The sequence below is a fragment of the Triticum aestivum genome, chromosome 4D (genome assembly GCF_018294505.1).
Source record: "Triticum aestivum cultivar Chinese Spring chromosome 4D, IWGSC CS RefSeq v2.1, whole genome shotgun sequence".
Lineage (NCBI taxonomy): Eukaryota > Viridiplantae > Streptophyta > Magnoliopsida > Poales > Poaceae > Triticum > Triticum aestivum.
In genome coordinates, this window is record NC_057805.1 from 329,898,864 (window position 1) to 330,043,042 (window position 144,179).

Here is a 144,179-nt window from a genome sequence, read left to right on the forward strand (position 1 = left end):
TTTTGATCTGAATTTTTTACACAAGATGGATATACAAATTGCCTAGATTGTCCTAATTTTTCAGAATTTTTGGAGTTACAGAAGTATGGAAAGTTTCCAGATTACTAAGACTGTTCTGTTTCAAACAAATTCTGTTTTCTATGTGTTGTTTGCTTATTTTGATGAATCTATGAGTCGTATCGGAGGGTATGAACCATGGAGAAGTTGGAATACAGTAGATATAACACCAATATGAATTTAGAATGAGTTCACAACAGTACCTAGGTGGTGATTTATTTTCTTATACTAACACAGCTCATAAGATTATTTGTTGAGTTTTTGATGTAGGGTAGAACCCTAGAGGCCGATCTTTCACGTTTGGAGCGGGTCCCTCCGAGGAACACGAAGAACACGAGGAAACACGAGAGAACACTCAACCAACAAGAAAAAAGTCACGCATGCGCTAGATCATCGAGGCACAAGGTAATACAAGATCCAAATCCAACAAGGGACGATACATAGGGTAACCGGTTCTTCTCCGTGAGGAGGTCTTGAAGATGGTCTTCTCTGGAAGGAGGTCTTGAATCCAAGTGGATCTTCTCCGAAGAGGTGTAGGTCCCTCACGAAGGAGTAGATCCAGATGGATGAGCGAGGCTCTGTCTCACAAATGAGCTAAATCAACGCTAACCCTAGCTAGGAGGTGGGAGAAGTCTATTTATAGTCTAAGGGGATGAGAGGGTAAGTGGCTTGACCCAACACTCGGGCGGACGCACAGGCGTCGGACGTCCGACGGTCACCGGTCGTCCGAAGGCTCACGAGGGTTCGGATGTCCGGTGCCGGTTGGGCGTCCGATGTTTTGGTTCTGGACAGCAATTGTCAGTCGTCCGGTCGGGGTCGATCGTCCGGTCGTCCGGTCGTCCGGAAGTCTCCGTTCTTCCATTGTTTTGGCTTGGGAGTGGTTGTGCCGGTCGTCTGGAGAGGCTCGATCGTCCGGGCGCTGGGAGGTGTCGGACGTCCGGTCGGCGTCGGTCGTCCGGCCGCTGTAGTGTGCGAAGGCTGGGACTTGGCTGGTCGTTTGGAGCTTCCATGCGTCGGTCATCCGGTCGGCATCGGTCGTCCGAAGCCTGGGAGTTTCGAGCGGGCCTTCTTCTTTCCATTGAACTTGGTGTCCTCGCCGTCTTGTCTAATGGGCGTAGTTGATCCGAGACTCTCCTCCAAACACCTGATCACACATAGAGTCTCCGCATGAGGTAGTAGCCATGTCTCATAAGTAGGGAGCGGGAGTTCGGGGAGGAGCGAGTTCACCTTATCTTCGATAGCCTTTGCTCGAGCTCTTGTCATAGGTCCAAGTGGTGTCGTGGGAGGTGTAGACACGTCCATGGGGATGATCATGGGATGCTCCGCATCATTTCCCCTCCCTTGGGAAAGATCCGACCTCGGATCGAAATCCTCATCACCATGGTACGGGGAGAGATCTTTGATGTTGAAGATGTCACTCATGGAGTATTTGTCTCGTGGGAGGTCAATCTTGTAAGCGTTGTTGTTGTAGCGTGCTAGCACCTTGAATGGTCCATCGGCTCGAGGTAGAAGTTTGGACTTGTGTTCGTTGGGGAAGCGGTCCTTGCAAAGGTGTAGCCACACGAGATCTCCAATGTTGAATATCATGGGTTGCTTGTGGACGTTGAGCTTGGTCGCGAGTCATTGTACTTGGCGCTCGATGGTGTGCCTTGTATCTTCATGCATCTTCTTGAGGTAGCTTGCTCGTGCACTCGCGTCCATGTTGGTGCGCTCTTGTAGTGGAAGGGGTAGAATGTCCAATGGGGACAACGGGTTGAAGCCGTAGATGACCTCGAAGGGGGACTTGCCGGTAGTCGAATGTCTTGCGCGGTTGTAGGCGTACTCGGCGATGGGTAGGCACTCCTCCCACTCCTTGATGTTCCTCTTGATCAACACGCGAAGTAGAGTGGAGAGTGTACGGTTCGTCACCTCTGTTTGGCCGTCGGTTTGAGGATGGTATGCTGAAGAGAACAAGAGCTTGATGACAAGCTTGGCACATAGCGTCTTCCAAAACTAACTCAAGAACTTGACGTCACGGTCCGAGACGATTGTCTTTGGTACTCCATGGAGTCGCAAGATTTCCCTACAAAAAAGATTTGCAATATGTGAAGCATCGTCTATCTTGTTGCATGGAATGAAATGTGCCATTTTAGAAAATCGGTCCACAACAACAAACACGGAATCCTTTCCATTTTGAGTTCGAGGCAAACCAAGTACAAAATCCATTCTAATGTCTTCCCAAGGTTGATAAGGAATAGGAAGAGGCATGTAAAGACCATGGGATTGAACTTTTGACTTAGCTTTGCGACATGTAGAGCATAGGTTGGTGAAGCGTGAGACATTGCGGAACATCTTGGGCCAAAAGTAATTCTTGGAGAGCATGGCGAATGTCTTGTCACGTCCAAAGTGTCCCATGAGTCCGCCTCCATGAGCCTCTTGTAAAAGGAGCAAACAAAGAGAAGACTCGGGAATGCAAAGTTTGTTAGCCCTCATAAGATAATCATCCTTGAGGTAATATCGTTCCCAAGAAGTATGCGTCAAACACTTAGCATAAGGAGTAGCAAAGGAAGGATCATTCGCATATAAGTCTTTTATGTGCTCAAAGCCAACAACATTCAACTCAAGTTTAGTGAAAAGCGTGCATATGCGGGAAAGGGCATCTGCCACTACATTTTCCTTACCCTTGATGTACTTGATGACATAAGGAAAAGACTATAGATTCACTCCAGTTGGCATGACGCTTGTTCAACTTAGTTTGACCTTTTAAGTACTTAAGCGTTTCATGATCGGTATGTATGACAAACTCATGAGGTCTAAGATAATGTTCCCAAACATGTAGCACACGTACTAGAGCATACAATTCTTTGTCATAGATGGGATAGTTAAGTTGAGCACCGGAGAGTTTTTCACTAAAATATGCAATGGCTCATTTTTCTTGCATCAAAACTCCGCCAATTCTGGTACCACTTGCATCGCAATGAACCTCAAAAGTTTTGTCAAAGTTGGGTAATGCAAGAATCAGAGCATGAGCAAGCAAAGATTTGAGCTCATCAAAAGCGGTAGATTGCAAAGGTCCCCAAAAAAAGGAGCATTTTTCTTACTCAAGGCATGCAAAGGTGCGGCGATGGTGCTAAAGTCTTTCACAAAGCGACGATAGAAACCCGCAAGGCCAAGAAAGCTATGCACTTGTTGAAAATTGGTGGGTTGGGGCCAAGTTTTAATTGCTTCAATTTTAGATTCATCAACATGGACACCCTTGGAAGAAACAACGAAACCCAAGAAAACAAGCTTGTCAACACCAAACGTGCACTTTTTCATGTTGGCATAAAAACGTTCCTTGCGAAGAGTTTGCAAAATAGCCCTAACATGCTTTAGATGCTCTTTCATGGATTTGCTAAAAACAAGAATGTCATCAAAGTAAACCACAACAAACACTCCTATGTAAGGACGAAGTACAAAATGCATAAGACGCATGAAAGTACCGGGAGCTTCCAATAAACCCATAGGCATAACCAACCACTCGTACAAACCAAATTTTGTTTTGAAAGCGGTTTTCCATTCATCACCTTCTTTTATCCGGATTTGATAATAGCCACTTTTAAGATAAATTTTTGAGAAAATGGTGGCGCCACTAAATTCATCAAGCATACCATCTAGGCGAGGAATGGGATGCCTATAACGAACGGTGATAGCATTGATGGGTCTACAATCCGAGCACATGAGAAAACTACCATCTTGCTTGGGCACAAGTATAACCGGAACTGCACAAGGGCTTAAGCTTTCACGTACATGTCCTTTGTCGATGAGTTGTTGTACTTGCCGTTGGATCTCCTTAGTTTCTTCGGGGTTGATGTGGTATGGAGCTTTTTTAGGTAGAGGTGCTCCGGGGATGAGGTCGATTTGGTGCTCAATGCCTCGTAGTGGAGGTAGACCCGGAGGTAGCTCATCGGGGAAAACATCTTGGAATTCCTGCAAAAGAGAAGACAACACTAAAGGTAGATCGTGAGAGGTGTTAGTTTTTGGTGCCTCGTCCTTGCACACAAGGACAAAGTGCAAAACACTCGATGGGTTCTCACACACTTCTCTCATCTCACTTTGGTGGCAAATAGGATGAAGTTTTTCTTGTCGCTCATCATGGAGGCACTCGGTTTTGGCTTGTGGCTCTCACTCTCTTTTGGGTGGATCACTTTCTCACTCTTTTATCCATGATGGGTGGCTTGCTTATCGTCGATCACTTAACTAGGAGACATAGGTCGTAGCACATATTCCTTCCCTTTCATCTTGAAGCTATAGTGATTGGTATGCCCGTTGTGGATGACGCCGCGGTCAAATTGCCATGGTCGACCAAGAAGGAGGTGGCAAACGGACATCGGGACGACATCACACTCCAAAGTGTCTTCATATGCTCCAATTTTGAAGGAAACCTTGACCGTATGCTCAACTTTTATAGTGCCGGAATCGCTTAGCCATTGGACTTTGTAGGGGTGCGGGTGCTTCATCTTGACCAATTGGAGCTTGGAGCATAGTTCTTCACTTGCCAAGTTGTGACAACTACCTCCATCGATGATGACCTTGACGGACCTTCCATTGATGCCGGCCTTTGTGTGGAAGTTGTGGCATCTTTGGTCTTCGTCTTGTTGATGTTGAAGAGTCAAGACCTTGGAGACAATGAGAGCGGGGCTCGAATCCTCATCACAAAAGACTTGATCATCTTCATTATCGTTCACGCGCCGGTGCATGGCCACTTGCTCAAGGGCTTCCATTTCCGCTTCACTCATGGAGTCATAGGTTTTGTCGTCGTTGAGGATCATGGTGCGCTTGTTTGTACATTGGAAGGACTTGTGGCCTCGGCCACCGCAAGTGAAACAGTTGAAGGAGCTTGTCTTGACGGTCTCATCGGTTGGAGTAGATGATGAAGCGCGCGGCTTGAAGTTGCTTGTAGTAGGAGGAGGACGACTTGAGGTGGTCGAAGTTTTCTTGTAACTTGACTTGTCGTCGTTGCTTGTAGATGGCTTGGTTGATGTAGAAGTTGTTGGAGTCATTGAAACTTGGTTGTTGGAGAAGCCGTAGGTCTTGGATGAGTACTTGGCGTACTTGAAGTCATCTTGCACTTGATGTTCCGCTTTGGTAGCTTGATGCACGAGCTCAATGAGGTTGGAGTAGGGTTGGAAGTTGGCAATCTTCTTGATGGGATGATTGAGGCCATTCAAGAAACGTGCCATAGTTTGCTCATCATCTCCCGTGACATTGGCTCGTATCATGGCTATCTCCATTTCCTTGTAGTATTCTTCAACACTCTTTGTTCCTTGCTTGAGTAGTTGGAGCTTCTTGAAGAGATCGCGGTTGTAGTAGATGGGCACTGTCGGTGTCAAAACCGGCGGATCTCGGGTAGGGGGTCCCGAACTGTGCGTCTAAGGCTAATGGTAACAGGAGGCGGGAGACACAATGTTTACCCAGGTTCGGGCCCTCTCTATGGAGGAAATACCCTACTTACTGCTTGATTGATCTTGATGAATATGAGTATTACAAGAGTTGATCTACCACGAGATCGTAATGGCTAAACCCTAGAAGTCTAGCTTATGAGGGTATGATTGTTGTGCCTAAACCCTAGAAGTCTAAACCCTCCGGTTTATATAGACACCGGGGGGGGGGGAGGCTAGGGTTGTACAAAGTCGGTTACAGAGAAAGGAATCTACATATCCGAATCGCCAAGCTTGCCTTCCATGCCAAGGAGAGTCCCATCCAGACACGGGACAAAGTCTTCTATCTTGTATCTTCATAGTCCAACAGTCCGGCCATAGTATATAGTCCGGCTGTCCGAGGATCCCTTAATCCAGGACTCCCTCCGTAGCCCCTGAACCAGGCTTCAATGACGATGAGTCTGGCGCGTAGATTGTCTTCGGCATTGCAAGGCGGGTTCCTCCTCCGAATATTCCAACATATCCTTCTGAACATAGAAAACGTGTCCGGCTCTGCAAAAGAAGTACCACACACAACCATAGAGAGTATAATATTTCACGAGTCCAATCCCCTGACAACTTTTTGTAGTGTGACATCACGCCACTGCCCGGTCATTATTCGAACCGTTTTTAGCCCGCCGCTCCGTATTTCGAGGTGCGGTTTCATTGGCACGTCTTGTCAAAGCAGAGATCGTGTCCCCTTATCACGGGATTCTCATCAATGCAGGCATGGGTAACCCAACCTTGCCATCTGCACGACGCTTGGGGAATAGGTGGATTTTAAGGCAAACAGGGAGGCACATGACTTTTATTGCCTTTATAAAGGGATAAGGATTCATCCTTGTTCACCCACGCCTTCTCCTTCCTCTGCCCATCCATTCTCAAGCTCCAGCGCCCAAGCTCTCGCCTTCTCCACTCAAAAAAGTACTCCAATCATGTCCGGATCCGGAGTTGGAGACAAGTGGATGGCCTCCTCCGTCCAGAAGAAGGACATCAAGGAGATCCGGGAGGCTGGGTACCTGGCCAAGGACATCGCCCATCGACTTCCAGCCAAGGGACAAATCGTCCCCACCCCGGAGCCCCAGGAGAGGGTGGTGTTCCTCACACATTTTGTCCGCGGGCTGGGATTCCCCCTCCACCCGTTCGTCCGCGGATTGATGTTTTACTACGGGTTGGACTTCCATGATTTGGCCCCCAACTCTATCCTCAACATCTCGGCATTTATTGTCGTGTGCGAGGCCTTCCTCTGCATCCCACCTCACTTCGACCTATGGCTGAAGACCTTCAATGTGAAGCCAAAGGTGGTGAGCGGACAACAAGCAGAGTGCGGAGGCGCCATGGTGGGCAAGATGCCCAATGTCACCTGGCCCGAAGGCTCATTTGTAGAGACTGTGAAGGGGTGGCAATCGGGGTGGTTTTACATCACCGAGCCACGCGACACCAACTGGGCGGCGGCCCCCGAATTCCGATCTGGAGTCCCGATGCGGCTCACCTCCTGGCAAGAGAAGGGCCTCGCCTGGGGTTCTTCGGACGAGCTGACTGGGCTCCAGACGTGTGTCCAGAACATGATAAGCAAGAGAATCAAGCTTGTCAACATAGTCCAAGTTATGCTCGTCTGCCGGATCCTTCCGTGCCAACGTCGGACTTGCTATTTGTGGGAGTTCGACCCGGCCAAGCACCAGACGCTGCTAGAGCTCTTCGGCACGATGCACGAAGATATCTGGAAAGTGCTCTTCAAGGCCAGCGAGACACCACCGCCCACGACCAAGGATCGTGGGCTTAGAATAAAATGCCAGGCTAATTTGGTAAGTTCTTTCATGTTTTCAAGGTATACCCTTTACTGGCATATTTTGAGGAAGGAATCTAAGCCTTCCTATCAATTTTTTCAGGCCTGGATAGAGATAGCGGGGCGGATTAACTGTCCGGCTCCGCTACCTGAAGACCAAGAAACCCCACTTCTGACGAAGATGATTTTTCCGGCGCCTTCTGAGGTGCCGGAGAAGAAGGCCAAGAAGACGACCAAGGGGACCAGAGATGGTCTCCGTCGCAAGGGCGCTTCGGACGAAATGTCCGAAGACGTTGAGGATCACTCCTCTATCGTCGGAGACGACGAGGAGGAGGAAGAAGAAGAGGAAATCTATTCCCCCCTGTTGGGGGAAGAAAGAAGAGGACGACCCCCACACACGGGGAGGCCGAGGCGTCCAAGAAGGGAAAAACTTCCCTTCCGGACAACTCCGCGGCAGCCACCAACAACAGCGGGGAGTGGGAGCCCAGGGTTAAGCCCCTGGCCAAATCGCAAGTATCCGGACACGTTCATGTATCCGGTCTTTTTATTTTATTGTTTTTAATGTGCTGGATCGTGCACTTGCAGTCCGGCTCAGTCCAACGTCGATCTGTCCTCCTCTTCGGAGGGATTGCTGGACCCGTTGGCAATGAACAACGAGTCCCTTCCGACGGCCTCCTCCCCCAAGGCCGCGGACAACACCGAGGTGTTGTCTCGAAGGATTCCAGGCCAGGGGGAGGCCTCCCGGTGGCGCCGGAGAGTAAAACCCTGGCTGCCGAACACATGGGGGGACAGACCCCTGTGGACACCGACGATGGGGGCCGTATCCAATTCGGCCCCCAACCGAATATAGCTCCGGAGACCTAAGTGGCTCCGGATTCACACAGGCCACCTCTTTCGAATGAGGGGGGCGATCCAACTCCACCGGTGACCTCTACCATCTAGAGGCACCGGATAGATTACTGGAAGCGTTGCAAGGCGCTTCCATTGTGGAAGAACACCGTACTCTTATGAGTACGGTGATTGAGAAGGTCCAGTTCGCCAAAAGTAGACTGACCGAAGCCTGCACTAGCCTTCTAATAGGCTTTGAGGTAAGCAACGTAATTGTAAAAGAATGTCACAGTATAGATAGTAGCCCCTGATGCTTTGTTCCGTGTTCGGAAAGAAAAGCCGAACAGAGGATCAAAATAATTTTCGCAGGAGTCTAACATAATATGTCTATGTGAACAAGCAGGCATTGCTGCTTGCTGCTGCCACTCATACTGCGGAGGTCTCCGGACTGAAGCAGAACCTGGGGCGGGCCGAGGAAGAGCTCGGCCTTGTGAAGAAGCAGCTGGAGGACAACCAAGGTACGCAGTAACCTGCACGTATATTGATGAAGGATGAATGGTTCGTGCTGACTAAAGTGTCATGAACTTTATTAGGGGCCACGACCGAAGTGGAGGCCCTCAAGAAGGCGTTGGCCGGGACCGAGGACAAAGCGGCCAAGGAACGCGCCGCGCGCGAGAAGCAGGAGGCCCGGGTCAGCGAGGTCCAGCAAGAGCTCCAGGACGCCGTCAAGAAGTACGAGTCCTTGGAGCGCGGTTCTAAGACTCAAGAGTCCGAACTTGCCAAGGCCCGCCAGAGCGCACAAGATGCCCGAGCCAAAGCCCAGAGCGCCCTCCAGGAAATCCAGGCGGCCAAGAAAATCACGGCGGGTAAGGCTTTTATAATGCAGAGCGAATATGTGAAGGAAAGGTTCCTCTTACTTACCCGGATTCGGAGTTCTCCAGGGGCGTTTGCAGATCTGCCGCGCAGCATATCGGACGCTGCAGAATTCTATCAAGCCGAAGAAGGGAGCTGTACAGAGAAGCTGTTCTGGTCTCAATACCTTGGACCAGAACATCCAGTGCCCTTTAGCGACCAACTGAAATAGCTGGTCGAGCTGCATAAGGCGGCCGAACTAGCCATGAAGGACTTAATAATTCGGCTATGGCCTGCCGAGCCCATGCCCAGCAGCTACTTCGGACTCGTGAAGCGGCTTGTTAGTGCCTGCCCTCGGCTTGAAGCCATAAAGCGGTCGGTTTGCATTGAAGGTGCACGAATGGCCTTTGCCCGCGCCAAGATGCACTGGGCGAAGATGGATGCCACAAAGATGATGACCGAGGGGCCGCCTGAGGGCAAGGAGCATGACCCGAACTATATTTTGATAGTGTCCTGGAGGGATCCCGCCTTGTGGCGGAGCAATGTGCCAAGGATGTCATATTCCCATGAAAACATTCATGTTATCCGGTCCTGTAATATGAAACAAGATCGTTATGTAATATAATGCTTGTTTATTTAAAATTTTACCTCCTGTGTGGCTGTTTATGAAATCTGAGAGTTGGCCAGTCGTCGGCTTCTGCCCCCACGTAGATAGTACGGGGGTGTTCGGGATAAATCTAAACACTCTTTACTCCAAATTTTGGTCCTTAAAGGAGGTGTTTAGCGCAACAAACAAGGCAATCAGACTATACGGCTTTATCACCCTCACTTAGCCATAGGAGTTTGCCAACGAAAATTTTGGCGCAGCCCCTGGTATCGGAAGGTCGAACTTGGGGCGCTATACACGCCTAATTGGACAAAAACCGGTTCCTCGCATAAAGCGGATAAAATCTCTAAGGATTTGAAACCTCTCAAACAACTGCCATCTCTCGCCGCATCATGACAATCAGTTTTCGGCTTTCTCTACTGAGGTGCTCGTCCGGAAGAACCGGTACACAATCGCAGTAGTTCTCCCTTTACTACCCTAGCGGATATAGCGGAACGTAAGGTAGCAAGCACAGGAGCTGGGCAACCCAACTATTGACCAAAGACATGATTCGGAGCCGATGCATATAATGTTATAAGTTCGGGGTGCCGAACTGTACTGTAAAAGTGTTCGAACTTTATTGCCGTATTGCGCGGCATGATGAAGCCCCTGGAGAAGTAATGCGTACCAGAGTGTACGGCCGCAATTGATAAAAATATATGAAGAAAAGGAAAAAAAGTCAAGTAATAAGCTGATGCTTCAAATAATGAGCCGCAAATTATTTTCCATTGTAATTTGATTAATACGTCAAGGTGTACTTGTACAAGTAATGCGATAAGCAAATAAGGCTATTTGACATGCCATTACCAAGGGCGAGCTGCGTGGGGGTATTCAAAACAGGTATAACGATCGTTAGCAGAGACCACCTGGGGGTTCCCTTGTATGTCAAAGTTCCTTGCCTGCTTGGTGTATCCGTCCCGTGATGGGTCCGATGATCAGGTTATCAGAAAAGCCTCGAGAAGAGAAAAACCTAAAAAGAAAAAGGTGAAGGTATGTGGATCCAGGGGCGATTGAGCCTCATTATGGACCACGGTCTAGCTGTGCCTCCGTCCATGCCCATGGTATTTTGAGTGCATAGTTATGTACGCGCGGCACAAATGTCACCGCTTTATTGGGACTAGGACGGAGGCCGAATTGCTAGTCAAGCTCTGGATGAGCTGGACAGTCCTGCTGCAGAGTAGTTCGGACTCGCTTGACGGTGTCCGGAGGCTTTATTGCCGAATTGAGGTTCTGCCTAAAAAGGCTACTCTGTACTTCTGTTGCACGGGCCGTGGTGTGCTCCTCAGTACGGAGGGAGCGTTCTGTATTCCAGTTGACTGTTATGACACCGCGTGGTCCAGGCATCTTGAGCTTGAGGTAGGCGTAGTGCGGCACCGCATTGAATCGAGCGAATGCGGTTCGTCCGAGCAGTGCATGATAGCCACTGTGGAACGGGACAATATCGAAGATTAACTCTTCGCTTTTGAAATTATCCGGGGATCCGAAGACCACTTCTAGTGTGATTGAGCCTGTACAGCAGGCCTCTACACCTTGTATGACACCTTTAAAGGTGGTTTTTGTGGGCTTGATCCTTGAGGGATCGATACCCATTTTGCACACTGTATCCTGGTAGAGCAGGTTCAGGCTGCTGCCACTATCCATGAGGACTCGCGTAAGGTGGAATCCATCAATAATTGGGTCAAGGACCAGTGCGGCTGAATCGCCATGACGGATACTGGTCAGATGGTCCCTGCGATCGAAGGTGATCGGATAGGAGGACCATGGGTTGAACTTTGGGGCGACTGGCTCCATCGCGTAGATGTCCCTGAGTGCACGCTTGCGCTCCTTCTTGGGGATATGGGTGGCGTATATCATGTTCACCGTTTTGATTTGGGGGGGGGGGGGATTTCTTCTGTCCCCCTGTGTTCGGTGGTCGGGATTCCTCGTCATCATCATCGCTTTGCGACCCTTTCTCCTTGTTCTCGGCATTTAACTTGCCGGCCTGTTTCAAGACCCAACATTCCCTGTTGGTATGATTAGCTGGTTTATCAGGAGTGCCATGGATTTGGCATGGTCGATCTAGTATGCGGTCCAGACTGGACAGGCCCGGATTATTTCTTCTGTATGGCTTCTTCCGCTGACCGGACTTGGAGCCACTGAATCCGGCGTTGACCGCCGTGTCTTCGGTGTTGTCACCATTTTTTCGACGCTTATGTCTGTTGCGTCGGGGCTTGCCGCTGCTGTTTCTAGCTTCAGAAGTGCCAGATTCGCTTGTACTGTTGTTGCTACGGGCTAGCTAGCTATCTTCGCCCGCACAGAAGCGGGTCATGAGTGCCGTAAGGGCTGACATGGACTTCGGTTTTTCGTGGCCGAGGTGTCTGGCCAGCCATTCGTCACGGATGCTATGCTTAAAGGCCGCTAGGGCTTCGGCGTCCGGACAGTCGATGATCTAGTTCTTTTTAGTTAGGAACCGAGTCCAGAATTTCCTGGCTGACTCTCCGGGCTGTTGCATTATGTGACTTAGGTCATCGGCATCCGGAGGTCGGACATATGTGCCTTGGAAGTTGTTGAGGAAGGCGTCCTCCAATTCCTCCCAGCTGCCAATGGAGTTTTCGGGTAAACTGTTCAACCAGTATCTAGCTGGTCCCTTGAGTTTGAGCGGGAGGTATTTGATGGCATGAAGATCGTCACCGTGGGCCATATGAATGTGGAGAAGAAAGTGCTCAATCCACACCGCGGGGTCTGTTGTGCCATCATATGATTCAATGTTTATGGGTTTAAACCCTTCTGGGAAATCGTGTCCCATTACTTCGTCAGTGAAGCAAGGGGATGTGCGGCGCCTCTATATCGGGCCAAGTCGTGACGTAGCTCGGATGGAGTTCGTCTGCCGTTTTCGGCCGGACGTGGTTATGTTTGTCACGTTCAACCGGATGGCCATTGTCGTGCATTGGGGCACGCCCCCGTGATCCATAGATCGATCTTGTCTGACCTGCTCTGTTTTCCAAGTCGTGCCGCAGGTCATGTGTATATCCCCGAGCTGTTGTATTTCTGTTTGTTCGGCAAGGTAGTGCGGGCTGGTGTTCGGCCTGAGGTGCCGCTTTGTCCCGGCCACGTGGTGGTTGGTCAGCCGCATTGTACCTTGGTAGGACGGGCTCCAGCGCCTCGTCATCGAACTATGGTAATAGTTTGCGCTTCGGGTAGCTTTTGGTTGGGCGCTCGAGGTCATATTCCTCGGCTGCCAGGACATCAGTCCATCTTTCATTGAGCAGATCTTGATCAGCTTGAAGCTGCTGCTTCTTTTTTAGGCTTCTTGAAGTGGCAATTAGCTGACGCTTAAATCGTTCCTGTTCGGCGGGCTCCTTAGGCACGATGAAATCTTTGTCGCCGAGGCTCACCTCGTCTTCAAAGAGCAGAAGGTAATTACTATCCTCCGAATCTTCATTCATGGCCTGTTCGCCAGGGCTGACTCGCCCATCCTCCCGTTCCTCCTGTTCGGAGGTTGGTTCAACGGGGTCTTCATTGTTTTCGGCACCGTCCGGAGTGTTGTCCTCTTCTGTGACGGTATTGCTGTTTTTACTACTGTGTGGCTTAGAGCGGCACCGCTGACGTCGGCGCTTCGGCTGTATCTCAGGAGGTTTATCCTCAATTGGATTTTCATTGTCGCCATTGGTTTCTTTGGGTGTATCCACCATGTATATGTCGTACGAGGAGGTGGCTGTCCAACGCCCTGTAGGCAGTGGTTCTTGCTCCTCTCCGGCATCGTCATCCATACCGTCGATGTCTTTGGACTCGTAATCAAGCATGTCGGTTAAGTCATCGACAGTGGCTACAAAGTGGGTGGTGGGTGGGAAATGAAGTTCTTCGGTGTGCGCTTCCCATTCGAACCGGACATAGTTCGGCCGAGAATCCCCTGATAAGGAGAGGGACTTCAATGAGTTTAACACATCGCCAAAAGGTGAGTGCTGAAAGATGTCCGCGGAGCTGGACTCCAAGACCGGCGTCCTATCAGGTTCGACGGACGCGGATGCACGCGGTCTGGAACCCACGGCCAGAGACGAGTCCGAGGTTCCGGTAACACAAGCCCAGCTTGATGTTAGGTCTGTGTGCGGCTCAAGGGCTGCTGAGTCTGCGGCCTCCGTGGCGGGGCTAAGCTTCCCGTCTTCGGACGACGCAGTTCGCTCCGGCTCTAGGGCCAAGGCAGTCACATGCGCTATCTCCTGTGCGTGGCCAGATGACAGATCTAGGTCATGTTCATCGTGGTGGCCGGGGACAGCCGGTCATGGGCTCGAATCCGTCGAAGATCAAGTCTCCGCGGATATTGGCCACAAAATTCAGGCTTCCAAATCTGACCTGATGGCCAGGGGCGTAGCTATCGATCTGCTCTAGATGTCCAAGCAGTTGGCCCGCAGTGTGAAGCCACTGAATACAAAGATCTGTCCGGGGAGGAAGATCTCCCCCCGGACTGCGTTGTTGTAGATGATCTCCTTCTGATGACGATGCAGCGGAACTCTCAATGAAAGCACCAATATCGGTGTCAAAACCGGCGGATCTCGGGTATGGGGTCCTGAACTGTGCGTCTAAGGCTAATGGTAACAGGAGGCGGGGGACACAATGTTTACCCAGGTTCGGACCCTCTCTATGAAGGTAATACCCTACTTCCTGCTTGATTGATCTTGATGAATATGAGTATTACAAGAGTTGATCTACCACGAGATCGTAATGGCTAAACTCTAGAAGTCTAGCCTATGAGGGTATGATTGTTGTGGCTAAACCCTAGAAGTCTAAACCCTCCAGTTTATATAGACACCTGGGGGGGCTAGGGTTGTACAAAGTCGGTTACAGAGAAAGGAATCTACATATCTGAATCGCCAAGCTTGAATATTAGAGTCTTGCTGGATCCATTAACACAAACAAGTGCAAGCGTTGGTCAAGTGAGTCCTTCTACAAAACAAATTACCCAAATCTTACAGAAATAGCATTCCCCTACCCTGTGTTAAGCATATAGCTAGCGTTTCTGGTGAACTTCACTTCACACCTAAAAAATCCCGATTGGTTACAAACATACATATACAGTCGAAATATAGTTGTGTTGAGTTAGGTTGAAGAATTTTTACCAAGGGGGTACTTATGTATGGCGGAACGGGCCAATCTGGTCTTTCATAATAAAGAGATAGACGGAACTGGTATGAAACGACTTATTAGCAGATTAATAGATGACTCCATATTCAATTTTTCTGCCTACACTTCGCTCAAATGATAAGGGTGTTCCTCTTGCATGTATTCTCATACAATATAATATATATATATTTTTTAATAAAAATCGCTAAAAATAAGGAGAAGAATAGCTAGGATTTCCAGACGAAGATGCCATTCGTTTGATGAGAAATAAAAAGGAATATCGAGAATTCGCGTGGCTGAAGCTGAAGCAGCTACTTTCGAAGTAACAGAAAGAAAAGCAACGACTGGAGTGGGGGAGTCAGAGTTCAAAAGAGGATTCCTCGCTTCTTTCTCTCATGCAAAACCGTGCATGAGACTTTCATCTCGCACGGCTCCTAAGTGATAAAAGAAATAAGAACTCGTCTTCTCTCTTTTTTGATTACCTTCCTCCCGTATGTATAAGATCGAATCCATTCTTTTTCGAAATAGGAGAATAGTAGCCTGACAAACAGTCGGTTCAGTCCGATTCAGGTGCCATCTGACCAACTGCCCATCCTACCTCCTCTACCTTTTTGACAGCCCATATTTTTGTCTCAGTAGAGTCTTTCAGTGGCATGTTTCAGTCCTCTGCCCCATTACTTAGAAAAAGTGAGCCACCGGTTCAGGTACAAATAATATTAAGAATAGACTAAGTAAAAAGTAAAAGGAAATGGAAAATGTGTGATATGCCGTGAATAGTTCCGTGGAAGAAAGTCTAATTTTCTTATGTATAGAACTTTTCTTTCATGAAAGGTATGATCTAGAGTGTGATTCTGATCCCGTGATTGGGTGCTTGGCGTAGAATGAGTGGAGCATACTAGGAATGCCGAATGCTCGCTCAGTGAGGGAGCTCTGTTGGAGAAGAGTGGGACTAGAAAGAGGGTACCAAAAAGTTCTTTGTTAGTAAGGAATCAAATGCTGGAGAATTCATTTCTAATAGATACTCGAATGAAAAAATTCGATACCATAGTCCCCGCTACTCTCCTCATAGGATACTTATCAAAAGCTCAATTTTGTACTGGCCATTGGTAGCAAATGGTTATCCATTAAGCGGAGGAAATAGTAATAAAAAGAAAAAGGCTTATGCTCCTTTATCTTAAAAGAATGGACTAACAGGGTCAGCTACTTAGCCAACTTTCATAATGGACGTCTTCCACAAATGAATTTCCATATAGGAATTATATAATGTGCCTGCAGATATTGATTGAAAGCTTGTTTCAATTGAACGCAGCAGAATACGAGAAGGATTTCTTTTCTTAAAGGGTGTATACATTAGAGTGTACGTGCTTGGTAGGCATGAAATCACTGACAAAGATTTGCCTAGCTCCGATGAGCTTCCGGAAAAAGTAGCCTACTTGACAGAAAGGGAGGGCACTCTCGGCGCAGAGGTAGGCACTCTCGTCTTTCAACCCCACCGTCACTTTGAATTTAGTGGGGCCCTGTTTACTTACAGCCTCTACGAGTTGCAAGTGAATGGGGCCGGTGCGCCAAAGGCTTTCTCATTCGGAAAAAAACAATTTCAAGTATATTTCCCTTCTCCATTCTCTGCTCGGATGATTGCCGCTTGTGTGAATTTCATTGCTGTGGGGCGGGGAAAGCTACAGGCCCAAAACCTTCGACCCTTCTTTCTATATGGGGGTGCCCGGGGCACCTCATCTTGTCATTTTGTTGCTCATTCCCCTTAGGCCGAAGTGTTTGGCCTTTACTTCGGTGAAAGAAATCATTTTATCCACTCATAGTGGCCAAATTGGCGTATTACCAAACCACGCCCCCATTAACACAGCAGTAGATATGGGTCCTTTGAGAATACTCCTCCTCAACGACCAATGGTTAACAACGGTTCTGTGGAGCGGTTTTGCGAGAATAGTTAATAATGAGATCATCATTTTAGGAAATGATGCGGAACTGGGTAGTGATATTGGCTGAATTAATTAATGAAACTAATAGGAAGGATTGGGATGATGAACTGGAACAATTCTTTCTTTCGCTGACTGACCAAGGTAATTAATTCCTTCCATTGGCCAGGCGGGTAAGCAAGGAGACGACGTTCTCATTAAAAAAATGAAATATGCCATGCCGAATTCAAAAACAACTCCTTAAACTCCGTCGTTTACCAACATCCTCTTGGTCTACGGTCTAATGAGGCTACTATGAAATATTTACTCATGGGTGGGGCAAGCTCTTCTATTCTGGTTCATGGTTTCTCTTGGCTATATGGTTCATCTGGGGGGAGATCGAGCTTCAAGAAATTGTGAACGGTCTTATCAATACACAAATGTATAACTCCCCAGGAATTTCAATTGCGCTTATATCCATCACTGTAGGACTTGGGTTTAAGCTTTCCCCAGCCCCTTTTCATCAATGGACTCCTGACGTCTACGAAGGAGTGTGGTTCGTTCGACAAATTCCTACCTCTATATCTATCTCTGAGGTGTTTGGGTTTTGCAAAACTCCATAGACATGCAGAAGAGAAATGCTATCCCACGGGACGAAGTCTTGTATCTTGTATCTTCATAGTCCAACAGTCCGGCCATAGTATATAGTCCGGCTGTCCGAGGACCCCTTAATCCAAGACTCCCTCAGGCACAAAACGTGCTCGCATGACATCTTTCATTTGAGCCCAAGTGGTGATTGGTGGTTCACCTCTTGCTTCACTATGCTCAAGGACTTGTTCCCACCATATGAGCACATAATCTTGGAACTCAAGTGATGCCATAGTGATCTTCTTCTCTTCCTCATAGTTGTGCAAACGAAAGATTTTGTCGACCTTCAATGCCCATGATAGGTACTCTTCGGGATCATTGCTTCCATTGAACTTGGGCATGGCGAACTTTAGCTTGACATAGCATTGCTCTTCATTGTGTTGTGGTCGAGGGTGATGATGACGCCCTTGACATTGAGGATAATCAACCTCATGTTGCTCTTGGCGTGGAGGATGTCCATAGTCATCTTGCTCTTGTTGAACTTGAGGTTGTGGAGGAGCTTGTCGAGCTTGTGGAGGAACTTGAGGAACTTGATGTTGCACTCTTGGTTGGTAGTTCCGCTCTTGGATTTCTTCTCGAAGTGCTTCCTCTTGATTGCACCTATCGCGATTGCGTTTGGCAATGGCTCGACTTGATTCTTGAAGGGCACGTTGCGCCTCAAGAGCTTGTGCTTCATGTTGTTGTTGTTGAAGACGTTGAGCCTCGGCGTCTTGTTCATCTTGATGTTGACGCGCTCGCTCTTCCTCTTGGTGACGTTGACGTTGTCGTTCTTGAGCTTGTGCAAAAGGATCTTGGTGTTGACGATGTCGATGTGCTTGCTCGTAGACTTGCTCTTGTGGATGATTGCCGTGTAGAGGATTGCGAGATGCTTGACGGTCTTGATGCGCGGCTCGTCGAAGAGTGTTCGATGTCGGTGTACATGAGCCGGAGAAGGTGTCGTCGGAGTGTCGACTTGAGCGGGCTCTGTCTTGAGTATGAAGAAGTAGAAGGAGGGCGGTTCACCAACAAGGCACGGATCTCGTCCATTCTTGCATCGTTCTCTTGCTTGTGAGCGTCGAGCTTGTTGTCAAAGTAGTCTCTTATACGTTGCTCGGAGAGTCGCAAGTCGGTGGCGAGATTGTCGATGCGGTCGGTCATTGCTTGTTTCTCTTGATGCAATGCTCGTTGTGCACCAAAGAGGTGGCTCTTCGTGACGAATGATGACATGTCGTTGTCTTGCTCGATGAAGAGTGGGTTGGTTGAAGAACTTGGCCTATCCATCATTCCAAACAAAATGTGAGAGGGAGAAAGAGAAGAACGTATACCAAATGTACCTTGATGGATGTTGAAGATGGATCAAGATCACTCAAATGCGGACAAGGAAATAGCACAATTGGTACCAATTCTTGTCGGTTCTCACACCTACACAAGTAAAAGCTTATGGTGGAGCTTGGTTAGGATGGTGGCACAAAATTTGATGCAATTGTAAGTGAGGTTCAATAATGTTGGAAAAGATTCACAAATTTGCAAATGCAACAAGTATACCAAGCAAGTAGTGGTACACGGAAACACACACGCAAATAGATAAGTGGTATTGTGCAAACCAAAAATGAGCCAAAATGTGGAGTCCGCGAAAATGCTCTTGTTGCACAATACTAGAGAGACGCTAGCACGATTGCACAATAGGCGGATACGTAACTTGTGCACAACCTACTAGGCAAAAATGCAACGACATCTAACCCAAGTATGCTATATGTATGGTGTTCCGATGGTATGATCCAAGATGATCGGATATGACAATCTTAATGTAGTATGATGCTATGGTTCTTGCTTATAAGCGCTTTCTTATCTTTTCCTCTTTGCTTAAAAGCTTGTTTGGCACTTTCACTTTTGAGCTCTTTTCTCATGCAAAACTTCACGAACCAAGATAGCAATTGTGTATGCGATGACAACTTTGTGACACAAAAGATGAGACCAAGATATGCACCACTATGATATGGTATGTATGCTATGATTTATGACCACCAATGTGCACAAGTCACGTTGCCGGAAATACTCAATGGCTCGTCTCGATGGGTAAGCAACGCAAAAGTAAGGCTAGGTGGTTATCAATGAAATGGCATGGGATGACAAAGATGTCGTCGAGGTTACCGTCCTTAGCGATGATGAGTCCTTGGCGAATATGAGCGGTGGTGATGTTGATGTCAAACCGTACCTAGATAGCCGAAACACAAAAGGACACGGGAACCACAACTCAAATTCTCAAAGACCAAATTGTGTCAAAACTTGTCGAAGTGCGAGACGGGTAAGCGATGGTGGTTGCGGAAGGCGGTGGTGGTATGCAAGTGCGTATGCAGAAAGTGGCGATGGAACGGGGGAAAACCCAACTGAGAATATGCAGTTTCGTCAGGAATAGTCGGACGACCGATGGTGGTCGGACATCCGGAAGTCGTCGGACGTCTGGAGTCGGTCGGACGTCCGGTGCCTGGGCGATTTCGGGCACGGGATGAACAACTCGTTTTCGTGGTGGAGGATGGTGGAGAGGTCAAATTCGAGCGATTTTGTGGATGGAAAAGGGTGGGGAGGGTGGGGAAAGCTAGATCCACATGTGGCAAATCAAATCCATGGATCAAATCCAACAAAACTTCATCACACCAACAAATCACAAAAAAGATTGGGGCTATTTTTGGTGGCAATTTTCGGATTTAGGACGAAATCAACAAAATCATCCAAAAACGTGATCAACGTGGCTCTGATACCAAGATGATGTAGGGTAGACCCTAGAGGCCGATCTTTCACGTTTGGAGCGGGTCCCTATGAGGAACACAAGGAAACACAAGAGAACAGTCAACCAACAAGAACAAAGTCACACATGCGCTAGATCATCGAGGCACAAGGTAATACAAGATCCAAATCCAACAAGGGACGATACATAGGGTAACCGGTTCTTCTCCGTGAGGAGGTCTTCAAGATGGTCTTCTCCGGAAAGAGGTCTTGAATCCAAGTGGATCTTCTCCGAAGAGGTGTCGGTCCCTCACGAAGGAGTAGATCCGGATGGATGAGCGAGGCTCTATCTCACAAATGAGCTAAATCAACGCTAACCCTATCTAGGAGGTGGGAGAAGTCTATTTATAGTCTAAGGGGACGAAAGGGTAAGTAGCTTGACCCAACACTCGGGCGGACGCATAGGCGTCGGACGTCCGACGGTCACCGGTCGTCCGAAGGCTCACGAGGGTTCGGACGTCCGGTGCCGGTCGGGCGTCCGATGTTTTGGTTCTGGACAGCAATTGTCGGTCGTTCGGTCAGGGTCAGTCGTCCGGTCGTCCGGAAGTATCCGTTCTTCCGCTGTTTTGGCTCGGGAGTGGTTGTGCCGGTCGTCCGGAGAGGCTCGGTCGTCCGGGCGCTGGGAGGTGTCGGACGTCCGGTCGGCGTCGGTCGTCCGGCCGCTGTAGCGTGCGAAGGCTAGGACTTGGCTGGTCGTTTGGAGCTTCCAAGCGCCGGTCGGCGTCGGTCTTCCGAAGCCTGGGAGTTTCGAGCAGGCCTTCTTCTTGTCCGTTGAACTTGGTGTCCTCATCGTATTGTCCAATGGGCGTAGCTGATCCGAGACTCTCCTCCAAACACCGGATCACACATAGAGTCTCCACATGGGGTAGTAGCCATGTCTCATAAGTAGGGAGTGGGATTTCGGAGAGGAGCGAGTTCACCTTATCTTCTATAGCCTTTGCTCGAGCTCTTGTCATAGGTCCAAGTGGTGTCGTGGGAGATGTAGACACGTCCATGGCGATGATCATGGGATGCTCCGCATCAGTTTGTGTTGTGAAGTTTTCAAGTTTTGGGTAAAGTTTCAATGGGCTACAGAATAAGGTGTGGCAAGAGCCTAAGCTTGGGGATTCCCAAGGCACCCCAAGGTAATATTCAAGGACAACCAAGAGCCTAAGCTTGGGGATGCCCCGGATGGCATCCCCTCTTTCGTCTTCGTTCATCGGTAACTTTACTTGGAGCTATATTTTTATTCACCACATGATATGTGTTTTGCTTGGAGCGTAATTTTATTTTGTTTATATTTTCTTGATGTTATTCAGAGACATGTTTTATATATTTTAGTTCAATAAAAAGTCAAGTATAGCCTTTACCATGCTTATTTTACAAGTCTATACGTTGCTGTTACGAAAACAAAAAGTTTGCTGTTATGTTTTGAATATTGGTGAATGGTAAGAACATTATAAAGTCTTGAAATTTTTACACGATGAGTAACAACAAATTTTCTACAGTGTGGTAATTTTTCAGAAATTTTGAAATTAGGGAAGTATGATTCCTCTTGCATGCTTTACAGACTGTCCTGTTTAGACAGATTGTTGTTATGTTTGCATTGTTTGCATATGTTTGCTTGTTTAATGATTCTATTTGAGGATGTGAGTGTTAAATATGCAGATGCATTTAGTAGGCAATATCAAATAATAATTTTAGTGATTTGCTACATTAGATAATGATAAGCTTATTGCGTTGATTTACACTAACTTAGCTCACGAGTTCTTGTTGAGTTTTGTGTGGATGAAGTTTTTAAGATTTAGGGAAACCGTGATATAAAAGGAATTAAGGAGACACAAAATCTCAAGCTTGGGGATGCCCAAGGCATCCCTAATTAATATTTCAAGAAGTCTCAAGCATCTAAGCTTGGGGATGCCCCGGTTGGCATCCCACCTTTCTTCTTCAACAACTATCAGCCAGTTTTGGTTGAGCCTAAGTTTTTGCTTCTTCACATGATATGTGCTATCTTTGCAATGTCATTTTATTTTGTTTTTCTTGCTATTTGAATAATATACCAATATCTGAAATTTTTAATTGTTAGAGAGTCTTCACATAGTTGCACAATTATTCGACTACTCATTGATCTTCACTTGTATCTTTTGGAGTAGTTTGTCATTTTCTCTAGTGCTTCACTTATTTCTTTTTAGAGCACGTCAGTGGTTTTATTTTGAAGAAATTGATGAAATCTCATGCTTCACTTATATTATTTTGAGAGTCTTTAGAATAGCATGGTAATTTTCTTTGGTTATGAATTTAGTCCTAATATGATAGGCATCCAAGAGGGATATAATAAAAACTTTCATATAAAGTGCATTGAATACTATGAGAAGTTTGATTCCTTATGATTATTTTGAGATATCAAGATGATGATATTAGAGTCATACTAGTGGAGTAATTGTGAATTTGAGAAATACTTGTGTTGAGGTTTGTGATTCCCGTAGCATGCACGTATGGTGAACCGTTATGTAACGAAGTTGGAGCATGAGATATTTTTTGATTGTCTTCCTTATGAGTGGTGGCCGGGGACGAGTGCTGGTCTTTTCCTACCAATCTACCCCCCTAGGAGCATGCGCGTAGTACTTTGTTTTGAAGACTAATAGATTTTTGCAGTAAGTATGTGAGTTCTTTATGACTAATGTTGAGTCCATGGATTGTACGCACTCTCACCCTTCCACCATTGCTAGCCTCTCTAGTGCTGTGCAACCTTCGCCGGTACCTTACACCCACCATATAACTTCCTCAAAACAACCACCATACCTACCTATTATGGCATTTCCATAGCCATTCCGAGATATATTGCCATGCAACTTTCCACCGTTCTGTTTATTATAAAACGCTTCATCATTGTCATATTACTTTGCATGATCATGTAGTTGACATAGTATTTGTGGCAAAGCCACCATTCATAATTTTGTCATACATGTCACTCTTGAGTCATTGCACATCCCGGTACACCACCGGAGGCATTCACATAGAGTCATATTTTGTTCCAAGTATCAAGTTGTAATTCTTGAGTTGTAAGTAAATAAAAGTGTGACGATCTTCATTATTAGAGCATTGTCCCAGTGAGGAAAGGATGATGGAGACTATGATTCCCCCACAAGTCAGGATGGGACTCTGGACGAAAAATAAAAAATAAATAAAAAAGAGGCCAAAAAAAGAGAGCCAAAAAACAACAAAATGAGAGAAAAAGAGAGAAGGGGCTATGATACTATCCTTTTACCACACTTGTGCTTCAAAGTAGCACCATGATGTTCATGATAGAGAGTCTCCTATGATATCACTTTCATATACTAGTGGGAATTTTTCATTATATAACTTGGCTTGTATATTCCAACGATGGGCTTCCTCAAATGCCCTAGGTCTTCATGAGCAAGCAAGTTGGATTCATACCCACTTAGTTTCTTTTTGAGCTTTCATAAACTTATAGCTCTAGTGCATCCATTGCATGGCAATCCCTACTCACTCACATTGATATCTATTGATGGGCATCTCCATAGCCCGTTGATACGCCTAGTTGATGTGAGACTATCTCCTTGTTTTTGTCTTCTCCACAACCACCATATTCTATCCCACCCATAGTGCTATGTCCATGGCTCACTCTCATGTATCGTGTGAAAGTTGAAAAGGTTTAAGAACATCAAAAGTATGAAATAATTGCTTGGCTTGTCATCGGGGTTGTGCATGATTTGAATATCTTGTGTGATGAAGATGGAGCATAGCCAGACTATATGATTTTGTAGGGATAAGGTTTCTTTGGCCATGTTATTTTGAGAAGACATAATTGCCACAATAGAGAAGATTATATTGATAAATATGTTAAGTAGCATTCTACATCAAAAATTCTGTTTTTATCATTTACCTACTCGAGGACGAGCAGGAATTAAGCTTGGAGATGCTTGATACGTCTCCAACGTATCTATAATTTTTGATTGTTCCATGCTATTATATTATCCATCTTGGATGTTTTATATGCATTTAGATGCTATTTTATATGATTTTTGGGACTAACCTATTAACCAAGAGCCCAGTGCCAGTTTCTGTTTTTTCCTTGTTTTTTGAGTTTTATAGAAAAGGAATATCAAACGGAGTCCAGTTGACCTGAATATTTACGGAGATTATGACCGGTAGAAGCCCACTCAATTCCATTTTTTTAGTTTTCTTTTATAGACTAAACTAGTGATAAAACAAGAAACAAAAAAGATTCGATTGCAAGATCTAAAGATATACCTTCAAGCACTAACCTCCCCGGCAACGGCGCCAGAAAAGAGCTTGATGTCTACTACGCAACCTTCTTCTTGTAGACGTTGTTGGGACTCCAAGTGCAGAGGTTTGTAGGACAATAACAAATTTCCCTCAAGTGGATGACCTAAGGTTTATCAATCCGTGGGAGGCGTAGGATGAAGATGGTCTCTCTCAAACAACCCTGCAACCAAATTACAAAGAGTCTCTTGTGTCCCCAACACACCCAATACAATGGTAAATTGTATAGGTGCACTAGTTCGGCGAAGAGATGGTGATACAAGTGCAATATGGATGGTAGATATAGGTTTTTGTAATCTGAAAATATAAAAACAGCAAGGTAACTAATGATAAAAGTGAGCGTAAACGGTATTGCAATGCTAGGAAACAAGGCCTAAGGTTCATACTTTCACTAGTGCAAGTTCTCTCAACAATAATAACATAACTAGATCATATAACTATCCCTCAACATGCAACAAAGAGTCACTCCAAAGTCACTAATAGCGGAGAACAAACGAAGAGATTATTGTAGGGTACGAAACCACCTCAAAGTTATCCTTTCTGATCGATCTATTCAAGAGTTCGTAGTAAAATAACACGAAGCTATTCTTTCCGTTCAATCTATCATAGAGTTCGTACTAGAATAACACCTTAAGACACAAATCAACCAAAACCCTAATGTCACCTAGATACTCCAATGTCACCTCAAGTATCCGTGGGCATGGTTATACGATACGCATCACATAATCTCAGATTCATCTATTCAACCAACACAAAGTACTTCAAAGAGTGCCCCAAAGTTTCTACCGGAGAGTCAAGACGAAAACATGTGTCAACCCCTATGCATAAGTTCACAAGGTGAACCCGCAAGTTGATCACCAAAACAAACATCAAGTAGATCACGTGAATATCGCATTGTCACCACAGATAAGCACATGCAAGACATACATAAAGTGTTCTCAAATCCTTAAAGACTCAATCCGATAAGATAACTTCAAAGGGAAAACTCAATCCATTACAAGAGAGTAGAGGGGGAGAAACATCATAAGATCCAACTATAATAGCAAAGCTCGCGATACATCAAGATCGTGCCATATCAAGAACACGAGAGAGAGATCAAACACATAGCTACTGGTACATACCCTCAGCCCCGAGGGTGAACTACTCCCTCCTCGTCATGGAGAACGCCGGGATGATGAAGATGGCCACCGGTGAGGGATCCCCCCTCTGACAGGGTACCGGAACAGGGTCCCGATTGGTTTTTGGTGGCTACAGAGGCTTGCGGCGGCGGAACTCCCGTTCTATTGTGCTCCCCGATGTTTTTAGGGTATATGGACATATATAGGCGAAATAAGTCGGTCAGGGGAGCCACGAGGGGCCCACAAGGGTGGGGGCCGCGCCCAGGGGGGTAGGGCGCGCCTCCCAGCCTCGTGGCCACCTCGAAGCTTCCCTAACTTCAACTCCAAGTCTCCTGGATTGCTTCCGTTCCAAAAATAACTCCCCCGAAGGTTTCATTTCGTTTGGACTCCGTTTGATATTCCTTTTCTTCGAAACACTGAAATAGGCAAGAAAACAACAATTTGGGCTGGGCCTCCCGTTAATAGGTTAGTCCCAAAAATAATATAAAAGTGTATAATAAACCCCATAAACATCCAAAATAGATAATATAATAGCATGAATGCTTCATAAATTATAGATACGTTGGAGACGTATCAGCATCCCCAAGCTTAATTCCTGCTCGTCCTCGAGTAGGTAAATGATAAAAGAAATAATTTATGAAGTGTGAATGCTAGCAGGTGCATAAGTCTGATCAATGATAATTTCAATCACCTTTTCTAGCATCATTATATGTCATAACATCAGCTCATCTCATAAAACTTCTCACGATCAAGTAACAAGCTATTCACATGTTAAAGCATAGACCATAAACTTTCTTGAAAACTAGCAAACTATGTTCTCAGTCATCAAACAATTGCAATTCATCTTATTTTCAGGAAGGGTCTATGTAAGAGCTTTGATTTAGCAAATCCCACATACTCAACTATCATATAGTCTTCCATGATTGCTACCACTCAAAGCATATTTTTAGAACAAATAGCATCCATCGAACACAGAGAAAGATAGGGGCTTAATGTTTCGCCTCCCAACTTACTTATCATATAGATAATTGTCAACAATAATAATTCATGATCAAATATATTTGAATGGCCATATATGCTTAGATCTTTCCGCATCACATGATGCTTGCCAACTAAAGAGTAGGTTGGAATGAGAAGGAATACTACTGAATCTTGCATAAAAGTAAAAGATAGGCCCTTCGCAGAGGGAAGCAGGGATTTGCAGAGGTGCCAGAGCTCGAAGCTTTTAAACAGAGATGAACATAATTTTGAGAGGTATGCTTTCATTGTCAACATAACAACCAAGAGTTCCCAATATCTTCCATGCTACACACATTATAGGCGGTTCCCAAACAGAATGGTAAAGTTTATACTCCCCCACCACCAACAATCATCTATCCATGGCTTGCCCGAAACAACGGGTGCCTCCAACTAACATCAATCCTGGGGGAGTTTTGTTCGCAATTATTTTGATTTGATTTTGATCTTTTGATCATGGACTGGGCATCCCAGTTACCAGCCATTTTTCTCGTGAATGATGAGCAGAGTCCACTCATCGTGAGAATAAACCACCTAGCATGGAAGATACTGATACGTCTCCATCGTATCTACTTTTCCAAACACTTTTGCCCTTGTTTTGGACTCTAATTTGCATGATTTGAATGGAAACTAACCCGGACTGACGCTGTTTTCAGCAGAACTGACATGGTGTTATTTTTGTGCAGAAACAAATCCACGGAGATTACTTTTGGAAAATATAAAAAATACTGGCAAAAGAATTAAGGCCAGGGGGCCCACACCCTGTCCACGAGGGTGGGGGGCGCGCCCCCTCCCCCTAGGCACGCCCCCTGCCTTGTGGGCCCCCTGGATGTCCACCGACCTCAACTCCAACTCCATATATTCCCTTTCGCGGAGAAAAAAATTAGAGACAAGTTTCATCGCGTTTTACGATACAGAGCCGCCGCCAAGCCCTAATCTCTCTCGGGAGGGCAGATCTAGAGTCCGTTCGGGGCTCCGGAGAGGGGGATTCATCGCCGTCGTCATCATCAACCGTCCTCCATCACCAATTTCATGATGCTCACCGCCGTGCGTGAGTAATTCCATCATAGGCTTGCTGGACGGTGATGGGTTGGATGAGATTTACCATGTAATCAAGTTAGTTTTGTTAGGGTTTGATCCCTAGTATCCACTATGTTCTGAGATTGATGTTGCTATGACTTTGCTATGCTTAATGCTTGTCACTAAGGCTCGAGTGCCATGATTTCAGATCTGAACCTATTATGTTTTCATGAATATATGTGAGTTCTTGATCCTATCTTGCAAGTCTATAGTCACCTATTATGTGTTATGATCCGACAACCCCGAAGTGACAATAATCGGGATACTTCTCGGTGATGACCGTAGTTTGAGGAGTTCATGTATTCACTATGTGTTAATGCTTTGGTCCTGTACTCTATTAAAAGGAGGCCTTAATATCCCTTAGTTTCCATTAGGACCCCACTGCCACGGGAGGGTAGGACAAAAGATGTCATGCAAGTTCTTTTCCATAAGCACATATGACTATATTCGGAATACATGCCTACATTACATTGATGAATTGGAGCTAGTTCTGTGTCACCCTATGTTATAACTATTACATGAGGAATCGCATCCGACATAATTATCCATCACTGATCCAATGCCTACGAGCTTTTCACATACTGTGGTTTGCTTATTTACTTTACTATTGCTACTGTTACAATCACTACAAAACTGCTATTGTTACTTTTATCACTGTTACCATTACTATCATACTACTTTGCTACAGATACTAAGTTATCCAGGTGTGGTTGAATTGGCAACTCAACTGGTAATACTTGAGAATATTCTTTGGCTCCCCTTGTGTTCGAATCAATAAATTTGGGTTGAATACTCTACCCTCAAAAATTGTTGCGATCCCCTATACTTGTGGGTTATCAAGACTATTTTCTGGCGCCGTTGCCGGGGAGCATAGCTCTATTCTTTGAGTCACTTGGGATTTATATCTGCTGATCACTATGAAGAACTTGAAAGACGAAAGAACTAAGATTTTTCCCTCAACTACGAGGGGAGGTAAGGAACTGCCATCTAGCTCTGCACTAGATTCTCCTTCTGTTTTGAGTAAGCTTGCGACACCTAAACCTGCTACTGCCATGAATCCTGATATGTCGCATGTTAGTGATGATGCCACTTCTACTATGCATGATACTTACGATGAAACTACTTCTATGCTTGATACTACTTTGCCATTAGGTGAATTTCTAGATGAACAACTTGCTAGGGTTAGAGAGAATGAAATTATTGAAGATACTGATGATGAAGGTTCTCCCCCTAAATATGAATTGCCTGTTGTTCCTAAGGGTTATGTTATGGATGAAGAAGCTGCTAGAGCTATTCTTGCTTGCAATGATAGATCTGATCTTAAGAAGTTATTAGCTAAATGGAAGCAGTAATCTCTGAATGCTAGAATGAAATATGACCTTGCTTTTGCTACTTCACCTATCTTTGTTACTGATAAGGATTATGAATTCTCTGTCGATCCTGAGGTAATTACTTTGGTTGAATCTGATCCTTTTTATGGCTATGAATCTGAAACTGTTGTGGCACATCTTACTAAGTTAAATGATATAGCCACCCTGTTCACTAATGATGAGAAATCCCGCTATTACTATATCCTTAAGATATTTCCATTCTCATTAAAGGGTGATGCTAAAACTTGGTTTAATTCTCTTGATCCTGGTTGTGTGCGTAGTCCCCAGGATATGATTTATTACTTCTCTGCTAAATATTTCCCCGCTCATAAGAAACAAGCTGCCTTGAGGGAAATATATAATTTTGTGCAAATTGAAGAAGAGAGTCTCCCACAAGCTTGGGGGAGGCTTCTCCGATTACTTACTGCTTTGCCTGATCATCCTCTTAAGAAAAATGAAATACTTGATATCTTTTATAATGGACTAACTGATGCTTCCGAGGATCACTTGGATAGTTTTGCTGGTTGTGTTTTCAGGGAAAGAACAGTCGACCAAGCTGAATTGCTATTGAACAATATGTTGACTAGTGAAAATAATTGGACTCTTCCTGAGCCAATTCTTGAGCCAATTGAGCCAACTCCTGAGCCTATTCCTAAACCTACTCCGAAGAAGAGAGGTGTTCTATTTCTCAGTCCTGAAGATATGCAAGAGGCAAAGAAATCAATGAAAGAGAAAGGTATTAAAGCTGAAGATGTTAAGATTTTACCGCCTATTGAAGAAATACATGGTCTTAATATACCTCCTGTCGAAGAAACACATGGTCTTGATAACCCGACACAGGTAGTAAAGGTAAATTATCTCTATAGATATGATAAAGTTGAAATCCCGTCTACTAAGTTTGCTAGCCAATGTTTAGATGAATTTGATGACTTTATGGCTAGACAAGAAAATTTCAATGCTTATGTTGGTAGAGAATTAAAGAGTAATGCTTACATGATTGGATGCTTGAGCGATTATATGGCTAGAGTTAAAGGTGAACTTAAACTCATTAGTAAATATGCTTCTGTGGTTACCTCTCAAGCAGAACAAGTACTTAAAGCTCAAAGTGATTTGCTCGATGAATTAAATAATAACCATGATTTTGCTGTTAGAGTGGCTACTAGAACTGGTAAAATGACTCAGGAACCTTTGTATCCTGAAGGCCACCCTAAGAGAATCGAGCAGGATTCTCAGAGAAATAATGTAGATGCACCTAGTCCTTCTAAAAAGAAGAAAAAGAAAAACAATAGGACTTTGCATGCTTCTAGTGAACCTGTTGTAGACACACCTGAGAATCCCAATGATATTACTATGTCTGATGCTGAAACGCAATCAGGTGATGAACATGAACCTAGTGATAATGTTAATGATAATGTTCATGTCGATGCTCAACCTAGCAATAATAATGATGTAGAGATTGAACCTGCTGTTGATCTTGATAACCCACAATCAAAGAATCAACGTTATGATAAGAGAGACTTTGTTGCTAGGAAGCATGGTAAAGAAAGAGAACCATGGGTTCAGAAACCCATGCCTTTTCCTCCTAAGACATCCAAGAAAAAGGATGATGAGGATTTTGAGCGCTTTGCTGAAATGATTAGACCTATCTTCTTACGTATGCGCTTAACTGATATGCTTAAAGTAAACCCTTATGCTAAATACATGAAGGATATTATTACAAATAAAAGAAAGATACTGGAAGCTGAAATTTCCACCATGCTTGCTAATTATACTTTTAATGGTGGAATACCTAAGAAACTTGGAGATCCAGCAGTACCAACTATACCATGCTCCATTAAAAGAAACTTTGTTAAAACTGCTTTATGTGATCTTGGAGCCGGTGTTAGTGTTATGCCTCTCTCTTTATATCGTAGACTTGAATTGAATAAGTTGACACCTACTGAAATATCTTTGCAAATGGCTGATAAATCAACTGCTATACCTGTCGGTATTTGTGAGGATGTGCCTGTTGTGGTTGCAAATGTCACTATTTTAACGGACTTTGTTATTCTTGATATTCCCGAGGACGATAGTATGTCGATTATCCTTGGTAGACCCTTTTTGAATACTGCAGGGGCTGTTATTGATTGCAACAAAGGCAATGTCACTTTTCATGTTAATGATAATGAGCATACGATACACTTTCCAAGGAATCAACCTCAAGTTCATAGCATCAATTCTATTGGAAAAATTCCAACTATCATTATTGGAGGTTTTGAATTTCCAATTCCTACTGTCAAGAAGAAATATGATATTCTTATTATTGGGGATGTTCATATCCCCGTTGAGGTAACCTAGTGTTATTCGAAATTTCTCCGGTTCCATGTTATTCGGAATGAGTTTGTTAACAAGACTTGATCAACCTTGTTAGTGGATTCTTTTTGATGATCATGAGATGGATGAAACTAGAAGGCACAACCTTCTGTACCCTCTTTTTACTTTCTGTTATTCAGAATAAATAAAGCAAAAATAGTATTTTCTGTCTGTTTTCTGATTTATCCTTGCAATAAAAAAATATCCCGAAAATAAAAGTTCTCCAAATGCCTTGCAATTTTAGTATGATTTTTTTGGAATATTTGAGGATTTTAGGCACTAAGAACATAGCAGGGGGGCAAGCACCTGGCCACGAGGGCCAGGGCACGCCCACCCTTACTGTGCACGCCCCCTGCCTCGTGGGCCCATGGTGCCCCCCTCCACTTATTCCTGCACCCACACACTTCATCTTCTTCCCCAAAAAAATCCCCATCCAGCTGAAGCACGAGTTCTAGCTCATTTTGCTGCGATTTTCGATCTCCTTGCTCAAAGCTCCATTCACAAAACTGCTTTGGGAGATTGTTCTTTGGTATGTGACTCCTCTAATGGTCCAATTAGTTTTTGTTCTAGTGCTTTATTCATTGCAAATTTTTGCTGCCCAGGTGACCCTGTTCTTGAACTTGCATGTCAAATTTACGAGGTCCCAAGTAATACTAATGCATGATATAGGCTCTAGGCACTTGTGGGTGTAGTTGCTATCAATCTTGTTTAGTTTGCTTCACTTTTATTTTGAGTTACCAAAAATTTCAGAAATTTTCAGAAAATGATGAAGAGATTTTTGAGGGGGTCTTCTAGCCAAAGCTCCAAGGATAAACAAGCTAAGGAGAAAGAAAAGGCCAAGTATAATCTTCCTCGCGTAGCGGAAGTAAGGCCGTGTGAGTGGCCTTGTGATAATTTCTTGAGAGCAGCCGAGATTTACGAAGACTTTTATTCTTTGGCTGATACTGCGGGCCTCACCGACTTCCTCCACGACCTGATCGAACAGTATCTCTTACTCACCAATACTTTCATGCAAAACTTTTACTATCATCCTAAGAATTCACCTCCTTCAGTATATTTTCACTTATATGATGAGGCTAAGGAAATGTCATTACGCAATTTTTGCGCGGTTTGTAGAATACCCTTCGAGGGCAGCTTAGATGAACCACATCTTAAAGATGTGGATGGTTTTGTTGATACTATTACTGTAGGGGAATCGAGGAAGGTTTCCGATGCAAGAATAACTAGCATACATTCTCCTGTTTTACGCTACTTTGCCATATTTGCTAGTCGATGCTTAATTGGTCGCGGAAACTGTGGAAACCTCAGTGTTCCTGATATTATTATTCTGTTCCATGCCTTATTTTGTGATAACTCTTTTAGTATGGGTGCTGTTATTGCTAAACGATTAAGTCTAAACCGTACAAAGGGCCCCATCTTTGGAGGTATCTATGCTGCACGCCTTGCTAGACATTTTGAGATACCTATTAGGTATTATGAGAAAGAGGAGACACTGCTGCCCCTACCTTTTTAGATTACAGGAGCATGGTAGCGCATGAATTTATTGTTGACAATGATGATAAGATGCTTCTGTAGAACTTGAGATTTAATAAGAAACACAATGAGATTATTACCCTGCCTGCACCTTCTTTGTTTGATTTAACTGCAGGCCATTACCTCGTCTTGCCGTCGGCCGTGTACGCGCACTGAGGCCAGACATCAGCTCCACAGCCTGAACCGGAACCACCACTGGACCCTTATCGTCCATCCTGTTATCAGTGGGATCCAGAGGAGATCGCCAGCCAGTGGTACCCAGATGACACTCCTCAGTACACCGGGGAGAGTAGCCGCGGTCCTTGGCCGTAGACCAACTTAGGCCAAAAGCCTAAGCTTGGGGGAGTACGTATTTCTCACTGACATTACATTCATGTTCACACACTCATTCTAGTTGTCGGTGCTCATACTTTTTCATTGTACTATCCATGCTAGTTTAATTTATTTTTCTAGCTTTCTTCTTGTGTGTTCGATAAACCTTAAGAAAAACCAAAAAAAATAGTTAGTTTAATTTCCATGCTTGTAGTAGTAATTAAAACAAAACCCAAAAAGATTTCTCGTTCTTCTTTTGCTTGTTGGGAGCTTTCCCATGTAAATAGTTGTATTTTCTTTTCTTTCCTTTGGGGGTCGAGAGGAGAAGACCATAATGAAAAATGTTTAGTGGATCTCATATGCATGATTGTTGATTTAATTTAGAGCCCATATTACCTTGTCTTCTCCCTTGAATTGAATGCTTGCAGATTCCAGCTTAGTTCAATGCACGTGCACTATTATTATTATACACACCGTTCGGTCGTGCAAGTGAAAGGCAATAATGACGATATATGATGGACTGGCTGAGATGAGAGAAGCTCGTATGAACTCGATCTCTCTTGTTTTTGTAAATATGATGAGTTCATCGTTCCTGATTCAGCCTATTATGAATAAACATGTTTGCAATGACAATTAGAGATTATAGTTGCTTATGCCATGCTTAATTAGCTAGGAGCTTATAATGGTTTACCTTGCATGCCAACATGCTATTAAAATGGTTGTGATGTGTTATGATAGGGTGGTATCCTCCTTTGAATGATTCGAGTGACTTGACTTCGCACATGTTCACGCATGTAGTTGAAACAAATCAACATAGCCTTCATGATATTTATGTTCATGGTGGATTATATCCTACTCATGCTTGCACTCAGTGTTGATTAATTTTAATGCATGTTCATGACAGTTGTCGCTCTCTTAGTTGGTCGCTTCCCAGTCTTTTGCTAGCCTTCACCTGTACTAAGCGGGAATACTACTTGTGCATCCAAACTCCATAAACCCCAAAGTTATTCCATATGAGTCCACCATACCTTCCTATATGCGGTATTTACCTGCCGTTCCAAGTAAATTTGTATGTGCCAAACTCCAAACCTTCAAATGAAATTCCGTTTTGTATGCTCGAGCAGCTAATGTATCTACTAGGGCTGTCTGTATCTTCCATGCTAGGTGGGTTATTCTCAAGAGGAGTGGACTCCGCTCCTCATTCACGAGAAAATGGCTGGTAACCGGGATGCCCAGTCCCATGATCAAAAAGATCAAAGCAAATCAAAATAATTAAACAAAACTCCCCCAGGGCTGAATACTCTACCCTCAAAAACTGTTGCGATCCCCTATACTTGTGGGTTACCAGATACTGACAACCCCTAGTCGCTACATGAGCCATTCGGGCATACAAAACAGATTATTATTTGAAGGTTTAGAGTTTGGCACATGCAAATTTACTTGGAACGGCAGGTAAATACCGCATATAGGTAGGTATGGTGGACACTCATGGAAGAAACTTGGTTCAAGGAATTTGGATGCACAAGCAGTATTCCCGCTTAGTACAGATATTTTGGCTAGCAAAGGATTCTAAATAGCAAGCACCACATGTTGGAGGATCTATAACAATATAACTTCTATACAGATATACCCAAGCATAACTCATTATGTTGTCTTCCTTGTCCAGTTTCAACTAATTTGCTCAGGTTTGAAAATAATTAATGGGGCTCACAATCATAGAAGATGTCTAAGATAGTATTTTTATATGTGAAATCTCTCTTCCTTCAATATTCTTTCATGAATTGTTCAAGGGACCAATACAATGTTTACTAACCTTCAATAAATTGACCACCTCTACTTCTTAGATGTGAAGTCACTACTCCCCATGGGATAAGCATATGAAACATATATAATTTCAGATTTATGATATTCAAATCATTCAACCATTTACTCATAGGATATAAGTGAAGCACACGAGTAAATGACAAACTACTCCAAAAAGATATAAGTGAAGATCAATGAGTAGTTAAATAATTATGTAGCTATGTGAAGACTCTCTAATATTTAAGAATTTCAGATCTTGGTATTTTATTCAAACAGCAAGCAAAACAAAATAAAACAAAATGACGCTCCACGCAAAACAAATATCATGTGGTGAATAAAAATGTAGCTCCAAGTAAAGTTACCGATGAACGAAGACGAAAGAGGGGATGCCATCCAGGGCATCCCCAAGCTTAGGCTCTTGGTTGTGCTTGAATATTACCTTGGGGTGCCTTGGGCATCCCCAAGCTTAGGCTCTTTCCACTCCTTATTCCATAGTCCATCGAATATTTACCCGAAACTTGAAAACATCACAACACAAAACTCAACAGAAAACTCGTAAGCTCCGTTAGTATAAGAAAATAAATCACCACTTAGGTACTGTTATGAACTCATTCTAAATTCATATTGGTGTAATATCTACTGTATTCCAACTTCTCTATGGTTCATACCCTCTGATACCACTCATAGATTCATCAAAATAAGCAAACAACACATAGAAAATAGAATCTGTCAAAAACAGAACAGTCTGTAGTAATCTATATCATTCGAATACTTCTGGAACTCCAACAATCCTACCAAATTAGGAAAACCTGAGAAATTTGTGTAGAAATCCAAAGCAAAAAGAATCAGATGAAAATCACGTTTCTATGAATTATCAAAACTAATTTACTGGGTGCAAAAGTTTCTGATTTTCAGCAGGATCAACACAACTATCACCGTAAGCTATCCTAAAGGTCTTACTTGGCACTTTATTGAAACAAAAGCTATAAAACATGATTACTACAGTAGCATAATCACGTGGACACACAAAAACAGTAAAGGTAAATATTGGGTTGTCTCCCAACAAGCGCTTTTCTTTAATGCCTTTCTAGCTAGGCATGATGATGACAATGATGGTCGTATAAAAGATAAGAATGGAAACATAAAGAGAGCATCATGAAGCATATTACTAACACATTTAAGTCTAACTCACTTCCTATGCATAGGGATTTTGTGAGCATACAACTTATGGGAACAATAATCAACTAGCATAGGAAGGCAAAACAAGCATAACTTCAAAATTTCAACACATAGACAGGAAACTTGATATTATTGCAATATGTAGAAGCATATGATCCTCTCTCATAATAATTTTCAGTAGCATCATGAATGAATTCAACCATATAACCAGCACCTAAAGCATTATTTTCATGATCTACTTGCATAGAAATTTTACTACTCTCCACATAAGCAAATTTATTCTCATCAATAGTAATGGGAGCAAACTTAACAAAATAACTATCATGTGAAGCATAATCCAATTGAAAATTAAAATCATGATGACAAGTTTCATGGTTATCTTTATTCTTTAGAGCATACGTGTCATCACAGTAATCATCATAGATAGGAGGCATGCTTTCATCATAATAAATTTGCACATCAAAACTTGGGGGGCAAAAAATACCATCTTCATCAAACATAGCATCCCCAAGCTTGTGGCTTTGCATATCATTAGAATCATGGATATTCAAGGAATTCATACTAGCAACATTGCAATCATGCTCATCATACAAAGATCTAGTACCAAACATTTTAATGCATTCTTATTCTAGCAATTGAGCACAATTTTCCTTTACATCATTCTCTAGAAAGATATTAAAAAGATGAAGCATATGAGGCACCCTCAATTCCATTTTTTTAGTTTTCTTTTATAGACTAAACTAGTGATAAAACAAGAAACAAAAAGATTCGATTGCAAGATCTAAATATATACCTTCAAGCACTAACCTCCCTGGCAACGGCGCCAGAAAAGAGCTTGATGTCTACTACGCAACCTTCTTCTTGTAGACGTTGTTGGGCCTCCAAGTGCAGAGGTTTGTAGGACAGTAGCAAATTTCCCTCAAGTGGATGACCTAAGGTTTATCAATCCGTGGGAGGCGTAGGATGAAGATGGTATCTCTCAAACAACCCTGCAACCAAATAACAAAGAGTCTCTTGTGTCCCCAACACACCCAATACAATGGTAAATTGTATAGGTGCACTAGTTTGGCGAAGAGATGGTGATACAAGTGCAATATGGATGGTAGATATAGGTTTTTGTAATCTGAAAATATAAAAACAGCAAGGTAACTAATGATAAAAGTGAGCGTAAACGGTATTGCAATGCTAGGAAACAAGGCCTAAGGTTCATACATTCACTAGTGCAAGGTCTCTCAACAATAGTAACATAACTAGATCATATAACTATCCCTCAACATGCAACAAAGAGTCACTCCAAAGTCACTAATAGCGGAGAACAAACGAAGAGATTATTGTAGGGTACGAAACCACCTCAAAGTTATCCTTTCTGATCGATATATTCAAGAGTTCGTAGTAAAATAACATGAAGCTATTCTTTCCATTCAATCTATCATAGAGTTCGTACTAGAATAACACCTTAAGACACAAATCAACCAAAACCCTAATGTCACCTAGATACTCCAATGTCACCTCGAGTATCCGTGGGCATGGTTATACGATATGCATCACACAATTTCAGATTCATCTATTCAACCAACACAAAGTACTTCAAAGAGTGCCCCAAAGTTTCTACCGGAGAGTTAAGACGAAAACATGTGCCAACCCCTATGCATAAGTTTTTTTTGACACCTAACCCCTATGCATAAGTTCACAAGGTGAACAGATACGTCTCCGTCATATCTACTTTTCCAAACACTTTTGCCCTTGTTTTGGACTCTAACTTGCATAATTTGAATGGAACTAACCCGGACTGACGCTGTTTTCAGCAGAACTGCCATGGTGTTATTTTTGTGCAGAAATAAAAGTTCTCGGAATGACCTGAAAATCCACGGAGCAACTTTTCAGAATTAATAAAAAATACTGGCGAAATAAATAGCGTCAGGGGGCCCACACCCTATTCATGAGGGTGGGGGTCGCACCCCCTCCCCCTGGGCGCGCCCCCTGCCTCGTGGGCCCCCTGAACGTCCACCGACCTCAACTCCAACTCGATATATTTGCTTTCACGGAGAAAAAAATCAGAGAGAAAGTTTCATCACGTTTTACGATACGGAGCCTCCGCCAAGCCCTAATCTCTCTCAGGAGGGCTGATCTGGAGTCCGTTCGGGGCTCCGGAGAGGGGGATTCATCGCCGTCGTCATCATCAACCATCCTCCATCACCAATTTCATGATGCTCACCGCCGTGCGTGAGTAATTCCATCGTAGGCTTGCTGTACGGTGATGGGTTGGGTGAGATTTACCATGTAATCAAGTTGGTTTTGTTAGGGTTTGATCCCTAGTATCCACTATGTTCTGAGATTGATGTTGCTATGACTTTGCTATGCTTAATGCTTGTCACTAGGGCCCGAGTGCCATGATTTCAGATGTGAACCTATTATGTTTTCATGAATATATGTGAGTTCTTGATCCTATCTTGCAAGTCTATAGTCACCTATTATGTGTTATGATCCGACAACCCCGAAGTGACAATAATCGGGATACTTCTCAGTGATGACCGTAGTTTGAGGATTTAATGTATTCACTATGTGTTAATGCTTTGGTCCGGTACTCTATTAAAAGGAGGCCTTAATATCCCTTAGTTTCCATTAGGACCCCGCTGCCACTGGAGGGTAGGACAAAAGATTTCATGCAAGTTCTTTTCAATAAGCACGTATGACTATATTCGGAATACATGCCTACATTACATTGATGAACTGGAGCTAGTCTGTGTCACCCTATGTTATAACTATTACATGAGGAATCGCATCCGACATAATTATCCATCACTGATCCAATGCCTACGAGCTTTTCACATATTGTGCTTTGCTTATTTCCTTTACCGTTGCTACTGTTACAACTACTACAAAACTGCTATCGTTACTTTTGCTACTGTTACCGTTACTATCATACTACTTTGCTGCAGATACTAAGTTATCCAGGTGTGGTTGAATTGACAACCCAACTGCTAATACTTGAGAATATTCTTTGGCTCCCCTTGTGTCGAATCAATAAATTTGGGTTGAATACTCTACCCTCGAAAACTATTGCGATCCCCTATACTTGTGGGTTATCATGAACCCGCAAGTTGATCACCAAAACATACATCAAGTAGATCACGTGAATATCCCATTGTCACCACAGATAAGCACATGCAAGACATACATAAAGTGTTCTCAAATCCTTAAAGACTCAATCCGATAAGATAACTTCAAAGGGAAAACTCAATCCATTACAAGAGAATAGAGGGGGAGAAACATCATAAGATCCAACTATAATAGCAAAGCTCGCGATACATCAAGATCGTGCCATATCAAGAACACGAGAGAGAGAGAGAGATCAAACACATAGCTACTGGTACATACCCTCAGCCCCGAGGGTGAACTACTCCCTCGTCGTCATGGAGAGCGTCGGGGTGATGAAGATGGCCACCGGTGAGGGATCCCCCCTCCGGCAGGGTGCCAGAACAGGGTCCTGATTGGTTTTTGGTGGCTACAGAGGCTTGCGGCAGCGGAACTCCCGATCTATTGTGCTCCCCGATGTTTTTAGGGTATATGGACATATATAGGCGAAAGAAGTCGGTCAAGGGAGCCATGAGGGGCCCACGAGGGTGGGGGGCGCGCTTCCCTGCCTCGTGGCCACCTCGAAGCTTCCCTGACTTCAACTCCAAGTCTACTGGATTGCTTCCGTTCCAAAAATAACTCTCCCGAAGGACTCCGTTTGATATTCCTTTTCTTCGAAACACTGAAATAGGCAAGAAAACAAAATTTTGGGCTGGGCCTCCGATTAATAGGTTAGTCCCAAAAATAATATAAAAGTGTATAATAAAGACCATAAACATCCAAAAAAGATAATATAATAGCATGAATGCTTAATAAATTATAGATACGTTGGAGACGTATCAGCATCTCCAAGCTTAATTCCTGCTCGTCCTCGAGTAGCTAAATGATAAAAGAAATAATTTATGAAGTGTGAATGCTAGTAGGTGCATAAGTTTGATCAATGATAATTTCAATCACCTTTTCTAGCATCATTATATGTCATAACAGCAGCTCATCTCATAAAACTTCTCACGATCAAGTAACAAGCTATTCACATGTTAAAGCATAGACCATAAACTTTCTTGGAAACTAGCAAACTATGTTCTCAGTCATCAAACAATTGCAATTCATCTTATTTTCAGGAAGGGTCTATGTAAGAGCTTTGATTTAGCAAATCCCACATACTCAACTATCATATAGTCTTCCATGATTGCTACCACTCAAAGCATATTTTTAGAACAAATAACATCCATCGAACACAGAGAAAGATAGGGGCTTAATGTTTCGCCTCCCAAGTTACTTATAAAATAGATAATTGTCAACAATAATAATTCATGATCAAATATATTTGAATGGCCATATATGCTTAGATCTTTCCCCATCACATGACGCTTGCCAACTAAAGAGTAGGTTGGAATGAGAAGGAATACTACTGACTCTTGCATAAAAGTAAAAGATAGGCCCTTCGCAGAGGGAATCAGGGATTTGCAGAGGCGCCAAAGCTCGAAGCTTTTAAACAGAGATGAAAATAATTTTGAGAGGTATGCTTTCATTGTCAACATAACAACCAAGAGTTCCCAATATCTTCCATGCTACACACATTATAGGCGGTTCCCAAACAGAATGGTAAAGTTTATACTCCCCCACCACCAACAATCATCTATCCATGGCTTGCCCGAAACAACGGGTGCCTCCAACTAACATCAATCCTGGGGGAGTTTTGTTTGCAATTATTTTGATTTAATTTTGATCTTTTGATCATGGGACTGGGCATCCCAGTTACCAGCCATTTTTCTCGTGAATGATGAGCGGAGTCCACTCATCGTGAGAATAACCCACCTAGCATGGAAGATACTGACAGCCCCTAGTCGCTACATGAGCGATTCAGGCATACAAAACAAATTATTATTTGAAGGTTTAGAGTTTGGCACATGCAAATTTACTTGGAACGGCAGGTAAATACCGCATATAGGTAGGTATGGTGGACACTCATGGAAGAAACTTGGTTCAAGGAATTTGGATGCACAAGCAGTATTCCCACTTAGTACATATATTTTGTCTAGCAAAGGATTCTAAATAGCAAGCACCACATGTTGGAGGATCTATAACAATATAACTTCTATACAAATATACCCAAGCATAACTCATTATGTTGTCTTCCTTGTCCAATTTCAACTAGTTTGCTCAGGTTTGAAAATAATTAATGGGGCTCACAATCATAGAAGATGTCTAAGATAGTATTTTTATATGTGAAATCTCTCTTCCTTCAATATTCTTTCATGAATTGTTCAAGTGACCAATACAATGTTTACTAACCTTCAATAAATTGACCACCTCTACTTCTTAGATGTGAAGTCACTACTCCCCATGGGATAAGCATATGAAACATATATAATTTCAGATTTATGATATTCAAATCATTCAACCATTTACTCATAGGATATAAGTGAAGCACACGAGTAAATGACAAACTACTCCAAAAAGATATAAGTGAAGATCAATGAGTAGTTAAATAATTATGTAGCTATGTGAAGACTCTCTAATATTTAAGAATTTCAGATCTTGGTATTTTATTCAAACAGCAAGCAAAACAAAATAAAACAAAATCTCGCTCCAAGCAAAACACATATCATGTGGTGAATAAAAATGTAGCTCCAACTAAAGTTACCGATGAACAAAGACGAAAGAGGGGATGCCATCCAGGGCATCCCCAAGCTTAGGCTCTTGGTTGTCCTTGAATATTACCTTGGAGTGCCTTGGGCATCCCCAAGCTTAGGCTCTTTCCACTCCTTATTCCATAGTCCATCGAATCTTTACCCAAAACTTGAAAACTTCACAACACAAAACTCAACAGAAAACTCGTAAGCTCCGTTAGTATAAGAAAATAAATCACCACTTAGGTACTGTTATGAACTCATTCTAAATTCATATTGGTGTAATATCTATTGTATTCCAACTTCTCTATGGTTCATACCCTCCGATACTACTCATAGATTCATCAAAATAAGCAAACAACACATAGAAAACAGAATCCGTCAAAAACAGAACAGTCTGTAGTAATCTGTATCATTCGAATACTTCTGTAACTCCAACAATCCTACCAAATTAGGAAAACCTGAGCAATTTGTGTACCAATCGAGAGCAAAAAGAATCAGATCAAAAGAACATTTCTGTGAATTATCAAAACTAGTTGGATCTTATGATGTTTCTCCCCCTCTACCTTCTTGTAATGGATTGAGTTTCCCCTTTGAAGTTATCTTATCGGATTGAGTCTTTTAGGATTTGAGAACACTTGGTGTATGTCTTGCATGGGATACCCATTGTGACAATGGGGTATTCTATTGATTCACTTGATGTATGTTTTGGTGATCAACTTGCGGGTTCCATGACCTTGGGAATCTATGCATAGGGGGTGGCACACGTTTCCTTCTTGACTCTCCGGTAGAAACTTTGGGGCACTCTATGGAGTTCTTTGTATTGGTTTGAATAGATGAATCTGAGATTGTGTGATGCATATCGTATAATCAAACCCGCGGATACTTGAGGTGATATTGGAGTATCTAGGTGACATTAGGGTTTGGTTGATTTGTGTCTTAAGGTGTTATTTTACTACGAACTCTAGGGCTATTTGTGACACTTATAGGAATAGCCCAATGGATTGATCGGAAAGAATAACTTTGAGGTGGTTTCGCACCCTACAATAATCTCTTTGTTTGTTCTCTGCTATTAGTGACTTTGGAGTGACTCTTTGTTGCACGTTGAGGGATTGTTATATGATCTAATTATGTTATCATTGGTGAGAGAACTTGCACTAGTGAAAGTATGAACCCTAGGCCTTGTTTCCAAGCATTGCAATACCATTTTTGCTCACTTTTACTACTTGTTACCTTGCTGTTTTTATAATTTCAGATTACAAAAACCTATATCTACTATCCAAATTACGCTTGTATCACCATCTCTTCGCCGAAATAGTGCACCTATACAATTTACCATTGTATTGGGTGTGTTGGGGACACAAGAGACTCTTTGTTATTTGGTTGCAGGGTTGCTTGAGAGAGACCATCTTCATCCTACACCTCCCACGGATTGATAAACCTTAGGTCCTCCACTTGAGGGAAATTTGCTACTGTCCTACAAAAATCTACGCTTGGAGGCCCAACACGAGTCTACAAGAAGAAGGTTGCATAGTAGACATCAATATTCATATTGCTTACCACCAATGTCTTATTTTGATTCGGCGGTATTGTTGGATGAAGCGGCCCGGACCAACCTTACATGACCACATTCATGAGACCGGTTCCACCGACAGACATGGAACTAGTTTTGCATAAAGGTGGCTGGCGGGTGTCTGTTTCTCCTACTTTAGTTGAATCGAATTTGACTACGGCCAGTCCTTGTTGAAGGTTAGAACAGCAAACTTGATAAATCACCGTTGTGGTTTTTGTGCCGTAGGTAAGAACGGTTCTTGCTAGATGCCCATAGCAGCCACGTAAAAACTTGCAACAACAAAGTAGAGGACGTCTAACTTGTTTTTGCAGGGCATGTTGTGATGTGATATGGTCAAGACATGATGTGATATACGTTATTGCATGAGATGATCATGTTTTGTAAAAGTTATCGGCAATCGGCAGGAGCCTTATGGTTGTCTCCTTACTGTATGAAATGCATACGCCATGTAATTGCTTTACTTTATCACTATGTGGTAGACATAGTTGTAGAAGCAATAGTTGGTGAGACGACCACGACGCAACGATGGAGATCAAGGTGTCGAGCCGGTGACGATGGAGATCATGACGATGCTTTGGAGATGGAGATCAAAAGCACACGATGATGATGGCCATATCATGTCACATATTTTGATTGCATGTGATTTTTATCTTTATGCATCTTATTTTGCTTAGTACGACGATAGCATTATAAGATGATCCCTTAACTAAAATTTCAAGGTATAAGTGTTCTCCTTGAGTATGCACTGTTGCGACAGTTCTTCGTGCTGAGACACCATGTGATGATCGGGTGTGATAGGCTCTACGTTCACATACAACGGGTGCAAGACAGTTTTGCACATGCGGAATACTCGGGTTAAACTTGACGAGCCTAGCATATATAGACATGGCCTCGGAACACTTGAGACCGAAAGGTCGAACGTGAATCATATAGTAGATATGATCAACATAGATATGTTCACCATTGATGACTACTCCATCTCACGTAATCATCGGACATGGTTTAATTGATTTGGATCACGTATCATTTAGATGACTTGAGGGATGTCTATCTAAGTGGGATTTCTTAAGTAATTTGATTAATTGAACTTTAATTTATCATGAACTTAGTCCTGATAATATTTGCAAATTATGTTGTAGATCAATAGCTCGCGTTGTAGCTCCCCTATGTTTTTGATATGTTCCTAGAGAAAACTAAGTTGAAATATGATATTAGCAATGATGCAGACTGGGTCCGTGATCTGAGGATTATCCTCATTGCTGCACAGAAGAATTATGTCCTTGATGCCCTGCTAGGTGACAGACCTATTGCAGGAGTAGATGCAGACGTTATGAATGTTTGGCAAGCTCGATATGATGACTACTTGATAGTTTAGTGCACCATGCTTTAGGGCTTAGAACCGGTACTTCATAAACTGTTTTGAACGCAACGGATCATATGAGATGTTCCAAGAGCTGAAATTGGTAATTTAGACTCATGCTCGTGTCTCTGACAAGTACTTTGCCTACAAGATGGAGGAGAACAACTCAGCCAGTGAGCATATGCTCAGAATGTCCGGGTAGTAAAAGCGCTTGAATCAAGTGGGAGTTAATCTTCCAGATAAGATAGTGATTGACAGAGTTCTCTAGTCACCATCACCAAGCTAATAGAACTTCGTGATAAACTATAATATGCAAGGGATGACGAAAACGATTCCCAAGCTCTTCGCGATTATGAAATCAGCGAAGGTAGAAATCAAGAAAGAACATCAAATGTTGATGGTTAACAAGACCACTAGTTTCAAGAAAAAGGGAAAAAGGGAAAGCATAGGAACTTCAATAAAAATGGAAAATAAGTTGCAACTCCCATGAAGAAACCCAAAGCTAGACCTAAGCCTGAAACTGAGTGCTTCTACTGCAAAGGATATGGTCACTGGAAGCGGAACTACCCCAAATACTTGGCGGATAAGAAGGATGGCAAAGTGAACAAAGGTATATTTGATATACATGTTATTGATGTGTACTTTACTAGTGTTCATAGTAGCCCCTGGGTATTTGATATCGGTTCAGTTGCTAAGATTAGTAACTCAAAAGAGGAATTGCAAAATGAACAGAGACTAGTTAAGGGCGAGGTGACGATGTGTGTTGGAAGTAATTCCAAGGTTGATAAGATCACCATCGCACACTCCCTCTACCTTCGGGACTAGTGTTATTTGGTGTTTGCGTTGAGCATGAATATGATTGGATCATGTTCACTACGATACGGTTATTCATTTAAGACAGAGAATAATTGTTGTTCTATTTACATGAATAAAACCTTCTATGGTCATACACCCAATGTAAATGGTTTATTGAATCTCGATCGTAGTGATACACATATTCATAATATTGATACCAAAAGATGCAAAGTTGATAATGATAGTGCAACATACTTGTAGCACTGCCGTTTAGGTCATATTGGTGTAAAGCGCATGAATAAACTCCATGCAAGATGGACTTTTGAAATCACTTGATTACAAATCATTTGATACTTGAAAACCATGCCTCATGGGCAAGATGACTAAAACTCCGTTCTCCAAAACAATTGAGCGAGCTAATGACTTATTGGAAATAATACATACTATTGTATGCGGTCCGATGAGTGTTGAAGCACGCGGCAGGTATCGTCATTTTCTGACCTTCACAGATGATTTGAGTAGATATGGGTATATCTACTTAATGAAACACAAGTCTGAAACATTTGAAAAGTTCAAAGAATTTTAGAGTGAAGTGGAGAATCATCGTAACAAGAATATAAAGTTTCTACGATCTGATCATGGAGGCGAATATTTGAGTTACGAGTTTGGCCTTCATTTAAAACAATGTGGAATTGTTTCACAACTCACGCCACCTGGAACACCACAGCGTAATGGTGTGTCCGAACGTCGTAACCACACTTTACTAGATACAGTGCGTTATATGATGTCTCTTACCGATTTACCACAATCGTTTTGGGGTTATGCATTAGAGACAACCACATTCACGTTAAATAGGGCACCATCTAAATCCGTTGAGACGACACCGCATGAACTATGGTTTGGCAAGAAACCTAAGCTATCGTTTCTTAAAATTTGGGGTTGCGACACTTATGTCAAAAGGCTTCAGCCTGATAAGCTCGAACCCAAATCGGAGAAGTGCGTCTACATAGGATACCCTAAGGAAACAATTGGGTACACCTTCCATCCTAGATCCAAAGGCAAGATCTTTGTTGCTGAGAATGGGTCCTTTCTAGAGAAGGAGTTTCTCTCGAAAGAAGTGTGTGGGAGGAAAGTAGAACTTGATGAGGTAAATGTACCTTCTCTCGAATTGGAAAGTAGTACATCAGAGAAAACTGTTCCCATGATGCCTACACCAACTAGAGAGGAAGCTAATGATGATGATCATGAAACTTCAGATCAAGTTACTACTGAATTTCGTAGGTTGACCAGAGCACAATCTGCACCAGAGTGGTACGGTAATCCTGTCCTGGAAGTCATGTTACTAGACCAAGGCGAACCTACGAACTATGAAGAAGCTATGATGAGCCCAGATTCCGTCAGATGGCTTGAGGCCATGAAACCCGAGATAGGATCCATGTATGAGAACAAAGTGTGGACTTTGGTGGATTTGCCCGATGATCGGCGAGCCATAGAGAATAAATGGATCTTTAAGAAGAAGACTGACGCTGATGGTAATGTTACTGTCTATAAAGCTCGACTTGTCGCAAAAGGTTTTCGACAAGTTCAAGGAGTTGACTATGATGAGACTTTCTCACCCATAGCGATGCTTAAGTCTGTCCGAATCATGTTAGAAATTTCCGCATTTTATGTTTATGTAATCTGGCAAATGGATGTCAAAACTGCATTCCTTAAATGGATATCTCTAAGAAGAGTTGTATATGACGCAACCAGAAGGTTTTGTCGATCCTAAAGGTGCTAAAAAGGTGTGCAAGCTCCATCGGTCCATCTATGGACCGGTGCAAGCATCTCGGAGTTGGAATATATGCTTTGATGAGGTGATCAAAGCATATGGTTTTATACAGACTTAAAGTGAAGCCTGTATTTACAAGAAAGTGAGTGGGAGCTCTGTAGCATTTCTGATATTATATGTGGATGACATATTGTTGACTGGAAATGATATAGAATTTCTGGATAGCATAAAAGGATACTTGAATAAGAATTTTTCAATGAAAGATCTCGGTAAAGCTGCTTACATATTGGGCATCAAGATCTATAGAGATAGATCAAGACGCTTGATAAGATTTTCAATGAGTACATACCTTGACAAGATTTTGAAGGAGTTCAAAATGGATTAGTCAAAGAAGGAGTTCTTGCATGTATTGTAAGGTGTAAAGTTGAGTAAAGACTCAAAACCCGACTAGGACAGAAGATAAAGAGAGAATGAAAGTCATTCCCTATGCCTCAGCAGTAGGTTCTACAAAGTATGCCATGTTGTGTACCTTGCCATGAGTTTGGCAAGGAAGTACAATAGTGATCCAGGAGTAGATCACTGGACAGCGTTCAAAATTATCCTTAGTTACCTGAAAGAGGACTAAGGAAATGTTTCTCGGTTATGGCGGTGATAAAGAGTTCGTCGTAAAGAGTTGCGTTGATGCAAGCATTGACACTGATCTAGATGACTCTAAGTCTCAATCTAGATACATATTGAACATGGGAGTAGTTAGCTAGAGTAGCTCCATGTAGAGCATTGTAGACATAGAAATTTGCAAAATACATACGGATCTGAATGTGGCAGACCCGTTCACTAAACTTCTCTCACAAGCAAAACATGATCACACCTTAGTACTCTTTGGTTGTTAATCACATCACGATGTGAACTAGATTATTGACTCTAGTAAACCCTTTGGGTGTTGGTCACATGGCGATGTGAACTATGGGTGTTAATCACATGACGATGTGAACTATTGGTGTTAAATCACATAGCGATGTGAACTAGATTATTGACTCTAGTGCAAGTGGGAGACTGAAGGAAATATGCCCTAGAGGCAATAATAAAGTTGTTATTTATATTTCCTTATTTCATGATAAATGTTTACTATTCATGCTAGAATTGTATTAACCAGAAACGTGATACATGTGTGGATACATAGATAAAACACCGTGTCCCTAGTAAGCCTCTACTAGACTAGCTCGTTAATAAAGATGGTTAAGTTTCCTAACCATAGACATGTGTTGTCATTTGATGAATGGGATCACATCATTAGGAGAATGATGTGATGGACAAGACCCATCCGTTAGCTTAGCATTATGATCGTTCAGTTTTATTGCTATTGCTTTCTTCATGTCAAATACATATTCCTTCGACTATGAGATTATGCAACTCCCGGATACCGGAGGAATGCCTTGTGTGCTATCAAACATCACAACGTAACTAGGTGATTATAAAGATTCTCTATAGGTATCTCCGAAGGTGTTTGTTGGGTTGGCATAGATCGAGATTAGGATTTGTCACTCCGAGTATCGGAGAGGTATCTCAGGGCCCTCTCGGTAATACACATCATAAGAAGCCTTGCAAGCAAAGTGACTAATGAGTTAGTTGCAGGATGATGTATAACGGAACGAGTAAAGAGACTTGCCGGACGAGATTGAACTAGGTATGAAGATACCGATGATCGAATCTCGGGCAAATAACATACCAATGACAAAGGGAATACCGCATGTTGTCATAACGGTTCAACCGATAAAGATCTTTGTAGAATATGTGAGAGCCAATATGAGCATCTAGGTTCCTCTATTGTTTATTGACCGGAGAGGTGTCTCGGTTATGTGTATATAGTTCTCGAACCCGTAGGCTCCGCACGCTTAACGTTCAATGACGATATTGTATTATATGAGTTATGTGATTTGGTGACCGAATGTTGTTTGGAGTACCGGATGAGATCACAGACATGACGAGGAGTCTTGAAATGGTCGAGAGGTAAAGATCGATATATAGGACGATGGTATTCGGACACCGGAAGTGTTCCGAAGGGTACCGGGTACTTATCGAGTCACATGAAAGGAGTTTCGGGCACCCCCGGCAAAGATATGGGCCTTATGGGCCAAGAGAGGGAACACACCAGCCCACAAGGGGCTGGTGCGCCCCTATATAGGCCAGCCCTATGAGGAGGTGATGGAAAGAGGGGAGGGCAAGGAAAGTGTGGAGTAGGACCCCCCTTCCTTCCCTCTCCCCCTCTTTCCTCCCCCTTGTTTATACAAGGTAAGGGGGCGCCACTTGGGAAACCCCAATTAGGATTTAGATCCTACTTGGGGCGCCCCTTGGGTGCCTCTCCTCCCTTCCCACCTATATATAGGTGGGGAGGGGGGCGCCTAGAACACACAACATCAATTGTTAGCCATGTGCGGCGCCCCCTCCAGAGTTTACACCCCCGGTCATATTCTCGCGGTGCTTAGGCGCACCCATGCGCGGATCACTTCACCATCACCGTCACCACGCCATCATGCTGAGGAACTCATCTACTACCTCGATACCTTGCTGGATCAAGAGGACGAGGGACGTCATCTAGCTGAACGTGTGCAGAACTCGGAGGTGCCGTACGTTCGGTACTTGATCGGTCAGAGCTAGAAGAAGTTCGACTACATCAACCACGTTGTCAAACGCTTCCGCTTTCGGTCCACGAGGGTACATAGACACACTCTCCCCCTCTCGTTGCTATGCATCTCCTAGATAGATCTTGCGTGAGCGTAGGATTTTTTTGAAATTGCATGCTACGTTCCACAACAATAAGTACTGTTGCTAACCCATTCATATTTTATTATTGCATTATATCTACTGTATTCCAACTTTTCTATGGCAAAAACTCTTCAAAGAAAACCATAGAATCATCAAAACAAGCACACAACATAAAGAAAACAGATTCTTTCAAAAATAGAATAGTCTGTAGTAATCAGGGAACTTCGTATACTTCTGTAACTCAAAAAATTCTGAAAAATTAGGACCACGTGGGCATTTTTTATATTAATCTTCTGCAAAAAAATCAACTCAAAATCACTCTTCTGTTAAAAATGGGAATTATTTTCTTGAGCGAAAAAGTTTTTGTTTTTCAGCAAGATCAAATCAACTCTCACCCAAATCATCCCAAAGGCTTTGCTTGGAACAAACACTAATTTAAACAACAAAAACGCATATAATCATAGGCATAATTGTTAATTTATTGGAAACAACAAGAAAACCAAAAAGCAAAAAGATACAAGTTGGGTTGCCTCCCAACGAGCGCTATCGTTTTACGCCCCTAGCTAGGCATAATGCGAAGGATCTAAGTTTTGTCATCTTTAGGTCTAGATCCATATGATTCCCTCATGATTGATTCATATGGTGGCCTAATTCTTGTTCTAGGGAAGTGCTCCATACCCTTCCTTAGTGGAAATTGAAATTTAATATTGCCTTCTTTCATATCAATCACGAGACCAATAGTACGTGAAAACGGTCTACCAAGTATAATTGGACAAGACGGATTGCAATCAATATCAAGAACAATAAAATCTATGGGAACATAATTCCTATTTGCAAGAATAAGAACATCATTAATTCTTCCCATAGGTTTTTTGATAGTAGAATCCGCCAAGTGCAAATTTAAAGAGCATTCTTCAATATCGGTAAGACTAAGCACATCACATAAAGATTTCGAAATTGTAGAAACACTAGCACCCAAGTCACATAAAGCAAAACACTCATAACTTTTAATCTTGACTTTGATGGTAGGTTCCCATTCATCATGTAATTTTCTAGGAATTGAAACTTCTAATCCAACTTTTCTTCAAAAGCTTTCATCATAGCATCAACAATATGTTTAGTAAAAGCTTTATTTTGTTCATAAGCATGGGGTGAATTTATCATGGATTGCAACAAAGAAATACAATCAACCAAAGAGCAACTTTCATAATTAAAGTCTTTGTAATCCGGAAGAGTGGGCACATCACTAGTTAAAGTTTTGACCTCTTCAAACCCAGTTTTATCAATTTTCTCAACAAGATTTTCACCCTCCGAATTATCGAGACGCCTTCTAGCTAAAGTTGACTCTTCTTTAGTACCTTTTTCATCAATTTTAATTTTACTAAACAAAGAATCAATAGAAGAGACACCAATCATTTTAAGATCTTCATCACTTTTATGAAAGCAATCACTAGAAAATGCTTTTTCTAAAAATTCTCTTCTAGCTCTAAGCAAAGCGGTTCTTTTATTACTTTCATCCATAGAAACATAAAGATCCTTAATTGATTCTTCAACCTTAGGATTTTTTGTTTCATCTTGAGAGTTTCTACATCATGAGAAATTCTATCAATACTTCTAGACATATCATCAACTTTATTCAGCTTTTCTTCTATCGTAGCATTGAAAACTTTTTGAGTATTGGTAAATTCTTTAATATTATTCTCAAAATCAAAGGTGTTCCTATTATTATTATAAGAAGGATTTCCATAGGAATTACCATAATTATTAGAGGAATTACTAGGAAAAGGCCTAGGATTAAAATTACCTCTATAAGCATTGTTATTGATATTGTTTCACGAAATAAAATTCACATCTATGGCATCACTATTTTGCTCAATCAAAGTAGACAAAGGCACATCATTAAAGTCAATAGGAGCATTTTTATTAGCAACCAACTTCATAAGAGCATCAAAATTTTCACTCAAAGAATTTATTTCTTCTTCCGAATTGACCTTTTTACTAGTAGGAGCTCTTTCGGTATGCCATTTCGAATAATTTGCCATGATATTATCAAACAATTTAGTAGCTTCAGCCAAAGTAATTTCCATAAAAGTACCCCCGCGGCAGAATCTAAAAGATTACGAGAAACAAAATTCAACCCCGCATAATTTTTTTGTATGATCATCCAAAGATTTAACCCATGAGTTGGGCAATTCCTTAGCATCAATTTCATCCTTTCCCAAGATTGCGCAACATGCTCATGTTCAAGTTGCTTGAAATTCATGATTTCGGTTCTAAGGGAAATGATTTTTGCGGGCGAAAAATACTTAGTAATAAAAGCATCCTTGCACTTATTCCAAGAATCGATACTATTGTGAGGCAAAGAAGAAAACCAAATTTTTGCACGATCTCGCAAAGAAAATGGAAATAATTTCAACTTCACAACATCATTGTCCACATCTTTTTTCTTTTGCATATCGGATAATTCCACGAATGTGTTAAGATAGGATGCGGCATCCTCACTAGGAGTACCAGAAAATTGATCATTCATAACAAGATTCAACAAAGCATTATTAATATCACAAGACTCCGCACTAGTGGCGGGAGGAGCAATCGGAGTGCTAATAAAATCATTGTTGTTGGTATTTGAGAAATCACACAACTTGGTGTTCTCTTGATTCATGGTGACTACACAACAAGATTGCACTCAAAAACAGATCTGACAAGAAAACGGCGAACGAAAAAGAGGGCGAATAAACGGCAAATTTTTGTGAAGTGGGGGAGAGGAAAATGAGAGGCAAATGGCAAATAATGTAAATTGCAAGGATATGAGGTTGATTAGGAACCTGGTTGATGTTGATGATGTCTCCCCAGCAACGGCACTATAAATTCCTTTTGATGCCTGCTAGAACTACGTCGGTATTTCCCCAAAGAGGAAGGGATGATGCAGCACAGCGACTGTAGGTATTTTCCTCAGTGATGAGACCAAGGTTATCGAACCAGTAGGAGAACCACGCAACACAACGTAAACAGCTCCTGCACACAAATAACAAATACTCGCAACCCGACATGTTAAAGGGCTTGTCAATCCCTTTCAGGTAATGGCGCCAGAAATTGGCAAACGGACGTCAGAAAGTTGTAATAGATTGATAGATGCAAATAAAAGCAAATAAAATTCAGCGAGGTATTTTTGGGTTTTTGGATTAATAGATCTAAAAATAAAAGCAAAGGAAAATAGATCGCGAAGGCAAATATATGAAAGAAGAGACCCGAGGGTCGTAGGTTTCACTAGTGGCTTCTCTCGAGAAAATAGCAAACGGTGGGAAAACAATTACTGTTGGGCAATTGATAGAACTTCAAATACTCATGACGATATCCAGGCAATGATCATTATATAGGCATCACGTCCAAGATTAGTAGACCGACTCCTGCCTGCATCTACTACTATTACTCCACACATCGACCGCTATCCATCACGCATCTACTGTATTAAGTTCATGGAAAAACGGAGTAATGCAATAAGAATGATGACATGATGTAGACAAGATCTATTTATGTAGAAATAGATCCCATCTTGTTATCCTTAATAACAATGATACATACGTGTCGGTTCCCCTTCTATCACTGGGATCAAGCACTGTAAGATTGAACCCATCACAAAGCACCTCTTCCCATTGCAAGATAAATAGATCAAGTTGGCCAAACAAAACCCGAATATCGGAGAAGAAATACGAGGCTATAAGCAATCATGCATATAAGAGATCAAAGAAGACTCAAATAACTTTCATGGATAAAAACATAGATCTGATCATAAACTCAAAGTTGATCGGATCCCAACAAACACACCACAAAAAGAGTTACATCACATGGATCTCTGATAGACCACTATATTGAGAATCAAACGAGAGAGAGAAAGCCATATAGCTAGTAACTACGGACCAATAGGTCTACAATGAACTACTCACGCATCGGAGAGGCACCAATGGACATGATGAACCCCTTCGTGATGGTGTCTAGATTGGATCTGGTGTTTCTGGAACTTGCGGCGGCTGGAATTGATTTTCGTCGACTTCCCTAGGGTTTTTGGAATATTGGGGTATTTATAGAGCAAAAGGCGGTGTGCGAGGCCATCGACGTGGGCACAACCCACCAGGGCGCGCCTGGGCCTCCAGGCGCGCCCTGGTGTCTTGTGCTCACCTCGGGCTCCCTCTTCGATACTTCTTTGGCCCACTGGATGTCTTCTGGTCCGAAAAAAACCACAAAAGGTTTTGCTGCGTTTGGACTCCGTTTGATATTGATTTCCCGCGATGTAAAAAACATGCAGGAAAAAACAACTGGCACTGGGCACTATGTCAATAGGTTAGTACCAAAAAATGATATAAAATGACTATAAAATGATTGTAAAACATCCAGGAATGATAATATAACAGCATGGAACAATAAAAAATTATAGATACGTTGGAGACATATCAACGTTGTTGGGGTTGGATGAACAGTTCCCGGTGGGGGTTGGATGAACATAACCCCGTGGTAGTGGAAGCCGTTGCCGCTGGATAAACAGGACCCCGATCGAGAGGAGGCTGCCACACACCCGAGCCGGTTCGGTGTGGATGAACAGGACCCTGTGGATGGCTGGTTGAACAGGACCCCACATGGTGGGCTGGTTGAATAGTAGTCAGTGTAGGCTGGATGAACAGGACCTCGTGGTGAATAGTAGCTGGTGGAGGCTGGAGGAATTCGATGGTGGATGAACAGTAGCAGGTGGAGGCTGGAGGAAATCGATGGTGGATGAACAGTAGCCCGTGGAGGCTGGAGCGAGGCAGTAGACGGTGGATGAACAGTAGCCCGTGGAGTCCTGTTTTGCGGTACGCCTCACCCCTCCCGATGAACAAGAACCCGTTTCGACCGTAGGCGCTCCAACACAAGTCTGTTTCCTCTGTTTTGCGGTACGCCACACCCCTCCCGATCAACAACACCCCGTTTCGACCGTAGGCAGTCGAACAGAAGGCCGTTTCCTCCATTCTACGGTACGCCAGACCCCGTTTCAGCTGTTCCGTCCAAGACGGTTAGCTCCCGATGAACATGATGCATTCCAAGCCAGTTTGTTGCATCCCGATGAACACGACGCTGTTTCTCCGTTCCTACCCAGTCGGTTGGCTGCCAATGAACAGGACGCCCTTGCTGTACGCGTTTGAGACCCCGCCCGTATGTACGTATGTAGCCATATTTACTTTCTTGCATCGTGGCTGTACGTACGTGTACACCTAGGCCACGGTTCATCGAGGCAGAAAGACCGATGGACCAGTATGTACGTACACGTTTGAGACCAGAATGACAATGCTACGTATGCTTCGACTGGGTGGGTCCTAGCTGTCTGGGAGGATAAGGGGGCACTTCCTTGCGTGCGAAGATATTGATGGTGGGTCCGAGCTGACAGGGGGAGGATTCTTTTTTTGCACGTAATAAGGAGGCACTTCCTTGCGTGCGAAGATGTAGTTGGTGGGTCCATCTGCCAGCCTCACTGCGTACAGTCCTCTTCTGATGGTTGTCGTTTATTGACCATGTTGACCATGCCGCGGGGACAGCACTAGGCAGTGGACGATATTGAGGCAGGGGATGATGCAGACCCTAGGAACACGCGGAGGGTAGTACGAGGGTTGACTGGTTCGGCTGCGGTGTGAGGCTGCCGTCGCCGCAGAATAATAGTGGGTGTGGGTGAGTAGAGGGATGGCCTGGCCAGCGGTGGGAGTAGTAGGGGCGGTGAGGCCTGCGCGGCAGCACAGCCGGCCCTGAGAGGCAGGAGCACGCGGTGGTTTGGATGGCTAGAGCAAGAAAATCAGAGGTTGAAGAAGCAGGACGACCATTGGATGTTAACAATTCAACGGTCACTGGTGATAGAATCGTTTGTTGACTAAGTTGACAAAGCCCTGCGTACGCATCAACTTAGAGGGCCACAAGTCAGCCTCCAAATCTGGTGGGCCCCAGGTGTCATGGGGAGCACTCGTTATTTTTCGCTTAAAAAGGAGGCACTTCCTTCCGTGCCAAGATATAGCTGGTGGGTCCCAGCTGTCATTTGGAGGATTCAATCTTTTTGGCGTAATAAGGAGGTCACTTGCTTGCATGCGGCCATGGACCATGTGGGTTCCAACTATCAGCCTCTCCATGTACATCCCTCTTCCGATATTGTCGTTTGTTGACAATGTTGACCATGCCATGCCAAGAACACCAACGCGATGGACGACGGCGAAACCCAGGAAGGGAATGACCCCGAGGCAGCGAAGCCACAGCAGTGGAGGGACGTGGGTGAGTAGAAGGATGTCTTGGCCAACGGTAGGAGTAGTAGGGGCGGTGATGCCTGCGCGGCAGCATGGCCGGCCACGGGAGGCAGGAGCAGGCGGTCCCGCCGACGCTGGATTTGGCGGCTGGAGCAAGAAGATTAGAGATTGAAGAAGCACAGCGGCTGTTGGATTGACATCCAACGGCCACGTCTGCTAGAATCATTTGTTGATGTGTATAATAAGTAAAAAAAATCTTGCATATGCGTCAACTTAATAAGCCCACAAGTCAGACCATTCCCTATTTTTTTAATAATTTACAACTCATTGCAACTTTTTATGCAATTTATTGCAGTCCGTTTTTTTGTTGGCCAGGGCCAGGGTTAAAAATTTAAATGAAATTTCGCATATTTCGGTGCGGTCCAAACTATTTTTAATACCGAAAGGTCAAGCCAGATTTAAGGTACTTTGAATATATATTTAAATTAGGTTAAAGCCTAGTGAAATTGGAATATGAAAATGTGAAAAAATTCAGAAATTTGAAAGTAATTGCCAATTTGTTGTCTGTTTTTATATTTACAGCCCATTTCATATTACTTTCAAGATTTGCAGCCGTCTTGAAAGAGTTGTAGCCCAGCAGGGCGTAGAAAAATAAGTAGGCCTGGATTGGGTATTCTTCAGAAAAAATAAACTGGGCTCATTTTCACAAAGAAAAAATAGCTGGGCTGGTCATGTGGTGAACGTAAAATAGAAGTATGGGCTAGACGGGCCACAACCCAGTTGAAACCCTCCTCCGTCTCAACAATAACAAAAAAAATACCGCTCGAGCAGCTACGTCCCAGGTGTCAGCCGATCTTGTGCTGTTCTCTTGTCTATTGACTATACGCTGACAATGTCGTGGGTCCGAGATGTCAGCAAACCACTAGGAGGAAGCATTTTCTTTTCCTATACGCTGACAATGGAATATATAACAAAAAATGAGGAACTTGCTTGCGTACGGCCATGGACATGGTGGGCCCCTACTGTCATCCTCTCCACGTACATTCCTCTCCCGATTCGTCTTGTTTGTTGGCCATGTTGACAACACGAGAGGGCAGCGCCGCGGCGAGCGCACCAAAGCGCGCGGAGGATGATGATGTGGCATCGGACGTCGGCGTTAATTAATGATTTAGGAGATGATGGGCGGCGATGCATGCGTTGAGGTGCAGCCAGCCATGGGAGGCGGAAGCAGGCGGCCCCGCCGGCGCTGGTTTGGTTTTGGCAGCAGGAGGAAGACAGGACTGGAGAAACACGACAGACAGTAAAAGCAGCAGGAGTACTTAACAACCTTAACTGAAACTAGTAGTGGCACTTAACAACCATATCTAAAAGCAGTATGAGTACTTATACAGGTTCAACCATACAAAGCACGCCTCGAACAGTGCTACTTTGCCTACAGTTAACCAAGGCTGAGGCCACCAAGCCCCAGGACAAGGCCCAGGCGCCACCCCGCGCATCCACAACCTTCTGAAAGTGTCTTCATCTCGCAATGTGGTCAATAAACAGAATATTCGCTTTAGAGCCATGGAAAAGCATGAGCATAACCTTCTGTCCTATTCTCCAAGATGGATGGGCCTTCATTATTTGAGACCACCCATGAATAAGTATCTTTTCACCTCCAAGGGAAATGGAGTAGGTCGACATAAACATCACGTTGTGACCAAGCGCAAGTCTGACCCGACCATGGTTAGGCATCTATATAGGAACAATAGAACTGGGCAGTTTCTTTTGCAAGAAGATCACAGCAGTAAAACAGTGTATAAGCAAGAGTTTATGAACAACATATATAACAGAAAATAACTCGTACCATAAGTTTCTCGACACAGTTGGACCTGTTCAACGTGTGCAGTAGTGGCACACATATCCCACGCGGCCTTCCACCATTGAAACGCCCCACAAGGTCCTCAAGAAGATCAATAAAGTGTAGGAACTGGTGGATGTCGTCCCAGTCAACTTCAGTGCCATCAGTAATAGTCGAGTTCTTATAGAATAACCAATGAGTAGCATGCTTAACTTTGAAATAACCTACACGTGCTACCAATTATAAGAAATATTAGTTAGAAGTAGCATCTTTGTGAGAGAGGGGAATCACAAATCGTTGCTACTTCTAAAGTTAAATTTTGATTAGCTAGACAGAATAGATGGATTAAGAAGTAATCGAGGCAACATGCAAGAACCAATACAAAACTAACATGGATGAAGTACTGGAACAACGTCGGGGTGGAAGATCACAGTAAAGATGAGACCAGGTTCTGCTATTTCTATCAACATTCGTTCACCAACTTTCAGTCTGTAACACTTGAGAATGTTTATCCAAGTTCGGCCATAAGAAAGGCAGCGATCTTCTTGATTCATGAACCCAAAATGGAACTTATATCCATGGGTTGTCTTCAATGTGACCGTTAAACTAGTGTATTCAGTTATGGCAAGGTCGACCATCTTGAGTACATGTGTTCTGGCAGAGCAAGGAATGCACTGCAGGAAAAAAATATGAGAACACAATGTATTTGCTATCCAAATCTAGAAATAATTTCCTCCTTCACGTCAGTGTTGACCATGGTACTAGTACCTTTTATCCAAATATACCAATACAAATTTCCAAATTAGGTGACAACATGTTTAAAAACCCCCACCCTCCCGAATAGAAAAGAGGATTCTAGGAACATACTGTGCACATTTTAGAATCCTGTGTTAGCATGAGAAGGAACAAGTGTGGCGTCACGCCAAGGGCGCAGAAACTTGTAGGGTCCTCACACTTTGGGCACTGCAAATGAAACATACTAGATTCAATAGGAAGAAAAATGCATCAACGGTTGCTGCTGCCATCCTAAGATTACCCGCGACCAAGGGACTTGGATTTATCGGGGATGGATGAAGAATTTGTACCTGTTTCTCCATGAGAAAACCCTATGCAATCACCGAGAGGGGGTTTCCTCTGAACAAGCAGACGAGGGAGAAGGGGATTCAGGCCTAGTGAAATATTGCTGCTTCGTCTGTCCAGCTTACTGCTAAAGCTGGAAAGGTGTTTTTTTGTGATTTGATGGGTCATTGGGCATTACTGCGGCGCTACGACCGGGGTGAGTCTACCGTGCAGTTGTGCACTCTAATTTGGTGCATGGCACGTGGACCCCGTTGCTGGATGACCCACATATCAGCGAAAGGAAGTTGTCTTCAAACGCATGACATCACTTTGAGAACTTCATCTCCACCGCAGACTTGGTTCTAATTCAAACAGAAACCAAATATTTTATTAGTACCTCCGTTCAAAAATATAAGATGATTTTAGATATTTTACTCCATATAAGACTACATATACGCATAGAAATGAGTGAACAAAGACACTAGAACATGTCTTCAAACGCATGAGAGCAGAGGGATTACTTGCAATATCCATAACACAAGTTACTGAGGCTAATATACTTTCTTCAAAGGCATGAGAGCTAAAATATTGCATTTCCTACAGCTAGCATTGATGTTCATAAAGTAGTTGAAAGTAATCTATAAGAAATCAGTGTTATATGCAATAATCATATCTATGTCAACCTCTCGCATGTTTTGGTCAAAAGAGGAATTTAGAACCGTCATTTAGCACACAAAAATCACATGCAAGATCACCCAGAAAGTTGTACTACTAGTACTAGTACTACGTGTTAGATGAAAAACACGACCAAGATCGCCAAAAAGATCGTCAAGAAGAGATATTACCTGGACTTGCTTAATGAGGGATCCCGGAGATGGGGGCTTGGACAGGGCGATGGCCTTGAGCTTGTCTGCGGCAGTCTCGGCGGGGTGCTTGCGCTTCTTCGTACCATGAGCCTCGACGGTTTTGGCCAGAGCCATAGACATCACTTCAGCCGGTGCTCCAGGGTCCATCAAGAAACTATCAAATAGAAATAAAAGAAAAGAAACCGTAATCACAAACCCAATATAAGAACGGAGAGGGAGTTATAGGATCATTCTCGGGGTTGCAAGACCGGGCCTTGGCCAGAATCAACACCATTGATGCGCTCACCTTTCCTTCTTTGGGAGGGAAGAACAATGGCAGAAGGAGGTCAGGGTTTTCTTGAAGAAATGAGGAACAAGATGAGGGAGAAGCGAGTTGGGGTTTTCTTCAAGAGAGGAAGCTGAGTGAGAAGAGTGAAATCATGGTTGCTTTGTCCGTCACTCTTACTGCTGGAAAGGTGGGGGTTTTGTGATTTGATGGCTCATTGGCCATTACTGCGGCGCTTCGATCGAGGTAGTCAACCATTCAGTTGTGCACTCTAGTACGGAGTAATTTAGTGCATGGCAAGTGGACCCCAATGCTGGCTGTCCCACACATTGGCAAAAGTGAGTAGCAAGGTTCCCGACGATCATCAAGGAGGATCCGCATGGTAGAGCGTGTCCACTGTTTTTGAAGAAAAAAAATGATTACAGCAAGCGTTTCCACTCTTACGACAGAGGAGTGTGAAACACAGCAGCCACTTGAACTTACATAGTACTCCTACTAGTAGGCATGTGCAGTGGTTCATACGTCAGTACTACATAATCTTATTGCTAGTGTAGTAAGATATGACGATAACAAATGATGTTGTGCGCATGTCAACTATATGACAGTAATGTAACATACCCCTTTTTTGACTGTCCGGTCGAGAATGAACGGTGAGATCAATGTTAACAGAACTAGGTCTACAACGCACAGAGAGTACATTGCTATAGTACTCCACAGAACATGAACCATATGAAGCACGAATCCGTGTTAGGCAGGGTGTATGAAGGGTGCATGGGATGGGAGCAAAAGTTCCCTTCTCGGCCCACTTTTGGGTGTTTGGCAGGGTGCATGAAGGGTAAATGAGTCCACACTAGTATGTTAACACAAATACACTAGGAGCATGCATGAAGAGGGGTGTTGAGATGAGCATGCACGAAGAGGGAACAACTATATTGAGATGAGAGTGCAACCAAACACACCCACACGCTTTGTGCTACAGTGACTGATCTGCGCCGTCTGAGTTTGATCCAACGGTCATGTTGTACCGAGACATGGACATGCCCATGCAGAGGACGCCTAAACACCACCGAAGTCCCTCTGCTTCTCGAGGCGCATGACGTTGGTGATGCAGGGTGCCGCTGCCCGTAGAGCCCGCTCCTGGTCGACAGGAGCCAGCTCGTCAAAGACGGCGTCCCATGGCACGGATGAATTCCGATGACAGAGCCCTGAGAGGATTCGCCCGGCAACGACGATGGTAGCCGGCAACAACTCATTGTCCAGCTCCGACCCCACCTTCGTGTGGAGACGGCTCAGCTCCTCGGAGATATAGGTGAAGAAGGAGACTAGGTCGGGAGCCGCAGCTTGTTGAAGTCGACGGGGTGGTCGAACGGGTTTTGCCCGACGGCCCGCATGGTCGCGCTGGCACGATAGTAGGCATCACGCAGCCGCAACACTTGCGTGGCAACATGGTCCACCAAGTGGTTGAGGAGATCCTGGACCTCGTCATGATCGGCCCGCTCATGCTCCGGCCGGCTCGCCTGACCGCCTATCGTATCTCCCGCTTTCTGCAGCAACTCTGCCGACGCCTTGAGCATCTTTGTGGTGGATGCTTGCCGCTTTTGAAGCTCCGTGAACTCCGCACATAAAGGAGGAGCATGGCACTCCTCTCCTCCTTGAGCTCACGGAGCTCCACGTCCTTGGCCCTGAGCTCCGCATCCTTGGCCTGGAGCTCCTGTGTCGGCGCCTCACCACAGACTCCATGATCTGGTGCGCCACCATGGAACCAGGTAGAAGCAATGGGGAGATGAAGCAAAGGGGGCGAAATGGCTGAAAGGCAATGCAATCTACGAGAAGGGAGCCAGCCGAGGAACAGGGTGAATCTTTTGGTTTTCACCATGGGAAAACACCAGTCGACGAATTTTCACATCAGGGAGCAGTGGGTTTTACAGGCGGAGTCATCATGACTAATTGCTGCCGCGCCTGCTCCCATCAATCAAGAAACTAAAAATTCTGTCGCGCCTGCCGCACCCAAAGACCAGAGCAATGCCGCGGTGGATATTTAAATTTACCTACCGACAAGGAGAGAAAAAAGGGGTGAAAAAACAAATGTGGCAGCCTAGCTAAACGGTCGCACTAGCCCAACTAGCTAGCCACCGTGCTTCAATGATGTACTCGGCGGGAAAGGTGGGCTTTTGTGATTTGACGACTCATTTACTAGCTTCGGCGCTACGACCGAGGAGGACCCAGAAAACGCGCGGTAGGGCGTCCCACGTCTTGGCAAGGAAGAAAATATGCGTGCACCATGCGGGAGGACCCAAAAACTGCACAGTAGGGTGTGCCACGTCTTGGCACGAAGGAAAAATGTGCGTGTAAAAATATACTGTATCAGACGTACTACCTCTGGTTCGACCTCGGAACCCAGCCAGTGGGTCGAAAATGTTGGGAAACGTAGCATGCAATTTCAAAAAAATTCCTACGCTCACGCAAGATCTATCTAGGAGATGCATAGCAACTAGGGGGGAAGAGTGTGTCCACGTACCCTCGTAGACCGGAAGCGGAAGCGTTTGACAATGCAGTTTATGTAGTCGAACTTCTTCTAGCTCCGACCGATTAAGTACCGAACGTACGATACCTCCAAGTTCTACACACGTTCAGCGTGATGACGTCCCTCACCCCCTTGATCCAGCAAGGTGTCGAGGAAGCAGATGAGTTCCTTCAGCACGACGGCATGGTGATGGTGATGGTGAAGTGATCCACGCAGGGCTTCACCTAAGCACTATGAAGATATGATCGGAGGCGTAAACTTTGGAGGGGGGCGCCGCACACGGCTAACGATTGTAGTTGTGTGTTCTAGGCGCCCCTCCCCATGTATATATAGGTGGGAGAGGGAGGGGAGCAACAAGGGGGCACCCCAAGTAGGAGGAATCCTACTTGGGCGCCTCCCCAAATCGGCCTCCCCCTTCCATAAGTTCCGGAGGGGGAAGGAAGGAGGAGGGAGGAGGGAAGGAAGGGGAGGCCGAATCCCTCCCCTTCCTTCTCTCTTCCCCCCTTCCTTCTCCTCTAGTTTGGCCTATATGGGGGGCCCAACAGCCCTTGCTTCCTGTTGTGTTTCCCCTCTTGGCCCATTTGGCCCATATCTTTTGCCGCGGGTGCCCGGAACCCCTTCCGGTGACCCGATATGTACCCGGTACCCTCCGGAACACTTTCGGTGTCCGAATACTATCGTCCTATATATCAATCTTTACCTCTCGACCATTTTGAGACTCCTCGTCATGTTCGTGATCTCATCCGGGAGTCTGGACAACATTCAGTCAACAAAACACATAACTCATATAATAATAAATCGTCATCGAACGTTAAGCGTGCGGACCCTACGGGTTCGAGAACTATGTAGACATGACCAAGACACCTATCCGGTCAATAACGAATAGCAGAACATGGATGCTCATATTGGCTCCTAAATATTCTACAAAGATCTTTATCGGTCGAACTGTAATGACAACATACGTTATTCCCTTTGTCATCGGTATGTTACTTGCCCGAGATTCGATCGTCGGTATCTTCATACCTAGTTCAATCTCGTTACCGGCAAGTCACTTTACTCATTCTATAATACATAATCCTGTAACTAACTCATTAATCACTTTGCTTGCAAGGCTTCTTATGAAGCGTGTTACCGAGAGGGCCCAGAGATACCTCTCCGATACTCAGAGTGACAAATCCTAATCTCGATCTATGCCAACCCAACAAACACCTTCGGAGGTACCTGTAGAGTATCTTTATAATCACCCAGTTACGTTGTGACATTTGATAACACACAAGGTATTCCTCCGGTATCCGGGAGTTGCATAATCTCATAGTCGAAGGAATATGTATTTGACATGAAGAAAGCAATAGCAATAAAACTGAACGATAATAATGCTAAGCTAACGAATGGGTCTTGTCCATCACATCATTCTCCTAATGGTATGATCCCATTATCAAATGACAACTCATGTCCATGGTCAAGAAACCTTAATCGTCTTTGATCAATGAGCTAGTCAAGTAGAGTCTCACTAGGGACACATTGTTTGTCTATGTATTCACACATGTATTTAGGTTTCCGATCAATACAATTCTAGCAAGAATAATAAACATTTATCATGAATAAGGAGATATAAAATAACAACTTTATTATTGCCTCTAGGGCATATTTCCTTCAGTCTGCCACTTGCACTAGAGTCAATAATCTGGATTACATAGTAATGATTCTAACACCCATGGAGTCTTAGTGCTGATCGTGTTTTGCTCGTGGAAGAGGCTTAGTCAATGGGTCTGCAACATTCAGATCCGTATGTATTTTGCAAATCTCTATGTCTCCCTCCTTGACTTCATCACGGATGGAGTTGGAGCGTCTCTTGATGTGTTTGGTTCTTTTGTGAAATCTGGATTCCTTCGCTGAGGCAATTGCTCTAGTATTGTCACAAAAGATTTTCATTGGACCCGATGCACCAGGTATTACACCTAGATCGGATATGAACTCCTTCATCGAGACTCCTTCATTTGCTGCTTCCGAAGCAGCTATGTACTCCGCTTCACAAGTAGATCCCGCCACGACGCTCTGCTTCGAACTGCACCAACTGACAGCTCCACCATTCAATATAAATACAATGCTGGTTTGTGACTTAGAGTTGTAGGATCGAAAGTATGTCTAGAGGGGGGGGTGATTAGACTACTTGACCAAATAAAAACTTAACCTTTTCCCAATTTTAATTCTTGGCAGATTTTAACGACTTAGCACGAGTCAAGCAATCACAATACAATTCAAGCAAGCATGCAAAGAGTATATGAGCAGCGGAAAGTAAAGCATGCAACTTGCAAGAAAGTAAATGGGAGGAGTTTGGAGGGAGCGAACGCAATGTTGACACGGAGATTTTTGGCGTGGTTCTGATAGGTGGTGCTACCGTACATCCACGTTGATGGAGACTTCAACCCACGAAGGGTAACAGTTGCGCGAGTCCACGGAGGGCTCCACCCACGAAGGTTCCATGAAGAAGCAACCTTGTCTATCCCACCATGGCCATCGCCCATGAAGGACTTGCCTCACTTGGGTAGATCTTCACGAAGTAGGCGATCTCCTTGCCCTTACAAACTCCTTGGTTCAACTCCACAATCTTGACGGAGGCTCCCAAGTGACACATAACCAATCTAGGAGACACACCACTCTCCAAAAGGTAATATATGGTGTGTTGATGATGAACTCCTTGCTCTTTTGCTTCAAATGATAGTCTCTCCAACACTCAACTCTCTCTCACAGATTTGGCTATGGTGGAAAGATGATTTGAGTGGAAAGCAACTTGGGGAAGGCTAGAGATCAAGATTCTTGTGGTTGGAATGGAATGTCTTGGTCTCAACACATGAGTAGGTGGTTCTCTCTCAGAAAATGAATGGTGGAAGTGTAGGTATGTTCTGATGGCTTTCTCCACGAATGAAGAATGGGTGGAGGGGTATATATAGCCTCCCCAACAAATCTAACCGTTACACACAGATTCCCAAACTCGATGAGACCGAATGGTAAAACTCAGTCAGACCGATTCAAGTCAAAATATGAAAGTTAGGATTTTTGGTGGGATCGATACGATCAACTCGGCGGGACCGATGCGCTAGGGTTAGGGCATAACGTAATTTCGGTGAGACCGATCACATGAACTCGGTGGGACCGATTTTAGTAATAGGCACACAGGGAGTTGTTCAGGCAAACTCGGTGGGACCGATTCGCTCACTTCGGTGGGACCGAAGTGTTACAAAAAGGAAACAGGGAGTTTGCATTACGAATTCGGTGGGACCGATCGCTCATTTCAGTGAGATCGAAACGTTATGGAGGGAAACAAAGAATTTGCAATCCCATCTCAGTGAGACCGAGATCCCTATCGGTGAAACCAAAGTGACTAGGGTTTGTGGCACTGGCTATGTCAAATGAACTTGGTGGCGCCGGATGCATCAAATCGGTGGGGTCGAGTTCGACTTTTAGGTTCAGGACATATGTGGAAATGAGAAAGTGGCTGAGGGTTTTTGAGCATATCACTAAGCATTTTGAGCAAGTAAGCCATTAAGCAATACCTCATCCCCTTTTAATAGTATTGGCTTTCCTATGGACCCATTGTGATCTTGGATCACTTAAATAAAAATGTAGAGTCTTGAGCTTGTTGCCAATATGTGTCCTTAGAATTTTGAGGGGTCCACATCTCTAGTCCATGCCATGCCAATCATTGAACTTTTTGAAATGATCATCTTGAAAGAGCATTAGTTCAATGAGCTATATGTTGTTAAGAATTACCAAAACCACCCAGGGATTAGTTTCACTTTCAACTCCCCCTTTTTGGTAATTGATGACAACATATAGATCAAAGCTTCGATAAATGATGATAAGAATGAAATACATCGTCGCTTTGAGAAGTATGCTATAAGCAAGAGCTCCCCCTAAATTTGTGCATTATTTAAAATTTTCTTTTGAATGCAAATGCACAACCAATTAGGATCATGGGTTACTCTTCCATGTCACATACATCTTAGTGGAGCGCTCAAAATGATAAAAATAGGAACAAGCACTCATCACCAAGGCAAAGTGAATGATCATACATAAAGATAGATAATGTCATCATCCAAGCACAAGCATTAAGCATGATATGATCAAGCACATGACCATACAAAGTATCTCACACACATGGACATAAAGTATCTCAACCAAGCAAGAAAATAAATAAGTAGCAAAAGAAGCAAAGCTCTCTCTCTCTCTCTCTCTCCGAAGCCTATGATCTATACACTTTCTCCCCCCTTGGCAAAAAGTTACCAAAAAGCTTCAAAATGCATAGTGCTATGCGACTCTCTAGGCTTGATCTTCAGGAGGTGGTGCTGAGAGGACTCCAAGGATGAAAGCATCTGTTCAAGTTGATGGAGCTAGTGGAGTTGCCACTGGAGGGGCAACTAGAGCTGTGGCTACAGGTGTTGATGATGTAGCTCTAGTGTCAGACACTGGCACTGTTGCAGACCTTTATCCCCTAGGCACTCTCTGGAACACTTTTTGTCGGGTGGTTGGTGCGACATATGCCAAGGGATGGCTTATCATTGTGGGAGCCAATAAAACGTCGCCGGTGCCCGGAAACGGGATGAGGCGAAGACATGCACGCCGGCGGATCTTACCCAGGTTCGGGGCTCTCCGAGGAGATAACACCCCTAGTCCTGCTCTGCGGGGTCTCCGCATGATCACTAGATCGAGAAAGGGTAGCTACAATCGCTCCTAGAGCTGTTTGGGATCAAGGGGGAAGAAGAACAAGGCTAGCTCTTGCTTCCCTCTATCTATGGTGTGTGTGCTATGCTTGGAAGCCAACTATGCTTAGAGGCCAACCCTTTGCATGGGTGCTCCGAGGGGTTTATATAGGCCTACCCCCCGGGGGTACAATGGTAATCCGGCTGGGCTCTGGTCCCAGCCGTCAGTGTCTACGCTCGCCGGCTTCTCCGCCGGCTGCTGGGTCCCGCCGGCTGGTGGGTCCCGCCGTCTGCCGGCTACTTGGTCGACAGGCCGGCCCCACCGCCTAGGGTCTTGTCGGCGGCTGCTTACTGTAGCCGCGCCTCTGATGACGAGGGCTTTGTCGAGGTAAGCGTGGCTACAGTGGGCCGCCTCGGGGGCTCTCACTGTAACCTTACCTCGTCTTGTCTCCTTAATGGGGCTCCTGCTTCGAGGAAGGGAGTAGCCGGCTTCTGGAGGCCGGCTACGCTCTTGGCCGACTAGGAAAGGCCGGGCCGCCTTCACGCCTCTCTCTGGCTGAAGGGGCCCACCGCCCGCGGGCCGTACGGGAGTCGGTCGTGGGTGACGTCGAGGCAAGCATGGCTACAGTGCCAAGCCGCACGGGAGACGGCCGTCCCGTACGGCCTCCTGTAGCCATGCCCGCCTCGGGCTTTGGGGGTAGTGGGCCGCACTGTGGCCACACCCCGTCGTGTCGCCATTATGCGGGAACAGCTTTGGTGGTTATGGTCTCGGCCGGCTCCTAGGAGTCGGCGTCCTTCTTGGCCGGCTTCTTGGAGTCGGCCACCCCGTAGTCGTCCTGGGGAGGAGTTGGTGAGGCTGGGTCGCCTTCCGGGAGTCGGCTTCAGAGGTAGCCGGCCAGGGAAGGCGGCCCAATGCTCGGAGTGCTTGGAGGCCCGAAGGCCTGATAATGTTTTCAGAAGAACCAGGGGTAGTCGGTTGGGCTACCCGTGGCCATTTACTCCGACACTTTTGTAGTTGCTTTCCCTTTCTTCTCCTCTGCTTCTTCCTAGAGCTGCTCAACTGCTGTTTGAATTTCTATCACCTTCAAGTCAAGATCATAGAATTTTGTTTCAATGATCCTCTCCAAGCTCTCCTAGTTTTGAGTCAGGGCGGCCAATCCTTTCTCAGTTCCCAAGGTTGCTTGAATAAGATATCCAAGTTGGTCTTGCTTTTACTTGAGGAACACTTGTGAAGCTTCTTCAGCACTTGGCATCTTTGATGCCTTCTCAGCTTTAGCTTTCTGTCTCTTCTAAAGATGTCAGATCTTCAGCAGTCATGACAACAGTGTTGTCCTCAAAATCAGGCTTCAAGGGATGGTGCTCTTTGTCCAACAAATACACTCCTTTGGGCATCTGATTTTATCAACATCCGTATGTGTGGAGCATATCCACATGACCTCTTCTGGTCAGCAGTTGGTCTCTTGATTGTCTCAACAATCAAACTCATGACTTTGAATCTCTAGGGCAAGTCAAAGAGCTGAAGCAGATTAATGGAATGGCCTCTAATCATCCTGTGGTCTCCTGATTTGGGCAACAAGGTGTGCCTCAAAATAGTGTTCATTGTGGCCAAACCAGACATCAAGTAGTACACTGGGCCTAGCTTGTGAGTCTCCAAGGCTCTGTCAGGTATCTCCTTGTACATATTGTCCATGGAGTTGTGATCCTTCTTCTTCTCAGCATAGACATCAATGTCTTTCTCAGCTTCTTTGGGGGCTTTTATGAGCTTGGCCCACTCATCAACAGAGGATTGGTACCTTGTACCTTCAGACATCCAAACTATCTTTCCATCAGGATAAAATGAGCTGTTGAGTAAAATTGCATAATGAGCTCATCATTCCACTTGGTCAACTTTTGACCCACAAACTTGTCAACTCCATTGAGCTTGAAGCTTTCATGCACTCCTGGAAAGTGATCTTCATTTTCATCAATATATTCCCAATCAACCCACTTCATATCACAAACAATGGGCTTCTTGTCAAGCAACACTGTCTCATAGAAATCTTGTTGTTCTTTGGTATGAAACCTATAGTCTACAACAGTCCTTCTCCCCACAGCATATGGATCAGCTTGTCTCCATAGTTTGAGACCTGCATCCTTTCTTTCTTTCATGTTCACAACACTGGATGATTGTCATCATGGTCTGGTATCTTTGGCTTGAGTTTCCTGAGCACTTGGGCTTCATCATCTTCTTCTTCAACCTCAGGCACTGGGGCCTTGTTCTTCTCTGCAGGAGGAATGTTGCTAGTGCTTCTCTTGGGTGCAGTCTTGGAGGCTTGAGCTGGAGCTTTGGGGGCTGTCTTGGGCTTTGAAGGTGCAGCCCCATACTTGATGGCATCCCCCATCAGCTTTTGTGACTTGGGAGGAGGTGCATCATCCTCTTCTTCCTCCTCTCCTGCAGAATCTCTCCTCATTGAAGGATTTCCAAGCACTCTTGCAACTGTTTTCCTGACCCTTTATTTTCTCTTATTTCCATCTCCATCTTCTCTGGCCTCAAGAGTGAATTCCATTGTCTCTTTTGTTGATGCCCTGGCCTTTGACATTGGCACTCTTCTGGCACGTGCTTTCTTGTGCTGACCTGGCTTGGTGGAAGCAGTAGCAGCATACTCTTTCTTGAGCACCTTCTTCTTTGAGCTGACTTCTTCAACTTCAAAGTCTTCATCCTCTGAGTATGAGGTTTTCTTCTTTCTCTGTCTAGTTTGAGCCTTAGGCAGATTGCTTGATGTGCTCCTGCTACCCTCATCAAAGCTGCTAGAGGGACTAGTGCCCTCACTTAGGTCCATCTGCTCCTTTGACTTGTTCTGGCTATCACTCTGATCAGACATACTGCACTGCAAACCGAGAGCTGACCCTGTGAATAGTTGTAGATGAGATAGAGTAGATGAGCATCACAAAGTGTAGAGTTTTTGCAAAGAGAATGAGTCAAAAACTTAGTTTTAGTTTTCCACAGAAAGCATTTCGGAGCTACCGAATTGTCAAACTCGGTGACACCGAAGCAACTTTAGATTCTAAACTAGCGGAATCGGTCAGACCGAGACACGGTTCGTGTAACATCCCAAATTTTCAATTTTGAATGTTATACGTAGGTCATAAATTGCATACCATATTTTATTGAATTTTTGGTTGATCCTTGAAATTCTAAGCAACTCAAGGACCCACGGAGAGAGTTGGGGATTTCGGTATTTTCATATTTGAGTTTTTCTCAAATTTTGAAAAGAGGATCATTTGGTTTTAAACATTTTTCTCTTTGAATATTTCTAGTGTTAAAATAAAAGAGAGGGGATAAAATGACTTCTCCGAAATAAAGGAAATATTGGAGGAAAAGTGTTAAAATCAAATAAGAATTTTACTTGGGCTTTCATTGCTATTTTATTTGAATTAGGAAAAAATGTGTTTTTCAAAATTCCATTAGTAGCCCAAATAAATGTTCACTTTGTCCGCAATATTATTAGAAGAATGTGAAATTTTATTTTAGGATTTTTGGACTCCGTTTAGTATTTCTTTTGTTTGTTTTTCCGCGTCAGATTAAAAAAAAGTGCACCGACCTAAATGGGTCATGCCCGACCCGGACACTCGCCCGGCCGGCCCTTGTAAGGCCGAAGCCGGACCCCGCCAGCCAAGCCACCCCGCCGCCCCAAACCCTAGCGCCGCCGCTGCCGATCCCCGCGCCGCGCCGCCGCCGCTACCTCACGCCGCCGCCGATCCCGCCCGCCGCCGCCGACCGCCCCTCCGCCAGAGTCACCGCCGCCGCGCCGCCGCCGCCGCCGCCGATCCCGCCCGCCGCCGCCGACCGCCCCTCCGCCAGAGTCACCGCCGCCGCCACGATCCCGCCGCCGCCACCGCCGGACCTCGCCGAGGTAGCCGCCGCCGCCGTCCCGGTTTTTCCTGAAAAAACCGATCTGTTTTTTAAAACCCTAGGTCTAGTTTTTTTAATTAGATAAGTTCGTTTTTCGGTTTAGTTAATTAGCGGACGTTCGTCCGTACGTTCGTTTTAACGAACTTTGTTGTCAGTTAGCCGCAGACAGCGAACGTTCGTTCGTTAGCCTGTTCGTCTCGTTTTATTTTCTAGGGTTTTTCCGTGATTATTTTCGATCGTGATTTCTGCCCTCATCTTCGTTTTAGTTTATCTTTTCGCTCGTTTATCCGAATCAGATGAAACAAGCGCCTAGATCTTCGTCTCGAAGCCCTCTTTTTGTTTAACCAACTTGAACAAGATTTTGGTACTGTAAAATTTGACTTTAGTCTAGATGAGTAAACGAATCTTGTTTCTTTCGTAGTTTGAGTTTCGTTGCTCCGTTTGATTTGATTCTTTTTGCAAACCAGAGTTCTTCAGTTGAACTTTCTGGTTAGATATTCTTATTTGAGTTTTACCCGTGCTTCTAGTTTGAGTGCTTATGTATGTTATTGTTTGTTTGCGATAGAATTTCCGGAGTGCGAAGCGTGGTACTACGAGTGTCTAGGTTTTGCGGATCATCAGCAAGGCAAGTAACACTTTGATCATACCTCTTTATTACCCAGTTTTTATGCATTAGTTACAACCCTCAAACATTGCATGGTTAGGATCTGAATAACATGTGGGTTTGGGAAGTAGATGATGAGGTAGAACCTATTGCCTTTTTATTATCAAACCTTTGGGAGTTACTTCTACGTTATGCTGAGGATTGCTATGCTATGCTCGTAGACGTGGTTTGGGTGAGTGTATCCATGACAGATGTGAGTATTGTTAATTAATGGTTAACTTAGGTGGCTACTTAAATACACATCTGGGTGGATAGGTTGAGGCACCCTGGAGTACCTAGTGGTTGTCAGGGCACCTGGAGAATCCAGTGTTGTCCTAGGATATCCTGGAGTACCCGTGTGATTATCCTACGGTTCGCCACCCAAGCTCAAAGGGATCATAAGATTATTCATGCTAGAAACTTCTGTGTGCAGCCACAAGCCAATATGGGCTTCGGCATAGTTGAATAAGTTGTGTGACCTCTTTCAGTGGTAGACTAGCAGATGTAGGGGATGTAGGTGGTACTGTCTACCCAGAGTAAAGAGTTAATGCTTCTGAAAGACTGTGTCTCGGTCATCCGTTTCTCAAACATCATGAAGTGCGAGAAATTCAGTGGAAGAGATCGAGTCTTGTGGGGAAAAGTGCACAAACCTCTGCAGAGTGTACAAACTAATCATGGTTAGCCGTGTCCCCGGTTATGGACATCTTGAGTATCTGGTTCTTGGATTATCATGTTGATCTCATCACTCTAAATTAATTTGATTGGGTTAAATTGATGCTGCTTAATTGGGATTGAGTTGGAGGAACCTTCTCAATGTTTAACAACCACCATGATAGTTAAACAAAATTTATTCCTTTGTTGTAGGGAAAAATTGGCTTTATGCAAAACTATAACCATAGAGCTTTCCACCAGCCATACATGTATGTACTGATAGCATTTATCTGCTCATTACTCTATGTGTTACATTGCCAGCATATTCCATGTGCTGACCCGTTTCTGGCTGCAACATATCATGTTGCAGACTTTTCAGACGATGAGTAAGGTGCCATAGGTCGTTGTCGTTCACTCAGCTATGCCGTTGGAGTTGATGGGCTCACTTTATCTTCCAAGCCTTCCGCTGTTATCTTATTTAGATGGCCTTAAGCCATATTATTGTAATAAGTTCTCTTTTGAGACATTCGATGTAATAAGTGTGTGATTGAAACTCTGTTATAAATCCTCAAGTACTGTGCGTGTCAGCATTACCGATCCAGGGATGACACTGATTCACAGAGACTAGACTGTTTGAGGTCTGGTCGCTACAAGACGGTATCAGAGCGCACGCTGACTGTAGGACACGACCACTAAGCTAAAACCATAGGTCACTCTTCTCTACTCATTTTTGACTCCTCTCCCTTTTCTACTCTATAGGATGGCGGACTCAAGGATCAAGTTTACACAACCGGATGAAGATACACCTTTTGGACGACACTTGAAGGAAGTTACTAGCTATCTGAACATTGGAATACCAAGTTTCACCGGGACCTACATCGCCACTTTACCAGAAGAGGAGCGTTGGATGATTCGAGTTCAAGTTCCAGGAAGGACGTTCATGCCAGTCACTAAGCCCATAGAGTTTTCCTTTGATGCACCAACCTGGAGTCTAGGAAAGAGCATGGCAGCCCACATCGCCATGGGACGCATTGGAGAAGTTTATCACAAGGATCCTAAGGATACTATCTACCAGATATGTGGGCACCGAGATGAGCAATGGGAGATGATCAACACCAGGAGGGACAGGTCCATTGCAGCTTTCATCCAGGAGTTAAACCATCACATTCGTCGCCAGGAGAACCAGATGTGCGCAGGCATGATAGATCTGAAGAAGGCAATGACCAGGATCACGGAGCTGGAGGAAGAACTCAAGTCTACACGCGATGGATATGAGGAGGAAATGACGATACTAGTGGAGAAGAATGACGATCTGACGAGGAAGCTAGGAGTATTCATGGGAGACCCCGCGCCAGGAGGAGATGACGATGATTCCAAGGACATTCATTCGGAGGACTACATCATCATCGACGACACCGACTCAGACCCTGACGATAGCGATGATGACTATGTTGATGAAGATGGAGCGGACATCATGGAGTCTTCCACCGATTAAAACTTCTAGTCGACCACCATATCAGTAGTAGTATTCCCCCATGTATATAGTATAGTCCGAGCACTTTTGTAACGATAGTTAGACTGATTGTATGCCCTTGTTTGAATTGATTGAAGTGATATGATTGTGTTTGTCTCATGTGCATATGGGTAGTGTTTTCCCTCTAGACCTTATTCTATTATGTTTTCTCACCTTTTCTAAACCCATCAGATGCCTCCGAGACGTGACAATGGATTTGCTTTTCCACCGGAGCTCACTCAGTTGATCCAGCAGTAGAACACCTTGATGCAGCTACTAGTCCATAATCAGAATCAAGGGAACAACAACAAAAACCCACCACCACCACCACCTGTTGATCACTTAGACCGTTTCCTAAGGCTGAATCCGCCGGTGTTCTCTAGTAGCACCGAGTCGATTGTTGCAGATGATTGGCTCCGCAAGATTGGAAAGGAGCTGACCACTGCAGGATGCACAAATGCGGAGAGAGTGCATTTTGCCGCACACCAGCTTGATGGACCCGCAGCCTCATGGTGGGAGAATTTCACAGCCACTTACCCCATTGACACTATTACATGGGATCAGTTTCAGCAGGCTTTCCGCACTGCCCATGTTTCAGCAGGAGCTATGAACATGAAGAAGCGCGAGTTTCGCAACTTGCGTCAAGGAGGACGCACAGTGGGGTAGTATGTGGATGAGTTTAGTAAGTTAGCACGTTATGCCCTGGATGACGTCGCTATAGATGCTGCTAAGCAGGAGAAGTTTCTAGAAGGACTGAATGATGAGCTCAGCATGTAGTTGATGGTGGCAACATTCAACAACTACCAGGAGTTGGTAGACAGAGCTCTTATGATTGAAGGGAAGCAGTAGCAGATAGATAGCCGCAAGAGGAAGTATGGACAAGGGAAGTACAATTCAGGAGCTCAGCAGAGAACTCGTTTTACCCCGAACTCGGGAGGACACATTCACCACAACCATGGAGGCCATAATTCCAATGGAGGAAGTTCGCATAATCATAGTGGCCCCAAGAATGGGAATGGGAATGGAGGAAGCAACAGCCAGGACCGTTCCAACCCAGCAACGCCCGCCAAGAAGGATCTAAGTCACATTACTTGTTTCAAGTGCGGGAAGAATGTACATTACGCCACAGAGTGTTCTGAAGCAAAGAATGGAAATGGCAATGGAAGCTCTGGGACGAAGCCCAACCCTTTCAACAGGGGACAAGTGAACCACGTTAGCATGGAGGAGGTTGAAGAGCAGCCAGGTGCAGTTATAGGTAATTTTTTGGTTAAGTCATTTACTGCAATCATTCTTTTTGATACTGGTGCATCGCATTCATACATATCAAGGGGATTTGTGGATAAGTATAACTTGCCAACCCAAGCCCTTAGGTCACCCATGTTAGTAACCTCACTAGGAGCAGAGTATATGGCCAGCCTATGGTGTGATCGGTTACCATTAAGGATTGGTAACTACGTGTTCCCCTCAGGCCTAATCATATTGGAGTCGCAAGGACTCGATGTAATATTAGGCATGGATTGGTTATCAAGTATGGAGGGAACATTGACTGCGCGAGTAAGTCGATTATGCTCACCACCCCAGAAGGAAGAAGGATTAAGTATGTATCCCGGCATGTGCCGGAGAGGACTCAAGTGAATTACTTATCAGGAGTTGTACAGGAGGAAGTACTAGTGGTGAAGGATTTCCCTAAAGTATTTCCAGAGGAGTTGCCAGGCATGCCACCAGATAGAGACATTGAGTTTTTGATTGAGCTTTTGCCAGACACCGGGCCAATATCAAAGAGAGCGTATCGAATGCCCGCACAGGATTTAGAGGAAATTAAGAAGCAGATTAAGGAGTTACTGGATAAGGGTTATATTCTCCCAAGTTCGTCACCTTGGGGATCCCCAGTACTTCTAGTGGAGAAGAAGGATGGATCATTGAGTATGGTTGTTGATTATCATGCGTTGAATGAAGTGACGATCAAGAACAAGTACCCACTACCGATGATCAATGATTTGTTTGACCAGTTGCAAGGAGCTAAAGTATTTTCCAAGATCGATCTGCGATTAGGATACCATCAACTGAAGATTCGAGAGCAGGATATACCTAAGACAGCTTTTACCACAAGGTACGGGCTATATGAGTATACCGTTATGTCATTTGGTCTGACTAACGCACCTGCATATTTCATGAACATGATGAACAAGGTGTTTATGGAGTTTTTGGATAAGTTCATCGTGGTGTTCATTGATGATATATTGGTCTACTCGAAGAATGAAGAGGAGCATAAGGAGCATTAGCGTTTGGTTCTTGAGAAGCTTAGGGAACATCAGTTATATGCCAAGTTCAGCAAATGTGAGTTTTGGTTGAAGGAAGTTGGATTCCTCGGACATGTTATATCCAGAGAAGGAATAGCAGTAGAGCCCACCAAGGTTTTTTCTTTGACTAAATGGGTAGCACCCACGTCGGTTGGACAGATCCGGAGTTTTCTTGGACTCCCAGGATATTGCCGGAGGTTCATTGAGAATTTCTCCAAGATTGCAAAGCCTATGACAGATTTGTTGAACAAGGACACCAAGTTCAAATGGACTGAGGAATGCGAGGCCAGTTTTCAGGAGTTGAAGAAGCATTTGTTTACAGCCCCAGTGTTGATTCTTCCAGATCAACGCAAGGATTATCAAGTGTATTGCGGCGCTTATCGTCGAGGACTTGGAGCAGTGCTTATGCAGGAGGGAAGAGTTGTTTCATATGCCTCACGACAGCTTAAACCTCATGAGCAAAATTATGCTACACACAATTTGGAGTTAGCAGCCGTAGTGCATGCGTTGAAGACATGGAGACATTTTGTCATCGGAAACCACTGTTAGGTATACACTAATCACAAGAGCTTGAAGTATATCTTCATGCAGAAGGAGTTGAATCTCAGGCAAAGGAGATGGTTGGAGCTCATTAAGGATTATGATATGAAGTTGCACTATCATCGCGGAAAGGCTAATGTAGTAGCCGATGCGTTGAGCCGCAAGAGTTATGTTAATACGCTCATGACCGGAGGATTACCCAAGGAGTTAGCAGAGGATCTTCGCGAGCTACGTTTGGAAATAGTTTCGAGAGGATATGTAGCAGCATTGGAAATTCAGTCTACTTTGATGGATAAGATCAGGGAAGCCCAGAAGACTGACAAGGAGATTGCCGAGATAAAGGAAAGGATGAGCAAAGGAAAGGCTAAAGGATTTCGTGAGGATCAGCACGATACTTTATGGTTTGAGGATCGCGTATATGTGCCTAATGACCCCGAGATCAGGAAGTTGATTCTGCAGGAGGCCCATGATTCGCCGTATTCGATTCACCCAGGAAACACTAAGATGTATCTGGATTTGAAGGAAAGTTTCTGGTGGACCTGAATGAAGAAGGATATTGCGGAGTATGTTAGCAGTATGTGATGTGTGTCAGAGAGTAAAGGCAGAGCATCGGAAGCCAGCAGGATTGCTACAGCCATTGCCAATACCCAAATGGAAGTGGGACAATCTAGGCATGGATTTTTCACGGGATTGCCCAGGACTCGTTCAGGCTATGACTCGATATGGGTTGTAGTCGATCGGTTTACGAAATTAGCTCATTTCATCCCAGTGAAGACCACTTACACCAGCGCTAAGTTGGCAAAGCTATATATGACCAGGATCGTATGTCTGCATGGAGTTCCGAGGACCATTGTATCAGATAGAGGAACCGAGTTTACCTCAAAGTTTTGGAATCAGTTGCATGAGACTTTGGGTACCAGGCTAGATTCAGTATAGCCTTTCATCCACAGACAGATGGACAGACCGAGAGAGTCAATCAGATTCTGGAGGACATGTTGAGAGCTTGTGCACTAGATTATGGATCTAGTTGGGACGACAATTTGCCGTATGCAGAGTTCCCTTACAACAACAGTTATCAAGCCAGTTTGAAGATGGCACCTTTCAAAGCATTGTTCGGAAGGAGGTGCAGGACACCGTTGCTATGGGATGGAGTTGGAGATCGTCAGTTGTTTGGACCAGATTTGATTAAAGAGTCTGAAGAGAAGGTTAAACTGATTCGCGATAGACTCAATGTAGCCCAGTCCAGGCAGAAGAGCTATGCGGATTCTAAACGCAAGGAGACAGTTTACGAAGTCGGAGACAGAGTATATCTTCGTCTGTCCCCACTTCGAGGAGTTAAGCATTTTGGAGTTAAGGAAAAGTTAGCACCACGTTTTGTGGGACCATACAAAGTTTTGGAACGTATGGGAGAAGTTGCTTACAAGTTGGAATTGCCAGAAGGATTGTCAGGAGTTCTCAATGTGTTTCACGTTTCCCAGTTGAAGAAGTGCCACGCAGAGATGGCCGATATTCCACTGAGAGATACAGTGCCACTAGAAGCAATTCAGCTGGATAGTGATTTGACCTACGAGGAGAAACTAGTGAAGATTCTCGAGTTTGCCAGCCGAGTCACGCGCAGCAAGGTTATTGTCAGGACCCCGATCCTATGCCACACCGATCAAGCATGTAATACCTCATATCACTTTGCGGCCTCATGCACGGTATTCCCACGGGTGTCGCCTTACTAGGCCTGGGACCGTTTGCGCCTTTTGGCTCACGTATATGATAGTGTCGCTAGCATCCATATGACAAAGAGCCCGGGCTAACATGGCTAGTCGTGAACCCAAAGTGGCACTAACTTACAGGGACAGGCATACGTGACCCAGCAACGAATGTGTCGGTCATCAGCGAGTGAATCCGGGCTGTAGCAGCTGGGCTAGCAGGACTCCGGTAGACACCGCATGACATTTCCCCGAAGGGACAGACACAGGAACGAAGAAGGACACATGCCGGCCAGCCTAAGTGTTCCGGAGCAGTAGCAAGCTACCAGGGCTCAGTGGAAGCACTAGGAGACATTTCCCGGTAAGAGAGGCTACCAAGGATAAACAACTAGATAGTCAGATCCCACACATACCAAGCATTTCAATAGCATACACACAATATGCTCGATATGTGCAAATACAACATGACATCACAACATGACTCTACAACTCAATTATTTTATTCAATAGGCTCCGAGGAGCGAGATATTACAAACATGGGTCGCATGACCCAACATTCAGAGCATACAAGTCAAAGCACATGCGGAAGCTTAACATGTCTGAGTACAGACATCTACAAATGAAAAAGACTGAGAAGCCTGACTATCTACCAGATCCCGTCGAGGGCACAAGATCATAGCTGAGGTAACAAGCTAAACGTCGAAGTCCACGCGGAACTACTAGTGATACAGGAGTCTCTCTGCAAAAACATAAAATAGGCAAACGTGAGTACAAATATACCCAGCAAGACTTACATCAGAACTAACTACATATGCATCATTATCAACAAGGGATGGTGGAGTTTAACTGCAGCAAGCCAGCTTTGACTCGGTGGCTATCCTAAACTACGACTGCAAGTAACTATTTTGAGGTGGCGCACACAAGTACACATATTCACCATAACAATACACCACTATGGATCCGATCCCGTCTCCCTACGAGAACGCCATCCATAGCACTCACGCTTATCTTGCGCATTTCAGAGTATCCACTTTCACATGTCTATGAACTGTATAGGCAACCCAGAGGTCCTTTACCGCGGACGCGGCTATTCGAATAGATCATATTAACCCTGCAGGGGTGTACTTCTTGACACACGCTCACGCCACTTACCGCCATGTACACGTCATGTATCTCGGCAACCTTCAAGCGGAAGCCTGGCAAGGGTGTCGGCCACGACCTGACTAACCACACAAATCTCTAGTCCAGGTTTATCGCCTATTCGGGTTCCATCCGCAAGGAGATTGATAACCCACAAGTATAGGGGATCGCAACAGCTTTCGAGGGTAGAGTATTCAACCCAAATTTATTGACTCGACACAAGGGGAGCCAAAGAATATTCTTAAGTATTAGCAGTTGAGTTGTCAATTCAACCACACCTGGATAACTTAGTATCTGCAGCAAAGTATTTAGTAGCAAAGTAGTATGATAGTAACGGTAACAGTGGCAAAAGTAAAGATAGCAGTTTTGTAGTAGTTGTAACAGTAGCAACGGAAAAGTAAATAAGCGAAGCACAATATGTGAAAATCTCGTAGGCATTGGATCAGTGATGGATAATTATGTCGGATGCAATTCCTCATGTAATAGCAATAACATAGGGTGACACAGAACTAGCTCCAGTTCATCAATGTAATGTAGGCATGTATTCCGAATATAGTCATACGTGCTTATGGAAAAGAACTTGCATGACATATTTTGTCCTACCCTACCGTGGCAGCGGGGTCCTAGTGGAAACTAAGGGATATTAAGGCCTCCTTTTAATAGAGTACCGGACCAAAGCATTAACACATAGTGAATACATGAACTCCTCAAACTATGGTCATCACCGAGAAGTATCCCGATTAATGTCACTTCGGGGTTGTCGGATCATAACACATAATAGGTGACTATAGACTTGCAAGATAGGATCAAGAACTCACATATATTCATGAAAACACAATAGGTTCAGATCTGAAATCATGGCACTCGGGCCCTAGTGACAAGCATTAAGCATAGCAAAGTCATAGCAACATCAATCTCAGAACATAGTGGATACTAGGGATCAAACCCTAACAAAACTAACTTGATTACATGGTAAATCTCATCCAACCCATCACCGTCCAGCAAGCCTACGATGGAATTACTCACGCACGGCGGTGAGCATCATGAAATTGGTGATGGAGGAAGGATGATGATGACGACAGCGACGAATCCCCGTCTCCGGAGCCCCGAACGGACTCCAGATCAGCCCTCCCGAGAGAGATTAGGGCTTGGCGGCGGCTCTGTATCGTAAAACGCGATGAAACTTTCTCTCTGATTTTTTTCTCCGCGAAACGGAGTATATGGAGTTGGAGTTGAGGTCGGTGGAGCAGCAGGGGGCCCACGAGACAGGGAGGCGCGCCCAGGGGGAGGGGGGGCGCCCCCCACCCTCGTGGACAGGGTGTGGGCCCCCTGGCCTTGATTCTTTCGCCAGTATTTTTTATATTTTCCAAAAGTTATCTCCGTGGATTTTCAGGTCATTCCGAGAACTTTTGTTTTCTGCACAATAAACAACACCATGGCAGTTCTGCTGAAAACAACGTCCGTCCGGGTTAGTTTCATTCAAATCATGCAAGTTAGAGTCCAAAACAAGGGCAAAAGTGTTTGGAAAAGTAGATACGTTGGAGACGTATCAACTCCCCCAAGCTTAATCCTTTGCTTGTCCTCAAGCAATTCAGTTGATAAACTGAAAGTGATAAAGAAAAACTTTTACAAACTCTGTTTGCTCTTGTTGTTGTAAATATGTAAAGCCAGCATTCAAGTTTTCAGCAAAGATTATGAACTAACCATATTCACAATAACACTTAGGTCTCATATTTTCCCATATCAATGTCATAATCAGCTAGCGAGCAATAATAATAAAACTCGGTTGACAACACTTTCTCAAAACAATCATAATATGATATAACAAGATGGTATCTCGCTAGCCCTTTCTGAGACCGCAAAACATAAATGCAGAGCACCTTTAAAGATCAAGGACTGACTAAACATTGTAATTCATGGTAAAAGAGATCCAGTCAAGTCATACCCAATATAAACTAATAGTAATGAATGCAAATGACAGTGTGCTCTCCAGCGGGTGCTTTTTAATAAGAAGGTGATGACTCAACATAAAAGTAAATAGATAGGCCCTTCGCAGAGGGAAGCAGGGATTTGTAGAGGTGCCAGAGCTCGATTTTAAAATAGAGATGAATAACATTTTGAGCGGCATACTTTCACTGTCAACGCAACAACTATGAGATGGCGATATCTTCCATGCTACATACATTATAGGCGGTTCCCAAACAGAATGGTAAAAGTTTATACTCCCCCACCACCAACAAGCATCAATCCATGGCTTGCTCGAAACAACGAGTGCCTCCAACTAGCAACAGCCCTGGGGGAGTTTTGTTTAATTATTTTGATTTGCTTTGATCTTTTTGATCATGGGACTGGGCATCCCGGTTACCAGCCATTTTCTCGTGAATGAGGAGCGGAGTCCACTCCTCTTGAGAATAACCCACCTAGCATGGAAGATACATGCAGCCCTAGTTGAAACATGAGCTGCTCGAGCATACAAAACAGAATTTCATTTGAAGGTTTGGAGTTTGGCACATACAAATTTACTTGGAACGGCAGGTAGATACCGCATATAGGAAGGTATGGTGGACTCATATGGAATAACTTTGGGGTTCATGGAGTTTGGATGCACAAGCAGTATTCCCACTTAGTACAGGTAAAGGCTAGCAAAAGACTGGGAAGCGACCAACTGAGAGAGCCACAACAGTCATGAACATGCATTAGAATTAATTTACACCAAGTGCAAGCATGAGTAGGATATAATCCACCATGAACATAAATATCGTGAAGGCTATGTTGATTTGTTTCAACTACATGCGTGAACATGTGCCAAGTCGAGTCACTCAATTCATTCAAAGGAGGATACCATCCCATCATACCACATCACAATCATTTTAATAGCATGTTGGCATGCAAGGTAAACCATTATAACTCATAGCTAATTAAGCATGGCACAAGCGACTATAATCTCTAAATGTCATTGCAAATATGTTTACTTCATAATAGGCTGAATCAGGAACGATGAACTCATCATATTTACAAAAACAAGAGAGGTCGAGTTCATACCAGCTTTTCTCATCTCAATCAGTCCATCATATATCGTCATTATTGCCTTTCACTTGCACGACCGAACGGCGTGTATAATAATAATAGTGCACGTGCATTGGACTAAGCTAGAATCTGCAAGCATTCAATTCAAGAGAGAAGGCAAAGTAATATGGGCTCTAAGTTAAATCAACGATCATGCATATGAGAGCCACTAAACATTTTCATTATGGTCTTCCACTCTTGACCCCCAAAGGAAAGAAAAGAAAATAAAACTATTTACACGGGAAAGCTCCCAACAAGCAAAAGAAGAACGAGAAATCTTTTTGGGTTTTCATTTTAATTACTACTACAAGCATGGAAATTAAACTAACTAATTTTTTTTGGTTTTTCTTAAGGTTTATCAAACACACAAGAAGAAAGCTAGAAAAAGAAATTAAACTAGCATGGATAATACAATGAAAGAGTATGAGCACCGACAACTAGAATAGTGTGTGAACATGAATGTAAAGTCGGTGAGAAATACGTACTCCCCCAAGCTTAGGCTTTTGGCCTAAGTTGGTCTATTGCCAAGGACCGCGGCTACTCTCCGCGGTGTACTGAGGAGTGTCATCAGGATACCACGGGCTCGCGATCTCCTCCGGATCCCACTGATAAGATGATGGACGATAAGGGTCCAGTGGAGGTTCCGGCTCAGGCTCTGGAGCGGATGTCTGGCCTCGATGAGCATACACCGCTTCCGGCAAGACAAGATAATTAACTGCAGTCAAATCAAACAACAGAGGCGCAGGCAGGGTAATAATCTCATTGTGTTTCTTATTAAATCTCAGGTTATACAGGAGCATCTTATCATCATTGTGAACAATAAACTCATGTGCTACCATGCTCCTGTAATCTAAAAAGGTACCAGGCAGTAGTGTCTCCTCTTTCTCATAGTGCCTAATAGGTATCTCAAAATGTTTAGCAAGGCGTGCAGCATAGATACCTCCAAAGATGGGGCCCTTTGTATGGTTCAGGCTTAGCTATTTAGCAATAACGGCACCCATACTAAAACTATTATCACCAAACAAGGCATGGAACAAAATAATAATATCAGGAACACTGGAGTTTCCACTGTTTCCACGACCAATTAAGCATCGACTAGCAAATATGGCAAAGTAGCGTAAAACAGGAAAGTGTATGCTAGTGATTCTCGCATCGGAACCCTTCTTCGGATCCCCTACAGTAATGGTGTTAACAAAACCATCCACATCTTTACGATGTGGTTCATCTAAGCTGCCCTCAAAGGGTATTCTACATACCGCGCAAAAATTACGTAAAGACATTTCCTTGAATTCATCATATAAATGAAATGATACTGACGGAGGTGAATTCTTGGGATGATAATAAAAGTTTTGCACGAAAGTATTGGTGAGTAAGAGATACTGATCGATCCGGTCGTGGAGGAAGTCGGTGAGGCCCGCATTTTCAATCAAAGAATAAAAGTCTTCATGAATCCCGGCTTCTCTCAAGAAATTATCACAAGGCCATTCACACGGCCGTACTTCTGCTACGCGAGGAAGATTATACTTGGCATTTTCCTTCTCTTTAGCTTGTTTATCCTTGGAGCCTTGGCTAGAGGAGCCCCTCAAAAATCTCCTTATCATTTTCTGAAAATTTCTGAAATTTTTAGTAACTTCAAAATAAAAGTGAATCAAACTAAACAAGATTGGTAGCAACTACTCCTACAAGTGCCTAGAGCCTATATCATGCATTAGAATTACTTGGGACCTCATAAATTTGACATGCAAGCTCAAGAACAGGGTCACCTATGCAGCAAAAATTTGCAATGAATAAAGCACTAGAACAAAAACTAATTGGACCAATGGAGGAGTCACATACCAAGCAACAATCTCCCAAAGCAGTTTTGTGAATGGAGCTTTGAGCAAGGAGATCGAAAATCGCAGCAAAATGAGCTAGAACTCGTGCTTCAGCTGGATGGGGATTTTGTTGGGAGGAAGATGGAGTGTGTGGGTGCAGGAATAAGTGGAGGGGGGCCACCATGGGCCCACTAGACAGGGGGGCGCGCCCAGGGGGTGTGGGCGCGCCTTCCACCCTTGTGGCCAGGTGTTGCCCCCCTGTAGTGTTCTCAGTGCCTAAAATCCTCAAATATTCCATAAAAAATCATACTAAATTTGCAGGGCATTTGGGGCACTTTTATTTTCGGGATATTTTTTATTGCACGGATAATTCAGAAAGCAGACAGATAATACTATTTTTGCTTTAGTTATTCCAAATAACAGAAAGTAAAAATAGGGTATAGAAGGTTGTGCCTTCTAGTTTCATCCATCTCATGATCATCAAAATGAATCCACTAACAAGGTTGCAAGTCTTGTTAACAAACTCATTCCGAATAACACGGAACCGGAGAATTTTCGAATAACACTAGGTTACCTCAACGGGGATATGAACATCCCCAACAATAAGAATATCATACTTTTTCTTAACAGTAGGAAGAGGAAATTCAAAACCTCCAATAATGATAGTTGGAATTTTTCCAATAGAATTGATGCTATGGACTTGAGGTTGTTTCCTCGAAAAGTGTACCGTATGCTCATTACCATTAACATGAAAAGTGACATTGCCTTTGTTGCAATCAATAACAGCACCTGCAGTATTCAAAAAGGGTCTACCAAGGATAATCGACATACTATCGTCCTCGGGAATATCAAGAATAAAAAAGTCCGTTAAGATAGTGACGTTTGCAACCACAACAGGCACATCCTCACACGACAGGTATAGCAGTTGATTTATCAGCCATTTGCAAAGATATTTCAGTAGGTGTCAACTTATTCAATTCAAGTCTACGATATAAAGAGAGAGGCATAACACTAACACCGGCTCCAAGATCACATAAAGCAGTTTTAACATAGTTTCTTTTAATGGAGCATGGTATAGTTGGTACCCCTGGATCTCCAAGTTTCTTTGGTATTCCACCTTTAAAAGTGTAATTAGCAAGCATGGTGGAAATTTCAGCTTCCGGTATCTTTCTTTTATTTGTAATGATATCCTTCATGTATTTAGCATAAGGATTTAATTTAAGCATATCAGTTAAGCGCATACGTAAGAAGATAGGTCTAATCATTTCAGCAAAGCGCTCAAAATCCTCATCATCCTTTGTCTTGGATGGTTTAGGAGGAAAGGGCATGGGTTTCTGAACCCATGGTTCTCTTTCTCTACCATGCTTCCTAGCAACAAAATCTCTCTTATCATAACGTTGATTCTTTGATTGTGGGTTATCAAGATCAACAGAAGGTTCAATCTCTACTTCATTATTATTGCTAGGTTGGGCATCAACATGAACATTATCATTAACATTATCACTAGGTTCATGTTCATCACCTGATTGTGTTTCAGCATCAGAGATAGAGATATCATTGGGATTCTCAGGTGTGTCTACAACAGGTTCACTAGAAGCATGCAAAGTCCTATCATTTTTCTTTTTGTTCTTTTTAGAAGACCTAGGTGCCTCTAAATTATTTCTCTGAGAATCCTGCTCGATTCTCTTAGGGTGGCCTTCAGGATACAAAGGTTCCCGAGTCATTCTACCAGTTCTAGTAGCAACTCTAACAGCAAAATCATGTTTATTATTTAATTCATCGAGCAGTTCACTTTGAGCTTTAAGTACTTGCTCAGCTTGAGTGGTAACCATAGAAGCATATTTGCTAATGAGTTTAAGTTCACCTTTAACTCTAGCCATATAATCACTCAAGCGTCCTATCTCGAAAGCATTATTCTTTAACTCTCTACCAACATAAGCGTTGCAACTTTCTTGTCTAGCCATAAAGTCATCAAATTCATCTAAGCATGGGCTATGAAATTTAGTAGACGGAATTTCAAATTTATCATATCTATAGAGAGAATTTACCTCTACTACTTGTGTCGGGTTATCAAGACAATCTGTTTCTTCAACAGGCGGTATATTAAGACCATGTATTTCTTCAATAGGATGTAAATTCTTAACATCTTCAGCTTTAATACCTTTTTCTTTCATTGATTTCTTTGCCTCTTGCATATCTTCGGGACTAAGAAATAGAACTCCCCTCTTCTTCGGAGTTGGTTTAGGAATAGGCTCAGGAGTTGGCTCAATTGGCTTAGGAATTGGCTCAGGAAGAGTCCAATTATTTTCATTAGTCCACATATTATTCAATAGTAGTTCAGCTTGGTCGATTGTTCTTTCCCTGAAAACACAACCAGCACAACTATCCAAGTAGTCCTTGGAAGCGTCGGTTAGTCCATTATAAAAGATATCAAGTATTTCATTTTTCTTAAGAGGATGATCAGGCAAAGCATTAAGTAATCGGAGAAGCCTCCCCCAAGCTTGTGGGAGACTCTCTTCTTTGATCTGCACAAAATTATATATTTCCCGCAAGGCAGCTTGTTTCTTATGAGCGGGGAAATATTTAGCAGAAAAGTAATAAATCATATCCTGGGGACTACGCACACAACCAGGATCAAGAGAATTAATCCAAGTTTTAGCATCACCCTTTAATGAGAACGGAAATATCTTAAGGATATAATAATAGCGAGACTTCTCATCATTAGTAAACGGGGTGGCTATATCATTTAACTTGGTAAGATGTGCCACAACAGTTTCAGATTCATAGCCATAAATATGATCGGATTCAACCAAAGTAATTATTTCAGGATCAACAGAGAATTCATAATCCTTATCAGTAACACAGATAGGTGAAGTAGCAAAAGCGGGGTCATGTTTCATTCTAGCATTAAGAGATTGCTGCTTCCATTTAGCTAATTACTTCTTAAGATCATATCTATCCTTGCAAGCAAAGATAGCTCTAGCAGCTTCTTCATCCATAACATAACCCTCAGGAACAACAGGCAATTCATAGTCAGGGGGAGAACCTTCATCATCACTATCATCAATAATTTCATTTTCAATAATTTCATTCTCTCTAACCCTAGCAAGTTGTTCATCAAGAAATTCACCTAATGGCACAATAGTATCACGCACAGGAGTAGTTTCATCATAAGTATCATGCATAGCAGAAGTGGCATCATCAATAACATGCGACATATCAGAATTCAAAGCAGTAGCAGGTTTAGGTGTCGCAAGCTTACTCAAAACAGAAGGAGAATCTAGTGCAGTGCTAGATGGCAGTTCCTTACCTCCCCTCGTAGTTGAGGGAAAAATCTTAGTTCTTTCGTCTTTCAAGTTCCTCATAGTGATCAGCAGATATAAATCCCAAGTGACTCAAAGAATAGAGCTATGCTCCCCAGCAACGGCGCCAGAAATTAGTGTTGATAACCCACAAGTATAGGGGATCGCAACAGCTTTCGAGGGTATAGTATTCAACCCAAATTTATTGATTCGACACAAGGGGAGCCAAAGAATATTCTTAAGTATTAGCAGTTGAGTTGTCAATTCAACCACACCTGGATAACTTAGTATCTGCAGCAAAGTATTTAGTAGCAAAGTAGTATGATAGTAACGGTAACAGTGGCAAAAGTAAAGATAGCAGTTTTGTAGTAGTTGTAATAGTAGCAACAGAAAAGTACATAAGCGAAGCACAATATTTGAAAAGCTCGTAGGCATTGGATCAGTGATGGATAATTATGTCGGATGCGATTCCTCATGTAATAGCTATAACATAGGGTGACACAGAACTAGCCCTAGTTCATCAATGTAATGTAGGCATGTATTCCGAATATAGTCATACGTGCTTATGGAAAAGAACTTGCATGACATCTTTTGTCCTACCCTCCCGTAGCAGCGGGGTCCTAGTGGAAACTAAGGGATATTAAGGCCACCTTTTAATAGAGTACCGGACCAAAGCATTAACACATAGTGAATACATGAACTCCTCAAACTACGGTCATCACCGAGAAGTATCCCGATTATTGTCACTTCGGGGTTGTCGGATCATAACACATAATAGGTGACTAGACTTGCAAGATAGGATCAAGAACTCACATATATTCATGAAAACATAATAGGTTTAGATCTGAAATCATGGCACTCGGGCCCTAGTGACAAGCATTAAGCATAGCAAAGTCATAGCAACATCAATCTCAGAACATAGTGGATACTAGGGATCAAACCCTAACAAAACTAACTTGATTACATGGTAAATATCATCCAACCCATCACCGTCCAGCAAGCCTATGATGGAATTACTCATGCACGGCGGTGAGTATCATGAAATTGGTGATGGAGGAAGGTTGATGATGACGACGGCGACGAATCCGCCTCTTCGGAGCCTCGAACGGACTCCAGATCAGCCCTCCCGAGAGAGATTAGGGCTTGGGGGCGGCTCCATATCGTAAAACGCGATGAAACTTTCTCTCTGATTTTTTTCTCCGCGAAACGGAATATATGGAGTTGGAGTTGAGGTCGGTGGAGCAGCAGGGGGCACACGAGACAGGGGGCGCGCCCCTACCCTCGTGGACAGGGTGTGGCCCCCCTGGCCTTGATTCTTTTGCCAGTATTTTTTATATTTTCCATAAGTTATATCCGTGGATTTTCAGGTCATTCCGAGAACTTTTGTTTTCTGCACAATAAACAACACCATGGCAGTTCTGCTGAAAACAGCGTCAGTCTAGGTTAGTTTCATTCAAATCGTGCAAGTTAGAGTCCAAAACAAGGGCAAAAGTGTTTGGAAAAGTAGATACGTTGGAGACGTATCAGGGATCCGGCCAGGGTGTCGCTCATAGCCCCAAACGATGTGTACAGGTTTCCAAGACCACCAAACCGGTGGCGCTTGGCATACCCGGCCACGGTGCCTAGTCTGACCCAAGCCCACCTGTACCGGGTGCCACTTGGTAGACTACTAACACAACCTACAAACACCAGAAACTAGTTGCAACTCCTGGACAGAGATCGAGTTGATTAATAAGTCGAGAGAGCTTGGAGTGCCCGGAGCCCAATGTGTGGTAGTTACTGATCATGGATCACAAACACAGAACTCAGTTCCCAAGGACGGTTGTCGGAGTAAATGGCCACGGGTAGCCTAACCGACTCCCCCTGGCTCTTCAAAAATTATCAGGGCGATCGAGCCTTCAAGCATCCAAAGCACAGGGCCGCCTTCCTCTGGCCGGCTATCTCCCAGGCCGACTACCAGAAGACGACCCGGCCTCAAAAACCTTCCCGAAGAGAACCACAAGATGGCCGACTCCAGGAAGCCGGCCCCAAGAGGACCGACTCCCAGAAGCCGGCCACGAAGAAGACCGACTCCCAAAAGCCGGCCATGAAGAAGGCCGACTCCCCGAAGCCGGCCAAGACTGCACCCACGTAATGGTGATGAGACGGGATGTCGCTACAGTACAGCCTGCCACCCCCGAATCCCGGAGCACGCGTGGCCACAGAGCGCCGTATGGGTCGGCCATCCCCCGTCCGGCGTGGCACTGTTGCCATGTTAACCATGACACCACCCACGACAGGCGCAAGTACGGCACGCGGGTGGCGGGCCCCTTCAACCAAAGAGATGTTCGAAGGCGGCCAGGCCTCCCCCAGTCGGCCTGGGGCATAGCCGGCTCCCAATAGCCGGCTACCCCCCGCCCTCGAAGTATGTGCATCATTAAGGAGAGAAGACGAGGTAAGGCTAAAGTGAGAGCCCGCAAGGCGGCGGCACTGTGGCCATGCTTACTTCGACAAAGCCCTTGTCATCAGAGGCGAGGCTATAGTAACCAGCCACCGACAAGACCCCCAGGCGGTGGGGCCGGCAAGTCGGCCAAGAGGCCGGCAGCCGGCGGGACCCACCAGTCGGCGGGCCCCAGCGGTCGGCGGAGAAGCCGGCAAATACAGGCACTGACGGCTAGGACCCGCGTCCAGCCGGATTACCATTGTACCCCTGGGGGATAGGCCTATATAAACCCCCCAGGGCACCCATGCAAAGGGTTGATCTCTTAGAGTTTTAGACACCACATAGAGAGAAAAGGAGAGCTAGGCTTGCCCTTCTTCCTCCTCTAGCCAAACAGCTCAAGGAGCCTCTTGTAGCTACTTGTATTGATCTAGTGATCATGCGGAGACCCCGCAGAGCAGGATTAGGGGTGTTATCTCCACGGAGAGCCCCGAACCTGGGTAAGATTCGCCGGCGTGCATGTCTTCGCCTTATCCCGTTTCCAGGCACCGGCGATGTCTTCCTGGCTCCCACAATGATAAGCCACCCGTTGGCATATGTCGCACCTACCACCCGACATTTGGCGCCCACCGTGGGGCCAGGTGCACCATCGTCCGGAGACCTGTTCTAGACGGGAACCCTTTTCCGCCCCCGCGAGCGTAGCCAGCCCGCCACGCCCGATGGCGTTTGCCCCAACGCGCTGCAAGGCGTCGACGACGCCTGCGCGGCAAGCTGCCTCGCCGATCTTCTTGGCAAGGCTCGCATCTCCGACGAGCCTGCGTCCGACGTGGGCACAGACTGCCCCGAAAGCCGCCTCGTCAGCCTCCTCGACCAGCTTCACGTCTCCAGCGAGCTTGTTGTGGACTTGGAGTCGGTCGGCTCCATCGACCCGATGCTGGTCGACTCCGACACGGCATCGCTTGACGCCTTCCCCACCAACGTGGTGATCATCGACGACCCTCTCCCTCGAGCCAACAGCGGCAGCAGCGCTGTCACTGAGGTGCTGGTCATCAGCCACGGCGCCATCTCAGGCGAGAACGCCCACGACGCCCTACAGGCGGTGCTACACGACTTGTCCGTCCCCATCCCGGCCGACGCCAACGCCGAGACACTGGAGGCACGCCGCCTCGCCCTCGTCGCGGAAGGCCACAAGATAGCATCCATGAGACGCCTCACTGAGGCTCACCAGCGCGAAGTCGACCATGCCGCCTTCGGTACGCCGCCTCCTGGCGGGCCAAGCCGGGCCGGCTTCGTCAAGAAGCGCGGCGCAGCCATCGCCAGCATGCTGGGAGCAGACCGCCCAGTCTACGCCACGCCGCTCGAGAACCTGCGTGCCGCTCAGGCGGCCGCAGACGAGCTGAACGGGATGGGGGCTAACGAGCTCCCCTACGTGACTAGACGCATCTAGCAGCTGATCGACGCAGCCGCAGGGCAGCATGAAGCCAGCGCCCGCGCTGAAAGTCCTCACCCACGCCGAGAGCACGACGTGACATCCCGGACGCCGACTGCAGACGGCGCCCGCGCAAGAAAAGACAAGGAACCGGCTGCTAGCCGCAATCGGACTCGGCTCACCATCGAGCGTGACGCAGAAGGCCGCCCCCGAGCTGTGGAACGACGAGGCGATCTGCCTCCTCCCCCGCCTCGTGGTGAAAGATATCCCACCCTGCCGCCTGTCACGCATCCGACTCTCGGCGGCCGACTAGGCCACCGCAAAGGAGTCAGCGAGAATGACGCCCGCCACCGGATCGACTGCCTAGCGTGATCCCTGGCGTTAGAAAAGAGGATGATCTCGTCCCACCTTGCTTTGGCCCCCGCATCCACGACGAGCCCTTCCCCAAAGGGTTCTCACCCCCAAGAGACACACCAAAATACAACGGCTCAGTGAAGCCGGAAGACTGGCTAATCGACTACTCCACCATAGTCCGCATAGCAAACGGCAACAGGCGCGTTGTCGTGAAGTACGTCCCGCTCATGCTTCAAGGCACGACACGCACTTGGCTGAACAACCTCAAGCCCTACAGCATCAACAGCTGGCTAGACTTCACGAAAGTCTTCATCCGCAACTTCACCAGCACGTACAAGCGGCCTCCCAAGCCCCGCCAGCTCTCCTTGTGCGTCCAAGGGCCCAGCGAATCAACTCGCGACTACCTCACGCGTTGGGCCGAGCTCCGCAACTCCTGCGAGGGGGTGCACGAGGTTCAAGCCATAGAGTACTTCACCGCCGGGTGCCGAGAGGGCACCCTCCTCAAGCACCGACTCCTCTGCGACGAGCTGACTACCCTCGACGAGCTGCTGATCATAGCAGACAAGTACGCCACTGCCGACTCCTCGATGAAGACCGAGCTTCGAGTGGATGCCTCTGGGAAGGTGCTCGCTCCGGCTCCCAAGACGCCGGCTGGTGACTCCAACCGACGCCCTTATCAGAACGACAACAAGCGCAAGGCCCCTATGCCGCTTTCCACCAGTCGGCAAGTAGCCATAGTCGAAGACGACCAACCCGAAGAATGGCCCGCTCCCAGGAAGCAGAAGGGCGGCAGGCCGGCTTGGCAGCCGGCTTTCTCCTACGAGCAAACCCTTGATGCCCCCTGCAAGTTCCACAGTGCCGCGAAGCCGTCCAACCACACGACACGGAAGTGCCATTGGCTCACACGGATCTCCAAAGGCGAGGGGCTGGTGCCGCCTCCACCTGCTGGCCCGCTGCCTCCAGCCCCTCAGCAACCGGCTGTTCGACCAGCAGTTGGAGCCATTCAAGATGAGTTCCCAGATGAGCACGCCGCCTACGTCGTCTTCACAAGCCAAATCGAAGACAGGCGCAGTCGGCGCCGTCAGCACCAAGAAGTCAACGCAGTCGCCTCCAACAACCCAGAGTTCATGCATTGGTCTGTGAAGCCCATCAGCTGGAGCCGAGCTGAGCACCCAGAGGTGATGCCGTCTCCTGGTTCCTATGCGTTGGTGTTGGACGCCACCCTCGCGACAGAAAGGCGAGCCGCCCGTTTCTCCCGTGTGCTGATTGACGGCGGGAGCAGTATCAACATACTGTACCGTGACACCATGGAGAAGCTGAACCTCAAGACGAGGCAACTCATGCCAAGCCGGACTGTGTTCCATGGCATCGTACCCGGCCTGTCCTGTTCCCCAATCGGCAAGATCAAGATGGATGTTCTCTTCGGAGACAAGGATCACTTCCGCCGAGAGGCAATCTGGTTTGAAGTGGTGGATCTAGAGAGCCCTTACCACGCATTGCTTGGCCGACCTGCCCTGGCCAAGTTCATGGCTGTGCCCCACTACGCCTACCTCAAGATGAAGATGCCGAGTTCGAAGGGGATCATCACCATAGCCGGAGACACAAGAAATCTTCCGAGTGTGCTGTAGCCAGCAGCCGGCTGGCCGATTCCCTCGTGATTTCTCAAGAGAAAAAGATGCTGGACCGAGTCGTGGCCATGGCCGGCAAGCAGCCGGCCCTGACCCCAAGGAATATGATGCTCAAGGCTCCTTCCAGCCGGCCAAGGAAACAAAGAAGATACCTCTGGACCCGGAGAACCCGGAGAGGTTTGCTGTCATTGGTGCAAACCTGGACAGCAAATAGGAAGGCGAGCTCAACGACTACCTCCGTGAGAATTGGGACATATTTGCATGGTCCCCAAAGGACATGCCAGGTGTTCCGAAGGATTTCGCCGAGCACAAGCTACACGTTCGAGCAGACGCAAAACCAGTCAAGCAACCCCTCCACCGACTGTCGGAGGAGAAGATATAGCCCGGCTCTTGGCAGCCGGCTTCATTATGGAGGTGTTCTTTCTAGAATGACTTGCCAACCCAGTCCTGGTATTGAAGAAAAACAACAAATGGCGCATGTGTATAGATTACACTAGCCTCAACAAAGCCTGCCCCAAAGATCCGTTTGCCTTACCCCGAATTGATCAAGTGATAGACTCCACAGCCGGATGCGAGCTGTTGAGTTTCTTGGATGCCTACTCAGGCTACCACCAGATCAAGTTGGATCCAGCCGACCGCCTGAAGACCGCCTTCATCACACCATTCGGAGCTTTCTGCTACCTGACTATGCCATTCGGCTTGAGAAATGCCAGTGCCACTTTTCAGCGTTGCATGCAGAAATGCCTCCTCAAGCAACTCGGTAGAAATGCACACGTCTATGTAGACGATATTGTGGTGAAGACGGAGAAGCGCGGCACCCTGCTGGAAGACCTCAGAGAAACATTTGCCAACTTGCGCCGGTTCCAGATCAAGCTCAACCCTGAGAAATGTGTGCTTGGAGTACCAGCTGGCCAGCTTCTAGGCTTCTTGGTCTCCGAACGCGGCATTGAGTGCAACCCAGTGAAGATCAAGGCCATTAAGAGAATGGAGATTCCTACCAAGCTGTGATACGTCCAGAAGTTTACCGGGTGCCTAGCCTCCCTAAACCGCTTCATCAGCCGGCTAGGAGAGAAGGCTCTCCCCCTGTACCGACTCATGAAGAAGTCCACCCACTTCGAGTGGAACGACCAAGCAGACCAAGCTTTCCACGAGTTGAAGAAGATGCTGACCACGCCGCCTATCCTGGCAGCGCCGACTGAGAAAGAGCCCATGCTCCTTTACATTGCCGCGACTAGCCGAGTGGTCAGTACAGTTATTGTGGTCCAACGCCCGGAAGAAGGTCGGGCTCAGTTAGTCCAGAGACCGGTGTATTATTTGAGCAAAGTAATGTCCACCTCGAAGCAAAACTACCCGCACTACCAGAAGATGTGCTATGGAGTATACTTTGCTGCCCAGAAGCTGAAGCCCTACTTTCAAGAGCATCCCATCACGGTCGAATGCACTGCCCCGCTTGCCGAGATCATAGGCAGCCGGGATGCATCCGGCCGGGTGGCTAAGTGCGCCATTGCGCTGGCTCCTTACACGATCTTCTACCAGCCTCGCACCGCCATCAAGTCCCAAGCATTGGCTGACTTCCTTGTCGACTGGGCCGAGACCCAGTACCTACCACCGGCTCCCGACTCCACTCATTGGCGGATGCACTTCGATGGATCCAAGATGCGCACCGGCTTGGGAGCCGGCATCGTCCTCACCTCTCCCAAGGGCGACAAACTCAGATACACACTGCAAATTTATTTTGCCGCCTCCAACAATGTGGACGAGTACGAGGCGCTCATACACGGGCTCCGGCTAGCCAAAGAGCTCGGCATACGCCGGATCCTATGCTATGGCGACTCGAATCTGGTAGTCCAACAATAATCCGGTGACTGGGACGCCAAGGACGCAAACATGGCGAGCTACCGATTCCTCGTCCAGCAAATCAGCGGATACTTTGAAGGATGTGAGTTCCTCCACGTGCCATGGGCCGACAACGAGCAAGCAGATGCCCTGGCACGGATCGGCTCCACCCGACAAGCTATACCAGCCGGTCTCTCTCTTCAACGCCTCCTCAAACCGTCTGTCAAGCCGTCTCCAGAATCAGACTCCATCTTCGTACCGCCTGCCCCTGATGCAGTCGGATCCGACTTGGGGAACCCAGCAGTTGGCTCGGGGACTTCGACAGGCGGCCCGGGGACTGTCGTAGTCGCACCCGGCTCGGGGACTTCAGAACCCGGCCCGGGGACTGCAGCAGTCGGCCCGGGGACTGCAACGACACAACAGGCGGTGGCCGACTCCAACTCTTCACCACCCAACCCACCCACCCTGGTCGCAGTAGCCGAATTGATGATAGAAGAAGTCACGGCTCCATCATGGGCCCAACCCATCCTCAACTTCCTAGTAAACAGAGAGCTGCCGACTGATGAGATCTCGGCAAGACAAGTTCAACGCCGAGCCGGAGCATATGCAATAATTAACAGAGAACTTGTTAAGCGTAGCGTCACTGGAGTCTTCCAGCGCTGCGTCGAGCCAGAGAAGGGCATAGCAATCCTCAAAGACATCCACCAAGGCGAATGCGGCCACCACGCAGCCTCAAGATCACTTGTCGCCAAAGCTTTCCGCCATGGTTTCTTCTGGCCGACTGCTTTGGAAGACGCCAAGGAATTAGTCAAATGCTGCAAACAGCTCCAAGCAACACCTGCCGGCTTCTGCACTCAAGACCATCCCCCTCACCTGGCCCTTTGCCGTCTGGGGGCTGGACATGGTGGGCCCATTCAAGATGGCGCGCGGCGGCATGACACATCTGCTTGTCGCCGTAGACAAATTCACCAAGTGGATTGAAGTGAAGCCAATCAAGAAGCTGAATGGGCCGACTGCCGTGACATTCATCGCAGATATCACCACCCGGTATGGTATACCACACAGCATCATCACCGACAATGGCACGAATTTTGCCAAGGGAGCACTGGCACGTTTCTGCGCGACACAGGGCATCCGACTGGACTTAGCATCCGTTGCCCACCCGCAGTCAAACGGCCAAGTCGAGCAAGCAAACGGCCTCATCCTCTCCGGCATCAAGCCCCGACTGGTCGTACCACTAGAGCGTTCGGCCGGCTGCTGGCTCGATGAGCTGCTGGCTGTCCTCTGGAGTCTGTGTACTACCCCGAACAAGTCAACCGGCTTCACTCCTTTCTTCCTTGTATATGGTGCCGAGGCTGTCATCCCAACTGACATCGAGTTCGACTCGCCTCGAGTCACCATGTACACGGAGGCGGAGGCCAAGGAAGCGCGAGAAGACGGCGTCGACCTGCTGGAAGAGGGCCGGCTATTAGCAGTCAGCCGGTCCACCATCTAACAACAGGGTTTGCGCCGTTACCACAACCGGAAGGTCAAGCCAAGATCCTTCCAAAAAGGTGATCTTGTGCTCCGGCTGATCCAGCGAACAGCCGGCCAGCACAAGCTCTCGACCCCTTGGGAAGGCCCCTTCGTCATCAGCAAGGCCCTAGGCAACGACTCCTACTACCTGATCGACGCACAGATGCCGAAGGCACGCAAGAGGGATGATTCCGGCAAGGAGTCGGAACGACCATGGAACGCCAATCTCCTGAGAAGATTTTACAGTTAAAAGCAGTATGTACCACGCTACCTTTTGTATTAAGTACAAGACAACGGGCCCCCCGAGGTGTACTCGGGGACTACCCTCTTTTATCTATGTATGACGAGTGTCATACCTATGAATGTATTATTACATTTGATTTTCTGTCCAGCACCGGGTTCGACCAGTCGGCCCGGGGACTTGCCGCCTTGAGTTATATTAAAGTTCTACCTGCAGTCAGACAAGTAGTGTGCTAGCACCCGAGCCCTCTCTTGTTGAAAGTCGCAGCTCGAAGAACCGACTGTCCGACTAGCAAGAGCAAAAGGCAGGAAAGGATGCCCACACGAAAAACGGCTAAGGACTAATGAACCTATATAACACAAGCCGGCCTCCCACCACGCCCACCGGCTGTCAGAACAGCCGCTGGCTGGCTTCCCATTCACTTTGCTACAATCCAAGAAAGCTAGAGTACTTGGCCTCCCAACCGGCCAAGCACCTCTCCAGCCACAGACTGCAGAGCGGCTGTCCGGCTGGGAAGGCGGCGAACAAGGGAGGGCGGCAAAGGAAACAGCCAAAGGATGAACAGCAAGAACAATGGGAAGCCAAACACATGCATGATTATATTTACACATAAGGCCTTCGAAAGGCCGGCATTCAACATAGTTTGAATACACCCCCAGTGGATGGAACTGCGCAAATTTAATAAAATATTGTTCAAAGAGTAATAAAACAGGAAAGTAAAGGCGGCAGATTAGGCTAAGGGCGCAACAGGCGAGCCGGGCTGGTCGGTGGAGACGGCAGTGCCGGCTGGAGGAGTGGCCGGCTGGCGAGTCTCGGCTTGATCATCGTCGGCTTCAGGCGGTGCGCTCGCACGCGCCTCGTTGCTGGAGGCACGATCAAGCTGAGGCTGGCCGGCTGCTCCACCATCTGGCACGGCGTCTTCACCATCCTCCTCCTCCTCCTCGCCCTCGTCGCTGGAGTCGATCTCCTCCGCCGAGTCCTCACCATCTGCTGGGTTCAGCCCGAACCACTCCTCCGGCTGAGCAACGCCGTTATCATCCACCTCAGGAGCAAAGGCGCTGGTGTCGGCATAGTCGGCGATCGCTGATGTACGCTAGATGATAGCCGGCCGCGCCGGCTCCAGCTCCGTGTCGGCCTCCTGCCGCCAGGTGGCCAGCTGGTCCAAGCTCAGCTCAGGATACCAGGCTTTGACGAACTCCAGCGCCCGCCTGGTGCCTGACCGAGCCGTAGAAGCCTTCCAGGCCTCGAAGCGGCCAACCGGTACCTCCAGCCAGTCGGCAGTCCGACTGGGGGTATGGGGAATCACCTCGCCGGGCCAGAGAGGGGCCAGCACTTGCTCCCCAACACGCTGAAGCCGGAGGAGCATGCGGTGAGTCGGCTGGAGGCGGGCTTGGATCGCCAGGAGATGTTCCTCAAGCGACCGGCGAGTGTTCGGCGCGATCTCAGCGCCAGCCTGCCTCTGCGCCTCGCGGTGGGCCTCGATGACCTGGTTGGCGGCAGTAGAGTAACCAGGGAACTACTCTGCACAAGAAAGAAAGGAAAAGAAAAAGAAATAACACAAAGTCAGAGAATGGACTAAATGGCAAGCGGCAAGCAAAGGAATGAAGAAGAAGGCGGCCTACCGTCAACCAAGTCTTCGATCTGGCCGTAGCGTTGATCAACGACTGCCTCGCCTCAGCCTAGCTCGCCGCATCGGTCTCATACTCGGCTTGCAGGGTGGATTCACTGTCCTGCACCGCCTTCAGGGCCGCCTTGTGGCTCTCCTCCTGGTCGGCTAGCTTCTTGACCAGGCGGTCACGCTCCTGAGCCAAGGCGTCGAACTCGGCTTCCTTGGCGCGAAGGGTGGCCTGGGTCCCACCCAGCTGCTCCCTTAGTTTGGCATTGGCCGGTGCAGATATGGCAAAGAAGAAAAAAGCAATAAGAATGAAGTCGCCAGGAAAGATCCGGCCCGACTGCTCAGCAGTCGGCCCGAATCTCGAGGACTACACCCAGTGGGTGCGCTGACGCGCCCCCACGTGATATAAAAAAGGAAGCACTTACCCCGGCTCTCAGTTAGATCAGCTGTCTTCTGGGTCAGCTCCCGAGCCTGGGAGTTGAAGGCAGCCGCACGGAGGTTGTGGTAGTCCTGCAAGTCGGACAGAGAAGCGAATAAGAACAAGATAGTAAACAAAGTCTACCAAGAAGTTCCAAGCCGCCTGCTCAGCAGCCGACTCGGAACTCGGGGACTACACCCAGTGGGTGCGCTGACGCGCCCCCACAGAAGAAATCAAGATCAAGAAACAAAAAAGGGAAGACTCACCCGAATGCCCACCCGTGTCGCGAGGAACTCGTCATTGTACTGCCTAAACACGGCGGCCTGGGACTGAAGCCGGTTCCGGACTTCTTGCGCCGCCACATTCACCACGGCCGTCCCGCCACCCAGCATCCACCCCGAGCTGGCGCTGGCCGTCTCCAGATCCTGGGCCGACGAGCTGGAGCCCGCGGCCTTCTGCGGGTCCGGCGCCGACGTTGCCTTCCCCGCGCGCTGGCGCGATGGCGACCGGACCGCCAGGTCCGTCCTCGCAGCCGGCTCGCCTCCAGCCGGTTGCACAGGCGGCGTGTTAGGCTGGCTGCCTTGGGCCGCCCCAGTCGGCGATGGCGGTGCCGCCTCCCTCTCCTGGACGACGACGTCGTCCTCCTCCCTCTCCATCCCCGACAGGTCGCCACCGGCTTCCTCCGGCTGGGGCTCCGGGATCTCGGGCGGCACGGCACGCAGGGGGGTGACAAGCAAGGCCCCTGCCGCTACCTCTGCGGCTGCAGCCTCCGCCTGAGCCTCGGCCACTGCGTCGGCTTGTGCCTTCGCCGACTCCTCCGCCTTCTCCTGCGCCGCCTAGGCGGCGGCCGCCTTCAGCTCCTCCGCCTCCCGCTCCTCCCGCGCCTCCCGTGCGTTCCTCTCCGTCGCCGCTTGAAGCTCGGCACAGGGGTCCACGCGGCGGGTGCTCCCGGATCCTCCCGCGGATCCGACCACAGAGGTGGCAGCGATCCGCTCAAGAGAGAGCGGAGCCCTATTTGATAAGTCAAGACAAGGATTCAGAAATCTACAAGAAAAGAAGAAGGAATACGCGAGAGAATGGACACTTACGCTGAAACCTTTTGCGGCTGCTTCACCACCTTGCGGAAGCGGGCCGCCTTCGCGGTCGCCTCTTCCCGCCTGGTCGCCACCGCCCCTCTCTTGGGCTTCTTCGGCCGACTGCCGAACAAGCCCGACGTGGCCCGTCGCTTCTGCGTGCCGCCTCGGGCAGCCGGCGCGGCAGATGAGCCCGCGCCTTGATCGGACGCCGGCTGGCGGCGCGGGACGATTTCTGCCTCGTCGTCATCCGGCCAGTCGTCGAAGCTGGCTCCTAGCCCGGAGCCGCCTGCTTCGCCACCTGCTTCACCGCCTCCAGCCTCGGTGTTGTCGTCCATGGCGGCCGCCACCAAGTCGGGGTCCTCCAAGTCATGCGCCGCCCGGTCGGGGAGAAATTGGCGATCCGCCCCCGCTGACCCGGCCGCCGGTCGAAGGAGAGGGTTCTGCCAAGACGAGCCGACTGGTCAGAGTCGGCCAAGAAAAACTTGGTGACAAAACTAAAGAAGAGAAGATAAAGAAAGCTTACCACAGGCGGGGGATTGGCACGGGAGTACGGCTCCTTGCCAAACTGCCACTCCTCGGAGAGCTTGCAGTTCGCGAGATAGTTCACCATGTGAGCTACCTCGTCATGAGGCATCTCCTTGGTGCACATCTGACTCGGATCGAGTTGGCCGCTCATTTGACAGATCAAATGAGGGCGGCCTTGAAGTGGGAGCACCCGGCGCACCATGAAGGCGGCCAGCAGGTCGGGCCCAGTCAGGCCCTCCGACTGGATCATTACCCGGAGCCGGGCGACGGCGGCAGCTCCAGCCGGAGTCAACGTCCTGGCCCGATAGGACCACTGGGGCCGCCTCCCAGCCGGCGGGCCGGCTACGTAAGCCGGCAAGTTGACGTAGTCGCCTAGCGGGGCGACGTTCTTCACGTAGAAGTACGATTTCTGCCAGAGCTTCACCGACTGGATCAGCGTGATGGGAGGGAAGGGTTGTCGGCTGCCGGCCTCCACATCGCGATGAAGGCGCCGCTCTGAGCCGGCACGCCCTGCATCCGGGTGCCGAGCTTGGATTGGAAGAATTCCCCCCTGAGCTCGAGGGTGGGAAGAACGCCAAGAAAGCCCTCACACAGAGTGACGAAGGAAGACAACAGCACCACCGTGTTTGGAGTGAGGTGGTGCGGCTGGAGCTGGTAGAATTCAAGGAAGGAGCGGAAGAAGGCGCTAGCTGGCAGGCTGAGGCCGCACAGGAAATGCAAGCGGAAGAGTACCCGCTCGCCTTCCTCCGGCGCCGGCGTGATCTCCTTCTTCGGCGCGAGACGGACCTGCACCTGGTCCTCGCCGGGCAACCGCCGCGTCTTGTGGAGGAAGTCGATGTGGTCCGCGTGGACGTTGGAGCCGTCCCAGTCTCCGCCATGCACCATGACGGCAAAAAGCTGACGAGAAAGGGCGCGGCGGCGGTGAAATCACGGCCCCGCGGCGGCGAAGCTGCGGGGTAGTGCGAAGACTAGTGGGACGGTGCGGCGGCGAGAGGCTGCTGCGATGGAGAGAAGGAAGAAGAAGATGGCGGAGCGAGGGAGAGCGTGCGAGCGTCTGCCGCCCCCCTCCTCCCCCTACTTATAGCCCCATGCGGCGAGGCCGAGGAGGCGAGGCGTGGGCGGAACGTGGGATTAACTGCGCCCACTCCCCCACGTCCCGCGATTATTGTGCCCTAACGACGTGCAGAAACTGCCGTCGGAAGGCGAGCGGCCCGCTTTGGGCCACAGAAAATCAGCGCCTGGGCCTAGGCGTGGGAGTGGTGGGCCCCGGCCTGCGGCGGCGTCCCGTCGCGCGCGTGGGCTGGCAGGCTTTTTCAGCCGGAAGGTGCCACGTGGCGCGCGGGCGGCAAGCGGCCGGCCCACAGCCCGGCGAGCGCACCAGCAGGCTCCCGCCTTCAGACTTCAAAATCTCGCCAAGACAACGCACCCAACCGAAGCCGGCTCCTAGCTGCTGGCTCTTCAAGATAGGAAGCTGACCGAGCTTCTCGTCCTCCTCTCAGCCTCGAAGCCCAACCAGCTTCGGGGACTACTGTCGGAGTAAATGGCCACGGGTAGCCTAACCGGCTCCCCCTGGCTCTTCAAAAATTATCAGGCCGATCGAGCCTTCAAGCATCCAAAGCACAGGGTCGCCTTCCCCTGGCCGGCTATCTCCTAGGCCAACTACCAGAAGGCGACCCGGCCTCAAAAACCTTCCCGAAGAGAACCACAAGATGGCCGACTCCAGGAAGCCGGCCCCAAGAGGACCGACTCCTAGAAGCCGGCCGCGAAGAAGACTGACTCCCAGAAGCCGGCCATGACGAAGGCCGACTCCCAGAAGCCGGCCAAGACTGCACCCTCAAGGGCTGCACCCACGTAACGGTGATGAGACGGGATGTGGCTACAGTACAGCCTGCCACCCCCGAATCCCGGAGCACGTGTGGCCACAGAGCGCCGTACGGGTCGGCCATCCCCCGTCCGGCGCGGCACTGTTGCCATGTTGACCATGACACCACCCACGATAGGCGCCAGTACGGCCTGCGGGCGGCGGGCCCCTTCAGCCAGAGAGATGCTCGAAGGCGGCCAGGCCTCCCCCAGTCGGCCTGGGTCATAGCCGGCTCCCAATAGCCGGCTACCCCCCGCCCTCGAAGTATGTGCATCATTAAGGAGACAAGACGAGGGAAGGCTACAGTAACCAGCCACCGACAAGACCCCCAGGCGGTGGGGCCGGCCTGTTGGCCAAGAGGCCGGCAGCCGGCGGGACCTACCAGTCGGCGGGCCCCAGCGGTCGGCGGAGAAGCCGGCAAATACAGACACTGACGGCTAGGACCCGCGTCCAGCCAGATTACCATTGTACCCCTGGGGGGTAGGCCTATATAAACCCCCCAGGGCACCCACGCAAAGGGTTGATCTCTTAGAGTTTTAAACACCACATAGAGAGAAAAGGAGAGCTAGCCTTGCCCTTCTTCCTCCTCTAGCCAAACAGCTCAAGGAGCCTCTTGTAGCTACTTGTATTGATCTAGTGATCACGCGGAGACCCCGCAGAGCAGGATTAGGGGTGTTATCTCCACGGAGAGCCCCGAACCTGGGTAAGATTCGCCGGCGTGCATATCTTCGCCTTAACCCGTTTCCAGGCACCGGCGATGTCTTACTGGCTCCCACAATGATAAGCCACCCGTTGGCATATGTCGCACCTACCACCCAACAACGGTTTCAATGAGACAACCCACCATGTACTCCTACATGGCCTCTCACCGCTACCTTTACCAAATCGTGTTCACACACTTAGCTCACACACAGTAGGACATGTTCATCACCATTCTAATTCATCCCCGATGAATCAGACCTGACTCAACTCTAAGCAGTAGCAGGCATGACAAACAAGCATGAATGAGTAGGCACATCAGGGCTCAAACAACTCCTACTCATGCTAGTGGGTTTCATCTATTTACTGTGGCAATGACAGGTCATGCAGAGGAAAGGGGTTCAACTACCGCAGCAAGTAACAGATGAATCGTTGTTGTCCTAATGCAGTAAAAGAGAGCAGGAGCGAGAGAGTGGGATTGTATCGGAATGAACAAGGGGGTTTTGCTTGCCTGGCACTTCTGAAGATAGTATAGCTCTTCATCGGTGTCATCAAACTCATCGTCGGAACACGTCTACTGAAGGGGGACAAATACCGGCAAATAAGGAAGAACACAATCAATGCAATGCACAATATGATGCATGATCATGACATGGCAATATGCTGTGATTTGAGCTAATGCAACTAGCAACAGGTTAAATGGAGTTGGTTTGAATCTAAGATTCAAATTCAAACTCCATATATGACATTTCAAATGCCATTAACTCAAATTGTTGTATACAGCAGCTTTAAGTTGTTCAAACATGCATGATAATGCCTTAAACAGATTCTTTGGATTTTTCCGATCATTTTTCATATATAATTTATTTCATTCTGAGTTATAGATTATTTTCTATGGATTTTAGAAGTTTTAGCTATTTTCTGTAATTTCCTGAATTAAGTTCAATCCAGAAAGTGACTTATTGCGTCAGCATGATGTCACTGTGATGTCAGCGGTCAACAGGCACGGTCCAGTCAATCCTGACCAGTGGGACCTGCGTGTCAGTGGCTAACTAAGCTAACCTAGTTTAATTAGCACTAACCTTGGTTAGCACTAACTAAGGTTAACCTAAACTAGTTAATTAGCTGGGCGGGGCCCGCATGTCATTGACCCAGAGGAGGTCAAACAGTGGTCAAACCCGGGTCAACTCGCCGCAGTTGACCCGCGGCTCGTCGCCGGCGGAGCCAGAGACGGCGGAGGGCGTCGGGTTTCGCCCTCCGGCGACCAAACGAGCGGCGGTTTGGCTTGGCGTGATGCCGGTCCTCGTCCGCATCCAACGGAGCCATCAGCTCACGCCGAAGAGGACCAGAACGACAGCGGCGAAGGGAAGTGCGGTGGCCGGAGTTCGGCGAGCTCGGGCTCGACACTACGGTGCACGGCAGGAGCAGCTAGAGGGGGTTTTGGGCTTCTGGCGTTGCGCTGAGCATGTCTGTGTGCTCGGTTGCAGCTCTAGGTGACGGTGGCCATGGCGGCGACATGGCCGACGGAGCCAAGCTCTCGGCCGCGACGGGCAACGGCGTTAGTGGGTGGAAAAGAGCCAGGGGAGAGGGGGAATCGACGCAGCAGCTCACAGTGGATCGAACGAAGGGGTTGGCGAGCTCGGGGGCGTCCTCGTTGCTACAAATCGAGCGACGGCGAGCGCCGGCCATGGCGATGAAGACGGTGGTGATGGCATGGCAACGGGGCTCCCGGCATCGGGCGGCTTGGCGGAGAGCTTCAGCGCAAGGAGACGGAGCTCGTGGCACGAAGACTAGGCGAGGCAGTGGCTTTGGCGCGGTGGCAGCGAACGGCGGTGACGGCGTGCTCGGTTGCGTGGGAGGGAGAGAGCAGAGGAGGGGGGAGGAGCTCAAGGGAGAGAGAGGGAGAGTCAGACGGGTCTGGGGGGGTCGCGTGGCGTCGTCCAGATGCGTCCGGGAGGGGCAGGCATGCAGGGAGGAGCTGGCCTCCTCGGCCGCGCTCGTGCGAGCACGCAGCTGCTCCTACTGGCAGGAGGAAGACGACAGGAGGCGCCAGGTGGGCTGGGCCAGCGAGCTGGGCCGGCTACAGGTAGGTGGCCAGGTAGTCCTTCTCTCTCTCTCTCTCTTTTATTTTCTATTTTCTGTCTTTGTTTCTGGATTTAGTAAAAATACTAAACCTTTTCTAAAAATCCTGAAATAAATTGTGGGCACTGTTGAAATGTTTCTCAACAGCCCTCAACCATTATCAGAATTATTTGGGCAAATAAAATATTTATAGCATTTAAATGCCCAAATTCAAATACTTTATGATTTAATTCAAAAATCCAGAATGGTCCTAGAAATATGTGCACCATTTTTGTTAGAGGTACTAAACCAAGGCAAAGATGATGAACATTTTAGAAGGGCATTTTGGGTTCATTTAAAATGATTTTAGCAAACCCTAGTTGGTTTAAGGGGGTGCTGGGGGTTCTGTCATCCCCATTTCAACTTTCTGAAAAAGGCAAACATGATGCATCACCAAAGGCTAGCACTAGGCATTACCAGAACCAGGGATGTGACAGTTATCAAGTTTTGCAAAGTTCAGTGGAGACACCATACCGAGGATGAAGCCACCTAGGAACGAGACGAAGACCTACGGAAGGACCACCCGCACCTATTTTCTAGCCAACCCGAATCTCGAGGGCGAGATTCATCTTAAGGGGGTAGGTTTGTAACATCCGAAATTTTCAATTTGGAATGTTATACATAGGTCATAAATTGCATATCATATTTTATTGCATTTTTGCTTGATCCTTGAAATTCTAAGCAACTCAAGGACCCACGAAGAGAGTTGGGGATTTCGTTATTTTCATATTTGAGTTTTCTCAAATTTTGAAAAGAGGATCATTTGGTTTTAAACATTTTTCTCTTCAAATATTTCCAATGTTAAAATAAAAGAGAGGGGATAAAATGACTTCTCCAAAATAAAAGAAATATTGGAGGAAAAGTGTTAAAATCAAATAAGAATTTTACTTGGACTTCTATTGCTATTTTATTTGAATTAGAAAAAAAATGCGTTTTTCAAAATTGCATTAGTAGCCCAAATAAATGTTCACTTTGTCCGCAATATTATTAGAGGACCGTGAAAATTTATTTCAGGATTTTTGGACTCTGTTTAGTATTTCTTTTGTTTGTTTTTCCGCGTCAGATTTAAAAAAAAGTGCACCGACCTAAACGGGTCGTGCCCGACCCGGACACTCACCCGGCCGGCCTTTATAAGGCCGAAGCCCGACCCCGCCAGCCCAGCCACCCCGCCGCCCCAAACACTAGCGCCGCCGCCGCCGATCCCCGCGTCGCGCCGCCGCCGCCACCTCGCGCCGCCGCCGATCATGCACGCCGCCGCCGACCGCCCCGCCACCGGAGTCGCGGCCGCCGCCCCGATCGCGGCGCCGCCGCCGCCGCCGTCCAGGTTTTTCCCGAAAAAAACCGCTCGGTTTTTTTAAACCCTAGATCTTGTGTTTTTAATTAGATCGATTCGATTTTTTCGGTTTAGTTAATTAGCGGACGTTCGTCCGTACGTTCGTTTTAACGAACGTTGTTCGTCAATTAGCCGCAGACAGCGAACGTTTGTTCGTTAGCCTATTCTTCTTGTTTTATTTTCCAGGGTTTTTCCGCGATTATTTTCGATCACTTTTTCTGCCATGATCTTCGTTTTAGTTTATCTTTTCGCTCGTTTATCCGAATTAGATGAAACAAGCGCCTAGATCTTTGTCTCGAAGCCCTCTTTCTGTTTAACCAACTTGAACAAGATTTCGGTACTGTAAAATTTGACTTTAGTCCAGATTAGTGAATGAATCTTGTTTCTTTCGTAGTTTGAGTTTCGTTGCTCCGTTTGATTTGATTCTTTTTGCAAACCAGAGTTCTTCAGTTGAACTTTCTAGTTAGATCTTCTTATTTGAGGTTTACTCGTGCTTCTAGTTTGAGTGCTTATGTATGTTATTGTTTGTTTGTTGTAGAATTCCGGAGTGCAAAGCGTGCTACTACGAGTCTCTAGGTTTTGCGGATCATCAGCAAGGCAAGTAACACTTTGATCATACCTCTTTATTACCCAGTTTTTATGCATTAGTTACAACCCTCAAACATTGCATGGTTAGGATCTGAATAACATGTGGCTTTGGGAAGTAGATGATGAGGTAGAACCTATTGCCTTTTTATTATCAAACCTTTGGGAGTTACTTCTACGTTATGCTTTGGATTGCTATGCTATGCTTGTAGACGTGGTTTGTGAGTGTATCCATGACAGATGTGAGTATTGTTAATTAATGGTTAACTTAAGGTGGCTACTTAAATACACATCTTGGTGGATTGGTTGAGGCACCCTGGAGTACCCAGTGGTTGTCAGGGCACCTGGAGAATCCAGTGTTGTCCTAGGATATCCCGGAGTACCCATGTGATTATCCTACGGTTCGCCACCCAGGCTCAAAGAGATCATAAGATTATTCATGCTAGAAACTTCCGTGTGCAGCCACAAGCCAATATGGGCTCTGGCATAGTTGAATAAGTTGTGTGACCTCTTTCAGTGACAGACTAGCAGATGTAGGGGATGTAGGTGGTACTGTCTACCCAGAGTAAAGAGTTACTGCTTCTGAAAGACTGTGTCTCGGTCATCCGTTTCTCAAACATCATGAAGTGCAAGAAATTCAACGGAGGAGATCGAGTCTTGTGGGGAAAAGTGCGCAAACCTCTCCAGAGTGTACAAACTAATCATGGTTAGCCGTGTCCCCGGTTATGGACATCTTGAGTATCTGGTTCTTGGATTATCATGTTGATCTCATCACTCTAAATTAATTTGATTGGGTTAAATAGATGCTGCTTAATTGGGATTGAGTTGGAGGAACCTTCTCAATGTTTAACAACCACCATGATAGTTAAACAAAATTTATTCCTTTGTTGTAGGGAAAAATTGGCTTTATGCAAAACTGTAACCATAGAGCTTTCCACCAGCCATACATGCATGTAGTGATAGCATTTATCTGTTCATTACTCTATGTGTTACATTGCCAGCATATTCCATGTGCTGGCCCGTTTCGAGCTGCAACATATCATGTTGCAGACTTTTCAGACGACGAGTAAGGTGCCATAGGTCATTGTCGTTCACTCAGCTATGCCGTTGGAGTTGATGGACTCACTTTATCTTCCAAGCCTTCCGTTGTTATCTTATTTAGATGGCCTTAAGCCATATTATTGTAATAAGTTCTCTTTTGAGACATTCGATGTAATAAGTGTGTGATTGAAACTCTATTATAAATCCTCAAGTACTGTGCATGTCAGCATTACCGATCTAGGGATGACACTAATGCACAGAGACTAGACTGCTTGAGGTCTGGTCGCTACACTTCGGTGAGTCCGAGATTGCTAGGGTTTCACAAAGTCCTGAACTCGGTCACACCAATTTGCAATTTTCGGTCAGACCGAAAATCACATGTGCAATGGCCTAAGCCAAATCGGTGAGATCGATTTCTACAATTCGGTCGGTCCGAGATGAGTTCGGCGGAAACCTAGCCCTAAATTTTCAAATCAAATCTAGTCTAAAGGATGTTTTCTCTGGATAGATTGGTCTCATACTTGGAAAGAAACATGGAATTGTCTTTGTGCTAGGAATCGAATGTAAAGAATGCACAAAGTGTCGAACTCATACCCTAACTTGGCGATGAGCTCGCTACGGCGGCAACGGAGGTGAAGATTTCCGTTGACGGCGGCAGAGACCAGTGGCAGGAGGTCGCTGACGACGAGAGGACGATCCGTAGACCCGAGGTGGCAGAGCAGGACACGCGTAGGCGAAGAGGTTTTGGAGGAATTTCCAAAATTTGACCCGTCGGTATTTATATCCTGACACTGTCGGTGTGACCGAGTGGAACAACTCGGTGGTACCGAGATGCAGAATCGCAAGCAGTTACTGCAACTCTGTGTGACCGAAAAGTTCTAATCGGTTGCACCAAAATTGAAAACTAGATCAACCCAGTGAACTCGGTGTGACCAAAATGGATGAATCAGTCGGACCGAAATGCACAGAGAGGTTTTGGAAGTTTAAGTCTATGACGAATTGGGGACTCCTAGTGCGCCTCACCCAGAGTGTTCGAATTTGACTTGTTCAAACTTTGTGATGTAGCATGAATAGAGTTTGAGACGAGAAAAGCATAGATAGCTACAGGATGTTCTTAGGCATTCTTGTCCATCCATTTGGCAAAAGAAGAAAAGCCAAACAACCAAAGCAACAAATGGATGTCTTCGAATGAGAAAAGTATGCAATCAACATGCTCACACAATAAAATGGCAAATGCAATATGTGGCAAAGCATGCACAATCACTCTAGCATCTATCAAGCAATTGGCGATGACTAGGTCATCTATATATGAGTATATTGACATAGGAGTCAAATGAGAACATTTGATCATAGGTCATACTCATCGTTTAAGCACAAGTGGGGTTACCACTTTTACATAAAGCATTGTTGTGTTCACACCATTAGAGTTGCTTTAGCTCAATTCTTAGAGTAAAGCTCCCCCTAGATGTGATATCCCCCCTAAGAGGGATGAACTAACCTTGGGTTTTATCGATGATGACTTCATGTAGATGTTGAAGATGTGGATGCTCATTGTTGATGTAGATCATTTGGAGCAATCCATTGGAGTGAGTTGCACTTTCAATACCTACATGGGTTAGTCCCACAAGGAACAAACAAGGATATCCATAGACATAGAGTGAAGCACACACATGATGATGCCAAGCATTAGATTACCTTGTCCCTTGTCTTACCAACAAGAGGGTTTGTGAATCCTTCAACTAGTGCAAGATGTGGAAGTTGTTTGCACTTGTCCTTGCCAAAATGAATATGAGTGAAGTATGTTAGCGGAGTCACCCTCAGGAACTCTCTAGTTCTTCTTCTTCAGGATCCACATCACCTTGATGGGAATCCTTGGGGTTGTAGATGTACTTGATGAAGTAGAACTTGATGTAGTCTTGGGAACCCACTTGACCAAGGCCTTTGGAGCATCTTCAAATGCATCAATCTCCTCTTGAAGCTTGTCCTTGCCTTTTAGCTTGTGGTCTTGTGGTGGAAGATCATCTTGAGCTTGTGTTCCCATGAAGGAAGTAGGATCATACTTCTCTTGTTGAGGAACAAACTTCGTCTTGGGGTATTGATCTTCTTCCCACTCAACTCCATTGGCATTGAACTTTCGTTCAAAACCAACACCTTGATTCTTCCGGTGCCTTCCTTGCTTGCGTACAATTTCCTAAATTTGCTTACTTCTGGCAAGGCTCTTGTAAACACCTTTCTCTATAATTCCCTTCAATAAGCTATTTTCTTGCTCAAGTGTGACTTGGCTAAGAGAATCACTAGTGGACTCAAGAGAACTACTAGAAGCGACAATATTGGATTTAGCATGATTATTGTTACTACTAGATGAAGAATCTTTCTTACCCTTGTTGCTAGATTTTACTTGTGGCATGTAAGTAGACAAGAGTAAACGCTTGTCAATGTAAGAAGAACTTTGCGTCTGAAGATCATCATTGATGGCTTTCAAGAACCCATGTTCTTGCTCAAGATTGAGCTTCTCGAAGCGTAGCTTCTCATGAGTTTTTAAAAGTTCTCGATGATCTTCTAAAGTAGTTTCATGAGCTAACTTAAGAGTGTTTAGTTCTTTAGTTAGACACTCAATCTCCTTCTTATCATTGTCATTCGTTTCATCTTGATTAGCATGATTAATAGCATTTTTATCATAGTATTAATCACTAGAGTTGTCAACAAGTAAATCATCATCACCTAGCAAGTCATCTTCATCACTATTGAAATCAACATACTCGGGGTGTGTTACCTTGGGGCCTTTAGCCATGAAGCATCTTCCAAATCCTTCATTTGGTGAATCAATGTAACGACCCGAACCTGATAAGATTCGATGTCTCTGTGCTCACTGTGCTAGTCCCTGGATCAATAGCTAGCACACACAGTACAAGATGTAATATCAAAATAAACCACATGTCAGAATATTACATCGTAGATCCAGAATTTACATATTACATACCTGCGTAGCTCAAGGCTAGCTCACAACAGAAATATAGCGGAAAAGCAAATAAAATCTTCATGGAAACCATCAACACCACAGGCAAATGTCGAGTATAGGCATCGTAACCCTACATCGTATCACTCACTCGTCGTATAAAATCTGCAACATGAAACGTTGCAGCCACGAAGGGTCAATACTTTGAATGTATTGGCAACACTACAAAAAAAAGACACATCCGTGACATTTTGGGCCGAACGGAAAAAAATTCTGTCATACATATGACACTTCTATGACGATAATTGTGACAAAACCCGGTATCATTATAGATGTGGTGGGCTCCTACTTCTATGACAAAAAATCATGACGGAAAAAGGGCTTTTCGTCCTGGGCGGGCCGGAGACGCAGCTGCATGACATTCTTTGGGCCGTCCATGACGGAAAAAACCGTGGTAGAAGCGAGGGCGAGGAAAATTTCAAGGAGTTCCCGGTTACGATGGGTAGACGGGGGTCGAGCGATGCGAGTTTCTCTCGTACACGTACGCGCGTGTGTGCGAGGCATTGGCTCTAACTGAACCCGAGCGAGGCGTTGGGCTCTAACTGAACCCGAGCGATTGCACTGCAGGCTGCGCGTTACTGAACCCGAGCGATCGATCGATGGCTGTTAACTGAACCCGATCAAGCGATTACTTCGCTACTGCTGCTAACTGAAGCCGATCGATGCTGCCTCTCTGGATGAACAGTGAGCGTTGCGGGGGGGTGGATGAACAGTGAGCGGTGGCGTTGCCTCTGGATGAACAGGACCCCGTGGTGTGGAGGGCTGGATGAACAGAACGACCCCGTGGAGGGCTGGATGAACAGTAGACGGTGGAGGGGTGCCCATGGAGGGGTGGTTGAACAGTAGCCGGTGGAGTAGCGCGCGGTGGAGGCTGGATGAACAGGAGCCCGTGGAGGCTGGAGGAGGTCAACGGTAGCCCGTGGAGGCTGGAGGAGGTCGACGGTGGAGATGAACAGTATCCCGTGGAGTCCCGTTTTGCGGTACGCCACACCCGTCCCGATGAACAGGACCCCCGTTTCGACCGTAGCGCTCCAACACAAGTCCGCTTCGTCCGTTTTGCGGTACTCCACACCCCTCCCGATCAACAGGACCCCCGTTTTGACCGTAGGAGGTCCGTTTCCTCCGTTTTGCGGTACGCCACACCCCTCCCGATGAACAGGATCCCGTTTCGAACGTGGCCGGTCGAACACAAGGCCGTTTTCTCCGTTCTGCGGTACGCCAGGCCTTGTTTCCATCGCCTGTTCCGTCCAAGCCCTCCCGATGAACACGGCGACGCATTCCGTTCCGACCCAGCCGGTTGGCTCCCACGCATTCCGTTGCCTCCCGATGAACACGACGCATTCCGTTGCCTCCCCATGAACACGACGCATTCCGTTGCCTCCCCATGAACACGACGACGACGTTGTTTCTCCATTCCGACCCAGCCATGTACACGAGCCCTGGCCATACGTATGCGCGAGTAGGCGTCCGAGACCCCGCCCGTATGTACGTACGTGGCCGTATTTTCTTTCTTGCACCCTGGCCGTTGTACGTACGTGTACATGCTACATGCGTGCCTCTACTATGACATGTGCGCGCCTCTACATCCACCAGTATGTACGTACACGTTCGCGACCAGAATGACAACGCGACGTACGCTTCGACCAGGTGGGTCCCGACTGTCAGGCACTTCCTTGCGTGCGAAAATGTAGCTGGTGGGTCCCAGCAGTCAGGGGGGCACTTCCTTGCGTACGAAGATGTAGCTGGTGGGTCCCAGCAGTCAGGGGGCGAATCATTTTTTTTGCCCGAACGCACTTCCTTGCGTGCGAAGATGTAGCTGGTGGGTCCCAGCAGTCAGGGGGGAAACATTTTTTTCACGAAATACGGTGGCCCGTCCGGTGGGTCCCTGCTGTCAGGTGGAGGAATCATTATTTTCCGCGTAATAAGGAGGCACTTCCTTGCTGCGGCCGTGGACCCAGCTGTCAGCCTCTCCACGTACAGTCCACGTCCGATGGAAGTCGTTCCTTGACCATGTTGACCACGCAGCGCCATGAGCACCACGGCGGTGGACGACGGCGAGGCCTAGGAAGGGGACGACTCGGAGCCGGGGAAGACGCGGCAGTGGAAGCCCGCGCGGAGTGGAGTACGAGGGTTCACTGGTTCGGCTGTGGTGTGAGGCTGCCGTCGCTGCAGGGCCTGGCCAGCGGTGGGAATAGTAGGGGGCGGTGAGGCCTCCGCGGCAGCACAGCCGGCCACGGGAGGCAGGAGCATGCGGCATGACCGGCGCTGCTTTGGGCGGCTGGAGCAAGAAGACCAGAGGTTGAAGAAGCACTACGGCCATTGGATGGACATCGTACGGTCACTGGAGCTAGAATCGTTCATATTGACTAAAGTTGACAAAGGCCCCCGTCCCAGTCAACTTAGTAGGCCCACAAGTCAGCCTCCCACCATGGTGGGTCCCAGCTAGCAGGGGGAGTATTCATTTTTTTGTGCGTAATAAGGAGGCACTTCCGGTGGGTCCGAGCTGACAGCGGGGGGAACGTTTTTTTCGTGAAATACGGTGGCCCGTCCGGTGGGTCCCAGCAGTCAGGGGGAAATGTTTTTTTCGCGAAATAAGGTGGCCCGTCCGGTGGGTCCCTGCTGTCAGGTGGAGGAATAATTATTTTGCGCGTAATAAGGAGGCACTTCCTTGCGGCCGCCTGGACCCAGCTGTCAGCCTCTCCACGTACAGTACTCTTCCGATGGAAGTCGGTCGTTGACCACGTTGACCACGCCGCGCCGAGAGCACCAGGGTGGTGGACGACGGCGAGGCCTAGGAAGGGGACGACGCGGAGCCGGGGAAGACGCAGCAGTGGAAGCCCGCGCGGAGAGGAGTACGAGGGTTCACTGGTTCGGCTGCGGTGTGAGGCTGCCGTCGCCGCAGAATAACAGGGGGTGTGGGTGAGTAGAGGGATGGCCTGGCCAGCGGTGGGAGTAGTACGGGGCGGTGAGGCCTCCGCGGCATCACAGCCGGCCACGGGAGGCAGGTGCATGCGGCACGACCGGCGCTGCTTTGGGCGGCTGGAGCAAGAAGACCAGAGGTTGAAGAAGCACTACGGCCGTTGGATGGACATCGTACGATCACTGCAGCTAGAATCGTTTATATTGACTAAGTTGACAAAGCCCTTGGTACACGTCAACTTAGTAGGCCCACAGCTCGGATTTGGCAGAGAACATATAGCCCATTTGCGATTTGTAAGAATGTACAACCCATTTTTTAATTCTAATGGAATTTACTACAGCCCATTTACAGTTTGTTAAAAGTACAGCCCAACTTCTAGCTAGGACAACGATTAATAATTTCAAACAACCGCTCAAAACAGAATTCAAAAAAATTCCCACATTTTGATGGGATCCGAAATATTTTTATCCGAAATTTCTAGTCAGGTTAAATATAATTTCAAAATAAAGTTGTATTACGTTAAAATCCAATGAAATATTGCGCGCGCAACAAGTAATGAAATTAAAATTTTCAAATTCCAAAAATAATATATTTTTTAAACTAATTACGCGTTTGGTGCATAGTTACTGCCCAGTTATTATAATTACATCCCATTTATTATTTCTTAAAGTCCATTTTCTTGTTAAGCCTAATGCATACCTCCTAGGAAAGTTTGCAGCCCAGCGGGGCGGAGAATAACAAGTTGACCCAGATATTGTGTACAACTGTCGGCCCAGTTGCATTGCGGATGTTGAAAAAAAAGGCCTGTGTAGTAGAGTACAACCTAACATGGCTACTCAGCCCACATTCAGCGACGCCGGAAAGGCCCAAACAAGGCTTCTGTACAACTTTTTGAAGTCACTGAGCTCAATTAATAACTTAAGAAAAAAGTTAGATTACAGTGGAACCTAATTAAAAGTTGTCACGAGCAAATAAATAATTCAACGGGTCTCACTTGTGCGTGTGCGCGTGTGTGCGTGTGTGTGTGTGTGAGAGAGAGAGAGAGAGAGAGAGAGAGAGAGACCCATCGGTCGATGCTCGTAAATACATCTTTTAGCCATATGCATTGCTGATGCTCAGTAAAAACTTATATAGTTGACACAATCATATAGAACATCATAGCACACTGAACTTGCATACAAAAATTTCACGCAGGCGGCACAATCAGGATGGAAGCAGTGGATCGCTACGGGTAGGGCTATGTTGAAACCAACGAAGTCGTACATAACGGTTCATCGTCTTTATCAATGATGGGGAAATATCTTGAATGTTGTGCAAAGAAAACAGACAGACAACACAATAAGTTCTGCTAGCACATTAAGTTGACGTACAGCCCTTTCTAAAAAAAGTTCAGGTACAAAATTAGAACAGGTCACAATCAAATGTACTGGCATATCAGTGCTTCACACCCATAGCTCGGATTTAACTAGTATCTGACAAGATTCAGTTGTTACCTCAAATTAGAGCACATCCAGGCAGCCAGCCCTGCCTCTTCTCCCAAAGAAGCAGTGGCCTCCGCCGCGCGATGGAGTAGGCCCTGTGCCATCCATCGTTCCGAGCAACACGGGGAAAGTCTGACGTTGACTCCTGTAATGGACGTCGTCGACGGACCCTGGCACCAGCGGCGGCGGCAGGACTTCGATTGATGGATTGACCACTTCTTCGACATGCACGAACACTCGATATAGGTACATCCCTAACGTGGTCCGCGGTGGCCTTGGTGGCGACGAATAGTACAACCCCGGTTCCTGCACCGGTATCTCAACACCAATCACCTTCGGTATGGTGGACGGCTTCTTCATCCATGCCATAACCGTCAGAGCCCAGCTGTTTGGAGGAACAAACATAGTTACGAGCTCACCTCCAAGGTCGTTGATAAGCTCGTTCATGGACTCGTTGTTCCAAGCACGTCGAGGCATGCCGTGGAAGGTAAGCTTTGTTAAAAACTCAAGCTCAGAGGGCACCGAGCCCCATCCTGGGTGCCACCGATCAAAGCTCACCAGGGCGCCATCGCAGAACAAACGCCGGGAAGATTCAAACACACGACTGCAGTCGAAAGTTGTCCGGAACCTGATGAAGAAATCAGCCGCTGGCGGATAGACTTCGACGAGCAAGTCACTTATTTGGATGCCGTGCGCAATGCCAAGAGCTTTGACAAGGTCGTCCGGCGAGACGGGAGGCCGGTCGCCGTTGATGGTTACCATCAGCACTTTGCGGCAACTGGTCGTCAAGCGCCGCCATGCCACTGTTGAGCGACACCACGCAGCGACCGAAGGCAGGACGGACCTCAGGATCTCCGGCTCGGAGATCCGCGTTGACCGGCGACATGATAGTGCACTTGAGTACAGGGAGTACAGGAGGGGGATTTGGGGGAACTGGAGTAGGAATCGAGATTCCAGAGGTGGGGGAGGGGCGGGAGACTGGGGATGAAAAGGTAGCATGAATTTCGAGCACGCGCCAATATGCTCTCGGCGCGCAAGCGCACGAAAACACCGGTGGCGCCCACATGTCGGCCTAAGAGTCCTTATTCTTTCTTTTTTGGAGAGCCCGGCCTTTTTTCAGGATCTTTTGAGAGCCCGGCCTGAGAGTCATAATTGACCTGTTTGGCATTGCGTTACTACTCGGCCCATATTCAACGACACCTCACTGGCCCAAACAAGTGTACATCATCGAAAAGACACTGAGCTCAAATTATATAACTTGAAAAAAGGAGATATACTCTGAACACTGGAGAATGGTGATGCCCTCATTTAGCCCACCAGTAGTTCGAGACAATAAACAGTTCGAAACAACGATATATACAACATTCAAACACTGACTAGTGACTACTACTGACATAAACAACAAGACATGATAGTTCATAAGAAGTCTTGCTACACCACCAAAACGCACCCATCTGCAGCGCTCAGACTCTCGTGATCCAGACGAGAATGACATTCTAAACAGAAGCAACTATTACATAGTAAGAGTGACATAGACGAGGATGACCAAATGACAAGGAATATGCATAACAAAAGAAAGAACTACCCATCCAGAACCAGCAGCAAAGACAACAAAGTCATTCGAAGAGATGATCCAACACCATCATAATTTGCAGCCCCGCTTCAGCGACCAGTGATCCGGAGACACCAGTACTCCACCCTTTCGATGCAACAGCCCAATTACCTATCAACCTGAAGGCTTGAACCACATCACTGCCTGTCGTAATTGAGACATCCAAGGATCAAAGTTAATCCGGATGCCTTTGTCATTCTCACCTTCTTTTGGCTGCAGGCTGTATCGTTGACAATCAGGGGAGTTTGCTCCCGAACTCCTAGGGCTCGCCGTGTAGACACAGTTTTCCATAGCAAACAGAGCCTCTCTGCCATCAAGGTCCTTGCCAACGGTGATCTCCTGGTTAATCGGATAATTGAGTCCGAGAAACAGAGAGTGTGAACCAAGGCTGTTTACCCGCCTCCAACTAAAAAATCCTAAAGGCCCCAACAAGCTGGTATCCTGCTCATAGACGTAACAGCCACTGTCCGGATACTCACGTATTACACGGTGCTTGTATACAGTGGGGTTTTTGCAATATAACTTTTCCGGCTCATGTGTCCGAATGATCATCAGTCTTTTGCCGTCGTCTGATCGAGCGAGGAACCAGTTGTGCTTCCCTGTTTTTGGCAAAGGTGGTGTGATTACAAAGGGCAGTAACTGTAGGGACACTGCATCATATCAAAAAGGACAGGCATTGTTAATGTAAGATCAGCATTGTTCAGAGTATGAGTAGGATAATGCAAGAAACAGCATTGATATGTCCCTGTTGGAACTGGGAGGAAAATACAGGGAAATGTATACTGGGTTCGAAAATATAGAAGTGCCATGCATGGTCATACTCATGTTATCTCGCAATCGATTCTTCACAGGAAACTACCATGCCATGCATGTTATGTAATCATGTTTTGTCCTCACAAACAAATTCTTCAAGGTAACTAACAGACCATGCATTGTTATATACTCGTGTTCTGTGGGCAAAAATTTTGTGAGGATATTATTCTAGCCATTGATTGCTGAAGGGCGAATATAGGTATGTACACATGGTAAGCATTGCAGGATTTCACTACTTCCAAATATAGAGTTCTCCATATGCACATTTACTTCCCTAATGTATGGTTAGATGAAACCAACAGTGTGGTGCATGTTTCTACATCATGAAAATGAGGAAACTAACATGGCCATTGATACACACTCATATTTAGTAGTAGTAGTATATAGATTACTGTAAAATAAGGATAATATCCATATATTCCTAACCGTTTGATTATTCAGGGTACAAATTGGCTGTAATGACATGGTCACAATCGCATGAATTAACTCATTCCAAATATAGCTGATTTACGGCGTCTCTAATACATTGCCATAGTTCTACTCAAATTCTGCTCAAACAGGGATATGCCAATCATCACAAAAAGTTCAAACAGTGTCATGGCGTCATCATTAACATGAGACGGAAACAACTTACACGCGCCGTCCCAGCAATATGTGGTGCCATCTGCTTTGTCGATCGCGTAGATGATGCCATTGTGTTCAATAGCATCACAGAAGTGTGTATCAGCTTTGACGATGATCCACTGCGAGCTGAGTTGTCTCCAGCTAAAGAAGACACCGGCATAAATATAGGCGAGTCCGCGGTCGAACAAGGCAATTAGCTTGAAGTCTGCATAATTCGCATGTCATGTGGGCACTTGGCAGATTACAATCTTCTGCAAAAACAAGGTCCGTCCAACTGACGTGGTAATCTAGATGACTTGGACCGTGATGGTAATACTCTATATAATCCAACGGAGGAAGGATAATCTCATGGGAGGTCTGGAAGTTCACGAGCACCAACTTTTTACCGTCTTCTCTGAAGGCAGCCATCCAGTGGGAGTTCATGCCGACCCAGTACATACCTGCCAAGAAGTTTCGGGCGATGGTGATCGGATCGATGTCGAGGGAAATGATGTACGACGACCCACTACATACCTGCAAAGAAGTTTCGGCTAATGGAGATCGGATTGAAGTCGAGGGGCATCATGTACACCTCCGTATCATGGTGAGCCAATCTCGCAAGACCAGATAGAAGCAAGCAGGGTGTCTTGAAAAGCTTAGGCCTCGCTTTGATGATGGCCGTGTGCATGTCCCTCGAGCATGCAGCGAGTCGCGGGGCGCTCAACATATCCATACACGAACAACAGAGGTCGAGGATGTCACTGGGGAGATTGCTCCAATCGTGGCTCATATGGATGCTGCGCGGTTCGCGTTCAGCCATGGTGGAGTTTGGAAGGTGGGGGTTTTGGGGGGCTTGATTTACGGGGGAGAAGGCTGTTGGTGCTAGAGCGGCTAGCGAGGGAATAGTGGTACTGGGGGAGGCGAGTGAGGCGACGGTACATGGGGGCACAGTGAGATGGAGACGGAGACGGAGAAGGAGATGGAGATGAAGTGGTGCTATGGGAGCGGAGAGGGAGACGAGGCGAGGCGCCAATGTGCTGTACAGCGGCGATCACAGACTGCACAGTGCATAGGGTGAGGCTGACTTTGGTAACCCGAACACGCCGCCTGGACTAGTGTCAGGCGCAGGGTGTTGTCACTTCACTGTGAGGACCGGATGAATAGTATTTTGACCATCAAGTGTACCACAGTTGTACTACTACTACTACTAGTAGGAACATGAGTACTCCAGTATTGTATAGCGGAAATAGGTCTCCTGTGCTAGCATGCCTGTTCACTTCATCGTTCAGGTATCATCCATATTGCGAGCAAAACCAAATTCTCGTGCATGCCCAATCAACGCCCTGCCGCGATGCATGCAGTGGTCGTTCTGGTGCATCAAGGACGGCATGCAGATCGTTCCACACTTGAGAAGAGGAAAAATGGAAAGGTAGAACGCGGCAGCAGAGGAAGAGAATGCTGGCTAACGAGGCTGGGAGGGGATCGAGCAGGAAGTTAATGCTCCATGCCTAAAGGTTTTGGGAAAACCTGATTTTCATAAGGTGACTTATACTCACCTAAACGGAGGGAGTATTCCTTAACCAGAGAATGTTGTGTCTCCCACTCACGCGCTCAAAAAAAAAGCTACGACACATTTTTTATCTGTTTGCATAGGTCCCACCTATCAGGAAGGATGGGCACGTACACGAACAGGTACGACTCATCAGTCTACCCGCATAGCCTTTTCGTTTAGTCTACCTAACCGTCTAATCAACTGCCTGCACGCCACTTCTCCCATTTACTTCTCCATTGGGAACCGATTTTCCTCGGCTTCTTCACCTCCCCTTCGTCTTCATTTGCATCCAAACCCCACTGCGTTCACATTGTTTTTGTTAGGAATAAGCAACTTGTATTCCCATGAGGCCATAGGCCGATATATATATACATGTACAGGTGTGGTACATATGCAGGAAACCCCTTATACTACGGGATAAATACAAAGGGGTATACATGACTTATATTATAACTCTAACACCCCCCCCCCTCAAACTCATGGTGGAGGAACAACACTGAGTTTGGAGAGATAAAAGCCATGTTGTGCTCTCGTCTGGGCCTTCGTCAGGAAATCCGCCTACTGTAACTCGGAAGGCACATACTGAAGAGCAACGACCTGATCCTGCACAGCAGCGTGCACATAGAAAGCATCAACACCAATATGCTTGGTGAGCTCATGCTTCACAGGATCGCGCGCAATGCTAATAGCACCTGTACTGTCAGATAAGAGCATAGTCGATGTAGTGACAGAAACACCAAAGTCCTGAAGTAACCACCGTAACCAGGTCACCTCTGCCGTCAAAAGAGCCATAGCTCGCAACTCAGCCTCAGCACTCGAACGGGAAACTGCAATCTGTTTCTTCGTCTTCCAGGCAATGAGAGAACCGCCAAGAAAAACACAGTAAGCAGAAAGCGAACGGTGATCAGAAGGATCACTAGCCCACGTAGCATCCGCATAGGCCTGAAGCTGTAAAGAACTGGAGCTAGGAAAGAAGAGACGGTGAGAGAAAGCTAGCAAAGGCAATATACTCGGGGTCATCCCTAGTGATGACCATATCATCAACATAGAGAAGAAGAAGAGTCCGGCCACGAGGAGAAAGGTGAATAAACAATGCGGGATCATGAGCACTTGCTGAAAAACTAGCAGTAGTGACCACAGAAGCAAAACGCTCAAACCAGGCGCGAGGGGCTTGCTTAAGGCCATAGAGAGAGCGACGAAGACGACACACCATGCCATCAGGAACAGAATACCCAGGTGGTGGCTGCATGTACACCTCCTCACGCAGCTCACCATTAAGAAAGGCATTCTTAACATCAAGCTGAGATATAGACCAGTGGCGTGCAGAGGCAACAGCAAGAAGTGTACGAATAGTGGTCATATGGGCCACAGGAGCAAAAGTCTCGTCATAATCACGACCATGCTCCTGCTGAAAACCATGAGCCACGAGACGAGCTTTGTGACGCTCAAGAGAACCATTGGAGCGAGTCTTAACCTTGTAGACCCACTTACAAGTGATGGGACGGACTCCGGGAGGAAGAGAAACAAGATCCCAGGTACCAGTGCGTTCAAGAGCAGCAATCTCCTCCGCCATCGCAAACTGCCATTCAGGATGAACAACAGCCTGACAGTAAGAAGTCGGCTCAAGAACAGCAGCACCAGCGGTGGGAAATCCAAAGCGATCAATAGGCGGACAAGGACGAGAACGCAAGCCATAAGTAGGCTGAGAGGAAGAGGACGACTCATCCAAGGAAGCATCCACAGGTCGTGAACGACGAGTGTAATGCTGCGGAAGAGATGGAACAAGAGAAGGAGGAATCGCCAAGGTAGCATCAGGGGGTGGCGACGAAGAAGTCACCGGAGATGAAGGTGTAGAATCCGGTGACATACTAGGTGAGGAGACCGGGGAAGATGGTGGCGGTGAATCGACGAGGGGTGGAGAAGCAGAGGGAGTGGGACGAATAGGCACAGGCTCGGCGGGAGTGATAGGGGAGTCAGGAAAAGTGAGAAAAGAGATATCCTCTACTGAAAAGACCGAGGAAGATGGGCGTGGGTAAAAAGGACGAGACTCATCAAAAGTCACATCTCGAGAGATATGCATCCGACGACCGACAGGATCCCAACAATGATAGCCCTTATGCTCATCACTGTAGCCTAAGAAGACACACTCAACAGACTGAGCGGTCAGTTTGGTGCGTTCGCGAGGGGCAAGAAGAACATAGCAAACACAACCAAACAAGTGAAGCATCGAATAATCGGGAGAGCGATCGAACAGATGCTCAAAAGGAACACCGCCCTGCAAAGCAGCAGATGGCTGAAGGTTGATGAGATAGACAGAAGTGGAGATAGCCTCGGCCCAAAAATGAGGCGGAAGAGAGGCGGCGATCATCATAGCACGAGCCGTCTCAAGAAGGTGACGATGCTTGCGCTCAGACACACCATTCTGAGCATGAGCACCAGGACAAGAGAACTGGGCAAGAGTACCCTGCTCAGCAAGGACACCACGCAACATCTTAGAGATATACTCACCAGCGGAGTCAGCACGAAAAACACGAATGGGTGAAGAGAACTGAGTATGAATCATGGCAGCAAAACGCTTATAAATAGACAACACCTCACTACGTGAAGTCATGAAATAAAGCCATGTGTAACGAGAAAAATCATCGATGAAAATAATATAGTATTTATGACCACCTTTCGAAGGGAAAGGAGCCGGACCCCATACATCAGAATGGACTAAATCGAAAGGACGCTGAGGCACTAACTCACTATGAGAATATGGTAGCTGAATCTGCTTGCCAAGACGACAACCCTGACACTCTAAAGAGACATCTCCTGAGACAGACCCCAGAAGACCTCGACGAACTAAAGACGATAATCGAGAACCACACAGATGACCAAGTCGATGATGCCACTGCTTGAAGGAACCAGTAGCAGAAGCGACAGCAGCAGAGGAACTGGCGATGGTGGTGGCAGCGGAAGGAACATGAAGCCAGTCCAACTCCCAAAGACCCTGAGAATCACGGCGGCGAGGGCCAGCCCCAACCAGAGTGTGCGTGCGACGATCCTGGACAGAACAAGAGTCAACATCAAGGATGACACGACAACCAAAATCAGTAAGTTGACCGGCAGAAAACAGATTCATGGTAAGTCGAGGAACATGAGCAACATCAGGAACAGAATAAGAAGGAGTGGAAAGATAGCCTCTACTAGCAACAGAAAGTGGAGTACCATCAGCAGTGAGGACATGAACAGGAGAATCCAGCGAGCGAAGAGAGGACAAAGCGGAAGAATGAGAAGACATATGAAAAGAAGCTCCAGAGTCCAGAACCCATGGGAATGTACCTGACTGTGTAGAGGGCGGGTGCTCAGTGCGGGAAGCATCAGTCACAGAACCAGCAGTACCCGTCGAGGAAGAACCTGAAGCCGCGAGCAGACGCTTAAGTCTCAGAATATCCTGTTCAGTCAAAGCAATGGCTGAAGCTGGCGAGGGAGATAACGAAGTCCCTGAGGAGGATGATCGCGCCTTGCGCAGGTGTTTCCGCTTGGTGTAGCACTGGGACTCAATATGACCATCATTGTTGCAGTAGTCACAATGTGAACGGGGGCGACCTGAGCCTCCAGAAGGAGTGGGCAAGAGCGGCGGAGCACTCGAGCGAGAATGGGGTGGTGCAGCCGGCGGAGTGGAAGAAACCCGAGTAGCGAGCACAGAGGGAACCTCCAGCAAACCAGCACCACGTAGGCGAGTCTCCTCAGCACGAATCTCTGAAAGCGCCTCCATGAGAGAAATACGGCCACGAGCAAGTAACTGAGCACGCCGGGGCTCAAACTCCTTACGGAGCCGAGACAGGAACTCGTAGACGCGATGAAACACCAAATCGGCCTGGACAGCCTGGCAGCAGGGGCAAGTACGACAACCAGCACTGCGGAGAGAATCAAGCTGGCGCCAGATAGCATAACTCTGTGCATAAAAGTCATCAACAGTAGAGTCACCCTGCTGAAGAGCATGCTCCTGACGAACCGCAGAAAGGTATAAGGCATCACCAGAGGGCTCATAGCGCTAACGAAGACAGGTCCACATCTGGAAGACAGTAGGAAGACCCAGAAACTCAGAAGCAAACTGAGGCAGAACACTAGCAGTGAGAACAGCTGCAGCACGAGCATCATCATCAAGCCACTGGGTGTAAACAGACAAAGCACCATGATACGTCTGAAGAGCCTCCTCATAAGCCAAAGCCCTCTCATCATAGGCACGATCAGCAGCCTCATCAGCAATCTTAGCCGCATCCTTGGCGGCCTGAGTAGCGTCCGGAGGAAGAACCAGGGAAGTCGGCGGAGTAGGGGCCACCGGAGGGACCGGACGTGGCGGACAGCAGACCTCGCCAGAAAGAACACCCCAGAGACGAATGCCACGCATGTGAATGCGCATGAAGCCAGCGAACTCGGTGTAGTTGGTACCATCAAAGATCACCGGACAGCGAGGGACAGCAACGTAGCCTGATGCAGTAGACATGTTTTTTTTGCAAAGATCCGAAAATAGCAGAGGCCGGACGAGGCCGGCGGCTGGGAGCGAGATCCGGCACAGCAGACCTCAGACGACGATCGGGAGGAGAGGGACCGAGCGATCCACACAGCAGGAGGACGGCTGAGAGCGAACGGCGGCCAGAGGCCCTGCTGCACGAGCGCGTGTCCTGGCGAGAGGAGCGGACGACCACAGGAGGAGCGGGCGACCACGGGAGGGACGGACGACGGCAGCTGGCGTGGGGGGCTCCTGGCGGCCGGCGGGGGCGGAGCCTGGCTGGAGGGGCGAGCCTGGCTGGAGGAGCACCGGGCGGCCGGCGGGGGCGGAGCCGGGCTGGAGGGGCACAGCAGCGACGCCAAGGCGAAGATAAACCGCGGCGGTGGCGGGGATGGGATCGTAGCACGAGTTGCGCGTGCAAAAAAGAGACCTAAAGCTCTAATACCATGTTAGGAATAAGCAACTTGTATTCCCATGAGGCCATAGGCCGATATATATATACATGTACAGGTGTGGTACATATGCAGGAAACCCCTTATACTACGGGATAAATACAAAGGGGTATACATGACTTATATTATAACTCTAACAGTTTTAACCTCTTTAAATAATCATCTACTACTTCAGTTAGACTAGCCATCTAATCCTAATTCTCCAAACCATAGCCCTCTGTTCCAGCGGTTCCAAATGGGAAAGAGATCGAGATGCAGGTTTTTAGCGTCCAACATGTCCTCGTCGAAGGCTCGATGAGCATAGTTTCCACCATCACCGTCCACCCAAGGGTTCTTCGGCAGTGGATCAACAATGTATCCAACTCCCTCGAAAAGGTAGAGACGAGGGTCATAGGTCTCGATGCAGAGTACACGGAGCGTGCCCCTGGGAAGATCCAACGCGCCGCTGTCCTTCAGCTGTGCCTCGAAGATGATGTTTTGGTGTACCACATCATACACTCGCCCTCCATACCAGGTGAGCTTCACGATTTCTTGTCTCGGGAGGACGTATACTTCTGTGGGGCAGCCATCGAAGGGGACAAACAGAAGCTGGAGCCGTACAACCTTGATTTGAAAAGCATCGCTGATCTACAAACCAGAATCAAAATTCCTGTAGAAGATTGTGATAAACAGACACCATCCCTATTCGACGTAGCAAATTTTGTGCTCGGCACAAATCTTCAGAAGGGTGACGAGACGGTGGCATTAAGGTCGTCTGGATGGGAGAATTATCCCTTGACGTACGAGCGGATAAAATATGTTGCCCTCGATGCCCGTGTGAGTTTCGAGATAGCTGCAAGGTCCAAAGAGCTTGTTGCGAAGCCGTCTCCCACATAAAATGAGAAGAAGAAGAAGAAGAAGAAGAAGAAGAAGAAGAAGAAGAAGAAGAAGAAAAGGCTGCACCAGCAGGAGGGCATTATGGATGGATGAACTATTTCCTCTCTTGTAAAAAAAAGTATTCCCTCTCAGTGTATATTGATATAGATGGACTATTTCGATGGTGTGCATGTCTTTGGAACAGAGTAGTAGCGTGGGTCCGCTTGACTATAAGGAAATATTTATCCGCATATATAGCTTTCTCTGCTACTCCTTCCAGTGATCGGTATGCAGTGCATGTGTCCGTAGACATGACAGCTTGTCCATGGAGTTCAACTACGGCGACCATCACGTTTCATCTCGCGATTCCCATGATGCCTCTCCAACCCACGGCACCACGTCCCCCGACGTGCGCCTCACCCCTCTCGGCCGCACTGCCCCTCTGCCTTTGTGTGCATGACATGTGGGCCACCTAAAATGCGGCGAGCATCAAGTTTCTACCACAGCCACACGCGATTCCCACGATGCCGCTCGAACCCATGACACCACACGTCCCCCGACCTGCGGCTCACCCCTCTTGGCCCCACTGCCCCTCTGCCTTCAGGAGCATTACATGTGGACCAGTCACCTATCGGGTCCACATGTTATTGACTCAAAGGTAGGTGTAGTAAGGCGCTGAAGCTCAGTCCCGACGGCCCTGAGAGGGAAATGTAACTCCTGCGCCAGGGCTTGTGGTGCTACCGCTGCACGAACTCGTGCCAAACTCGAGATTTGTTTCTTTACTATACATGCACGCAACGATTTAATGGACATTGTAATCTCAACATGTGATGGGGAGCTCTAAATTTGAATTTGAAACTTATAAAACGAAAAGATTCAAAACAAATAAACTGGGAGAGAGGGAGTATATCGTAGGATGTGTCCCATACAAAATAAGTCCCCTGGTTTGTCACCGCGAAGATGCGGTTAGAAAGGAGCACAGCGTCTTCGTACTCGTACGGCAACAAATCGGCCGCAGACAGCATGGTCCGCCTTTGACCGCCATGTGCAAGGTTCGTGCTGTCTTATTCAATCTCACCGTGGTTCCATCGTACCAATTCATGTGGTGGCCCGTTGCATGGCTGATCCCAATGTTGGACAAAGGTTCTACGGGAATGGTGTCACCGTTGTAAATGTTGTGCAAATTGATGTTGGTACCCTCCCGTACATATGCAAGCCAATCTCCACTCGCACCGAGCCTAACCTGTGAAACAGTGGGCAGGGGGAGAATTAGGAAATGGACACGGAAGTAGTCTTTAGAATGCATTTACTACGTGATCAAACTCATCTTACTTGCTCATCGGAGGAAATCCGAGTGCCCCTCAACATCGGCATCTCAAGGGGCTTCAACATGCAACTACGACCACGCCGCGCTGGAGAGACCCCCAAGGAAACATCGTCGTGTGTTCCACGGAACATCGAGATGCATTTGTATGAGTAGTTTATCTTGTGAGAGAAAAGGATGAACGAGGGAAGGCCTCTAGAGATAGAGATGGACACTACTACTACCAATATGCTGGCCCGTGCGTTGCAATGGATCCAAAGTAGTAGAATAATACTTGTTCATGTGCTTGAAATATAAACACTCTAGTTTTGATATACATGTGTCAGCAGACATGACAGCTTGTCCATGGAAGTTGAACCACGTCGACCATCATGTTTCTTGTTTCTACGACTGCCACACCCACACGCGATTCCCACGATGCCACTCCAACCCATGGCACGACGTCCCCCGACGTGGACATGGATCCTCTGACGTGGCTATCACTGCCTTGCCCTGCCTTTCCTTCGCTGACAGGTGGGACCCATGCTTATGGGTCCCACATGTCAGTGACATAATGGTAGGATTGTTCGCGTCAGGGGATCCTCATCCCCCCGACGTGCCCCTCATCCCTCTCAGCCCCACCGCTCCTCTGCCTTTGTGTGCATGACATGCGGGCCAGCTGAACTGCGGCGACCATCAACTTTCTACCATAGACACACCCGATTGGATGCGGTTTGCCTGCTCCGCTGCTGTGCTCCGATCCGTACTCCCGCACCATCGAATTTTCATCCAGCGGCTGTGACACATTTCTTCCCGGGCATCAATCCTCAATTGGAGTACTTCTGTACTACAGGTAGTACCCGCCGGTGTGGCCATCTACGCCTCGTAACGCCCCGACGCCCAGCTGTGGCACCCTCGCCACGGCCACGCCACCACCGGCCGGTTCATCTCGAATGAGTGAGTCGCGAACCACGCCACCACCATGAGAATGACATGTGGGCCAGCCGCATTTAAGGTCTGCATGTCATTGACTCATAGGCCGGGCACTAAGACACTGAAGTTCGGTCCCGTGGGCCCCGAGAGGGAAATGTAACTCCTGCGGCAGGCCTTGTGGTGCTCCCGCAGTACGAGCTCGTGCCAAAACTGGAATTTATTTCTTACTACTACCAACTAGTACTAGTAAGGTACACGTGCATTGCATGCATGAGATTCTGGTGGTTTGTGCATTATGCTTCTACATGTGGTGTTTTCTAGATTCTAACATGTGGCAAAATCTGGTGGAATGTAAGGTTAGGCAAGTTTAATTAACTTAGGTGAGTGTTTGGTTCAAGCCACACCTTAGGCAAGCCACACTAAGGCCCCACATGACATACACACAAAAAATGTGGCAAGATTCCCTTAGGCTTGCCAACTTGTGGCTCTCATTTTGAAGAACTAATAACTTTGCCTAAGCTTAGTTGTGGCAAAGTTAGTCATGAATTAAGTTCAACCATGGAGTCTTCTAGATTATACATGTGGCAGAATCTGGTGGATGATATCCAACGGCCAGTAGTGCTCGGATTTGCCATCTTTGTACCGTCGGATTGGCTTCATCCAACGACCAACTTTCAAAGTTTTTCACACACTATATAGGGGGTATAGATATAGATGTGCCGGTCCGTTGCAATGGATCCAAAGTATATCTATTTAGTGGAGTGCACTCTAAACACATTATCTATTTATTTTTCTCTAACCTTTCGTAGCCATGCAACCAAGCCACATAAGCTTCATGGGTGCCCCCCACATCATATTATTCATACTACGTTGATTGAAAAAAAGATAAATCACCCAAAACAAGATCTTCCCGTTTTTTGTTCCTACGATGTTGTGCCGTGCACGTACCTACTAGTTGTATAGTGGTAGTACTAGTAATATAGTATTAGGAGTACAAACTTGGTACTAGTAGGAGTAGTACTAGTACGGAATGCTCCTACTCTATCAACGAGCCCCATCTGACACCAAATTTCTTGGCTTCCGTGCTACAGCTAGATCTTCCCCTCGTTTCTGTTTTCCAACCCGGCGGCGGGCGGGGTGTCGGTTTGCTCAACGGCGGTCCCACATGAAAGTGAAAATGCTAGGCAACACGCCTTCCCTAAGCTATGTGTCGTGCCGGACGGGCCGTGGAGTACTCCCGATTCCCGGGCGTGTGGGGGTGCGACGCGAACGCGGCAGGCCTTTTCCTTTTACTAGCAATGTGCCCGTGCGTTGCGACGGATCCAAAGTAGTAGAATAGTAGTATTTGTTCACAAACTTGAAAGAAATCACTATTGTTTTGATATACTCCTAATATATTACTCCCTCCGTACCTAAATATTTGTCTTTTTAGAGATTTCAAATGGACTATCACATACGGATTATATAGACATATTCTAGTGTTTCTAGCAAGATGCCCGCGCGTTGCACAAAGTTGATGGAAAAGGTAAGCACAACTTATAAATTGACGGATGGAGTACTAGTTACAGTGATGCATATAATTAAGCAAAGGGATCGCACATGTCGGTATTGACTGGAACGAGAATGCAACAGCACAATAAGAATTAAGGCCACGATGATGCGATCGAAGTGGTGGTTACAGAAGGCAAGAAGAAAGATGGATCCATGAACGTACGACCTCCTCCTCCTCAACTTAGTGCGCCGGGCCACCGACCGGCGGCTAAGGAGCGGCGGCTTTTGTGGTGAGGTCGAGGTGCTTCTCAGCAAAGGCATCCAAGGCTTCCAGCCGGTTGAGGAAGGCCAACGTCGTAGCGTCCTCACTGGCCTTGTAGATACCTATGTACATGATTTTCTCGTACACATGGATGTGTAGGTCGACGAATTCTTGCAGTGCGAGGCGCCTCGCGGTGAGCGCGACCTCCACGTGGACATTCTTCGTGGCGTCGGCGGGCAGTCGCAGGGCCACCAGTGCTTGAAAGAGGTTCCGGCCATGGAGGCCGATTAGGGTGGCAGGCAATGAGGAGCCCGGGCGCGTGGGCTGGAGGAGTACGACGATGTCGTCCGCGAGCTTCTTGAGGACGGTGAGCTTGTTGCTGGTGGCAACGATCATCTGGTCCAACTGAGAGTCGTAGTTGGCGTCGACGGCGGCCATCCACCAGCCGGTCTCCAACGCCGTCTGGAGACGATCCTCGGTGCCATGCCGCAGGCCGGCATCGTGGACCATCTGGCACAGCCGCTAGCCGCTCACGCGCATCGCCGCCATGGGTCTGGAGTGAGCTCTTTTGCGCTTAGTGTAGGTGCTTAGGCAAACGCTTAGGTGCGTATGATGTGGTAGATGCATTGGAATGGAGGGGCGCCTTTATATGAGGGCAATGAGGGCAAACTGCGTTGCATTCACATCGTGCAGCCTCTTTTCCCGGACCTCCTCCCATTACTTCCCTCATGCATTAATTGAAGGAGGATGCATTGGCCGTTCAACATTTCAAGAACCGCTACACCCTCCCTCGTCTGCATTAAAGCCGTATCGGGAACTGCGTCGCCTGCTGTCAAATCGAATACTCCCTCCGTCTAGGTGAGTATTAAGTCATCTTACGAAAACCAAATAGTAAACACATAGGCGTGGTGCATTAACTCTCACGTTGTTTCTTATTTTTTGACATAAATAGAGGAATCAACCAATAAGAGATGTGGGGCTTGTATGCTTTTAATGACTTGAGACTATCAAACATGACATGCAGTGGTCAGTTCGTTGCACGCAATGATATGAATAAGGGAGTACCTAGAACTCATCTAGATGAGATATAATTTGGTCTCATTCACTTTGAAAACAAGAACAAATACAACCCACGTCAGCACACACGCATCTTATAGCATCACATCCAATGGCTATAAAAGATGAATGAGACCAAATTATATCTCATCTAGATGAGTTCTAGCAAAACTGTATTAATAATACTTAGTACTCCTGCACCATGTATCATATATTAGTATCATGTAGTACTTTATTTATTGCCATGTATGACACATAGTACTCAACTCTCTCTCTTTCTTCATTTAATTCTATGACACCTCATCAAAATTGCTAAGGCTGGTACCATTACAACCAGCCTTAGCAAATACTAAACATTAAGTTCTCTCGTTTTCTTCTCCACCTTGGTCACCTAGACGGAGGGAGTATACTGCGCGGGCTTTTCCTGCGCGGTAGGCGGGGCAGTTCCGCCTAGTCGGTTCGACAGAGACGCGAGAAGACGAGGGAGTAGGCTGTTGCAATTGTAGGGCTGTGTGATTTGACAGCGAGTTACCGCTGGACAGGTGGGGCCCCGTGATTTGACTTGCCATTATCATTTTAACTGCGGTGCTACGACCAGCGTGAGTCTCCCGGTTCCTGACCACCTCCATACAGGTGCCTCTCCCAATGCTCCGCCATGTAGTAGAGACTAGCTCTTGCATCAGAGCCCACTTCTCCACTTTTTCCTTGCCTCTCTTTCCTCCACATATGCAAAAATGCCATGTAAAGCACACTATTGTACTTACTTGCTCCTACAGGTGCTAAGCTTGCCACATAGGCATAAAGTCTGATGTGGCTAGTTAATCAAGAAGAGAGAGACTAGTTTGGTGACCCAAGGAAGAAACGGTGCTAAGCGCGTGTACCTAGGTGAAAAGACAATTTTGAGTCTATAGCTAATTAATGAAGCAAACTTAGCAACAAAAAACTAATAAGCACACCATTTCATTCGAAGAGGTCACTCCTTGGCAAATGCAATAAATACTAGTACTCCCTGTGTCCCATAATATAAGAACGTTTTTGGCACTACACTAGTGTCAAAAACGTTCTTATATTATGGGACGGAGGGAGTACGAAGAAAGAGATAGAGAGGAGTAAAAAAAATACACTTATAGCCAACCTTATAGCTAACCTTGTTGTAGTATGAGTGACTAAGTGATGACTATGTATGACATGCCAACATCAGATAGCCTAACGCACCGTGTTAAATCTCCAAGGGCGCGACCGCGCGAGCGACGCGACGGTCGTGGTAGGCGCGACCATGATACGGGCTGCTGGCAGCCCTTGGATCTGAGATCAAACGGTCGCATGCTAAGTTGCTGAAAATTTGCAGAATAACCCTCCAGGATAGGATATTCACCCATAGGTCTAGAATCACGCCATGCAACCGTTCGATCTCAGATCCAAGGGCTCTCGGAAGCCTGTATCATGGGAGAATGGAAAGCCACTACCCTGCCGTCCGCACGCTGGCAGTTCGCTCCTACTCGTCCCCGCACATCCTTTAATACTACGGCGGTTCGCTCCTAGTCGTCCTGTCCTTTCACATTACGGCAGTTCCACTAATCCTAACCCTCCTCCCAAATCCATGGCATCCCAAATCTCCACGATCGGCGGTGAGTACAAGGTTAGAACCATCACCGGCGATGAGTTTGACGTCATCTACACCCGTTCTTCCGCGATGGTGAAAGGATGCCTTTCTTGCTTCAGAAGCATGTTCGAAAACTCAGATGATGAGTGGGTCACTGGGCTAGATGTTGAGTACACCACAGTCCTGGGACGAGAGAAGGATCTAAAGGACGAAGAGAGGAAGAAGCCCGCCGTGATCCAGGTTTGCGTGCATGACTTATGCTTGGTCTACCACATATGCCATGCCGATGTTGAATGCCTGGATTTTAAGGACTTCCTCGAGAGCAACCTAGTCAAATTCGTTACTGTAGACTTTGGTAACGACAAAGAAGTCATGGGTCGGATAGGCCTCGTTGTAGGCAACACCTTCGACCTCCAGAAGAATCGGCTGGTGTCCTCTCGTCAGCCTTCAATGCTGACCCTGGCAGGAGCCATGGTTCATCCTTCGTACGGTAAACTGGAGAAACCTCCATACACGTTTCATTGTTATGCATGGCAGCGGAATGTACTAGATATAGACCACATCCACTACGCTGCAATGAATGGCTACCTTTGTTTCAATATCTACAAGGGTTGGATGAAGAGCAAGAGCCAAGTGTGCGGTTCAAGCAAAGAAGTATCGGCCAAGAGGAAGAGGGACAAGGACGAAGTCGAGGACGTGGACGAGGACTCCGAGTAAGGTGGCAGTGTCGTTGCTCATGGTGGTTCTAATGCAGTGTCTACCAGAATAGTTGCAAAGTTTAATTTCAGGTGTGCTTAATTTAATTTGAGGGGTGTGTTGTGCTGAGCCCCCAGCAGAACTATGTTATGTTTCTTCTCGTTACTTTAACTCTTCAGTACGTACATACTAGTATTTCTTACATTTCATCTTTTAGTTGGTATAGTACTACCACTCGTTTCTTCACATTATATACGTACAATATATATGGCCAACATCATATAGCCAGCAGTTTAGTTGTCAAAGAATTTCAGGGTGCTTAGTTTTGTCAAAGAATTCCAGGGTGCTTAGTTTTATTTGAGGGGTGGGTTGTGCACTTGTGCTGGACACCATTATTGTGACAAGCCTTTTTAATAGTACTATATGCATAATTTGGCGACGAGCGCTCTCTATATGTACCACCTTTTTTTTAATTTCAAGTTTTGCTCCATGGCGCAATCCATCGATACTACTACTGTACAAAAGTGGAGTATATACATTTTTTAAAAAGGCTAGAGGGCGGGGCAGTCTAGCTCGGTCGGTTTCACGAGAGGCGAGGGCCTTTGTGATTTGATGGCTCATTACTGCTGTCAAATCAAATAGTACTGCGCCGCCCGCTGCACGCCCGGCGCCTCCATTAAACCCCTCCGTTAAACCCGCATGCAAACCGAGAATCCTACTCCGGCCACACGTCCGTTCATGAGCGGGCCAAAATTAAACGCAACACCGGCCGAGCTCCTCCCGTCCGCCCTCAGTTTAAACGAGGCCAGACGCCGGCCAAGCTCCTACCGTCCGCCCTCTATTTACACGAGGCCAGACAGACAGCGGGCAAGAATCGCACCCCTCCGCCGCTCCCCCATCTCCTCCTTCACCATTTTCTCCACTGCTCCGATGGCTTCCGATGAGCCGTTCTCCGGCATATTACCCGGCTGGGTGGCCCGTCGAGCCCTCCGGATACGGGCGAGGCCGCTCGGTGCTTCACCAACCTCGCTTGGCCCGACGGAGCCAGTTGCCGCCCCAAGCAGGCGCGTGGTTCAGCAACTCGCCGCTCCAGTTCAGCTCGATGAGGAGTGGCGAGTTGCTCCACGCCGGCACGGCGGCAAGCACGCCGGTATGGGCGCCGTCGCTGTCGCGTCGTACCGCGCCACCAGTGTCTGCGGTGGCCGTGCCTCCCGTGTCTGTGGGCGCGCCTCCCGTGCCTGCGGCAGCGCCATGCAGGCAGAGACAGAAGCCGGGTGCGTGGAGAGCGACGAGTCGGTGGCCAGCTTCTCCGTGTCCGCCGCCATCATCGAGGAGAAGTAGAACACGGGAGGCCGCCGCCACTTGGGACCCATGAAGGCCACCGCCGAGGCGACGACTGCGGATTCAGGTGGTTTCTTTGCTGCTTTGTCTCTTCCGAGGACCTTCGTCGACCCCGCATGTGTCTGACGGACATGAGGAAGACAAAGGGATCCGCGGGCGGCCATTTAGAACTAAAATAAGTCTAGATACATCCATTTCTAGGACAAGTATTTCCGGACGGAGGGAGTATTAATTATACAAGAGAGCCGGATTGGCACCTCTTAGTTCATGTAAATGTAATGAAATCCATCATCTTTATATGAAGATCCGGCTTTTTTATACGAAATCCTTCATGCTTATATGAAATCGTGTTTGCACAAATTTCATCTGGTTGGTTAGAGTTGTAAAAATGTATGCCGCTGGCGTTTGATGTCGTCCTCCGCAGAAGGAAGCGGGAGGAAATTTGCCGGCTGCCGTTGGAGATGCTCTTTATGCTGGAAATAATAGAGTGACATCCAATCCATTTGAGTTAATTGCCTGTATGATTGTCCCTCTATAAAAAGTTAATTGCATGTACAGTGTACACGTGACTTGCAGGGTGGCTACAGCTTCGTACAGAAAGTTAAAAAGAAACAAGTCCATCATTAATCTTGTATTCTAAGTACTCTGTGGGTTCCACTGTCAGTACAGTAGCGAAAGAAGTATATATTAAATAAGTACTCCCTCTGTCCCAAAATATAAGAATGTTTTTAACACTACACTAGTGTCAAAAATGTTCTTATATTATGGGACGGAGGGAGTAATATATAATATAAAAATCTAAAGTTAAAAGACAGAATTCAAACTCATGTCATCGCGTTGCGAGCATCCGGCGCTAACCAGCCCAGCACATTTTTGTTGTAGACCATGCTGGAGATATATCTCCATGTCTACTCTTATACTCCATCTGTTCCTAAATATTTGTCTTTTTCAGATTTCAAATGGACTACCACATACGGATGTGTATGTAGACATATTTTAAAGTGTAGATTCACTCATTTTGCTCCGTATGTCTTTTCAGGAAGGGGTCAGATTTGTCCTTGATTTATTTATGAGGTATCCAGATGGCACTGCACCGCCAAGAAAAGAGGGTAACATCAAAATTATGGACTACTTTTTTGAGTATGTTGGTAAGGTCCGGTCATAGTCACTTGTTGAAATCTCTAAAAAGACAAATACTCCCTCCGTCCGGAAATACTTGTCATCAAAATGGATAAAAGCAAATGTATCTAGACGTATTTTAGTTTTAGATACATCTCTTTTTATCCATTTTGATGACAAGTATTTTCGGACGGAGGGAGTAGAAAACAGAGTTGGTGATGATGGTGTGCGTGCCATCCTGCAATATAGGCCGTCGGATTTATATCTAACGGATAGGAAAGAAACTATGGCAATTTTGCAAAAATATACCCACACGTCTCTCCACGTTCGCAAATAAGGCCTTCCCTCGTTCAGCCTTTTCTCTCACAAGATAAACTACTCATACAAATGCATCTTGATGTTCCGTGCAACGCACGGGCAGCTAGCTAATTTCTTTTAAAATAGTTGCTGCGATAATTGGGTTGAAGTGATATATTTTATGTCTGCCCCGAATGATTTCAGATTCACTAGTAGTAACAAAGAAAAGGTTGCCTTGTTAATTAACAGAAAACAGGGTGAAAACTATTACATGAGGCCGGTAAAAACGAGGCACACTGGGTTCAGCGTCATCGTCACTACAGCTGTGCGCGCGCGAGAAGTCTACATATCAAGGGGGCTACCGAGCGAGGCATCGAGACACAATGTTTGAGAGAGAAACCAATTGACAGATTATGATCAGATCGAGTTGTCACCCTTCTGCTGTCATTGTTGGGGGGAGGGAGAGAAAGACGTATCGAGAGTGTGCGCGGTAGGCGCAGAGGCACAACTAGCGAGTGTGTGTGCGTGTGTGTGTTTGAAAGAGGAGTAGATAGATTATTATCAAGATCGATGTGCCACCCTACTCCTTCGGTGCCGGGTAGTGTGTGTGTGTGTGTGTATGTTTGAGAGAGAAGCCAGTCGATAGATTAGTATCAAGATCGAGGTGTCACCCTACTCCTTCGGTGTTGGGAAGTGTGGGTGTGTGGGTGTGTGTGGGGAGGGGGCAGTGGCACTCACATATCTTTACTCTTATAAAAAAACAGAGTTGGTGATGATGGTGTTCCTGCCATCCTGCAATATAGGCCATCCGATTTATATCCGACGGATAGGAAGGAAACTATGGCAATTTTGCAAAAAGATACCCACACCCCTCTCCGCATTTGCAAATAAGGCATTCCCTCGTTCATCCTTTTCTCCCACAAGATAAACTTCTCGTACAAATGCATCTTGATGTTTCGTGCAACGCATGGGCATCTTGCTAGTAGGGAGAAGGAGTTTGTGTGACACATATATATTAAGGGATAGGTAGATAGCATTTGTGCGAGGCATACTTAAAGCCTCACGAAGATAAACAAACGGTGTGTGTGCATGCAAGTGCCGGAAAAAATGAAGTGAGAAACAATGTGCGCGTGCGCGCGTGTGTGTGTTTGAGAGAGAGAGAGAGAGAGAGAAATCTCAAAACAAAAGGTGCTCTATTGGAATCCCATTGTATGTATTCATATGGTTCCGGAACTCGAGTTAACCTTAGGCATATGTGTGAGAGACATTATTATACTTTGAGACATTAGTGGCTGTGGGTGGGCGGAATTAAAGGGGTGGGCGTGTTAGACATAGAGTGTGTGTGTGTTTCTGTGTGAGAGACTTGTAGGACGGGGTAGAAAGATGAATTTAACCCTGACGGAGGGAGAGAAATACATGAAGTGCGCGTTTGTGATTCCGATGCCCACAGGGAAATGAGATATGTATGCGTGTGAGAGAGATTGCACAATTCATTCACGTATCACTATCTAGCGATCGTGGACGTGCATCGCTTGAACATAAGTCAATATCTACTTCGTATCGTGGCCAAAGGTACAATATCGATTCAACGCTATAAAGATTGGACACTCACATATCACATTTTTTTCTATTTAAATAAACCTTTTCAGTTGTGCATGCCAAAGTTACAGTGATGTTTCTTCAAACAACCAATGTAGCTATCATGTACATGCACCATTGTTACTCTTGCATTCAAATTCATTAGTCTTGGATGATTTAAGTTTCTATTTTGAAGTAATATATGTAATATTCATATATGAATTCAACGGGTACGCAATTTATGAAATGGAGGCTATGTAATCATATGAGGTAACACTTTTAAGTAGCTGACTACAATATCCATTTCTTTTTGTGCGCCTCTACACTAACACGTCAATGCATTATGTTTAAAGTAAATAACCAATGGCACTAAATTATCTATTTACACGAGAAATACATAGGCTGAGCGTTTGATCCCTTTTTTGTGAACGCGCCACTACACCCGTACGATTGGCCGCGCCCGTGTGAACGTCCAAGTTATCGGCGCATCATCCCGAGTTATTGTCTTTTTTTCTGGGGTGGACTTCACACCAGTTATTAACTGCTGACGCGTGCCCCGTGTACACAGTCTAGCATGACCTTCCCGCTAGCACGGTCCAAAATTAGTTGAAACTGGATACGAACGATCCCGCGGGCGGCAAAATCTCCCGCCTCCTTCTAAAATTTCCGCCACCTTAGTCTTTAGCATGCGAAATTCCCCTTTTGTCCTTGGTGCACGGAGACCAACAGTTACAATACCGCCCTCATCTACATGATAGGTCGGGGCTGCTTTGGTAACTTCCGGTTCCCCCCACTACACGGCACCCCCATTTCCTCTCCCCCTCCCGCAAAAACGACTAACTCCACAGCACCAGAGCATCTTACATCACGCCGTCCGTACTTCATCGCCCTTTCTCCCCTCCCCTCTCGAAACCCTAGACTGCTCATCCACCGGCGTACCATAGCCCATTCACTGCCAGCGGCGTCCACCTCGCCGGATCTGCTTCTGCGGCCGCATCTACCCCTCCCACCTCCCCTAGAAACAAGTAGACTGCTCATCCACCATTGTACCACAGCCCATTCAGTGCCGGCCTTGTCCACGGCGTCGGATCTGCTTCGCCGGTACTCTCGTCAACCACCGCGCATCTGCAGCGGCTCATTCGTACTCCCCACCGGAGACGCTTCGTCCACACCCCCCGGAGCCGCCCCACCGACGCCCCCGTCGACGGCCTCTGATCCTCTTCGCCGACACCTTCCTCAACCCTACCGGAGCCGCTTCGCCGACACCTTCCTCAACCCTACCGGAGCCGCTTCGCCGACACCATCGTCAACCCTACCGGAGTAGCTTCGCCTATACCATTCTCAACCCTACCGGGGCCGCTTTGCCAACTCACAAGTCCACGGCCTCAGATCCGCTTCCTCGCACCCTCATCCAACCTACCGGAGCAGCTTCTAACGCCCCGTCCACGGCCGCAGATCCGCATCGTCGACACCATCCTTAACCCAACCACCGGAGCAGCTTCTGACGCCCCGTCCACGGCCGCAGATCCGCATCGTCGACACCATCCTTAACCCAACCACCGGAGCAGCTTCTGACGCCCCGTCCACGGCCGCAGATCCGCGTCGTCGACACCATCCTTAACCCAACCACCGGAGCAGCTTCACCTACACCCTCGTCCACGGCCACAGATCCGCTTCGCCCACACCGTAGTCCACCCTACCGGAGCCGCTCCACAAACACCCTACTCGACGGTTCTAGATCTCCTTACCGGACCCCGACAGCCAGCGCAGCGTCATCACCCTTGACGTTTCTAACCTGATTCCCACCGTCTGGAGAGATGCCAAGCACCCGCCACGGCCTAGGTACTTGTCACCTTTAAACCCGTCCAGCATCACCTGCCCGATGTACTTCAAATATACTAACCGGTCGCTGTTACCTGTTATGCAGCTGGCAAAAACTACAAGGACGATGTTTCTTCTGGATCTAACAGCTTGGCCAACCAAGATCCTGGACTGAGGCATTGCTATGATCTTGTAAGTGCGTCTCTCTCTCTTGTATTGTTCTGTGCCTGCCAGCGTGCTTTGCTAGGATTTTCGACCAGTAATCCCTTTGTGCAGACAATGATTTCTACTACTGGCTGCTAAATTAGATATGTAGATGTCATACATGATACTACCTCGTACCTCCGTTCCTAAATATAAGTCTTTCTAGAGATTCCACTATAGGCTACATACGGAGCAAAATGAGTGAATCTACACTCGAAAATGCATCTATATACATCTGTATGTGGTCCATACTGGAATCTCTACAAAGACATATATTTAGGAACAGGGGCAGTACATTACACAAAATCGTAGGTGGCATGTAGGAATTCCAGTGCACTACATTAGGCTCCCTTAGAGTGCCTGCTAGTCCAGCATACAGAGTCATGGCTAGTTTATGGTACGCACACAATCGTTAATTGGTGGTTTAAATATGCGCAAGGGATATGCAATGTAGTATCATGTAGAGATGTCTGAAATTAGCCGTGTCAACTTGCAGATAGGGTTACACAATGAAAAAGTACAAGATGTATGTGGCAATTTCATGGAACATCGCAAAAAAGGAGAGGCAGCGGTGAGCCTATACAGTGTGCTATGGTACGTCACTCCTCCATTGCAATCATCGTGACATGTTATTTGTATGTCAGTTCTATTAGCCAAGTTTCTTAGGGACAGTTATTACGAGTTATCCTAAGAAAATAAGCACCTGTGAATATAAGCTCCATGTAATAAGCCAACCAGTTCTTTTCATTGCGTTTTCAGCTTATCTTTGGTATGATCAGTGGAAAGTCTAGATTGCATTATATTTTTTTCATTTTGCTGCCCATATGGAAATTAATTTGACTTGCAAACATCACAAATTGAACCCAGTGCAGTAATTAATATGATAGGAAAACAGACCATCACTATTTGCTCAAAATGCAAATACAAAGATACCATCTACTTGGCACAATCTACTTTGGTCAATGTTTTCCATAGAGATCCCATTGCCTAATTTAAACGAAGAACGCATGACCCACATTTAAATGAAGAACAATTATTTATTGAAATTCGATGGTCCAAGTGGCTGGTTATTATCATATAGCAGCACCACCTGAAAGCATCATATAGCAGCAGCAGCTCATAGCAACTCATCATACAGCAGCAGCAGTCTGCAATTCATCATATACCAGCAGCAGCTCATAGCAATTCATCATATAGCAGCAGCAGGAGCAGCTCATAGCAATTCATCATATAGCAGCAGCAGGAGCAGCTCATAGCAATTCATCATATAGCAGCAGCAGGAGCAGCTTATAGCAACTCATCATATAGCAGCAACAGCAGCTCATAGCAATTCATCATATAGCAGCAGCAGCAGCTCATAGCAATTCATCATATAGCAGCAGCAGCTCATAGCAATTCATCATATAGCAGCAGCAGGAGCAGCTCATAGCAATGCATCATATAGCAGCAGCAGAAGCAGCTCATAGCAATTCATCGTATAGTGGATCAGAATGAAAATTTGGCAAAAAATCAGAGGAGATCCTCACCTTGTTGGATGAGCTCATCCTTCAACAGCACCTCAAGGCCATGGCCTGGGAGGAGGGGAGGGGGAATAAGGTGCCTTCTGCCGCAGTGTGGCATCAGCCGTAGTTGTGCAGCGCCCGCCGGAGTAGTGCGTTGGACGAACCACAGTGGAGCAGCTGCTGGAGACCATGAGAATGAGGGGCGGCGCTAGAGGGAGGAGCAGCCAGGGAGATTTGCCCCTACCGCCGGCCATGTAGCCTAGCTGGACATAGCATCGTCGAGGACCAGGCCAGATGGGACCAGTGGCGACGGCTCGCTGGAGGAACCCTAGTGCTGCAGGCAGGGGATCGAGGTAGAGGGAAAGGGGAGAGGAGATGCAAGCGGGCAGGGCAATGAACGCTTGCATGTTTGTTTTTACTTGAGGGTCAGGTGTGACACGGGCGTCAGCAGTTGCATTTTGAGTGTAATATAGGCAGACAACAGAGTCATTTCACTATTCCCCTTCCCTTCAATTTTTAGTGAGGTTCTACCCGAAACACCCCCCTCCAAAGCGAAATTAGTTAAGCCCAAGCCCATAACTCAAAAATGACTTCTTTACATCTTTTATGGCTTATTTTGACAATATGCCCTGAAAAGGCGGAATCGAACTGGCCCTTAACCTGCAATTCAATTGTGCGTGCAATGATGAATCACTCCTGCCTGCTATCTGTACATTTAGGCATCATCATACATGGCATAACCTAATACATGTGCATTCCATTGTAGAATCTGGAATATGCAATGTTTATGTTAGTTCATACGTTGCACATGATGTTTAAATGCCCCTTAAATCTGGTCAGTCAAGTGATGGTCTTTAAGCCTCCTTCTTTGCTTCTTTTCTTGATATGTAAGATTTGCTCACACATCTGTTCAATTGCTTGTTTGCATCAGCCAGCCATACTAGGACTGTTTGCTTTGATTACTTGCTGTTCTTGACCTAACACTCTAACAGAGCTTGTCAATGATTTAAACACTAAGGGCTGCTGTAGTGGGGCCTTGTCTAACTCATAGGTGACATAAAGGTTTGGCTGTACACTATAGTAGGCTCTCCAAGAGTGCCTGGAGATCCAGTTCGAAGGTATGCCTAGTTTTTACATAGTGCAGACATAGTAAATGCTCATTTCATTGTGTGCAAGTGCAAGAGATGCGGCATGTTTCATTATGTGGTGTTGTTTTGTTATAATCTCATCCTTTTGTGTTCACAGACTAGAAAGTATGCATATTTATCTTCCAAGGAGACGAGTAACTAGTTTGTGTCACCTTGCAGAGGGGGTGCAATGCAGATAAGATTGAGGATTTCCAAGTACAAGATGTTAGGAAGGAGCCTTGCAAGAGAAGTAGGAGCTGCGCTGAGCCTCTTCAACCTGCTAAGGTAAGTCACTGTATGCAACTCAACAGTTCAATTCCTTGTTTGTTTCAGGCATAGTTAATTTGCTCTTTTCAATTGCTTTATTTGTCCTCAGTTAATGAGATGCCCAAATAATCATGCCTGATGTTCGGTACTTGTATAACTATTAGTTGACATAATTAAAGGCCTTACCATTTAATTACTCTGCCGAAGTGTGCCTGAAGCTTTGAAGTCTATTAACCAACTATTATTGCATGAGGCTCACAATCTAGTTTATACTACGCTAATGATTGCATAGTTTTGCCTGCTGTAGTATGTTTGTATGAAACCCTCTGTTGTTCATTATGCTCCCTAAGACTTTAATTGAGCTACAGAATGGCCAACTGCTTGCTTACTTATACGCAACGTGTTGTCTAAATTTGTAACTTGTCTGTGTTTTCGATTGGGCCCCAACATCATGCTCCTCTGGTGAGCTAAGAGGGATTTCTGTATGCAGGCTGCACAGACTATCTTTTTTATAATTTTTAAAATATCACCTGCTTATGCTTCATGACGTGTAACATTATTGTTAGTCCTGTTTTGCCATGTAGTACAAAATAGTGTCTTGCTCGCTTCACTGTTGTAACTATATTTTTGCCCTAGTCATGTGTACTTACAGAAACATTTCAGGATGAAGTGACATCAACACAAAGATCTGCGAGCAGTGCGGCATGGCCGTTACCGAATGATTATGGATTGGAATTGGAATGTGCTGATGTTCTCGAGCATCAACTAGAGGTGGCAAGACAACGTGTACATGATTGTCAACGTATAATCAACAAGTTGAGACTAGACATGCAGGTATTAGATGCATGAGTCAAAAAATGAAACAAGACACTGAGGTAACCACGAAGGAATTGGAGATTTTGCAGACTGAAATTTGTGCTATCTGAATCCGGCCAATCCTATTTTCTGAAGAGATTATAGTTC